Source organism: Silurus aristotelis, assembly GCF_946808225.1.
Source record: "Silurus aristotelis genome assembly, chromosome: 18".
Classification (NCBI taxonomy): domain Eukaryota; kingdom Metazoa; phylum Chordata; class Actinopteri; order Siluriformes; family Siluridae; genus Silurus; species Silurus aristotelis.
Window position 1 is genome coordinate 14,957,800 of NC_139591.1, and position 144,179 is coordinate 15,101,978.

Consider the following 144,179-nt stretch of genomic DNA (forward strand, 5'->3'; position numbering starts at 1 on the left):
CACCTACGTGTTTTGTACGTGAAATTCCCCGGCCAAATGATTGCAATGATTGATGACTGTCATGAAATTGCTATTTTCTGTTTGCTTTTGTGACAGAACATAAGCTAAAAGCCATCCCCAAAGCACAGGCTGCAGAGCCCAGGCCTGTACGCACATGTGTACGCCAGTAGATTTTGGGGCTCGTGAGGCTCTCCAGCACAATTATATCGTATAAACAGGCACTTCTGAAGGCTTATAAATCTTCATCATGCGGACAGTCAGTGAAATATGTGACTGTCCCCGGTGCGTAAATTAACGCGCTCCAGCAGCCCGGCCTATAAAGAAAAGTGTGTGGTGGCCGGGTGGCCGTCGACGTGCTCGCGGCTCCTCATAAATCACGTGATGGAGCGGATGAAGCCGCAGTGGTCTGCTGCTCCATTTTGTACTTTGGTCCATTTTCAGGCAGTATGTTTACCTTCAATGATTTGTTATCCATGTTAGCTTTTCTCTGCTTTTTTGCTAACCTAAGCAAGCAAAAGATATCCCGGTTGACTAGCTTTGAGAGTACTACATAGCTGAGTAGATAATAGAAGTTGCTGTATGACAACTAGGCCTTGCTGAAGTCTCCTTGCATTTTTACATACATTTCTAAGACTGTTTTTCTCTCACAAAAGAGTCTTTACACTGTATGTTGAATTAAATAAGTAAATAATTTTTAGTCAAGAAAAGTGTGTGTGTGTGTGTGTGTCTCTGTGTGTGTATGTGCGCGCATAATGGTCCATGATAATTTTTATACTATTTAGATTACTCTTGGCAGCTTTTAAATGGTTTTTAAAAAACTTTCTGGAAAGCAGCTCGTTACTGCCACCTGCTGTTCACAATGCTGCTGAGATTTTCGGGGGAAAAAAGTCCAAGGCTGAACCACAACGACGTATCCTTGTCTCTATCCTAAGGATCTTATCATTAAATTCATTCCTTATCTGAGGCAAGTTTGTTGCTGAGCTCTCACAGGGCTCAAGAGGTCGAATCAACTTGACCGGAGATGTTGGGGACAAAACAATTGATCATTAGATAAATATATTACACACACATGAGAGCTTCTCAGCACAATATTTATTACAAATGTGCAAAATAGCAAAAACGATGGCCTTAGAATGTTGAGTACCTGCTGATTTTCCATGCGCAAAGGCTTATCAGAAAGTGATACCGCTGTCTTCTGCATGGGTGTTACAAAAGGTGGTCAGCAAAGGCATGCGAAAAAGAACACACTTGATGTAAAGGAAATTGTTATTCACAAAGGAAGGCTATCCTGTGATGTACTGTATTTTCCTATGTACCACATATTCATTGAGTTCTAACAGGTCAAGTCTAACAAACCAGTGCCTTAAATAAATGTATAGGTACAGGAAATGTGATAGACCCCAGCATTTTTTTCATTCAGATTAGTTAAATCAATAGTTACATAATGCAAAAACATTTATTTGACAAATGCATACTTATAGAAGGCAAGCATAGACTCTGCATACTTTTATATTGCCTTTCATTTATAAATATATAATTATGCTTAGCTAATTGTAAGCATTGTAGCTGGTAGGCTGACAACTTCTTGATCCTTATTTGCAATCTGAGATTTGTTTTTTTTTGTTTGTTTGTTTATTTTGTAGGTTTTAAGTTATATATGTGTAAAACTCTCCGTGTGTCTCTCTGTGTGAATGCATGTGCATTGTGTGCTTCCACCTGGTGTGTAATTAACTAATTATACCAATTAGGTGCTAAAGATCATCAATTTCATATGTAGGTTTAAACACAGTTATTAACTGAAACAGAAACAACTGTGTAGGAGGGTGAGGTTGAGGAACAGCCAAACTCACAAACTGTTGTGGAAGGCAACAGTGGAACTTGCTTGCATGTTTGTGGCTGCATTTCTGCAAATAAAGTTAAAAATTGGGGCAGATACTTATCCATCATGCAGTATTATCAGGTACGATCGTCTGATCGGCCCCAAATTTATTCTGCAGCAAAACAACGACCTCAAACATACAGCCAATGTTATTAAGAACTATTTTCAGTGTAGAGAAAAGCAAGGAATCCTGGAAGTAATAGATTTGGTCCCCACAAAGCCTTGCTCTCAACATCATCGACTTTATCTCGGATTACATGGAGACAGAAGGATTTGAGGCGGTCTGCGGTAAGGTCTCCAAGATGTTTGAAACAACCTGCTGAGTTCCTTCAGAAACTATACCTAGAAGTGCAAGTATAACCCAGAAGAATTGATGCTGTTTTCCAGGCAAAAGGTGGGAACACCAAATATTGATTTGAGTTGGATTTTGACTTCTGTTCATTTACTTTCCATTTTATTTCTTGATGAATCTATAAACTATTAACACTTCTATTTCTGAAAGCTTTCTTACTTTACAGCATTTTGGAGTTAGTGTATATGCTTTTGTGTAAATGTATGTGTGAGTGTGTGTGTGTGTGTGTGTAAGCATATTTTCCCACTGACTTAAATATCAATTCTGCATGGATGAAGGTCCTCCTCGCGCTGAGACTGCGCAGGTCCACTGAGCATGCGCAGTAGAGGATAAACACACAGGCGCTGCCCAGCTGGAAAAATGACGGGCATAACTAATGAAACAAATGTAATTTAACAACTGCGGCTTCATTACATTTTATTTCACACAGTTACGATTATTCGGGGTTCACACGTCTATATACGTCGCGAATATAAGGTGTGTTAGAATCCCTTTAATCACTATTATGTTTTTGCCTGAGACTTTTTAATGTAAAATTTCTGCATGCTAGCTGCGCGTGCTAACATGGGTCATTAAAAGCAATGAGAAACGTTTGCTCTAATATCGCGATATCACACGGACAGACCAAGGACTGTTTCTTTTGGAGAAAATGCCTATGGATACTTTTTGTATCAATATAAAATAAAATCAGGAATATCTACTTGGCCAGTAAAACCCAGCGTATTGTTTTCTGCTGTATAGCATCTATTAATGTGATATATTATGATACCTTTCCCCATAGGTTTCACAATAATGGATGCAGTTCTGAGCAGGCTGCAAACCCTGACCCCAGATGAGCTGAGGGAGGAGATCTTAGGGGCAGGATTGAAGTGTGGACCGATAACTGCCACCACTAGGGGCATCTTTGAGAAGAAACTTGCCCGAGCTCTTTTGGAGGCTCAGCCAGGAGAGTGCATTAGGTCAGAGGTGGACCATGGAGAAACTGGAAACTCTGTGAGCATGCTCCAGTCTCCATCAGCAGAATCAGATGAGCTGAGGTTGGACGCGAGTCCTTCAGCACACGTTTCTGAAGATGCTACCCAACAGGCATCTCCTGAATGCCCCTTGATATTTTATGGGGTTTTGCCTCCAATAGATGATCCTTCGCACAATGATGGTATGTATTCAAAAGACTTGACTTTTTTTTTATCTGAAGGTTGAACATGCAATGGATATTATTATAAATGATGCTTTTGGTTTTCAAGCAGGAGTACATGCTTGTTTGTTTTTCTTCTAGCAGGTGTCCAGCATGTATTCACTGACAAGCAGAAAGCCCTGAAAGCGGTGATGGAGATGAAAGGTGCACGGTTTAAAGGTTTCTATAACAGAAAGGATGCTGAGAACTTTGCAAAGGGCTTGTATGATGGTAGTGTGACATCCAGCAAAAATTTAGCAGACAAACTCTGTTTAACATCTACAGGTGAGCTTTTTTTTTTTCTAGACACGACCTAAATGCAATAAATTACATTCAACAAATTAAACAGTGAAGATTTATTCAGATCATACAAATATATAAATGTTGGTACAAAACATAATAAACCGTTAAACTTCCTCATCTTCCAAATCCTCATCTCAACAGCTTTACACACTCCTGACATCCGGACGGTTTAATATTATTTAAGTGCAGCGACTGTGATAATGCACATTTCTAGATAGATACTGTAACAGCACACCAGCCGACTGGTTGCTCTTTATATAATGCTAAAGGAGCTTGATTGTACGCTTCAGGTCTTTTGTCTTGTGTCGTGAATTTGGTTCCATTTAGCTGTAGTTCAGACATAATTGCATGGAATGGTAGCCATGTTGGTTAAAATTTCCTTTCACCGTTTATCCTACAATGGGAGAAGTAATTGATTCCCTGCTGATTTTGTAAATTGACCCCTTACAAAAAGGAGTGGTGGCTCCAGCGGTTAAGGCGCTGGGTTGCCGATCGGAAGGTTTGGGGTTCAAGCCCCGGTATCGCCATGCTGCCACTCTTGGGCCCTTGAGCAAGGCCCTTAACCCTCTATGCTCCGGGGGTCCCTTACGAGGGAAATATTAAGGTCAGTGAAGTCGGAGTGACGTGGGGCCGCCTTCCCGTGGGCTCACTACCTGCAGGAGGGACCGTAAGGGACGGTGCTGTGAGGATTGGGCAGCAGTCGAAGGCGGGGGCCTGCTTAGACTGCTGCCCCCGCGACCCGAATTACGGATAAGCGGGAGAAATGGATGAATGAATGAATGACCCCTTACAAAGAAATGAACAGTCTAGAATTTTTATTGTAATTTTATTTGAACAAAAAGCGAGAATATAAAACAAAAATCCAGACAAAAACAATAAATTATATATAAATTACTTTGTATTTTGTTGAGTGAAATAAGTATTTGATTCCCTACCAACCAGCAAGAATTCTGCATCCCACACACCCAAATTACCAGTAATCCTGTGGCTTTAAGAGAGAACTCCTAATATCAACTCGTGATGTGTATAAAACCAAAAGAGCTGTCCAAAGGACATCAGGGACGAGATTGTAGACCTACAAATGTTCTCCGAATAGAAACAGAAACTTGTTTAGTGGAACGTGACGAGGCATTTCCAAAACCTACTGTTATTGCCTGAGGTGACAATGAAAATGAATACTGTTCAATTTTATTGCGTCTAAATAAAAAGAACATGCATGTATCTCCAAAACAACAAAAGACTGTTTTCAGACTTTTAATAAAAAATATTATTCATATGATATTTTCTAGTTAAAGCGGTATAAAATACTGAGGCATGTGTTGTTGGAAAAGAATGAACTTTGTGTTAATAAAAGCTCAGTGTTTTGGTCAGCCACATTACATCACCCCATCCTAGATTACGTTCCTATGACCGCATGTCCCATTATGTTTCCTTCCTTATTGCTTTTTAGAAGCTTACTTCGCCAAAGTAAGTCTTCAGTGTAGGCCACAGACGGGATTGAAAATAGGGCTAAAAAAAAAAATAGTACACCAATATAAATGAACATCACTTGGCTATAAAAGCTTCATATTATGATGGTCTACTTGTTTAATTTGTCAGGATGAGCCATTTGCTAAAACGTCTGTTTATTTTTTGGTCTCTTTATTATGATAAAAACAGACACAAGATACAATACATACACAAAACATTTTTTTTCCAGAATAAATTTGTTTAGGCAAATGCCAGTATACAGTACCTTTGTAATAAGATTTTGGTGAGATTGCCCTGATGTTTTCTGAATTAATCTTCTGGTATATATTAACAGTTTTTATCCAGACTTCCCCGTATTTTATTTTTAATGTAATGTTGCCTTTTATTTCCCGTACTGCCTCTATAATATTTAGGTCTGGACTATGTGGAGGCTAGTTCATGACTGTCAGTGTTTTATTTATTTATTTATTTATTTAAATTGTTTTTCTCTTTAAATATTATTGTACTACATTAGCAGTATACGTGGGATCATTATCATGCTGTGATCCTGCTTTCTAGGAGGAATGGCATAATTGATATTTGTGACAAATAAACCCAAAAATTTCAAGCTTGGATTAATCACTACATTATTCTCTTCTCCACTGATCTTCATTTCAATTTCGGTGCGCTTTAGCATATGTTAGCTTTCCATCCTGTTGTTTGATGTAGCACCTCAATAAAGCTGACTTGACTTGTCTTGAGTCAACTTGGCATCCTGACGAAGCTGTTCTTCAGAGAAGAAACTCTGAAACTTCTCATCAGATTTTGAAACATTTCTTTGTCCATGATCTCTCCTGAGTCTTCATATCTCTTTCTATTAGCTTGAATACCACCTCTTGACTATTTGTTTGCTGATTTCCATCTGTAAGTGGTGCAAAAGTATGACTGTGTCTTTTCAAATTGTGTTCTTTTGGCATTTTGAATAAAATTAAAAGATTGAAAGGTTGTCTTATTAACAAGCTTCCAATGAATTAAACTTGTGCACAATTTATGTGACGCTCAAGTATGTCTTGCACAATTGGTGTAATAGACCCTTTTCACAGCAGTCGTTTTGACATGAAACAGTAGGAAAAAAATATAAATACAGGTTGTTAGCAATGACAATAATTAGCAGTCCATTTTAAAACCAGGTTGCAGTATACACATTAAATACTAGATTAAGATCACACTGATCTTTAATACGGTATACAAATTTCCTGTATTTTCTAATTGAATTTGCTGAAGAGACTGAGAAATAATTATTTATAGTCATTATACCTTTGCTGAAACAACAAATCCAATGGTGGCCTAAGACTTTTGCTCAGTACCCGGTTTCCAATTGGAAAGGTGCACATTAATCTTCCATAATGGCTGGGTTTCATCTTTTATTGCTTAAGTTATTAACAGACAGACATGAGCCAAACAGTAACACTGAACCTACAAGTGAAGTCATTTGGCTTTCAGTCCCTTAAACAACTAACCCATAATAAATGGTGTCATTTACATAATTCTTTCTAGATACGTGTTCTTACACAATGTAACTGCTACGTATAAGCTTTATTATTTACACTTACTACATATTAGTTAAGAGAACAACAATTAATAGTACAATACGTGTGTACTTTTTTAATGAATTAAATTCCGACTTGTGAAGAATCAAAGTAGCTCTAATCCTTATGGTTTTGTTTGTGTAATGCTTCATGTACCTTCTAGCTTTTATTTAGCAATAGCAATAGCAACTCAGCATGGCAGTGAAACTGTTCCATTTAATGAACAGAGAAATCAGCGGGTCTGGAAACGCTGAATCTGGAGAAGGCCAATGAGTTTCGAAGTCCACGTGTACAAGATCTGACAACGAAACTTAGAAAAGCTGTGGAGACAGGAGATGAAGAGGCTTTTAATGAGCTTGTCTGGGGCAACCCAAGATACCTTATTGGATCTGGAGACAACCAAACCATCGTGCAGGTAGAGGGTTGTGTTCTGATCACTACTTTTGCTAAAAAAAAAAAACATCAATACAGCATTACGGATGTGAACGGATTGAAAGATGTAATATATGTTATGTAGGAAGGCTGCAGGTACAACGTCCTCCACGTAGCAGCAAAAGAAAACCAAGCAAGGATGGCACGCCTTATATTGGAGACTTTACAGAATCCAGAGTTCATGCGTCTCATGTACCCTGATGATCAGGAAGATATGCTCTGGCAACGAATCCACTACATTGTGGACCTGTACCTCAACACACCCGATAAAGTGGTCAGTATTAAAAACTACTCAAATTTGTATTTTCGATCTGTTTTGAACTCTGTAGTTCTCAGGCTTTGTTTATGCCGGCGTTTGTACAGAACAATGAGACGCCACTTCACTTTGCCTGTAAGTTCGGATGCCCAGACGTGGTGAACGTTCTTTGTTCACACCCAGACATCGATAAGAACTGCAGGAACAAGTATGGACAGATGCCATTAAGTGTATGTACAGAATTCAAGACAGTTGTAATATAACCTTGGATATATTCAGACTGTGAGCATAAGATTTAAATCAGAATCTGCATAATCTGTTTCGACTACTTTAATAGATGATCTGTGAAAGGAAAAACAAAAATAAGCAAACCAAAGAGAAGATTGAAGAATATTTGGAGGGTAAGCATATTTGGGATATGAGGGAAGCTGATCACAGAATGGTGAAGAAGATGTAAACACTGATTCATTTTTATTTCTCGTCCCAGATCGTTTTTTCGTGCCCTTACTGAGAGCGTCGGATAACACACTTAACCCAGTGATTTGTGCACCCTGGGCCCCTGGCACCTCTAAATATCAGGATGCGTCTCTTATACCTGGGTTAATGGAGGATCCTAAAAACCCACTGATGACTATTAGGGCATTTGTAGGGCCTCTGAAATTATTAAAGGTAACTCTAAGCTTGCAGCTTGTTTGGTGTGTGTTTGTGTTGCCTAACCAAGCTCCTATGTGCAGGCGGAAGAGTTTCACAAGCTTTGGAAAACACCGCCTCGTGACCGTGCAAAATACTTTCATCACATTTTAAAATCGGATCCTGATCGAGGAGCAGAGAGAGTAGGAAGGTAGGAGTGTTGATTCTAAAATTGAATACGTAGGTTGTTTATGTATTTTATTTTTACCTTTAATCGCCGTTAATTGAAGTGTTTTTGATTCAAATGGATATTAATGTTATTTTTGTTGACAGGGAATTAGCACATGAGATGGGGTACCCCTGGGCTGAATACTGGGACTTCTTGAATTGCTTTACTGACCTCACTGCAGAGGATGGATTGAATATGTTAGAGGATTATTTGAGCAAATCCACCCAGCAGAATAATTATTCCGAATACAGCTTTCCAGATTTAAAAAGTCCTGCTTCACTCACAGGTGAGATATCATTTATACAGTTTTTAAAATAAAGTATAAACAGATATAAACTCACAGTAAAACTAGGAAATGTATTTTGGATTTGTAAAGTGACCTAAATTGAAGAGTTTAATAAAATGCATTTGTTTCAATTTATAGTCATGTAGTTACAAATATTGTGACTACAGAAAAGTTTCATTTTTTTTTTCTTTTTTTGTATTTTTTGTACTAAAAACAAATATATTGCAGTAAATTCAAATTGTTTTCAGTTTTGAATTAATAATAATAATAATAATAATAATAATAATAATATTATTATTATAATTTTTTTTTTTTTACAGCTCAAAATAAAGCATCTAAATCCTGCACGTTATTAGATGATCATCTGCCCTCTAGGATGCCAACAGAGCGAGACATGCGGACTGAGGAAAATGGTTCTGTGTCTAACAGGTTTCCGGTGTGTGACCTCAGGAGTGAATTTGAGAGGGTTGCTGTAGAACTGTCTACTTGTGCAGAGGATACAGCAGATTCGGGTTTAGGTTGCGTCACTGGATCTGATAGTGAAGGATTAGATGAAGGCATTTTAGGAGAGTGGGATTGGAGAAAGAGTGAGGAGGACGACTCCAGCTCAGATGAGTATCACACAGCAGACGAGGACACTGATGCTGCCAGCCAGACGGATAGTGGGGGACCGTGTATGCCAGCTCGGGGGAAGATGGTAAACAGGAGCTATGAGGAAGACGTTCTGAGCAGTTCAGTGTCTTCCTGCTCTTCTTACAAATCCACACACAGCGCACCTGAACACCCTGAGGAGTTTCAGCCACATGTTTTTCTCACTGGGTGAGCTGCCAATTTATATGACAAATGATTTAATGTAGGATGTGTAGCTTTCTGAAAAAAGAACATGAAAAAACCCCAAAGCATTCATTCCAAACTATATTTTTTTATAATACTGTTCACTATTCAGACACTGCACTTTTTTCTGCTTTTTATTTGTATTACTTTTTAAATTCTTTTCCTTCTTTTTTTCGTCTTTTTATATTTTTTCTTAGTTCTTTTTCAAATTGTTTACTATGTATTTATTTTTTTTTATTCCTAAACACATATTTAGTGAGCATACAGGCTTCTGAACAAAAAATGTTGTTAGGGAACCAATATTACTTGATGAACTTTAAGTGAAAGAAAAATATGCCAATCCTAATTAATCTGGAAGTAACACATAGCAGATATTTGATTCATTTCTAATTGAAAACCAGTGGGTATTTACTGTGAAATGTGTTTGCTGTTTTGTTTAGTGAATCGCCCACTAAGCTGGACAGTGAGGTTTTGTTAGCAGTGAGTAGAATGGACATAGATGAGCAGCGTTTTCCCTGCATTACCAGATGGCGGAACATCGTTTGCTCGTGTCCTGAATCTCAGAAAAACCGGTGAGTAAAAAGCCAGGTGAATTTTTTTTCCTCTTCGGTAGTCATCTCTGTGCAAATGCAGTGTTTCATTTTGGCTTCGTCATTCAGATGGCCGAATGTTAAAGTGTCAAACGCACAAACGGAGAACCAGACGTCCACTCCTCGCAGACTGACGCACAGCTGGCTTACAGGCTCACCCAGCTTCCTCAGCATGACCAAGTTCATCCCTGGGTCGTGTGTGTATAATGGATCACCCAACTAAGATGCTGCATGCTTTTAAACACTAATCATAGAGTGCACTTTCTGTATTGCTTACGCTAGTCGTGTATAATTATTTAAAACACATAATCGCACTTAAAAGATAATTTCGAATTTATTATTTGTTAAGCAGATATATATTTCCTATTTTCTTCCTGATTTGTTTGTTTCAAGTTATCCATCCTCTTCCACACATGAGCTCACAGGTGTTCACGACTGGCTGGTGTCACTCACATGAGCCATTTCGAATGTAAAACCAAATTCTGTGGGAAAACGGTTGGTTGCATTGAAGTGAAAAACGTGAATTAATGCATTTTTGTGCAAGATACATTTGTACTGATTTCACAAGGAAAAAGATGGCACTTAGTACCTCAGTTGAGCAAATATTTGCTGAGTACCAATTTCTTATTACTTTGCTGAGTTATTTTGGGGTCTCTTTGGGGACATAATCAATATTTTTTTTTTCCAGCACTATGACACCTTACTCCAAGCAATATACATACAGTTCCTTGAAATATTTGTAATGCTGTGTACTTGTGCCTCAGTTTATATGATGTTTTTGTATTTTAATAAATAATTCATGCTGCATTGCCTGACTTCACTGTGGATCATAAATAATATATTGGCTAAAGGAATTGCACTATAATTTTTCTACTTTGTCAATATTTGCCAGAGAGCATAATGTCCAAATGAAGAATAAACTTGTATACACAGGCTTCCTTTGTCACAGCTTCTGCTTCTCATGCCTTTTTTTCAATACAAAACCGCTCCAGGTTGTTGGCAGAGTCATTTGTTTTGTGTGAAATTGCTGTTAAAGATTAAACGTTGAGCTCAGCAATATCTTCGGTAGAAATAAATACTTTCGTAGGCTCATGGGTATAGTTAGATCCTATTAAATGTTTTGCTAGATCTTGATTTAAAAGCAGTGTGTACTGTGAAGATTAAAATCATACTGTGATCACTTGGAAACAAAACGATTCTGACTACTGTGATGCATTTATTTTTCTTCAGATGCTTTAACTTGGTCTCTGATAGATCCAGCAGCAATCTTGGTAACACTGATTATAAACTGACAATATACCATGGATCAGAGAACATCCACTAGGGTAATTTAGCATGAGGAAATACAAAAGTGGCAATTAAAACTTATGAACTACCCCCAGCAATATTTGTTGCACCATGATGATGATGATGATGATAATTAGTAGTAAGTAGTAGAAACATCATGTAATCTAAATTATATTTATCAGTAAGAAAAAACATTGCATCAGTCTTTAAGAAAGTCTTAATTAAAGTCTCAATAGAAATTTCCCCACTGTGGGACGAATAAAGGTTTATCTTTATCTTATCTTAATTCTTAAGACCCAATCTGGCAACCTCTTTTCCACGTACTGCAGTGTTGCAGTTTGAGGGTTGAGCCACCAGAGGGCGAGCGATTTTGCGACCCATTCGCTTCTCAGCTTATGTAACCAGTTCTTATGAAGTGAACACAGTTTAGCAACGAGAGGTTTCATTTTATACCTACTGGCCAAAGCCTAACATGTGGCATTTATTATAGTGCAATATTATAACAATCATATTGCATTCCGACTTAATTTTATTATTTAAAAAAATTGTACAGGGTTGTAATTTGCCTTTGTTTCACATGAAGTTCTTCAGTGGCTACCAGGTGAGAAGTGCATTTGATGTAGGTCCTGGACTAAATCAGAAATCTTCAATATGCACAATGCAAACTTCTGAACAATTTATCACTGGTATTAAGTTTACTTCTTTCCATAACTCTGTTAAAACGAGTTCTATAGTTTCAACAGGTTAAATATTTTTAAAGTAGCATTTTACATACTTTTGTATATCTTGTATCTTAAAATATATCTAGACTATAATGTCATAATAGTAATATCATACTACTACTATTACTACTAATAATATAAATAACATCAACAGTACAGTCAACTATACAATAAGTCATTAAATATCATTTAAAACAATAATGTATATTATAATAATAATAATATATTATCACAATTATAAACTGCACACTCAATATTTGTTTCTCCCCTATTATATAAATGTATATATGATACTATATTAATATTAATAATAATAATAATATAGACTTTTAATTTTTATATTTGAAATTAAAATAGTAAAAGATAAAGTATAAAGTGTACTCTATAATACATTCTCTACGTCACGCCTCTTTGCTCCGCCCCTATTTTGATCCTGTTCTTTAACCGAATGAGGATTTTGATTCATTCGATTTTATTTAGTATTGATTTCTGAACGCTGCGGCTGTTGATAGATTTTTTTTTAAAGGAAGTTATTAATATTTTATGATGAGAGTAAACATCAGGACTGTCCGTTTTTAGTATCAGTTCATTCGAGTCGCTTGAACCGGTTGTACTTGGCAGAAGCGCGTAATTAAATGTAATTCGTTAGACGGAGTGAAACTCTGAGCTTTTTTATTTCCTCCCATTACAGACTGTAAACAACACAAAACAACAACCTTCCTACTGTTCAGTGGAACTATGATGTGATTAATGGACTGAGACGCTAAAGTGTGTGAAAAGAGAGGATATGGCCACCGGGATCGGCTACACTCCTGTGTCCATCACCGTGACTCTGCTGGTGGTGACCTCCACCCTGTTCTTCACCTTCACGTGAGTCAGTGCAATTGTTCATAGTGCAAATAGAAGTGCGATTTTGATATACATTAGGATGTCATACAGTCACTAATTCCATCATATAATACAGCTGCAGCTGCCCTGCAGCAGGCTTACCAGGAAAGTACCAGGATGTCCAATTAAAAGTGGTGTAAAGGTCTACAGTAAACAACTGTAATATAGTATAACATCATTTACATAATCCAATACATTTGCTTATTTGGCTGAGGCTTAAAAAAACACGACATCTGAAGCAGGACATAACTGAGCTGAAGGTTAAAAGTCTTGGCAGTATTGGGAATAAAAGAAAATCTTAACCACTGAAACACTACAACCAGTGATTCATACCTACCAAATATATGATCATTGTTTAGGGCTATTAAAGTTTTTATTATTATTATTATTACTACTACTAAATTCGTAATATTAAAAAGTATGTTTTTATGTATGTAGACATTATGTATACTACTGAAGTTGTTAAGTTTTTAATGAAAACAACTGAATTAAAGTGGTAAGTAACAATATATACAGTATATATGATGCTGCAAAATAAATAAATAAATACAATTATAAATAATAATAAAAAATATATAAAACTTATTACAGCAATATATTGCGATTCGATTTAATAAATTAAATATTAATTTCAGAAAAGTTGGAACACTGTGTAAAAGGTAAACACAAACAAATTGCAATCATTTGCAAATCTCATAAACCCAAATTTTACTCACAATAGAACACAGAAAACATTTTAAGAGAAAATAAGGTAATTTTGAGTTTTTTTAAAAGTGGGGACAGGGGCATGTTTACCCGTGTGTAGAATCCCCTCTTCTTTTAACAATATATGTCTAGGAACTGAAGAGACCAGTTGCTGGAGTTTTGGGAGTGGAATGCTGTCCCATTTGTGTCTGATACAAGATTCTAGCTGCTCAACAGTCCTGGGTCTTCTTTGTCATATTTTTTGATTGATGCACCAAATGTTTTCCAGCTGATGAAAGGTCAGCACCCAGACTCTTCTACTATGGAGCTTTGCATCATAGACCTTCAACCTGTATTTGTGAATAGCACAACAAACTGTGTTCACAGACGCCGGTTTCTGGAGGTGTTTCTGAGTTCATGTAATAATTTCCATTACAAAATCATGTCTGTTTTTAGTTCAGTCCAACCTGAGGGCCCAAAGATCATGGCATCCAATCCTTGTCCCTTGTGCACAGAGATTTCTCCAGATTCTTTGATTCTTTTATATTATGTACTATAGATGACGAGATATTCAAAGTCTTTGTGATTTTACATTGAAGAACATTATTTAGAAATCCTGAAAAAATGCAGTTTTTGCAGATTGGTGAACCTTTGCCTTTCTTCACTTCTGAGAAACTCTCTAACATACTCTTTTATACGTAATCATCTTACTGACCTGTTGCCAATTAACCTAATTAATCGCAAAATGTCCTTTCAGCTGTTTCTTCTTTGTGACACTTACTTTTCCAGCCTTTGGTTGCCATGTACCAACTTTTTTGAAATGATCTTATTTAGTTTCCTTAAAATGCTACACTTCCTTAGTTTAAAAATTTGATCTGGTTTCTATGTTCTATTGAGAGTATACTATGGGTTTTTATGAAATGTGCAAATCATCGCATTCTGGTTTTATTTATATTAAACAAGGCATCCCAACTTTTATGAAATTGAGGTGGTAGTTAAGACCCTTTGGTTATAAGACTCTCTCCTGTTGCAATAGCAATGTAGAGCAGATATAGTTTACTTGGTGTTATCATGAATACAAACAGAAGCCTAATGAAGCATTAGTTTCTGGGCAAATTTGCATAAGCTCTGTTATTTATTAGATAAAATGACACTGCATGGTAAATGTAAAACATTTGCTCTATATAAGCACCTGACAAAACACTTAATTGTTTTTAACTTATGATTGAAATGCAGACATTTATTCTTATATGTAAATCTGTCACTGGGTTTAAATGGTCATTTAGGGGGAATCTGCACCTTTAGAAACTAGGGCAGTGCACTACAGCCTGGAGCAGATTATATTTAGATAAAAGGATCAGTTTTTCTAGCAGATTTGCTGTTGCAGGACGTTTTACAGAATGCATGTCACAACATTTTGCCCTGAACTTTGTAACACTGAATAGTAAAACATGCACTGACTTGTAATTCACAGTGTGGCCTTTAACTCAGCTCGTGTTGATGCTGTGCGAGTAGACAGACGGGATGAAGCAGCTTTTGCTCTGTCACCTTTTCTGCCATGTTTATTCCAGTCTGGGTTCAGCCTGTAATTTATTAAATCGACTGATTGCTTCAGCAGATGGAAAGTTAGGGATTAGGATTTGCATGCAGTTGTTGTTTGATTTCCATACTGGAGAAGGCTTGGGGTCATTTTGGAGTTTTCATTGCAAATAGATGCCTTATTTACATTTGGATTTTATTTTGATGATATTGTTAAATTGTTCAAATAAATGTATTTTAAAATGTGGTATTTGCCATATGTGGTTCATTCCCAAGCTGTTATCACAAAGTTGGAGGCACACAATTGTATAGGATGTCTTTGGATGTGGTAGAGTTTTCTTTTCACTTGAACTCGGAGACACGAACTTGTTCCAGTATGACACTGCCCCTGTGCACAATGCGCCAGTCAGAGGTAAAGCTGAAATCTGTAGGAAATTGTAGGGAACTGATTAGGGAATAATTTTTTTATAGCTTCAAATAATGTAAGTAATAACAATTAATAAATTAGACAGATATTAATAAATAATTTGGATTAGAATTGGGTCAGTACCATCAAATAATAGGTGGCTCACAATATTAGAGAAAACATATTGGAAAATGTTTACATATAAATAGACATTCACTTTTGTTTGTTACAATTTATTAAATTATATTTAAACTATTTTGAGATTTATTATATTTACAATGTGAGTGTTTTAGTGTGAAGGAGAAAAGACTCAAAGGTTTCAGTACCGTAAAAGAAAACAAATAATATTGTGCAATTTCTTCTTTACATGGATATAAAGCATAATGCATAATTTTTCTAATGGCTAAAATTTTAATTAGTGACAACATGCAGTGCAACTCAAAGAATAAAATTCCTTAGTACATGCTGAACTACAAAAATAATCAACTGTAATGTGGTAATAGTAAATCTTAGCACCCAGTGTCGTGGATAATGTCGCCCAATTTTTGATTATTTCCTACAACTAAAGCTAACAGCTAAAATCATCTTAAGTGGTTAAATATAAATAATAGTTTGAGGAAGGGAACCTCATTTTTATTTTACCTTTTAAATCCAAATATAATCTCTGTACTGTAAAAAGTGCAATTTGTCTATCTTTATTAAAAGAAGTAAGTCAGACAGACAAGGCGATCTCGAATTGTATGCCGTTACCGCAGCTGCGGTTTTTTACATGCACATAAAAGCTGGAATAATAAAAAGTCACAAGCGTATAGGGGTAGTTCAATTTAGATATAATAACAGATTGCTTGTATTCTGGATCAGCAGTCATCGGATATTAAACCTGATGCAAATTCTTTCATCTCCACATAAATAATCTGGGACCTAAAATGTGAGATAGGGGTCATAGAGCACTTTAGATTTTACATCACTCAATTGTGGTGTTAGAATCAGTGCTTCATCTAGAGAATAAATAGTGCTAGATGAAATCACTACCCTGTTAATAAATATCAAAGTGAAGTTTATTATGATATGTATTTTTTATTTTTTTTGGTGATGCTGCCAAGCGCTTTATTTTATGATGTACTAATGAAAATATGGAACCACTGCAAATTTTAAAATGTAAAGATAATTGAGTATAATGTAGATAAGTATAGTAGAACAGGCAATATGATTGTAATTGAATTGAATATATTTTTGAAATGCATTTTTTGTTCACTGTTAAGTTAACTTGTGTGAAATTAATTGCTGAATCATCACAACGGTTCCATTCAAGATTGTTGAGCAGCCTTACAAAAACAAAATACTTATTGTCAGGGAGCCGCCTGCCACGCCTTCACGCCCGCAGCACCTCTCCATCATACTAAGTACCTGCACCTGGAGCTCATCTCCACTCATCCCAACTTAAGGGCCACCCTTCCTTAGAGTCCCCGTCCGTTCTACAGTTTACGCTGGGGAACTTACATGGACTAAACTCCTAGTGGAACTAACCTTCCGTTGGACTTTACCTTTCTAAGGATTATACGGGTTCCGCTGAATTCTACCTTTCTCACCTCGTTCTAAGTTACGTCGGTTTTTGGCTAAGTTCATCCAGCCTGACACTTATAGATACCAGCAGGTTTGAGCAAATATATATCAAAATGTATTTTAAATACCAATTACCAAATACCTTAACTTGAAGTGTATCAAAATAAACTACAAAATACAGCAGCCACATGTATTAAAATAAACTACTTTTATTGTTTAAATATTAATATTATAAAAATATAATATTTGTAAAAATATTAAAAAATACTTTTACAAAGGAACAGGAAATGTCTTCACTAAAGCTTTCATCAATTGGCCTGTTTGATCTGTTCCCTGACTGTTACACCGACTTAGTTGATTAATTAAACAGTGTTTAATAGCAACAGCTTTTCTCGGGCCGAGTCATGCAATAAATCTGACATATGCAACCAGTTAACAGATCAAATATTCACATACATAAACCTTGTGATCTCCCAGATTTATATCTGAGGTTAGTTTTAAAGTAACCAAAAGTTTAATGTTTAACAGTTTGCGTATTATTAATTATTGTATCCTAATTTAGTTAACTGGTGTTTGGTAACAAAGGGCTGCTTTGAATTTGAAATGGCACCTGCATTCATAGCAATTAGTTTCAAATTAATTGATCGGTAATCATAAATATAATAATATTGTGTCAGGCAGTCATTTATGAATTGGTATGCAAAATATGATCCTACTAAAAAGCTACTGTACTACAATTAAGGTACAATATTCAGCAATAAAAAATGTTATCAATTATTTATTTAATATTTGAAAGCCAGCAGCCTTCACATTTCTAACCTTGACCTCCTTCTTTCATATGGATACATTTTCTGTTCTGATCTCAATATGTCTGAAGACAAATTACTGAGTAGGCACCAATCAGAGGCCGCATTTTTATGATGTCATCATGTAGACTTCTTACAAAGTATTTTACAGGATTAAACTACAAAAATACAAAACACTGAAGTATTTTCTTTCAAAATATTAAGCCATTTGAATCAATCCTATCAAATACAAATTAAAAAATCGTATTTTACATTCGAAATACGTATTTGAAATACATGCATCGTAAATACTGCCCATCCCTGGATACCAGACTCAAAAATTTATATTGGGATTGTAAATCTTTACTCTTTTATAGCTGCTAAGTAAAAGAGTACTACAAACCCTATTCCAAAATAAGTTGACACTGTGTAAAATATAAATAAAAACAGAACAGAAACAACAATTTGCAAATGTCATAAACCCATATTTTATTTACATAAGAATGAAGAAAACATATCAATTGTTTAAACTGTGGAAATGTACCATATCATGGAAAGAGATTGTAAAAATGAAAACTGTTGAACAAGTCAAACTGTCATATGTCTGGGAACTGAGGAGACCAGTTGCTGAAAGTTTTGGCACATAAATGTTGTCCCATTTATGTCTGATACAGAATTCTTGCTGCTTAACAGTCTTGGGCCTTCTTTGTCATATTTTTTGTTTCATGATGCACCAAATGTTTTAGATTGGTGAAAGGTCTGGACTGCAGGCAGACCAGTTCAGCACTCACACACTTCTATGAAGCCATGCTGTTTTAATAGATGCCATATGCTGGTTAGCATTGTCTTGCTGAAATATGGAAGGCCTTCCCTGAAAAAGATGTTGCCTGGATGGAAACATACGTTGCTCTAAAACCTGTATATACCTTTTAGCATAATCAGGGATTGAACAGAGCACTGAGAACAATCCAGAAGGTCTCTCTACTCTTTAGCTTAGAGGACATGGCAACCAAAATTTCAAAAAAGAATTAGAAATGTTGATTTGTTTGACCACGGAACAGTTTTCCACTTTTGCCTCAGTCCATTTTAAATAAACGTTGGTTTAGAGAAGATGGCAGTGTTTCTGGGTCATGTTCACATATGACTTCTTCCGCATGAGAGAGCTTTAACCTGCATTCGTATATGACATGGCAAACTGTGTTTTTATTACTAACAAACATTTCTGATTTCTGGAGGTGTTTCTGAGTAGAATTATGCCTATATTTCAATGCAGTGCCACTTAAACACCTTAATATGACGGGCATCAAATATTGATTTTTGCTCCTTCCCATTGCAGACAGACATTCTGCAGAATTCTCAGAATCTTTTGATGATATTATGTACTGTAGATGATTAAAAATTCAGTCTTTGCAATTTGATGTTGAGGAACAGCATTCTAAAATTGTTCCACAATTTGTAGCTGCAGTTTTTTTGCAGATTGGTAAATCTCTGCCAATCTTCACTTCTGAGAGATGCTGCCTCTCTAAGATACTCTTTTTATAGCTGAAATTTGCCATTAACTTAATTTGTTCAAAAATGTTCCTTCAGCTGCTTCATTTTAGTAACACTTACTTTTCCTGCTTTTCTTGGCCCTCGTCCTAACCTCACCAAAATTACCTTATCGTTTCCTTAAAACGCTACATTTTTTTAGTTTAATCATTTGATATGTTTTCTGTGTTCTATTTTGAATGAAATATAGGTTTATGATATTTGAAGTTTTAAAGGATGCTCAGAACGAGCAGGTTGTTAATAAGGGTCCTGGGTTGAGCAACATAACATTCTTTATGAATCAGTTTATAGGTGCAAATTTACAGCATCACTGAAGCAAAAAAGAGCAGAAAGTAAGCAAAATTATGGTTCTACTTAGACCTGCAATTGGTCAGTGGCTAAAAGTAGAAAGAACAGTGTTACCCTGGAGACTTCTTGATTTTGATACACAGCCCTCTCTTGTAAGAAAGGAACAAAGAAAGTACTTATTGTCCTCCCTCTCAGGAAAACAGCAAATAAAACAACCGAGTCTCAGACCTGAAGTGGAGCTCAGCAGAAATGTGCCTTACAGTAAGCGTCTGAGCAGTGGCCAAGATTTGATTTTTAAGAACCTGTAGACAGTGATTTCAGGCAGGAGAAAGGCAATGTTATTTAGAAATCATAACCAAATATAATGTGGCTAAATTGTAAATTGTAAAGTAGACTTTCTGAAAAGAACATGGTCAGGGTCAATAATAGACTACTTCTCTAACTCCTGAACATTATCATTCCCAATGCCCTATACTAATTTATATTAAAGAATGGCGAATTTTAATAAAATAGCAGATTAAAGAAATAATGTTTTATGATCGCCTTAAAAAACAAAATAAAAATGCACCATTCAGGTGTGCATCATCACTTTTCCATTCTGCAACAGCAAGCTGTGTAAAGAACAGTTTAAACAAGCATTCATTTATTATATAAATATTGCAAACCTGCCATTGAGAAGTGCCAATATTATTTCAACTAGGGAGACCACTAGTACATCTAGTCTTTGTGTGTGCGCCACCATCAATCCTGTTTTGCATAGTATTAATTGGGGTTATTTTGTGGTTGAAAGTGCAGTTTCTTTTTCCTTTAAGGCAAACATGAGTCTTGATGAAGTCCCATTTATTAGTAAGCATGTATATTTATTGGGCATTGAGTATTGATTATATTGATAAAGCTCTTATTAGCGGGTCCGGTCTCTACTCTTTACACTCATAACTACTGACCTTTCCTATTAAATTAATGCCACTTATTAAATATAAAAATAGATAACTAAATTAGTTGCAAATTTAAGAAGTAAAACATTTGGCTATCATATTTTATATTATGTATATATAATAATATTTAATTTATAATAAATAATAAAAAATATATATTACATCCATACAGCAAAAGGCGTATGATTTCATTAATGCGTAAAAAGACCACGAGTCACGACCCTTGTGCAAGACCCTTAACCGTCATTTCCAGCTCTACGCTTCCTTTGAATTCTGCTTCACTCGTTTGGAACAATCAAAATTGTGCCAAATAAATAAATCAAAGTACATGTACCGCAATGCTCAGGCTTGCACACAGATAGCAAAGTTTAGATTCAAAGCTGCCAGGCTGTTTTATTAGGACTCAAATCTCATCAGGACACGCTGCACATAATAAAAACTCTTTGCTTTCCAGATGGTCAAAATCAGTATTGCATGGTAATCCTTATGGCTTCTTAAAGGGAACAAGTCTTTTTACGCTTGTGATTTGCCTGTTAATGGGAATGACATACAATATTAGTGTCTAATACACAGTGGGAGGAAAATTTGTATTCAGACATCCAGGCATACATGTATTATTTAATATCATACAAGAGCTCAAATCCATCCGAATGACGATAAAGGAGGTCATAGAGAGGCTAGCAGACACTGAAAATGAGTTGCAGGACAACCTGAAAGCAGCAGTTGCACACAGAACAATAAGCAAAAAAATTAATTCAAAAAACAACAACTACGAACTAGTTGCAAATGTTAATTTTCTAACTGACTTCAAAGTCTTTGATTAATATGTTCTTCTGTGTCATACAATAACTGCACATTTTGTAGGAAAATAAATAGAAATCTTAATGAAGAATGAAGGTTTTTTAGCTAAATAACAACAATTGTTAGTGCATTATCTGTAACTAAAAAATAAAAGATGGAACTAGTTGGTGTAGGTGACGTAATGCCTTGACAACTCATCCTCAGTGAAAATGATCGAACTGTACATAAATGCCACTAACATTAAACATCATTCAATAGGATTTAACAAGATCTCAGTCCACAGGGAAATTGTTGGCTCCATGCCATTGTTTACTTTCCTTTATGATAAATAAAGTCTAGAGCAATGAACAGCATTAGTGGGATTTTTGGCTATATGAGGATTCATGTGGTTCAGTGGCTCATTACGGTCTGTCCCCCAGATGCCAGACGGAATCTAAATCCAAGCACAGAGGACAAGGACAGAGAAAAAGTAATAACTCAAAAGGGAAATTGTTTGGTTGAGACAAAAATGGCTTCATGTGAAATTATGGTTGTCATCTTTTTCCTTTCTTTTTTTTCTTTTTGTATAAAGATGCATTGATTTTGAAATGTACCATTGGTTATCACTGCATTTCTCACAATAAACATGCTTGTTCCTCCTGTGTGATCTCTGATCTCAATTCGGTAATCTGGGATTATGGAAATCCATCTGGCGTAGTGCAGATATTTATTTAGTCTCAACCCTCCTTCTGACCTCTATTCTTGTAAATAGCAATGGGGTGGGGTGGGTGGGACTTCTAATATTCTATGATTTATTTAATCACATTTTTGATTGAATGAAATGTTTTTCGGCAGCAAATTTATATTTATTGTCCTCCATCCTTTATTACACACAGATCTATATCTATCCCTGCGTCTGAATTTCATCTACTACACCATCAGTTGTTAAGTTTTTTTTTTTCCTCATTACCTTTCCATTTAGCCTTTCTGCCATTTACTCATCCCCTCATTTAATCCAGTTTTTTTTCACCATCCACACTTTCGTCTTTATCTACAATTTCATCTTCCATCCTTCGCTTGATCATCTGATCAAAAGCAGGGATTGTTGGAGTGACGTTTATGCGGCCGTATCCCTGATTGTTCCATTGACTATGCTGTTGCACATCACACCATGTGGCACTTAAGTAGGTATCAAGGAACACTTGTCTATAATTGTAAGCATGACTCCATTCTTCTCGTGTCTCGCAGGTGTCCTTGGCTCGCCAAGAACGTGTCTCTTGCGTTCACTCCGTGTGTCGGCATCACATTTCTTTTTGCCTTGGCGAACTTCACCATGGCAACGTTCATGGATGCCGGTGTGCTGCCGAGGGGTCAGGAAAATTCAGTTCACCAGATCACATTAACATGCATTTCTTTTCTTTTTTTTCTTTCAATAAAAAGGCTATTATGATTACACAAAAAAAAAAAGGATAAGGTTTTCCATTAAAAAAAAATTCAAACTCATTGTATCACTGCTGTCACTTTTGTAGCTAATGAGGACGAAGATAAAGATGATGACATCCGTGCTCCACTTTATAGGGATGTGGAGGTTCGAGGAATCCCGTTTCAGATGAAGTGGTGTGCCTCCTGCAACTTTTATAGACCCCCACGGTGCTCGCACTGTACTGTGTGTGACCATTGTGTGGAGGTGAGTGGTTTGTGTGTGAGTGTGTGTGTGTGGACAGACTTTGTGCATATACGTTTAACCAGTTTTAACTCAAATGGACTAGTATGGCATGAATCAACACTAAATACCCCCTAATAATGAAGTGTGGGCAAGAGTAAAAGTTACTTCTATTTGTCTGCAACCCCTGAATTAATTCAATTGCGACATACAGCATTATTATTTGAATAGAGTACAATTATATATTTTTTTCAGTACCCCTAAAACTGGAAGGCTCCAGTTATTATTAGAGAGATTATATAAAGTCATGGACAAAGTATGTCAAACATCAAATGTATTACTTAAAAATAGAAGCATACCGTCTGGCACACCAGTTCCATAATAGTAAGGATGCAACAGTACCAAATTTGGAAAGGTTCAAGCAGGTGAATATGCATGGTATGATTATGTATGTGCAGAAATTATCATTTTGTGCCTTTTTAGATGAAATCTGCACACAGTCAGCTGTATTTAGAAAGCCAACCAAGTATTGTGCATTGTGTGCCATTCATTAGATGCTGTGTGCTCAGAAAAAAAAGACCATGCTGCTTAAAATTCCTCACAGCAGCCTGCAGTTTGCCTGTGTTAGAAATGCATAATGAGTGCAAAAGTGATATACAATTAGCTTATTATAATAGTGAGAATTCTGCTATAATGATCATGCAATAAACATGAAATCTGGCTATGTTTTATAATTGTTATTTACTGTGTTTCAAGCATGGATTCTGACATTAGCTTCTCAACCCTGCTCAATAAATTGTTCACAGAACTTTGACCATCATTGCCCCTGGGTGAACAACTGCATTGGGAGAAGGAACTACCGTTTTTTCTTTCTCTTCCTGCTTGCTCTCAGCATGCACATGGTAGCCATTTTCTCTGGGGGTCTCCTGTATGTTCTGGCCCACCTTGAAGCCCTGTGGGAGATGCATGCAACCGTCACGTATCCTGACTCTGTATAGTTTGATATTTTTTCCCTGTATGTGACAGATAAACGCTAGCTCTACTGTGCGTGCATAACACACCGGTTTGTTTGTTAATACACCGAATGAAGCTCTCAGAATCCATTCATGCATCCATAATTACTTCCTGCACACTCTAATTACATGCATTTCCTGTTTGTTTTACTTTAATTTAAAATCATTTAGTGGTTAAGGAGTAAGTATAATTAGCATAATGTTAAGATGCAGCCATGTAAAAACTGAATGATCATGTGAGAGTTTAAAGGGCTAAATGATAACGGATTAACCATGTATCATATTTTTTTTTTTTTATCTTTTGAAATAATGGGCCTGTTTAGATTTTATACTAGAAACTTGACTTTGCTAGGTAGCAATTTCAAAAGGTAAATGTTTATATATGTTACAAAATGTGGCACATCTACCACTTCTTGAAGACATAGTGACTTCATATCCTCATCTAGGCTTCTCTCATGTAATGTATATCTGTGACTGGACCTCCCGAAAATAAGCTATTGAAGTGTTAGCCTTATTAATTCCCATTTTGATCTGGGTCAGTCTGTCCATCATGAGCATGTCAGCCCTTTTCTTAATCCCTGTTATGGGATTAGCATGCTTCCATATAGTCCTGGTGGCAACTGGACAAACCACAAATGAACAGGTGAGAAAAGGGAAAAAAAAGTCTAATCATTCACCTGAAAAACCTATAAACCTCCTAAGATCCTATTTGGAATTTTATTTTTACAGATCACTAGAAAATTCAAAGGAGGAGCAAATCCCTTTACACGTGGTTGCTGTGGCAATGCGAAGTTTCTTCTGTTTGGTCCTATTTCTCCAAGGTACTACAAACAATGTCCTCATATGGCTCTGCAGTGTCCTGTCTATATTTGGTCATGTGCCATGATGTAAATTTGCATTTTCTGCTTCTTTTTACTGGCAGGTACATTTGGAAGTTGGGAAACAAGCAGACTGTCCATATACAACCACCATTTCAAACATTGGAATCTCTCGAAATGTCACCCATAAAAGTCGATGACAATGAGATCCAAACTGAAATGACTTCTATAAAGGTAATACACTTCCTTATTCTATTTTAATGTGCAATTTAAAAAAAGAAATCGAACACGAGTAACGAAAATGAGCTTCATTAGGAATATAAGTGGCCAATTATGTGAATTGAAACCCCTAATTTAACAGATATTTACCCTTTCTCTTTTTGTCCTTTTAAATTACACCTTATAAGCTAGTGAAGAACTTTATTTAAAGACTTTAATCAAGGCATGAGCATTAACCATCTGCCCAGTTGCTTCTTCTTCCTTTGTAACTGCAATAGAGAAATAACGCAGTGTCTGTAATGGTGTCTTAACTGTACAAGTGAAAGCCAATTTACCATTCTCACACTTATAATAGATAGGTTTCTGTTTGTCCTCTACTAGCGACAGTCTTCTGGAGAGCTGAACACACTGCTCCCTATGCCACTAAAACATGAACCAGTGCTGCTAAAGGGACACCTGGCCATGTTGCAAGGTGGGCATTAATGTCTATTTTACACCCTTGATTTTTATGGAAGATATGGTGATGTTTAAAATGCAAGCCTAAACTTTATATTGGCATTATGATAGAAAGTCATAAAATGTGTTTTTCTGATTTAGAGAACTTTCTGCAGACCTCTGTGCCAACTGTCCAGTCGACTACTGGTCAGATTCTAGAATCGTCCTCCAGAGTGCATTATCAAGTTCCCAGAGAGCAGGTGTGTGGACAATATGGCTGAAATCAAGGTTAAGAAGTTGAAAAAATTAAAACAAGATTGGATAAAAAGCCAAGATTTTGTCCAGTGTGTGGATTGCCAATTCAAGGCTAGGTTTGTATAGCGTTTTCTTCAAGAAGGGCAGAGGTAGCTCAGAGATTAATGTTTTGAGCTACTAATTGGCAGCTCAAGTCCAGTTCAAGGTCATTTCTTTTTATTTCATTAAATCACTTGGTTCCTTATTCAATGTTAGGTATTTTATTTGATTTCAAATCTTTTCATGGGCACACTTCAATACTGACTTGAACAGACCATATTCTATTACTGTTGGTTGACTAGAAGTTTACTGGGCATTGAGATTTATTCAGGTAAAACATCCAAAACAACTAAACTTTTAATCTGGATGCTACAGATGTATATGAATAAAAAATAATTAAACCGTAAATATTTTAGACTAATACACATTTGACACAAATGAGGATGCCTGATTACTGCAGTCTCTTCTTGCTGATTTCTGTGTTTATTCAGATGGACCACCAGCTACACATGTCTGGTTTTTTCCAGGAATCTGAAATGGGGCAGACAGAAAAGCAGACTCCCATCTCTACCCACCTGTCTTTGCATTCCAGCACACTTCCTATAAACAGACTCATTTTGAACTCCCACTCACTTACTTTGAAACACAGCCACTGTGGAGGATTTCGATCCCATCAGTGTCCTGATTCTGTGACTTCCACTTCCTCAACTCAGGGCATCCTCAGCCTCTCCTATGACAGCCTTGTCAGTCCAGCACAACGTGGGACTTTTAAAATGAACTACCTGCCTCCTTTTCATCCCTTAGATTTAGGTGTGGCCATCAAATGCCCAGCAGATGCTCAGCATGCATCCTACCATACCTGTAGCCCTCATATCACTGGCACCAGCAGCCACTCTCCTGTGTTCTATGACAGCCTTTCCAAACCTGCCATGAGGTCTATACAGGAACGCCATGAACTGGAGGAGCGGGAAAAGCAGCCATCTTTGCTTTCCACTCAGGATATGCCTGTCTACGACACACCTAGTGGGCACAGACTGCCATCCAGAAGGCCCACTCCACCTGCCTATGGCTCTCAAGAGTTCCTCATGAGCAGTGCAGCATACGGCTACACTTCCTCGCTTCGATGGGCATCCAGGACTTCAAGCTCGTTCACGCATGCCAATATAGCCCCCCAGAGTCGCTCACTCTCACCCTCGGCCTATAGTTCTCTGGGGCGCCATGTTCAGCACTCAGCCTCATCTATTCCCTGCCCAATGCCCAGCTCCTCCTACACAGCACAGAAAACTCTGGCTTTAATTGCTGCTTCAGAGAGAAAAGACTCAGGTCCATACTATCCACAGAGTCCCTGATTCTCCCAGACTGTGTATTGTACATATGTGTGATGTAGAATATCCTATTTATGATAGTTTAATTTTGCATGTTCATTTTGTGAAATCCATATGTTACAAATTTATGATTAAAAGCAGTTAAAAGCTATTGGTGCTTTCCATTAGCACTAATATCTTCCAAGCATCATTGATACCACTTACCAATTGATCTCTTCTGTAAGAAGAACAGTCTAATGCTATGTAATTCATTTTAGTATTTAAATGTGCACAGTGTAATTTGGTTTTTTTTTCTGTTTGTTTCTTTGTTTGTTTGTTTTAAATTCACAGTTCATGAATTTTACGTTAGAACTTGTTTTGGCAAAATTCTTATTACATTCTATTGTAGCTGTCAAATAAAATATCTACTCAGAGAATAAATTGTGGTCTCTGTAGCATTTCAGGCTTTTCAAACTGAAGATGAAAAATGTGATGTGGAATTGCAAAATCCAGGACAAAAAGGCATCTCTCTTAATTGCCTGTAAATTATGTTGCCTGCCAATTTAGAAACCTCTCACAAGGCAACATACTTGCATGTGATTTTGAAGAGAACTGAAAAGATTGTTTAAATTTTGGATGCCAAAAGTGCTAGCTTCATTAACAACATCTGTATAATTTCTAACTATATTTATACATACAGTGTAAGTCAGAAGTTCTTCATATTAGTTCTAGTAACAAGCTACTTTCTTTTTACCATTTTTAAATTAAAAACAATGCACAAAGTTTAACATTTAAAACCACCATCCTGCTTTCATCCTGCTTATCCTGTGCAGGAAATTATAATAAAATTTTTTTTTCCCAAATGTTTTGAAATTATACATAATTCATTAGCCTTTGCATGGTTAAACCCCCCTCTTCTGTTTATGGGAAGAAGTAAATGTGAGTAAGGCTTGTTCATCCTTCAATAAGGGCTGCCCGCTGTGGAAAGATAGTATTGCAAAGTAGACGTTAGCTCATTTTTACATGTTGTTTAGACATGTTACAGTAGAATCTGTCATTATTAAGCTTACTGCTTGTCTGCATATCATCAAAGATCCATTCTTTCTTTAGCAAATGGCAGTTATGGCGTTTCACATCTCAGCTTCATCGACACTTCTAGAGTTGAAATTTTTTTCTAAATGGTATTTACCATGGCTTAGCTGTCAAAAAACTGCCGTTCTTTGAATTGATTGTTTCCTTGCATGTGCAAATACACAGAGGGAATTTCTCAGGACGTCTTTCATCTCTGTAATCCAAAATCTATCCAAAGACAAAACAGAGCGTTCTGCTCTAATGAAAAGACCACATCTAATTAGTTTGCAGGAAGGCATTACATTTGAATCACTTTTTGTTCCTCATAGAAACTTTTTTTTTATGGTCTGGTAAATCTATATTGTGACCAAAGAGCTGTAGTTCTTATTTTACAAAGCCACATAACTGTCCTGGAGAACCAGAGCTTAGTATTCGTATTCTACCTTCTTGCAACTTAGCTCATTAGTAAGACTTTCATGAGTTGAATTTGAAATGCTGCCAAAGGGAAATGCTCCCCTGTGATTTTGGCCTTTAATGTCTGGTAGAACTGGCTATATATACATATGCACTATATGGAAGAAGTTAATAGTTAGGATAAATCCAGACTTTGTACGAGGCTGTAGAAGGCAGTGTTGCTCATTCAAACCCAGTTCAGACACATTCATTAGCTGAATCAAATGTCGGAACAAGGGAAACACTAAGATAGATGCACCAAGACCAAGAAAATTGCATATATGGAAATTAGTGTCATGGTTCTTACTGGCTTTATGAAATTATGTGGGTGCAAAAAAATAGTGCCTACAGTCTGCTTTCCTCTCATTGATTCTCACCCTGATATAGCTGACAAAAATAAATTATAAGTGAATTCTTTGGTCGTGAGTTATTACCAGATGCTCTTAGACTGTATAATGTAATGGCCAATTTAGCACCACAGCAGCAAAACACAGCAGATGTTAGACAAATGCATGTTTACATCCTAAAAAAGAAACAGCCATCTGTGGCCAGGAATCAAGTGAGCAACAACTGGCCATGCTCTCTGGTTGGAATAGCAGACACTTGCTAATCACAGGCTTGTAAGAATATGTATGCATAAGAGGGCAAATAACACTTTCCTCCAAGTATATAATACATAAGAAGTTCAAAATGTGGTTGTACTTCCCAATTAATATTTGGTCGTCACATGACTGGGGAGAATTGTCTACCAAATTGAGAAGTGCAAAGTTATGCAAAATCAAACTAATGGACAGAAAGTTATGCTTTTTCTGATCACAAATAGTTTAGATTCTGAGACTCCATTTTTTGCATAAGCTTGGATTAGACTGATTTGATCATAAAAAAGAAACTAGTAATTTAATTTAAATGCAGGTTTATTATTATAGAATATTCCATAAAAAATGTAACAGTTGTTCATAGAATGCATTTGATTACATAATAATATATTGGGTTCATTTAGTATAGAATGATAATAACCTTAAAAAACTGCTGGGATTGCACAGTGTCAATGAACAAAAGTATAGACCACACCAGTATAAATGACATAAGGAATAATCGTGGAACTGTAAATGAATTGCAAAGGCTGGACTTCTGTGTGGCTTACTGCTAGATAGCGAGACCTGCAGTGAAAGACTCTTGGGTAGAAGTTGTTTAATAGTAGGAGGTGAATGTAGAAACAATTTTATAAGATGCCTTATAGGAAAACAATTTTAAGCTCTATGCATGTTACTTTTCTCCCAGGCACTGTTTTATGTGCCTTCTAATTTTCCTAAATTCTCCTAAAATTGTTCTGTATATTAGCATACAATGTAATAATAGCATACTTTCTATTATAACTGTGGAAAATTATCTTTGCTAACAAACAGGAAAATGCTTTAGAAAAGAGACCCGTTTGTACAAGGAAGTAGTTATGAGGAATGTATGAAGCCCTCATATGAGGACAGCAGGGTATTTGGAGGTTATGGTGGCTTTGGTATATACAGCAGTTTGAACAGTTAAGACATGCCAGGAGGCGAGAGAGTGCACGGCATTGCTTAAACTGCCTTTGATCAAATATTAAAAGCAGCAGGCTCACTCACAGCCTGTTATCTTCACATTCAAGAGATTTTTTTTTTTTAGGGAAGCTGGTCTGGTGTGAGGCAAAGAGTGAGTGCCAGGCCTGTGGTGGAATGATAATGAAAGGAACTGCTGGAGCTTAGGGCAGTCTGGGGGTTTGGAGAAGTGTTAGCATGCTCAGCCCTACATAATAGGTGACAGTGGCAGTGTGTCTTTAATTGCCTGTGCTAAGCGCTATTTCAATGCATACGTGCTGCACATGCACAGCAAATCCCTGGTAATAAATTAACAACTACAATGCTGAATTAACACCTCCGGCGTTCATTTTATTCCAGCTGGACACGAATGAACAGTGCGAGAGTTCATTGAACATTATGAAAAAAAAAATTTGCTTAAAATTAATTACACCACTGAGGTCTTAATTATTACATAATGTTTTCAAGACAGTCCTAATGTACACTGTGCTGAGTAGTCACATTTTTATTCCCAATAGACCAAATATTTTCTTTCTCTTCTGTGTTTGAATAATGCAACTATATGAATTGGCTGGCTGTTCATGGGAAGCATTGCTCTGTATCAAAACAGTAAGCCCTGGCTTTATTTATTCAATGCACTGAAAAGACCTTGAGGCCTAGAAGTTCTTTAAATCTCCCAAAGGACATCTTTCTACTATCCAACACATTTTTGTAAGTATTTTTTTTTTCCAAAAGCACTGTTGATCAGTTATAAGGTGATTTCTATATTTTTTAATAACAGCAGTTAATACAGGTTTATATTAATGCATGCGTTCTGATATTGTTTCTATAGCAACAACTCATTCAGGACTGATATGGTGATGGTTTTTTTTTTTTACATTTATAAAATGTGCCACTGTTTTGTAATAGTCAGTAAGAAAACCTTTTTTTTTAGTTTCTCAGAAAATGTTTTTTTTTTTTTTTTTTTTATCTAATCAAGGGCAAGATCGAGGAAAAAAAATATGATTTGTGATGGAATGATTATGTACTGTCATGTCATTCTTTAATAAAAACCCAAATTGGTTGGTAAAACACTGTGACATAGGATTAATTAGAAACCTCAAGACCTGCTGCTCTTGGAAAATAATCAGCTCTGGGGTTGTAACAGTAACTTCACTAACTGTCAGGCAACATTACCCATCCTTTCATTGATTAATTTCATATAACGTTATTCTCCGTTATGATTTATACTTTAAGCATCAATTTGTCATTACATCCTTGTTAAAGAAATTCTCTCTTACATACACACAATTCCTCTTTCTCCCTCAAATTAAATTGCAGTAGTGTAAGGATCATCGTTGTCTGGCTGTTTTTGCTATTCGAATATTGATGATGAAATGCCTCATAGAGTGTCAACTGACAGGGGGAAAAAAAGCAGATAAATCATCATCACCAGCAGCCCCTCTACAGGGAACATTGTCTTATATGTATTATTAATCACAATTCAGGGAGAATCTACCCTATTCATTATTCATCATAAAGGTTGCGCTGGCCTACTCATCCAGAGGTGCACCACCCGAGGGGAAAACAACTGTCCTTCAGCCTGTTAATCTGTGATGGCATCTCATGAAGCTCGTTTTATAATCCAAGCTTTACCTTGATCAGGATTTACTCCAGCTGTTCTGTTTAGGTGAAAAAAGAACCATTTACATTTTTGTTAAAAGGGCCATTAAATCAAAACCTAAATTATATTTGTTGTGATAATGTTTATTATTAACAATAATAATAATTACACATTGGGGAATGTATTTTCTTAACCACAGCTTAAACATCCAGGCGATAACAGCACACCGAATTATTTTAAAGTGCCCAAAATTGTTTTTACTTAGACAGCAAGCTAGCTAAAGCAAGGGTGTAATGGCATGTAATGCCTGTGTGAAATTGTTTGTGTGTTTGTGTGTTACATGGCCAAGTTATATTTGGATTTGTGCAGCTTAGGGGTTTATATTCTTTTTTTGAAAGAAAAATAGAAAAGAGCTCATGGTAAAAGCTGAGAATTGTATTGGACAGCAGCTTGCATTGACCTGCTGAGCCACACTGGCCACCATTTGTGAGGCTAATAAACAAGTTATTATCAAATAAAAGCGAACAATGTCAAATAATGGAACAAAACATGTTTGCCATGGTAATAGATCCATTCATCTATGTGTGGGTGTCTGTTTATGGGCTTTCTGTGTCAAATGATTTTGTTTTTTTAACCTTACCCCCTGTAGTTCTGTTCCCCTTAATATCTATTTTAGGGATGTGGATATTACAAAATAAGACATTTTAGGTTGAAAGGAGACAGGCGGAGAATGGGAACGAGACATTGGCAGTGTATAATCTTAATTATTATTTTGATAAGTGGCTTACTTTAAATTTGTGAATGTGCCATTTGAGGAGGATTAATAACCATTTGAAGAGAATTAAATTACAGGCTGAATTATTCAGTTGGTGGTAATTCTTCTCTTGGGAACAGAGCAGGATGAGTAAAATAGTCATGGCTGGGGTCTTGGAAGTATGTGAAAACCATTATTTAGGCTTGTCTAAGAACCAGCATTGGGACCATAGATCTAAATATGCCAGCACAATGTTCCAATCAAGCCAGATTGTTAACATAAAGGTCCACCAGGAAACTTTGGGGGGGAGATGAATGATATCAAACAAATCTTTTTAAACTCCATAGTGATGATTTCAATTGCATAACATCAGGAACATCATACCATACCTGTCAGAGCATCCCAAAACCTCATCTAAGCTCTCATGATCTAACAGCTCGACAACTGCAAATCTCTGCTGGCTGCTAGCAGCCTACACTTTTGCATGAATAAAAAGCAGCAGCATTTGGTCTTCAATCAACCTAAATGAGCACACATGTCTTCCCTCTTTATCTCCCTCCGTTGGCACCCTGTAGCTTCTCAGATCAGTCTTTGATGCTTGCCTGTAGAGTAATCATTTAGTTTTTCTGTTTATACAAACAACTCACAAATGAGGCGGAATCCAATCTAAGCATAGAGCTAAGTATTTGATAGTTATGGCTGTTGCTCAAGTGTGCCACTGTTTTCTGTATTCAGAAGCACTGAACATATAGTTCAGCCACCTAACATGGAGTCACTTATTTCCACTCATAGTTCTGTGAGAGCAGAATGTATTGCTCTGTTTGTTCTGTTTGCTCTGTCTTTAAAGTCACATAAGGCCAACAAACAACCAGAAAGATTTAGTTTTCCCAAGAGCACTTGAACACTTCCGCTCATTTATTTCTGTCAAGGAGTTCTTTTTTTTGCTGTGGTGCTACTTGTCTAACTTGCAGATATGTTACTCACGGTCACACTGTTTTTAGTTAGGTTTCTTTTTTGTTTTGACAACCTGTATAATTATTTTTTTTTTTTATCACTGTGAGCTACATGAAAGTGATCAAGAATAAATGACACATTACAATGGCTATACCCATCTTTAAACTCTAAAGGGACCCCCTTTGTAATGTGTGCAGCAGCCATTCACTACACAAAGATGAACTCAGTGATGTTCTCCATGTTTCCCCCAATACTCATTTGTGTGTGCATGGTACCCTGTCATTAATTAATGTCTTATCCAGGGTGTATTCACACCTTCTACAAAGTGTTTCTACGATCAGCTGCAGATGCACCATGCTCCTGTCCAGAAAATCTTTTCATTCAAGGTAAATGAATTAATAAACTCAGTAGTGCCACATTCTTTATTTACAGACAAAAATTTAACTCATAATTAAGTGAGGATGGCATGAATGTGGATGGCATGAACATGGAGTATGATGTAAGAAACTGTGGGAAATGACTAATAGATGCACTCATAGTTACAAGTTCATTAATTTTTTTTATCTTAACTAGCTGCTTTTTCCTAGATAAGGATGGAGCTCCATTACATTGCACCACACAGATATTCATTCCCATAGAAGTAATTTGTAGTCCCAAATACACCCACTGGCATTTTTTGAGAGGTTTGGTGAAACGTGAGAACATGGAGGAAATCCATGCCGACACAAGAAGAATATGGAAGAACTCTGAACATGCAATAATCTTTAGGATCAAGGTTCAGGATCAAAGAGGGGACAATGAAGTTATATTAAGTATAATTACCCCAATAATTGTATGCCTAGTTACAAAGACCCTTAAAAGGTTAAGTTATTTATGTAGGATGCAGTTAATTTCATTTTTGACTATTATGTGAATTTCCAGCGTGCTCACTTGACTAGGTAATCACTTGGTTTGGTGCTTGTTCATACTTTGCAGTATGGGTAGGGAAGTTATATCTCAGGGGGTTAAGATGTTGGACTTCTGATGGGAAGTCACCAAGCACCACCACGCTGTCACCGCTGGGTCCTTAAGCAAGGCCCTTATCCCTTTAACTGGTCAGTTGTATAAATAAGATACTAGTATGTCCCAGTATTACGGAAGCTGCCAAATGCCATGAATGGTAGAATTATTCCATTAATTATGGCATAAATAATTATGGTAAGGAGAAATAGTAAAAAAAATAAAAATTATATATTTTCATGATGAATTGCAAAACATGGGTACATTTTGTAAAGAAATTATATATTTTCTTTTATTGTCATAATTAAAATATTGAAATATTTAATCAAAATAAATTTTTCCTTTTCTCTGCTTATTGACATAAATCTGTTACACATATATATTTTTTAAACAGGGTTGTTAGCCCTGTGATAATCTGTGCCACTATATATATATATATATATATATATATATAGATAAATAGTGTTGTCTCTATTGTATTTATTTTGACGATAACTCAATCGAAGAGGTTCCACTCATCCTAAAAGACCCAATATATTTAGCAGAGGAGAACGTCTTGGCATCCCAGCTGAACAGCATAATACATTTTTGGGCCATGGGTTGTCTATTGCTTTTAATTAAGGGACAGTATTTCTCTGTGATGGATTGGGGAGGCTTAGCTGGAGTGTGACGGTGGATTTAACTGCTTTGCTTTCATCTTCACTTTACATGTTTGTTTGGTCTAAGGCTAAGCTTGAGCTGAGCTCCCTTTCTTTATCTTCCTCTCTCCCTCTTTCACTCACTCACTCACTCACTCACTCACACAAACACACACACACACACACACACACACACACACACACACACACACACACACACACACACACACACTCATTTCCCTCTCCATGTCCCTCATTACTTCCCACCTTCCCTAGAGAAAGAGGGTTGAGTCCACATGCATAGAAACGCCTCCTTTCTGATTAGCTGGCTTGGATGCTGCCTTTCTTTTTACACTAATGATGTTCTGTACGACTCACTTTGGTGAGTCGATTCTTTTGAACAAAATCACTTCACATGAGTCGAGTTCCGGGAGATGTTTGTTGAACTTATTCCCCTTAACAAACTTTCATAACTTATTTTGCACTGTGAAAGAGATTTTTTTTTCAACAAAAAATGGTTATGGCTCTAGACATGGGGTGGTAAAAATATGGGAGCAAAATCCCAGTGAGGGTTTTTATTTATTTATTTTTTTGTATTGCATGAGGTCTTTTACATTCAACTATATAAAAGTCTAGAGATTACTTAGAAAAAATAATATATAAAAATTCAGTATTAAATATAAAAATTATAAAGATTTTTCCTCTGCACATTGCTACCTGATGTATCACCATGCTGCCTACAATAACACAGTTTTATCTTTATGCCGAAGTCTGTGTGAATTACAAAAATATTATCTGGACCAGAAAATGATCTGTTACAAATTCATGACCTGGTGCAGAAAATTATCTGTTAAAAAATTGTAATAAAGCAGGTGCAACTCTGTACTACCCATTTAACCACATCCCTGACTGTCACCTCACCCTCCAACTTCATATTGTTGATGTTTTGTTGTTTTTGATCATCGACGTTTTACACATTATACACAACAACACAATGCAAAAAAAAACAACTAGCATAAATTAAACAATACAAATGCAAAGCGACCACAAAAGAGTCAAAAGAGTAGTTCAAAATGAACCGATTCGAGGACTGTAACGTATGAGCGCGTCCGAGCGCGTGTGGACGCACGCACGCGCGCACGAGCCGCAGATAGGATGGCTGCGCACTCCTAAGACATTATCGCTTACAAACTCTGTCCGGAAAGAACAGAACGGATTAAGAGTTAAAGGAAAGACAGATAAGAAAGAAAAGAGAGGGAAAGAGAAAAACATTATATCGCAGCAGCCGACGCCACTTGCCAATCATTATGCCGGCGGAGGTGAAAGAGGTGAGGTTTTTTTCCCAAATGCATTTTTCCCCCACGGGTTTTCTTCGACCTTTTACTCATCTCATCTGATGCTTTTCCAGTTTTTTTTTGGAAAAAAAAGAAAAAAGAAAACGTGCCAGCGCGCGCATCATCGCTCTCTGGATTTTTCTATGACGCGCGCACACGCACACACACACTCGCGCGCACACGACATGCAGCGATTTGCACGGTGTTCTAGTTGGTCGGGGAGCACGCGCTGTATAAACACCCGCAGAGACGCTTTATTTTGCACGAGAGCGAAAAACACTGTGGGGAAACGCACACGCTCGCGCAAGAGTCTCTTAAGCTAATGCCGATGTGAATATGCGGATTTTAGCACTGTCTTCAGGCTGCAGGGCGTGTGTGTGTGTGTGTGTGTGTGTGCAGGAGATGCTTTTGGCTTTATGCTGAGGCGGTGCTCTGCTCAGCTCTGAGGGAGCGTGTTGGTCGGGGAGGGGGGATTCTGTTGAGATGATGGGTCCTGCTGCAGAGGCATAGGTGTGTGTGTGTGTGCGCGCGCATGTTTTTTATGAGCTACTAACAGCATGCAAAAAAAAACTTGTGCCCATTCATGCTTATAGGTAGAATGTAAAACAACGTTAGGGATGGAGAATATTCTCAGAAAAGCCCCAAGCTTCTGTCTCATTCATCAGCCTGGGACTAGAGCAGCCCTGGCCAAGACTTGAGGTCATCCGAACAGTGCATGTCAGTTTTATCTTGGCTTTGTCATCAGCAGACGATTCATCTAGTCAGACTTAGGTTCCTGACAAGACGTTATGTCCAGCGTGCTTCTGATGTGCCCTTGAGCGGGTCATGCTTGTTAGGGAAGCCAGGCATTGTTGTCCCTCGGTCTGTGCAGTTTAACTGATAAGACTGTTTGACTGTTTGATTGAACACTGTGGCCTGGTGAAAGAAGAGAAAAGGATGAGGGAATGATAGAGTTAGTAGTGCATTTACTCAAGACCATTGTACAAGCACTATTACAGGGTGTCACAAGATTGCAGGGGGTGACAAGTGGCGCCGTAAATGTGTCACCTTTTGGAGTTTTCCAACCCTATGCAGAGGAGGATTGACAATTCTTTTGGCAAGTGGGACTGCAGGATCATACAGAATCCCATGGCCCATGGGCATGAAAGCATGCTGACTGTAGAGGGCTCGCATGTGACAAGCTTTCACACTGTGTTTTCCTCCCTTTAGCCAGGTTGCATATTTGCATTCGATTCATGGGACAGATGTTCTAAGTTTGCGATCACTGACGAAAATTTCTTGTTGTTATTAAAGGAATTAAAAGTCTACTTCATCTTCTGTATTTGTAACAATTGTCAGTCAAGAACAATGGCACAATCTTATATATTGATAACTCGAAACATCATTATAAATGAAGTTAGTTTAGATATTAGTAATGTGAGGAAATAAAAGGTAATTTAAATCAACAGCCATGTAATAATATACAGCCAATAAATGTTGTGCAATGATACAGTGACATAAAAAAAAGTATTAAAAGTTAGCTCTGTGGGTTTTATATAGTAAAACTGCATTTCCTTCACATTAACCACAGAGTCTTCATCCTAAGTGTGCAAAATGATGATAAAAATAATATTAAAAACAGAATTCAGCAATAGACTTTTATAGATGTGCACTGCATAGCACATTTAACGGGAGACATCACGACAAGGCAACTTGACAAATCCAGATGAAGTTTTTGATATTAAAAAGCCAGTGGCAAGGAAAAACTTTATTATTGCAGCAGAAGCTCTTAAGTATCCTGATCAGATTGTCAGGTGGTGCATGCAAACTGTTTCTGGAAAGTGTGTTTAATTTTTAAAAGTACCCATTTGGGTCTATCTACAGCAGCAGCAGGTGACCCCCAAGCATAGAAATCTTTGTGCTAAAGTAGGGCATCAGAATACATTGGGCAAATTGCACAAGAGAGGTACAGAAATGTATGTGTATAAAGATTAGGCAGTGGCAACTGTTAAAGGTGTGCAATTTTTTTCATGGAATTACATCATTGCTGTTCCATCAGTTGTTTTGCATTAACATGACAGCGACAGTTTTGGTTCAGAGCTTTGACTGTTCGGAGAGAAAGAGGATATCATTGGCATACTTAGTGTGCTATTGACAGACCGATGCTTGTTTCCAGAGCAATCAGCCGATTGTTGCCTCACTGTCGCTCTGATAGTCCAGCCGTCCTTTTTATAAATGCATGGCTGACTCCCTTTACAGTCTCATCATGCACTGTAATTTAAAAGAGATTGCTTTATGATTTGAATATAGTACTTGAAGCTACAAAACAGCTCAACAGTAGAATAATTACTCTAATAGGTGTGAGAGGCATGACTGCAATCTAGCATAAGGAATGAAAATCGATTGGATATTATCAATACTACTTCTCCTATCGATACGGTTTATCAGTTTGGTAGTGTAGAGTTACCCGAATTATTTCTTTTCCCATTAGTGTGCAAAAAAAACCTAAACAAATAAATTAGGAACGGCATCAACTACGCTTGATTATTTTATTTATTGTTTGTATTTTAATACTGAATGAAGTAGAAAATCAGTGGCTGTTTTGACACCCAATGGTACTGACTGCAACAGTGTTCATACTAAACTTCTCCTAGGCAAAATCTTCTTTTTTATCCATGCTGTATGTATTAAAGGCATGGGTATGCATCGAGAGAGATGGTTTAGTGTTAACAATTCCAGTCTAGCCAATTCATTTTCCCAACACATTAACTTCAAGAACTGACCTAGTATATCCCACCCTCTGATAGGTGCCATTAAAACAAGATAACATGCCAGGATGTTATTTACTTCACCTCTCAGTTTCAGTTCATTTTCCGATTGATGTATAATCGGAACTAAGCTATGTAACGGGTTCGTGTTTAAAACCGGCAACTCTTTACAATGTTCTAGATATTCTAATTGGTTTAAACATTTCACCATAATGTACTCTGAGTTTATAATTTTTTATTAGAAATAATTTCCTAGCTTTTATTTAGTAGCCAATTTGCGTAATGTCAGTACCCCCCTAACAAACTCTGTATCTGTGGTTCTGGTTGTTATGACACATATACGAAGTGTTCTGCAACATCTCCAGTTTTACCTCTAGTAATGGCAACACTAGCAGCAAGGGGTTTTTATTGCATTTGTAGCAAGTACAGTGTTATCATGAACTAAATCTAAAATGTAACCCTACTTTCGACTGCTTTGTTCTTTCTACCATTAGTGAGCGTGTAGGCGAACATCGCTTAGGTTGTTCTGTGAGAGTGTATGTGCGTTGGGCGCTACAAGCACAAAGACCGAGAAACAGTAAGAGAGAGAGAATTTTTTTTGCATTTCTAGAAATTCAAATGGCTCCAGTGCAGGCAGATACATATTATGGCAGGCCATATTGATACAGTGGTGTTTACTAACAGTAAACATCTAAATGTGGGAAGCAGCAGACACCTGTGTGTCTGTAATAGTTACAGGAAATTAACCTATAATAGCTGAGTCTTAATAGATGAAAAGCTTTAAGAATCTGCTGAATCTGCTTGTGCATTCAGAAGTACTAAAAAAAAAAAAAGCAAATAAATTTAGGCAGGTCACGAGAGAAACAGATTTAAGTACCTTTACATAAGACTGTACTTATAAATTGGGTCATTTATGTATCAACTCTTTTTCTCTTTCATTTGTGGACTTTTTTAAAAAAGACTGGCTTTACACACAAACAAACTTAATATTTTGAACTTTGCAATGTCTAGAAAGTTCTGGCTGAAAGGATCTCATGCATTATTTATCAGTCCTAAGTAAACTGCGAGGAGTTTGTGCTTATTCCTATTTATTATTTTTAAAAGAATTTGTTAGTTATTATACATTGAGTTAGGAGTCATTTCACAAATTTCACAAAACTATCCTCTTTAAAGAATAATCTGTATGTGCAGATTCACTTTTAGGCCTGCTGAAGTCAGCGTTTTACTCAAGTCAGCTTCTGCTCCACTGGTCAGCGTTTGTTATTATCAAAACCCCTTTAACAGATTTTTTTTTTCACCTCGTTGTCTTTGGGCCAAAGAAACAGAGCCCAGAGGATCCTGTAGCTTTGCCTTCAAAGAAGCAGAACAAAGAGCTGAGTGAAGAGGTGCCCTCTGCAGAAGACGTCCCGGACACACCGTCCTCTGACCTGAGCACGGCCACGTTCACCAACGGAAGCTCACAGAACACGGAGACTAACGTAGGTCACGTGGCTTAGTTGCTTAATGGAAGAGTTGTGTGACTGGAGATTGGGGGAAGCAATATGAATGTTGCCCTGTGGTGATATTCTGTTAGGTTAATCACTTAATCTTAAAAAAAATATTAAGCGATATTTCAGAATATGAACAACATCAGGATATTAAACACATTCAAAGTGCACAAATAAAATGCACTGTGTATTTGAAAACAAACACATCTATCTATCTATCTATCTATCTATCTATCTATCTATCTATCTATCTATCTATCTATCTATCTATCTATCTATCTATCGATCGATCGATCGATCGAACGAACGAACGAACGAACGAACGAACGAACGAACGAACGAACGAACGAACGAATCTCATAATCCCATATTTTATTCACAACAGAATATAGAGTACATATCCTTTGTTTAAACTGAGGAATTTTATCATTTGAATAAAAAAATAAGGTGATTATGAATGTGGAAAAAAAGGTTGGGACAGGGGCAAGAAATAGCTGGAAAAGTAAGTGTTATTAAAAAGAAACAGCTGGAGGAACATTTTGCAACTAATTAGGTTAATTGGCAACAGGTCAGTAACATGACTGGGTGTAAAAAGAGTATCTTAGAGAGGCAGAGTCTCTCAGATTAGATGGGCAAAGGTTGACCAAACTGTGAAAAACTGTCTAAAAATTGTAGGACAATTTCAGAATTATATTTATAACATTAAATTATAAAGACTGTGGATATCTCATCATCTACAGTACATAATATCGTCAAAAGTTTCAGAGAATCTGAAGAAATATTGCGTGCAAAAACAGGTGAATAGCAGGCAGTACTGCAATAAAAACAAGCATAATTCCTTAATGGAAATCATTGCAAGGGCTCAGAATCACTTCCAGAAATCAGTTTCTGTTAACACAGCTCATGCCATCCAGAAATGCAGGTAAAAGCTTTATCGAACAAAGAAGAAGCCATATGTGAATTTTACTCTAACGTCTTCTCTGAGCCAAAGCTCATTTAAAATGGACCGAGGCAACGTTGAAAATGTTCTGTGTTCAAATGAATGAAAATAATAATTATTTTTTTAACCATGGACTTTGTGTCCTCCGGAGTAAAGACAAGAAATATCATCTAGCTTGTTATCAGCACTAAGTTCAAAGCCTGCAGCTCTGATGGTATAGGGATATCTTAGTGCCTATGAGCAAAAGGTTTTAATAGGTTTTAGAGCAACATGCCTACAAAAAAATACAGAGAAGAGAAGTCTTGGGTCTGTTGAACATCAAGAATCCTATATCAGACATGAATAAGACAACACTCTTCTGCTAAAACTCCAGCAACTGGCCAGTTCCCAGATGTATATGGACTGTTGTTAGAAGAAGAGAGATGCTATACAGTGTTGCACAATCTCCTTTCCCCATTTTTTTAGATAAAAAAAACATCAAATTTAAATGTAACATTTTTCATACAAAGGTACGTTTTCTCAGTTTAAATATTTGATGTTTTTTATGTTCTGTTGTGAATAAAATGTGGTTTTATGAGATTTGCAAATCATTGAATTATGTTCTTATTTACATTTCACATTGTGTTAGAATTGGGGCTGTATCTATAAGTTGAGAATATACTGTTATCTACACTCAACAGTCACTGTCTTAGGAACATAAACACAGTTCATTCATTAAATTATCCAAACAGTGCAATGCTTACAATCATGGTCACAAGCTTGTTTGAGTATTTCAGAAACTGCTGATCTCACACACAGAAGTCTATAAAGTTTAATCAGAATACAAGAAGACCAATTTGAAGCTATTGTGTTTTACTCACTAAAAATGGTCAGTTGAAGCTCACTCACATAAAGGCTTAATGTAATATGCATTCTGAGGTGCTGTTCTGCTCACTGTGGCTGTAGCCAATCTGTCAGCTATAACCAGTCCGGCCATTCTCTTCTGACCTAAAATCACATAGTTTTTTCATTCAGATGTTTAATGTAAACATTAGCTAAAGCTTTTGCACTAATTTTATGCATTGCACCATCATGCTGCCGTTTGGTACTCATGACTGAGCGTGTTTACCATTGTTCCCATTAAAGTGGATAGTGAGTGTGTATTATTCTTGGTATACAGCTAGTGGTATACAGCTTTGACTATATAATACATATCATAGTACACAAAATACACAGCATTACATTCACCAATGTTGTGATTGTATTGGGATGCTGCTGCAGAATGATGAAAGCTCTGGGATTGGGACAGAGAAGTCATCCAGCCCTGACACTGAGTTGAACCCCCTCAGTGCCTCCAGCTCTCACGAGGAAGTTGTGCCAAAACAGCTGGAGGTGAGGCGTCCAACCTACAAAACCCAGCTACATAGACTCCCATTCATTAAAAACCCTGTACAGCTTACCTACATGCAGTGCTGATGTTGGCTTTTGTCATTTTGATATTCAGCAAGTGTCAGTACTTTTGTAACAAAATTGGTATTGATTCTAGGTCACAGATATACATTTCATACTGTGTGCTATTATGTGCAATCATGTCAGTTTTTTTATTTTCATTCACATTGCACGCTTTTTCAGGATATTGTGGTAGATTGGCAAGATATGGACATAACACTCGACGGATTTGAACTAATTGCTTACTGGATATATAGGATCCAGTTCATTGCATCAAACCGCTTTGCTGCTGGCAATTTTTCAAGCTCAATAGGAGCTCCTCTGAATCTCATTTCAAAGTCCACAATAAACTAATTTTCAGTTGAGTGAAAAATTGTTTCTGTGTAAGTTGTGCATGTCAAGTACTCTGCTAAATATAAATTCAGCCCTTGTTGCCAACACAGTAGAATAACATTATAGAATTAACAGTATAACAGGTAGAATCCTTTTTAGAATTTTTCATTGTTGTTACATTTAGGAACCTTGGCTTTGTTTGTTAAAAACTGTTATAAAATTAAAGCACAACCACTAGTCCAAAAAGTGTGATGCTGTGAAAATGTAAATAAAACAACAACAAAAAAAAAAGAGACAGGACTGTTGAGCAGATAAAATCCTGTATCATAAATAGGAAAACATTCCTCTCACAAATGTAACTGGTTTAAAGCAGCTGGTCTTCTCAGTTCCCAGATGTATACAGACTATTGTTAAAAGAAGAGGGGATGCTGCACAGTGGTAAAAAGCACCTTGACTCAACTTTTTTGAGACATGTTCCGGCCATCGAATTATAACACTTTGTTTTTCCCTTAACATGGTACATTTTCTCATTGTAAACATTTGATATGGATTCTATGTGCTATTGTGAATAAAATATGGCTTTATTATATTTGAAAATTGTTTCATTCTGTTTCACTTACATTTTACACAGCATCCCAACTTTTTTGGAATTGGGGTTGTATGTAATAGATAGATTTAAAAGTAATTCAAAGGGTTGATGAATCCGAAATATTGAGAGATGAACTTTTTCACTCTTTTCCTCCTCAGGAAATTATAACTGATCCAACAGAGACATTTCAGACAGTGTGTGAGGGCTCTCATAATTCAGAGGGCATTCTTGTTTCTGATCCCTCAGTGGAGAAAGAAGATGTATGTAGTTCATCTCAGGCTGATATAATAACCCCCAGCCCTGACATCAACACATCGTCTGGCAGTCCAGCAGAAAGCATCAAAGACCAGCCTCTCAGGCATAGCACTCTTCAAAGTCCGAGGGTAGACCTTAGCAATCATGGCACCATTCCTCATGGTTTCCCGTACCCCCCTTCTTACACAAACCTGCCAGCTAGAAACTACTTAGAGAACTGTTATACCCTCCCACTTCACAGGGACAGCTTTGGTCGAATTGGAGGACCAGTGTGCAATGGTGCTGCCAAAGGTGATCAGGATGGTTCAGACATGAGGTCAGGAATCCCTGCAATCAGTCATCCTATCATGGGTGGAACCCTTCCTCTGAGACCTACGTTGGATCTTGCGGTTGACGATCATCTCGGTCCATTACCACATCCATTCTTGCAGGATCTGTACAGGATGCAGACCCTGATTCCTCATAAACGGGCCAGCATGGTCAGCCTGGACACCATTCGTAAGGACCCTCGATGGAGAGATCCCAACTTGCGGGAGGTCATTGCCATGCTTAGCCACCCCATGGACCCTGTCAAGTCCAATGCTGCTGCCTATCTACAGCATCTCTGTTACGAGAATGACAAGATAAAGCAGGATGTGAGGCAACTCCATGGTATCCCCATATTGGTGGGGCTGCTCGACCACCCCAAACCTGAGGTGTACCGCAAGGCCTGCGGAGCCCTAAGGAATATATCCTTTGGAAAGGATCCCTTCAACAAGGTGGCCATCAAGAACAGTGATGGCATTCCTACACTACTGAGGCTGCTGAGAAAGACAAATGACATGGAGGTTCGAGAGTTAGTTACAGGTTGGTAATATTTGGAATAGAGCCATCATTCAATATCAATTGGATTTTGGTATGATTTGAGGATCTGATGGTGCTGTCAATAATGAAGATGTACATACAGTGAGTAGTACAAAGTAGAACACATACATTTATTCTCCCAGGAACGCTCTGGAACCTCTCATCTCATGAACCCCTAAAGATGGTCATCATCAATCATGGGCTTCAGACTCTGACTGATGAGATTATCATACCACACTCTGGTTTAAGAGGGGATCCCAATGACCCATCTAGACCAGGAGCACCAGAATGGACCACAGTTTTTAAAAATACATCTGGATGCTTAAGGTAAATTACCATTTCAGTCCTGATTTCCTATATTATTAGTTCCAAAAGTGGGGTTACAATTTCATTTAACCACATGCAAAAAATATTTAATTGTTAATTATGATTTGATTACTAGATTACTTTTCCCTGCAGGAATGTGAGTTCAGATGGGGCTGAGGCTCGTCAGCAGATGCGTGAGTGTGATGGACTGGTTGATGCTCTGCTTCATGCCCTTTACTCTGCTGTGGCAAGGAGGGATATGAATAACAAGGTAAAATGAAAAAGAACAGTGCCCAAGATGCCCAATAAAAGGACAATAGATTGAAAACAAAAACAATCCATAAAGACATGAAGAAAATCTATACTGAAATCTATCCATATGGACTTGGAAATTGTGTCTGAATTAGTTTCTTTTGTCTGCAATATAAAGTCTGTACTCCTATGAGGATTTTCTGCAATACAGAATGAGATAAAAAAAAAAAAAAAACTAACAAAACAGAAAGAGAGTTTCATCTATCTATCTGTTTGTCTGAACATCTATCTACACTCACCGGACACTTTATTAGGAACGCCTGTCCAACTGCTCGTTAACGCAAATTTCGAATCAGCCAACACATGGCAGCAACTCAATGCATTTAGGCATGTAGACATGGTCAAGACGATCTGCTGCAGTTCAAACCGACCGTTAGAATGGGGAAGAAAGTTAGTTAAGTGACTTTGAACGTGGCATGGTTGTTGGTGCCAGACGGGCTGGTCTGAGTTTTTCAGAAACTGCTGATCTACTGGGATTTTCACGCACAACCATCTCTAGGGTTTACAGAGAATGGTCCGAAAAAGAGAAAATATCCAGTGAGTGGCAGTTCTGTGGGCGCAAATGTCTTGGGGATGCCAGAGGTCAGAGGAGAATGGCCAGACTAGTTCGAGCTGATAGAAAGGCAACAGTAACTCAAATGACCACTCGTTTCAACCGAGGTATGCAGAAGAGCATCTCTGAACAACACGTCGAAGCTTGAGGCGGATGGGCTACAGCAGCAGAACACCACACTGGGTGCCACTCCTGACAGCTAAGAACAGGAAACTGAGGCTACAATTTGCACAGGCTCACCAAAATTGGACAATAGAAGATTGGAAAAACATTGCCTGGTCTGATGAGTCAGATTTCTGCTGCAACATTCGGATGGTAGGGTCAGAATTTGGCATCAACAACATGAAAGCATGGCTCCATCCTGCCTTGTATCAACGGTTCAGGCTGGTGGTGGTGGTGTAATGGTGTGGGGGATATTTTCTTGGCACACTTTGGGCCCATTAATACCAATTGAGCATCGTGTCAACGTCACAGCCTACCTGAGTATTGTTGCTGACCATGTCCATCCCTTTATGACCACAGTGTACCCATCTTCTAATGGCTACTTCCAGCAGGATACTGCGCCATGTCATAAAGCACGAATCATCTCAGACTGGTTTTTTTTAACATGACAATGAGTTTACTGTACTCAAATGGCCTCCACATTCACCAGTTCTCAATCCAATAGAGCACCTTTGGGATGCGGTGGAACAGGAGATTCGCATCATGGATGTGCAGCCGACAAATCTGCAACAACTGCGTGATGCTATCATGTCAATATGGACCAAAATCTCTGAGGAATGTTTCCAGTACCTTGTTGAATCTATGCCACGAAGGATTAAGGCAGTTCTGAAGGGAAAAATGGGGTACTAGTAAGGTGTACCTAATAAAGTGGCCAGTCAGTGTATATCCTTAGTTTTTTACAATCATGCTAACTTAGTCTGTTGTGCTTTCGCAGTCTGTTGAGAACTGTGTCTGCATTCTTCGTAACCTATCCTACCACGTGCACAAAGAGGTACCGGGGGCAGAGAAATTTTACAGCACCCCAACTATTCTTACTACAAAGCCAAGGAATCACCAGAAGAAAAAGGATGTGCCTGATTGTTTTGGTGGGAGGACAACCAAAGGTTAGGTATTTTCATGAAAAAATTGTAAATGTTTTCAAATATCAATTCCAACAATTTTGTTTTCAGTTTTCATTTCAATTTTGTATGTGTAAGGAGAGCATATAATTACACTTGAATTGGGCTGAAACTATCATGATATTGGATCTGTCTGCTCTATAGCATATGGCTGTTTTTAATGAATTATGTTTTGTAATGATATAATAAAACAGGATCTGGGCAATCCAACCTGTTGTAATGTCACACTTTGACATATATTTTGCCATTGTGAATGTGTCTTGTCTTCTTTTTTTTTTATCTGTTTGCTTTTACACTGTTGGTCCGACTGTCTTCATCTGCAGAGGAGTGGTTCAATCAGTGTGAGTGTGCTTCTGTTCCTGCTTAGCTTAGTGCTGCAAAACCTTGATGATTTTTTTCCAGTCATGTCACATACACTTGATTTTTTTTTTTTACAGCCCTCCTACTCTTAACGCCCACAGTGCCTCCCACACATATACTCAAGCTTTGGACAATGTGAAATGCTTGATGCTTGAGATTTTTTGAAACATGCCCCCTTTGCAATGCTTATAGTGGTTTACCTTTTTTAGGCCGGAAACACGGAATAAGCGACAAATCAAACAACACTCTGGACATGCCCAAGCGCACACTCCCGACTAAAGGTGCACATTTACCTTAGTTTCACTATCCATATCCATATTCCATATACTGGATCCTTTCACCACAAGAATATTTAAGTCATCCTTCCATTTTGTGGACTATAAAATTTCAAAATATTTTAGGAACAGGCATCAGTTTTTAATATAATGCATGCAGACTGCCAACCGACAGACCCGAAAGGTTAAGCAGTGTGTTAAATTCAGGACCAAATTCATGGAGATGTAGGCAGCATATGTAGCTTGCTAGCCTGCATTCAGCCTGAAGTCAAATGTGTGTTAAGTTGGCAGATGGAGAAAGTGTGGGAGCAGCTTTGCTGAGGAGAGCAGGCGGGTCACAGGAAGACGACAAAACATCTGAGGGAGGCCTTGAGGGAGGTGAACCAGGGAAGCACAGATAAGCTGAGGCGAGTGTTCCACACCAAGTGGAGATGAAGACCGAGCCAAGACAGCTTTCGTTGTGTGTAGGAGGGTAATTAAGTGTTTTTAGCTGCTGTGTCAAGTATGCGGAAAAAAGGTATTTTAAGACGGGAAAAATAGCAACGCAGTGATGCACTGATACACTTGTTACGCTTGTGTTTTGTGTCAACACGCACTTAAAGCTGGATCTTGCATCTGTCTAGAAACGCGAGAGATGGATGAGATAAGCGCTTTTCTTTACATAGCTGGAGAAAGGATTGCTTTGTATTTAAGGAGTCGATCCTATAATTTTATGGAACTGGGTCAGCGTGTGTAAGAGTGACTATATCTTAGGTGCCCTTGAATATCCGAACACACTGTTATCTAAATCCTTTCATATACTATCCCAGCGAAAATGGTATCAGGCTATCTTTAAAGGCCCATTTACAGATTTCAGCTAATCGTTATCTGAGTACGTGTTTCCCATCCTGTCAGTGAACTGACAATCCTTTATTTCATTTCTCTCCCATATTTGCATGATCGCCTCAGCTATTAAAATTTCTTAGTATAAGATTTGTCATGGATTCAAGATAATGTCAGAGTGGTTGTTGAGAAAAAAAAAAAAATGTTGGTTGCTCTGAGGAACTTGAGAGCATAAATACAGCAAAGTATAACTAATTATATCTATGTAATGTGCTTTATTGATTCAATGGGACCATGAGGTGGTTTGTGATGTGGTTTGGATGTTGACAATTGTATCTTTATCTTTTCCAGTAGAGGCTCTGGTCCCTTGAGTTACACTTGCATGTTCTTTAGAAAGCTTCACTGGAGATGAGTAGATTTGGTTCAGAGGATTGGAAACAAGGCTTATTGCTGTGCTGGCTGAGTCATTAAAAACCCTTGAGGGCTTGTAAAAAAAAAAAAAAAGAGAGTTCTTAGGAGTTTCAACTCTGTATTCATCTGTAGTTGTGGGAACATGCCTTGGGTTGTCTCTTGCCACTCTGCCTCTCGGATTATTTTTCTTATGTTGTCTGGGGCATCTTACACTTCATAGATAGAAGCAGGAAGACATGAGACAGGGGCAGCAAAGATGGAACTTAAATAGTATAGTTTAACACCATTATTAAGTTTGTTCATATTGTCATAATGCCATAAAATATTCCTTATCATCATGGTAAACTGTTTTCACTGCACATGCTCAGTGTCTCTCACATCCATCTCATACAGGCATTCACTTGTTGGATTATGAATCACTCACACCAACATTCTATGCTGTTTGATGTAGTGTCTGAGTGTATGTCTGTGCAGGTCTGGAGCTGCTCTACCAGCCGGAGGTTGTGAGGCTTTATTTGTCACTCCTTAAGCTGAGCCACAACCAGAACACTCTGGAGGCAGCCGCAGGGGCCCTCCAAAATCTGTCAGCAGGACTGTGGGCAGTGAGTAGTATGCTTAAAAAATAAAGAATGCGATGAGGAATATAAATCTGTGACTGAATAACAAACTTTGTTATAACAGAATGAAATTATCTTCTACAACCCACAATTCTAAATTTAACTTTCGCTTTTTTTGCATGTTTTAATGACTCATTATTCTGCCCATCTGGTTTTCTCAGTGGTCCAACTACATCCGAGCAACTGTACGTAAAGAGAAAGGGCTGCCTATTCTGGTTGAGCTACTCCATTCAGATGCAGATAAAGTAGTGAGAGCAATTGCTATTGCCCTTCGTAACCTGGCCATTGAAAACAAAAATAAAGATCTCATTGGTAAGATACCATTTCAGTTACCTTTCTTTTTATCTCCCATCTGTAATTTGCATACACTCTCAAGACCCCCCTTATGGCACAATAACGTATAGTGAAAAACGTATAGTGAAATGCAACGTTAGCTCCAAGTGATGCACATGACTACCCATGGTCTCTTTTGACAAGAAGAAAATAGATCATTGTATGCTTTTAAATCATTGCAAATTCATTCATAACTTCTGTAAACATATTTGCCAGCAGCACTCTTGTATAGTATGATTGATACTTTTTAATATTTGACAAATATTTTTCACTTTTGTTAGGGAGCTATGCCATGAGGGACCTTGTCAGCAATTTGCCCAGTGGCCAGCAACGTCCTGCCAAAAACCTGGAAGAGGACACAGTGGTGGCAATCCTCAATACCATCCACGAGATCATTACTGACAACCTGGAGAATACTCGCTTCCTTATTCAGGGTCAGGGGATCCAAAAGCTGGTGGCCATAAATAAGACGAGGTAAGTAACGTGCAATGTGGTTGATCAGCAAAAGCAAGATTTCCAGAATCATTTTTGGTCAAATTTCCATTGTTGTTGTAGATCCAGGAACACTCTCTTTGCATTAGGGATACAAAAAAAATAAGACAGAAACAGACATTTGCCATGTGCCATGTGCCAAACTTCAATACAGGAAAGTGTTCTGGACAGTGGTGTTGCTAGTTTCTTTTAAGAGAGAGAAAACAGGTAGTGATGGAGCGGGTGTTTATAACTGATTTAACATAATTAACTTGTCTCACAGACATTCCATAATTATTCAATGTAACCATATAAGTAACAAAGGAAAAAAAACCAACAGACACTGCATGCCATTCTTCTTGTAAAATAAGAAAATGACAAATAATCATCTGTAGAAGTGCACAATTATTTATTTTGCTTGTAGTTGACAGGATTAAATTTATTTAAAATATGGAATGGACCTATGTACGTGGGCCTAAGCTTTCTGTATGAAAACCATAATCAATGGTAACTCATAGACAACCAGACTCTTTTACCTGGTTGGTAGTTAGGATGGGATGCCTCCCATGATCAGCTTGTATGTGCTGCTTCCAGATGGCTCCTTGGAGTCCTACATAAGTGCTGTCTCAAAATCCTTGGCTCCTCATCATTTAATCCTCGACCATTGGCACTGATGAGCATTTACCTTACCAAGAGAACAGAAGTGGTTGGTAGCCCAGAACACATTGGAAAGGTGTAAGCCCAGTAGAGGAGTGAGGGAGCGAGTTCTGGGCATATGGCCTATCTAAAGTAGGCATTGCACATTTTTTCCTGGTTAAAATATGTTTGTTAATGATATAAAATCTCTTGGTTGGGCCTTTCCACTTGCCCATTTGCTTGTAAATGATAACCAAAGATTACACTGACATTGATGCAAAGTTGTTTACTGAATGCCTGCTATACCCGTGGAATGAACTGGGGCCCTAGGTCCAATGTCCTAAAGTATTCCCTGCATTCTGAAAATGGAATTGAACAGAGCAATCACAGTTTCCTTGGCTGTGGTTAGTCCTTTGAGGGGGACCAAAGGGCAGGACTTGGATAATCAGTCTATAATAAAAATCAAGAGTGATTTATGGAGATTCTCAAGAAGAGTTCAGGACCTGACAAAATTAGCAATGTCCTTGACTAGAGTGGGCCACCAGAGTGAATTATAGATTGAAGTTATGGTGCATGTAATACCTGGGTGTCCACTACTAAGAAAAGTATGCATCCATTGAGTGATGCATTGCAATTATCCTGAGTTTTTGGGTCATGCAATGTTTTTTTTATGAAGGCAAGTGGGCGGTGTGGGGTCTGACTGTTGTTTACGTTGTATCTCCTTTATGATTTCCTACCAAACATTATGTGACTGTGAACTGGAATCTTATGAAGAATAGTAACCATCTTGCCTATGGTATAGCCATTCTTGATTAACTCTATTTTCCATGAACACTGCCTTGATAGGAAGGAACTCCTGTTTGACTGTATCACATGGATACATCTTGCCTTGTGTGCCATGCCTTTGTGATAAGACTGCTCCTGTCTCATAACAGAGGCATCTGCTTCAATGATGAATGGAAGATTAGGGCCAGAATGTTTAAGGATGGGGGCTGTAAGGATGGGAGTGTTTCAAAGGCCATTTGTGCTTGGTCTGTCCATTTAAATCTAGTAAAATTTTTACTTTTAGAAAAAAAGTCATTGGAGCTGCAATGCTGCTGTAATTTCTAATGAACTACATGGAGAAGTTAAACCCAGGAACCTTTGTAATTTCTTAATGGTACTGGGACATGCCCACTCCATAACTACCTTGATTGTTGATGAATCCATTTCTACACATTGGTGACAAATGATGTTAATAAAGAAAGTGGTACTGGTGGTGTGGATCTCACACATTTCTGCATTGGCAAGCAGTTGGTTCTCGCATAGCTGAGGGAGTTTAGTCTTAACTTGTTGAATAACTCAAGCCTGGTTTTGCGAATAGATGAGGAAATTGTTAAAGTAGGTGATAACACATTTTTTGTGGAGGTCACAGAAGATTTTTTTATGATTGGAACACTGCTAGTGCTTTGGCAAAGAACAAACATCATGAATTGTTATTCGTAATGCCCCCTACTAGTAAGAAAAGCAGTTTTCCATTTATCTCCATCTCTGATTCTGATAAGGTTGTAAGCACTGTGGAGGTTAACTCTGGTAAAAAAAAAAAAGCTTTGTGCAACTGTTCTAGGCCCACTGGGACCAATGGCAATTGGTATTTGTATTTGATGGTAACTGAGTTGAAGTCTTGATAATCAATACAGGGGCAAGGCCTCCATCCCTTTCTCAACAAAAAGGAACTCTGCTGCAGCAGTGGACATAGACAGGCAGATGAAATCTCTAAATCATTTTCTATGGATCCGGTCTCTGTAAGTGATAATGAGCTTAATTACATTTTTTAAAGGGGCAGTACTGGACAGAAGTTCAATGGATGGTGAGAGGGAAGTTGCGTTGTTATAGCCTTGATTTTTGTTTACACCTTGATAAATTCAGGCATTTTGGTTTGGGCATTGACCTTCACACTTTCCAAGCTTGTAGAGAGTCATGGTGCCCTACCATACCAACCTCACCACGATATTAATATATTAAGAAAGGTTAGCTACTTCATCTTTGCATGCTAAATCAGCTTGTAAGGCCTGGTTGATCCTTCATGGAAGACAAATGTGACTTCATTTCAATCACTTTGAGCAGCTAATGTGTGGAACATCTTGTCCCCCATGAGATATTCTAAAACTTCTTTCATTTGCCCAGCAAAACATTCAAACAAGGTTTGTACCTGGTTATCCATGTCCCAAACCGCCAATTTCCATTCCAGTGTTTTATTAGTTAGTAGAGTTAACATAAATGCACATTTCGTTGACGTTAGGATCCATTTGTGAAAGTTTTGGTGAAAGAGTTAATAGGAAACATTTAATAGGAAAAACAGACCACTTTGTCCTGTTATTTTCTCTTCACATGTTTTATTTCGTGCTGATATACATTTGAATCTGCTGTACAGGTAAATGTCATCACTAGGGAAATCTGTAATTCTATACGATCCTGTAATTGATTTGCATTTTCAATTCTACAGCCAGTCTGTGAGAGAGAACAAAGCGGCATCGCATGTACTCCAGACTGTGTGGGCCTACAAAGATTTAAGGCATGCACTGACCAAGGGAGGCTGGAATAAATCTCACTTTAAGGTATCACACTTTCAATATACAGGCCTTTTAAAGAGCAAACAAAACCTTCAATAGAAAATCAAGTAAAATAAATGACGATTGAAATTATTAATGAATTTGCATTGTAAGGTTGCATGTGATATGTATATTCAGCCAGCAGTTTCTGGAGTACCCAAAAAGCAGAAGAACCCAAAGCTAGGCAATGATGACATCACATTGCCCTTAATGGAAAAAAACCAAGGTCAGTGCTATCCTTGGGCTTTAGTCCTGATTGATTCCAGTATACACACTCATGATACCCTACTTACAAGAAGTGTGTGTGTGCATGCATATGTGATTTCAGTCAGTCATACTTGTTTTGTTAAGCACCATTCTTGTTTATGTATTAATAAATTAATATACACAGTGGATATAAAAAGTCGACACACCCGTATAAAATTCCAGGTTTTTTAAATATTAAGACAGAACTAAGAACATAAATGTCAGACTTGTTAAATCTTTAATGTTTTTCCAACACTGAAAAAATCCAGAGAAAAAAAAAGTAAACATTGGTAACATTATAAATAAAAGAAACCTATAACATTTACACGTGTGTGTGTGTGTGTGTGTGTGTGTGTGTGTGTGTGTGTGTGTGTGTGTGTGTGTGTGTGTGTGTGTCTTTTTTAGATGGATACTGCAGCACTGATCAGAATGACAGAGTTGGAGATGGTCCATGCCATATGATAGAGCGGGAAACCTACCAGGTAATTTTGTATTAATTAAATGGTAATAAGACTAAGACTATCTGTGACAATATCGTCCAAGACAACAGAAGTATTTTCATGTAAAATTCTCATAGTAGTATATGAATGCAGTGCAGTGCAATAGCAGTGTTACCATGGGTACAATGTTTTCTCTTTTTTGCAGGGGGTAAATGATAAGCGACATTTCATCAGGACCAGTAGGCCAGCTGTTGGCTTAGTGGAACACACTCCTCAACCCTTGGACTCTTGGGTCTGATGCCCCATCTGGTGAGCTCATTTGCCAAATTCTTGCAGATAAAATTGACCCTTTTTTGTATTTTTACACTGGTTTTGTCACTAAGGACAGATAACTGCGGTTTATTGTGAAAAATTGATTTTCTGAAATACATTCTTGACCAAAAAATGTACCATAGATACTCAGTGAGGATTAAAAATGTTTTGTTGCTTCAGTCAGCACGATGGACATTTAAAAATTCCATATTTATAAATATTTCATATTTATAATTTGTCTAAAAGCTATGATATATATATTTTTTCTCTCTTCTTATAGATGGAAGTACAATGTTGGATTTGCACTTTCCCCAAATTCAGCTGAGTTTGTGAAACAGAAGACCATGTACCACAGATTTTATTCCAGCATCTTCAAAAAGCAGAAAACTGACATGCGTTTTTTTTTGTTTTGTTTTGTTTTTTTAAACCTTGACTGTGGCTGTGGTATATATTTTTTTCATTTATTACAGTGTTTTGTGTTCCTACTAAAATATTTTCTCTGTTTTTAGCATTTTCAGCTCTAGTACTTCTGGAGAAATGTCCAGATATTATATAATCCAAGTACTGGTTAATATCTGATTACAAATTTGATCCTTGTATTATTTCATTTTTGCCCACAAGACATATGTATAATAGTGCTTATATTCTTTAACTGTATGCAACATAGACCAGTATTCTATCTTTCTTTTTGTTTTTCTTGATGTACAGCAAAGAGATGCAACCAGCATATATATGGATATTAAATTTTACTAGCAGTCTATGAAAATCTCAGACAAAAGTCATTGTGCCATATTAGTCAAACAAGTCATTCTTACTTGATTTAATTGCTTCTCCATTGTCAGTGTTTTAACTGCTTGACAATAAAAGGCTTTTTATCATTTTGTCTTCTGTCAGCAAAAGAATCACAAGGAAAATTTGCTCCAGAGCAGAGTGCACTATATTAGCTATACACAGGCTTATTGATACCAGTTAGGGTGAGAAATGAAGGAATTGTTTTGTCCTTAAGGGTCTATGGCATACATTTTCCATAAGCTTTAATTTGATATCTTAAATTACCTGATGAGCCATAACCCATAATGCAATAATCCACCCTGCAATAAATAGATTGGCTAATTTAATCATATAACAGGGGGAATTAAGTGTGGAAGGTAAATGAATAATGAAATCATGAACCCGTACACTTTGTCCTTAGTGCAACCTACAGTATATAGAAAAATAAGACTGGCTGAATGATTTCAACTAGTAGAGGAGACAATGAACTCGATAGTTTGTGACTTTTCATTTGGAACCAGAATAAGTATCTGAAAGTGGCTCAAAAGTTCGGAGTACCATTTCAAAACAGAGTTTGTACTGATAAATTACATACAAATGTTTGAAAAACTTTTATTTTTGTATTATTCATTTAAAGTAGTAAATAAAACATTGACAAGTAGTTCACAATTTTTGTTGAGTTTACAGCACAGTAAATGTACATTCCCCTTGAAAAAATAACGACCAAAAGGAGTCAAAACCTTGCCATTTTTTTTACTCACGAGGGGTCCTAGAACGTAGGACCCCCATGAGTACCAAGGTTGCACTGCACTTAATAATACTTAATATTGTGCAACCGTGTCCATGAATCACTGGAACTGGGGCAGAATCAAAATAGACATGTAAATTTCTACTGCTTCAATAGGATAAAAGAGGCTATTTAGCAACTAGGTGCTGCTAATTATATGCCTTTGATTAATTATAACTATAAAAGCTAAAATGCCAAGATAGGATGTTCTCTTAGAAAAGAAATTGTTGCCGATCAATCTAGCATGGGTTATAAGGCCAATTTAAAGTCCACCATTCTATGGTGAGGAACATTATTGACACGTGGAAAACATTTAAGTCAAGTCAAGTCAAGTCAAGTTTATTTCTATAGCGCTTTTCACAACAGACATTGTCTCAAAGCAGCTTTACAGAAAACAACAGTGAAGGTGAATGGTGTGCGTTTGTCCCTGATGAGCAAGCCGTGGCGACAGTGGCAAGGAAAAACTCCCTTAGATGATATGAGGAAGAAACATTGAGAGGAACCAGACTCAAAGGGGAACCCATCCTCATATGGGTGACATCAAGAGTTTGGTCATAAATCTTTCAACAATACAGAACAATTTGTGATCATCATAGATCCAGCATCAGCTTCTCCATGCCAGGGCCTTTAAACACTCGGCATCTACTTCTCCATGATCATCCATAGGTCCATAATCTTCACGAGGTGGGACGTGACTGGAGCTGGCCAAACCTCAGGATGCCTCGGGATGGGGAGAGAAAGAGAAGCAGTGGAGAGGAATTAGCGTAGCTGCTGTTCATGATATTAACAGCACAAGTTGATAATGTGCATGTGATCATATATTCTGGAGCACAAGGTTGTGATGTGATGTGTGTGATGTGTGTTATGTGTAGGCTTTGCTAAAAAGAAATGTTTTTAATCTACACTTAAACTGGGAGAGTGTATCTGAACCCCGAACACTGTCAGGAAGACTATTCCAGAGTTTAGGAGCTAAATGTGAAAATGCTCTACCGCCTTTAGTGGACTTTGTTATTCTAGGAACTACTAGAAGCCCAGAGTTTTGAGATCTCAGGGAGCGTGACGGATTGTAGCGTGTTAAAAGACTGGATAGATACATGGGAGCCAAACCATTTAGTGCTTTATAAGTGAGTAGCAGTAGTTTGTAGTCTATTCGAAACTTAATAGGAAGCCAATGTAGGAACGATAAGATTGGGGTTATATGATCGTATTTTCTTGACCTAGTAAGAACTCTTGCTGCGGCATTCTGAACTAACTGAAGCTTGTTTATTAATGATGCAGGACATCCACCTAGTAATGCATTACAGTAGTCTATTCTAGAGGTCATAAACGCATGGACGAGCTTCTCTGCATCAGATATAGATAAGATATTTCTTAGCTTAGAAATATTTCTAAGGTGAAAGAAGGCTGTTTTTGTAACTTGATTGATGTGATTTTTAAAAGATAAGTTGCTGTCTAAAATAACTCCCAGGTCTTTTACCGTTGAACTAGTAGTTACAGAACAACCGTCTAAATGCAGGCTGAGATGCTGGAGCTTCTGTGTACTATTTTTTGGGCCGATGAGCAAAATCTCCGTTTTATCAGAATTTAATAGCAGAAAGTTATGGGTCATCCAATCTCTTATTTCTTCAACACACTCAGTTATGCGAGCTAATTGAGCTGTATCGCCTGGTTTGGATGAAATATATAGCTGGGTATCATCAGCATAACAATGGAAGCTAATTCCATGCCTTCTAATAATATTTCCTAATGGAAGCATGTATATTGTGAAAAGCAGGGGTCCTAGAACTGACCCTTGTGGCACGCCATAATTTACTAGCATTATCCTGGATAGCTCTCCATTTAAATCTACGAAATGGTAACGATTGGACAGGTAGGATTTAAACCAGCTTAATGCCTGTCCCTGAATACCGATGTAATTCTGTAAGCGATCGAGGAGAAGATCATGATCTATAGTGTCGAACGCAGCACTAAGATCTAGTAAAACTAATAGGGAGATGTAGCCTTGGTCTGAAGCTAAAAACAGGTCATTAGTGATTTTAACTAGAGCAGTTTCTGTGCTATGATGGGGCCTAAAACCTGACTGAAACTCTTCAAAGATATTGTTCTCCTGCAAGTGGTTACATAACTGGGCAGCGACAATCTTTTCTAAAATCTTAGACATAAATGGGAGATTTGAAATTGGTCTGTAATTCGATAGCGTGTTTGGATCCAGATTAGGTTTTTTAATGAGGGGCTTAATAACTGCTAACTTGAGGGATTTAGGGACATGACCTAACGATAGTGAGGAGTTAATAATATTGAGAAGAGGCTCACCAGCTGTATATAACACTTCCTTCAGTAGTTTAGTGGGAATTGGATCTAACCGACATGTTGTTGATTTAGCTTTCATAATAGCATCATACAGCTCTTCCTGTCCTATACATGTAAAACAGTGTAGTTGTGGGGTTGTAAGTACGATTGTGTCGGGAGATGCTGTCAGAGGTTGAACTGCCACAATTGTTTTTCTAATGTTATCTATTTTTTCAGTGAAGAAAGTCATAAAGTCTTCACTACTAAACTGTGATGGAACACATTTTTCAGATCCCTGATTTGTTGTTAATTTAGCGACTGTACTGAAAAGGAACCTGGGATTGTTTTTGTTATTTTCTATGAGTTTGCTCAGGTGTTTAGCTCTAGCAGCTTTTAGCGCCTGTCTGTAGCTAAGCATACTGTCTTTATACGCAATTCTAAATACCTCCAATTTAGTTTTCCTCCATTTTCTCTCCAGATTATGTGCTGTTCTCTTTAGGGCATGCGTATACTATTATACCAAGGTGCAGGTGCTTGTTCTCGAACCTTTTTTAACCGGATGGGGGCAACAGTGTCTAAAGTGCTAGTGAGGATAAGGTCTATGTTGTTCGCCATCTCATCAAGATGATCAGCAGTTATGGGTTTAATGTGAAACTGAGATAAATCAGGCAGGTTATTTATGAATCTGTCCTTAGTGGTTGGAATAATAGTCCTACCAAGTCGATACCGTGGTGAAACACGGTTAATCTGCTCTACCAGGGTGTGTACAGTATGAGATAATGGTCTGTGATGTCATCACTCTGGGGTAAAATATCTATATCAGTGACGTCTGCTCCGTGGGATATTATTAAGTCTAGTGTGTGGTAAAAACGGTGGGTTGGTCTGGTGACGTTTTGTTTAACTCCAAAAGAGTTTAGTAAATCGACAAATGATAATCCTAGGGCATCGTTTGCATCATCTACATGAATATTAAAATCTCCTACAAGCAGCACTTTATCAAAACTGATCAAGAGGTCTGAGAGAAAATTTAAGACGGTTGCCAATCTTTCTAGGAGTTGGGGTCCCAGCAAATTCACACCAATGTCAAACTATGCAATGCTCAGACAAATGGCAACAAAACAAAAGAAAGAGTCACATCTCGGGCACTATGGGCCTCACTTAGCATGTTGCATGTTAAAGGTCATGACAGTACAAATAGAAAAAGACCAAAAAAAAAATGGTATGCTTGTAAGGGTTGCCACTACATAAAAATAACATGACAGCATGGCTTAGGTTTGCAAAGTTGCATCTGAACAAACCACAAGAATTTTGGAGAGAAGTGGGGATGGACAAGTGGAGATGGCCATAATTCACAATGCCACATTTGGTGAAAACCATACATTGAGAAACTTTAGTGTGAATATATGTATTATTTGTTTTTCTGTTTTACAATTAAGGGCACCATGCTTGTACATTGTTTTCCTTATTGCAGGTGCCATGGAGTGTCTGGAATCTTAGTTTAACCTATCAGAAAAAGAAAAAATTAGATTTTTACCAACAGCCCTAAAACCTGCAGGGAGGAAGCTTCTAAAACTAATCACAGATTGTTTCATCGTCAGCTAGACAGGGGCACCAATATTACCCTAGGTTCTGCCTACTGTACATATCCTCACCCCCTTACAGAATACTCCATCAAACAAATCAAATATTTCAGAAGCAAATACCCTTGCAGCTATGGACAAATAAGAGCTCTCCCTAAACACTATGAAAAAAACAGCAGTACATCTAAAGATTCATGGGTCCAGACAACTTTAAAATTAGGAAACCTCTCCCTTATTAATACAAATTATAATGTAAAAGAATTATAACAGAAACACATATAAGATATCCTCTTCAGGAAGCCTGAAAACAGAGTTTCAAAGTTTTATCTTGTGTTGGTGTATCAGCCATTCAGGAATCTGATGAGGTCAGCAAGGCAGACTCTAGTGCATCTTTACAAATCCAGTCAAAAATGGCAAACACTCCTTACATCTGTTAATCCACTCTAACAACCAGCAAAAGTTTCAAAACTTGAATGGCCTTGAGACAAATGGAAAAGGTCAAGCAGACAAGTTGGATATGATGCATGAAATATCCCTGTGTGCCTTTAGAACACAGAGTAATACCGATTCTCATGATACCAAACAAGGTTTCAAACAATTCAATCAGACATATTTAGACAGTTCCTTAAGAACAGAAATGAGATCAGAGATTTCTCCTCAAGCCCTGTTCAAGACACCATCAGCCAAAGTTCATCATTCAAAGTTCTGCTTTCAAAAAGAGGACTGAGAGGACTTTCAAATGTCAGGAAAGGTATGCAAGTCTGGACATTCTGAAAACTCCAACACAGACATCTTTTTAAAGACTGGTCACAGAAACAAAAAAGCTGCCCAGAATCTTTAAAATAAAAGAAAGCTCTTCAGCAAAGATCCACAAATGTTTAACTACCAAGTACGATAGAGATTGTCTCAACTGTCTGGTTCAACCTTTTCCCAGGTAAAACTTTAATTTCTCTGACAATGCAGTAGCCAGACCCAAGTTTACACAGAAGTCTTTTCATGAAAGCTAGCCTGTTGGCAAATATGGAATAACAGAGAGGCAGGATTCAGCTCCAAGCATGTCGACTGGAGTTAGGATCAAACAACAGAAACCCAACATATCACATAACCATGTCTCCCTTCAGCCCAAAGATCACACTGGCTCTATTCAATGCCATGAGCTTCTTCTTGGCCAGTTAGTAGAGTCTGAGGCCTGTTCCATCACCATCAACTGCTATCCAAATCCTAAATCTGAAATTCTTTGCCCTTTAGTTTTGACCAGTTAGACCAGCACACAGAGGGCAAACATATCAGGACACCACCACTATGCTATCAACCTTGAGCCAGTAAAACGCATTTAGAAATCTCAAACTTATCCCGGCTCCAAGTTTAATCTGGATACTGTACCTACTCTGTATTCTTTCTTTTCTAACCAAAGAAGCATAAAATGGAGGTATTCATTTGTACTTATTTCAAACATTATATGATTTTTACCTGCTTATCAATTATTGTCCCTGTTTCTAAAAACAAAAAGTATTAGAAAAACAAAGCAGCCGACTTTTGTCAGACCAATCAGAATAAAGCATTCAGCAGTGCTGTGGTTTAAGAAAGGTTAAGTTTATATTTGCTTGTCAGAATTATTGCAAACTTGGCATGAGAAGATAGAACTGGCTGTTTGTTCCTGGAAAGGAGGAGACAGCCATACCAGGTGACTTCAGTACTAAGCAATGAAGAGGATGATGGCTGATGCAAATAAAAGCACAAATATAAAGAAAGAAATTTACATGTTAAATTATATATGTGTCAAGATGATAAAATGTATAAATTCTCACGTAGCTATAAACCATAAACTAGTGCACTGTTCATTATGTGATCATTGTATATGTGAGTTAAGAGTCGATAAGTCACCATTCTTACACATGCATATTAAAGTCTGTGTGTTGTGTTTGCTGTTAGGGGCAATAGGGTGGCAGTGTTGTACAAAGGTGAACCTTTTTTCTTCAGATTCAAATATGGTATGTGAGAATATGGATTACTTAAATGTGAAGGAGATTAGGGAACATTCAATTCAATTTTATAACTATAAACATCATCTGAAGTAGTATTTATTTGGATTGAAGTTCACAATTTTTTATTCAGTATTTACGGTCAATGGAGAATTGAATGTCGAAAAAGAATATGAACATGCTGAGAGCTTTGAAGGCAAAAAGAGCTTTGAAGGCGTAATCTATTCCATAAAAATCATTAAAGTTGCCATAACAACTAGTATCAGGTACTTTACCTAAATAACTCTAACAGGCCGTAAGCACGTCTTCATTTTAGTCTGCTTTCTCTTTTAATACACGGTAAAAAAAAAAAAGAAAAAAAGAAGAAGAAGAAGAAGAAGATTTTCAAAAATGACAGAAAACAAACATAAAGGTTACTCTAGATAAGTAATAACATTTTTATTAAATTCATATAATAATAATAATAATAATAATAATAATAATAATAATAATAATAATAATAATCAGCATCATTATCATCATCATCATTATAATCACAATAATAATAAAGTACACTCGTAGGTTATTAGAGTCTAGAAAGTGCCAAGTAACTTAAAACGGAACATTTGAATAACTTTTGATTTGTAAATGTTGAGCTATTTTATGAGTTGCTCATTAGCTTCTAGTTTTATAACCACAAATGACTGTAAAAGACTGTAGAAAGGACATTACTCATAATCTTACATTCCAGTAGTTTTCACTCTCCAGTGTTCTGTATTGTTTAAAGAATATAATCACAATGTTGATGTCACCCAAATGAGGATGGGTTCCCCTTTTGAGTAGGGTACCTCTCAAGGTAAATTGTTGGCCTTCTGGAAAGTATGTTCATTAACTATATTTGTACTTAATACTTGGTAAAGGCTTCTTTTGCTTAAATTACTGCCTCAAATCAGCATGGCATGGAGGTGATCAGTCTGTGGCACTGCTGCGGTGGTATGGAAGCCCAGGTTTCTTTCTTTGACAGTTGCCTTCATTTGCATTTTTTGGTCTTGTTTTACTCTTGACAATACCCCATAGATTCTCTATGGGGGTCCAGGTCTGGTTTGCTGGCCAGTCACTCATGCCAACACCATGGAAATTTAACCACTGTTTGTGCTTTCGGCCTTGTGGGCATGTGCCAAATCCTGCTGAAAAATTCAGCATCAGCATCTCCATAAAGCTGGTCAGCAGAGGAAAGCATGAAGTGCTCTAAAACTTTCTGGTAGACGGCTGTGCTGACCCTGGACTTGATAAAACACAGTGGACCAACACCAGCAGATGACACGACTCCCCAAACAACCACTGACTGTGCAAACTTTACACTGGACCTCAAGCGACGTCAGAGGTGTCTTACCTGGGCAAAGGCCTGGATTGTGACTCAGTGGCCAAAGTCGTCTTTTCAGATTAAAAGAAAGAAAACTTTGCATTTCAATTGTAAATCAAGGTCCCAGAGTCTGGAGGAAGAGAGGAGAGGCACAGAATCCAAGTTGCTTCAAATCAAATAAAATTTTATTTGTGTATGTGACAAATAAAATTTGATTTAATCTTGAACTCTGACGTCTCTGGTTCAAGAGTGGCTTGACACAAGGAATGCGCCAGTTGTAGCCAATGGATACCACTGACGCACTGGCTGATTATAGTGTGACATGACGAGTCTCCAATATTCACCATATTCAAATTTTCATATTACTGAATTTTGGGTTTTCATTTAAAAAGAAATAAACACTTTAGATATATCAGTCTCTGTGTGATGAATCTATATAATATACGAGTTTCACTTTTTGTATTGATTACTAAAGTAAATCAACTTTTTAATGCTTTCTAAATTATTGAGATGCAGCTATATATACAGTGGGTACGGAAAGTATTCAGACCCCCTTAAATTTTTCACTCTTTGTTATATTGCAGCCATTTGCTAAAATCATTTAGGTTCATTCTTCTTCCTCATGAATGTACACATAGCACCCCATACTGACCGAAAAACACAGAATTGTTGACATTGTTGCAGATTTAAAAAAAAAAGAAAAACTGAAATATCACATGGTTCTAAGTATTCAGACCCTTTGCTCAGTATTTAGTAGAAGCCCCCTTTTGATCTAATACAGCCAGGAGTCTTTTTGGGAAAGATGCAACAAGTCTTTCACACCTGGATTTGGGGATCCTCTGCCATTCCTCCTTGCAGGTCCTCTCCAGTTCTGTCAGGTTGTATGGTAAACGTTGGTGGACAGCCAGTTTTAGGTCTCTCCAGAGATGCTCAATTGGGTTTAAGTCAGGGCTCTGGCTGGGCCATTCAAGAACAGTCATGGAGTTGTTGTGAAGCCACTCCTTTGTTATTTTAGCTGTGTGCTTAGGGTCATTGTCTTGTTGGAAGGTAAACCTTCGGCCCAGTCTGAGGTCCAGAGCACTCTGGAGAAGGTTTTTGTCCAGGATATCCCTGTACTTGGCCGCATTCATCTTTCCCTCGATTGCAACCAGTCGTCCTGTCCCTGCAGCTGAAAAACACCCCCACAGCATGATGCTGCCACCACCATGCTTCACTGTTGGGACTGTATTGGACAGGTGATGAGCAGTGCCTGGTTTTCTCCACACATACCGCTTAGAATTAAGGCCAAAAAGTTCTATTTTGGTCTCATTAGACCAGAGAATCTTATTTCTCACCATCTTGGAGTCCTTCAGGTGTTTTTTAGCAAACTCCATGCGGGCTTTCATGTGTCTTACACTGAGGAGAGGCTTCCGTCGGGCCACTCTGCCATAAAACCCAGACTGGTGGAGGGCTGCAGTGATGGTTGACTTTCTACAACTTTCTCCTATCTCCTGACTGCATCTCTGGAGCTCAGCCACAGTGATCTTTGGGTTCTTCTTTACCTCTCTCACCAAGGCTCTTCTCCCCCGATAGCTCGGTTTGGGCGGACGGCCAGCTCTAGGAAGGGTTCTGGTCGTCCCAAACGTCTTCCATTTGAGGATTATGGAGGCCACTGTGCTCTTAGGAACCTTAAGTGCAGCAGAAATCTTTTTGTAACCTTGGCCAGATCTGTGCCTTGCCACAATTCTGTCTCTGAGCTCTTCAGGCAGTTCCTTTGACCTCATGATTCTCATTTGCTCTGACATGCATTGTGATCTGGAAGGTCTTATATAGACAGGTGTGTGGCTTTCCTAATCAAGTCCAATCAGTATAATCAAACACAGCTGGACTCAAATGAAGGTGTAGAACCATCTCAAGGATGATCAGAAGAAATGGAAAGCACCTGAGTTAAATATATGAGTGTCACAGCAAAGGGTCTGAATACTTAGGACCATGTGATATTTCAGTTTTTCTTTTTTAATAAATCTGCAACAATGTCAACAATTCTGTGTTTATCTGTCAATATGGGGAGCTGTGTGTACATTCATGAGGAAGAAGAATGAACTTAAATGATTTTAGCAAATGGCTGCAATATAACAAAGAGTGAAAAATTTAAGGGGGTCTGAATACTTTCCGTACCCACTGTATATATATATATATATATATATATATATATATATATATATATATATATATATATATATATATATATATATATATACAGTGAGGAAAATAAGTATTTGAACACCCTGCTATTTTGCAATTTCTCCCACTTAGAAATCATGGAGGGGTCTGAAATTGTCATCGTAGGTGCATGTCCACTGTGAGAGACATAATCTAAAAAAAAAAATCCAGAAATCAAAATGTATGATTTTTTAACTATTTATTTGTATGATACAGCTGTAAATAAGTATTTGAACACCTGATAAAGTCAATGTTAATATTTGGTACAGTAGCCTTTGTTTGCAATTACAGAGGTCAAACGTTTCCTGTAGTTTTTCACCAGGTTTGCACACACTGCAGGAGGGATTTTAGCCCACTCCTCCACACAGATCTTCTCTAGATCAGTCAGGTTTCTGGCCTGTCGCTGAGAAACACGGAGTTTGAGCTCCCTCCAAAGATTCTCTATTGGGTTTGGGTCTGGAGACTGGCTAGGCCACGCCAGAACCTTGATATGCTTCTAGGGTTAGGGTGCTTCGGGTCATTGTCATGTTGGAAGACCCAGCCTCGACCCATCTTCAATGAACTAACTGAGGAAAGGAGGTTGTTCCCCAAAATCTCGCAATACATGGCCCCGGTCATCCTCTCCTTAATACAGTGCAGTCGCCCTGTCCCATGTGCAGAAAAACACCCCCAAAGCATGATGCTACCACCCCCATGCTTCACAGTAGGGATGGTGTTCTTGGGATGGTACTCATCATTCTTCTTCCTCCAAATACGTTTAGTGGAATTATGACCCAAAAGTTCTATTTTGGTCTCATCTGGTCACATGACTTTCTCCCATGACTCCTCTGGATCATCCAAATGGTCATTGGCAAACTTAAGTCGTGCCTGGACATGTGCTGGTTTAAGCAGGGGAACCTTCCGTGCCATGCATGATTTCAAACCATGACGTCTTAGTGTATTACCAACAGTAACCTTGGAAACGGTGGTCCCAGCTCTTTTCAGGTCATTGACCAGCTCCTCCCGTGTAGTTCTGGGCTGATTTCTCACCTTCCTTAGGATCATTAAGACCCCACGAGGTGAGATCTTGCATGGAGCCCCAGTCCGAGGAAGATTGACAGTCCTGTTTAGCTTCTTCCATTTTCTAATGATTGCTCCAACAGTGGACCTTTTTTCACCAAGCTGCTTGGCAATTTCCCCGTAGCCCTTTCCAGCCTTGTGGAGGTGTACAATTTTGTCTCTAGTGTCTTTGGACAGCTCTTTGGTCTTGGCCATGTTAGTAGTTGGATTCTTACTGATTGTATGGGGGGGACAGGTGTCTTTATGCAGCTAACGACCTCAAACAGGTGCATCTAATTTAGGATAATAAATGTAGTGGAGGTGGACATTTTAAAGGCAGACTAACAGGTCTTTGAGGGTCAGTATTCTAGCTGATAGACCGGTGTTCAAATACTTTTTTGCAGCTGTATCATACAAATAAATAGTTTAAAAATCATATATTGTGATTTCTGGATTTTTTTTTTAGATTATGTCTCTTACAGTGGACATGCACTTACGATGACAATTTCAGACCCCTCCATGATTTCTAAGTGGAAGAACTTGCAAAATAGCAGGGTGTTCCAATACTTATTTTCCTCACTGTATATATACTGTATATAGTAAGTGTGTGTGTGTGTGTGTGTGTGTGTGTGTGTGTGTGTGTGTGTGTGTGTGTGTGTGTGTGTGATCAGAAAGACACTGAATATGACAGATATCTCCAAACAATCTCATTAATATTTTTCTCTCGTAATATATATTATTTAGTACCTCATAGTTACCACAGTAAAAATATACTTTTATGTTATTCTTAATTTATTTAAAATAGATTTAACACTTAAGCCCTTTTCATTTGGACTATGAACATTTATTTTAAGTTCCCATGCCATTCATTTGCTTAACAAGGCCACAACTGAACTTAGGTAATTAGTTTTACAGAGCCTCGCTCAACGCTTTGTGCCTGAGGCAGTTGCCTGCTGTGCTTATTTTGAAGTTAGAAGTAAAACTTTTGTCTCATTTTGCGTTTATTTTTGTACGTCTACTATATGTGCTATGACAAATATGAGGTCCATACATAATGTGTGAAATTTCAAAATCTGTCGTTTTTTTTAAGTTATGTCTACGTTAGGAAGAAGTCATGAAGCCATGATAGTATTTGGAGTAATTACTACCCAGTATTTAATTGGTTGATCCAAATATCATATTGGTGACCAGAATATTTTGAGTGGACTTGTGCAGATAGAGCAGCCTATGGAGCTAGCTCCTTTAATTCAGTGTGATTTGTAAAGTGTAAGCTTAACAAGGTGACATCCACATTCCCTGCAGTGAAGGAACCAGTTTCTCTGACTACACACAAAAAAAGAACATCAACAGGATTTAATGAAGCTGGAGGGCTTTGAATACAATAGAATACATGTACTAACTTCTTCATTAATTTCTTCTCACAGGGTTTTAGCTGAGTGCAATTATAAGACACTGACCTCCAAAGCATTTATCATTCTTTGTCTTCCAGACCTTTTTTTAAACAGCATAGTAATGAAGAATCGTTAAAATTAGTAGAGATATTTTTGTTTCTTATCTGACCATTGTTTTTAAATATTAGTTATTAAAAACTAATAATACAATACTGCGAACATAGTAATAGGACAGCTGACTTTTCCAGCCATGTTTTTTTTCCCCCAAACTGTTACCACAACATTGGAAGTAAACAGTTGTTTGCATGTCTTGGGATGCAGTACAATAAAATTTTAATTTCACTTGAACTAGAAGACACAAACCTGTTCCTGTATGATCCTGGGCACAATGTCAGCTCCATGAAGAAACGGTTTACATGGATTAGAGTGAAAGATCTTGAGTGGACCACTATAAAGTTATGACCTCAACCCTATTGAACAACTTTATACAGTGGCGGGCCGTGCATTTGGTACCTGGGTATTCAATGAGGACTTACCCCGCTTAATCCGCCTCTTAATACCACCACTATCACGTCGCAATTATAGAAACCATCAATACTATATAAAAACACAATATAACAACACGTGGCATTACAGAGAGAGAGGGGCATTTCTCATATCGAGGGTCAATACCATTTTTACTAAAGCAAGAAACCCAACCACAACTATGCAACGTACATCACCTGGAGCAGTTCAGAGTCAATATTTGTTTAATAACATGACAAAAACATAAAAAATTTATATAAAATACATCATGTTCACCAGAGATGCATACTCATAATGCATACTTAAATAATTTGCAATGCTCCTCAAAACTGTAAGGCAGTGGTACCGCTCATAGGCACTGGTCTGGAAGTGGCAAACAAACCCTTTCCCGGTCTGAGACAGACTTCAGCTGACCTCTCCTTACTAAGTCTAGCTTTTCTGGTAAAGTCCACCTTGAAAATGGATTTTTAAATATGTCTGCGACCAAATAATTTTCTCTTTCTCTGTCAGCCATTGTGGGCGTAGAAAAATTCTAACTTAAATGTATTGATATGTGCAGAGCACAACTTGACTGTATCAGTTTCCATCTGACCAAACAATCAACGGAAGGAAAAATGTTGACGTTATTGTGGGACAGCTAGCTAGCTCTGTGAGGCGAATTTGAAATCGGATTGGTTAAAGAAACAGTCCCATTGCTAATATAGTTTGAGGTACATTGGCCAGCACTACTGATTCTGAAGGGCCTGGGTAGATTACATTGATGTGGCAGCACATAGATAATAAAATCTGATTGTACAAAAATTCGAACATCCACATAAAAAAAAATAAAAATGCTACAAAATGAAGAGAATAGACTGTTGGGAATAAATTAATACAATTTAATGGAATAAATATTAGAATTTAGGTTGTAAATGTAGGTCAGTGCTTCTGATTTCTGTTTATGCCAGTAGAGAAGGCCTTGCTGGCCCTGACGGCTGACCACTGCACAGGACACCACTGAAGGTCTAGTTGTGAAATGCACTTCCCATCACTGTGAAAATAGAACCTGAGTCTGCAAATTTCTTAAATTAAAAAAACTGCAATACTGCATGTAAATAAGTATTCAGACTCTTTGCAGCAGCACTTAAAACTTAGCTTCGGTGTCCCCCATTTCTCTTGATTGTCGCTAAGATGTTCCTGCACCTTGATTGGAGGTTTATTGATTGGAAATGATTTGAAAAAGCTCTCTATAGAAGGACTCACAGCTGACAATGTATAACAGAGCACAAACCAAGCTGCCTGCAGAGCTCAGACACAAAATTGTTTCAAAACACAGATCTGGGGAATGCTACAAAAAAAATTGCTGCTGCACTGAAAATTCCTAAGAGTACGGTGGCCTCCATAATTCTCAAATGGAAAGAACCAGAACGCTTTCATGAGCTTGTTGCAAAGCCAAACTGATCAATTGAGGGAGAAGGGCCTTAGTAAGAGAAGTGAGCAATAACCCGATGGTCACTCTAACTGAGCTCCGTTGATCCTGTGTGAAGATGGGACAAAGCTCCAGAAGGATAATCATTACTGCAGCCCTCCACCTATCTGGGCTTTATGGAAGAGTGGATAGACAGAAGCCTCTCTTTAGTGCAAAACCCATGGAAGCCCGCTTGGAGTTTGCCAACTGGCATCTGAAGGACTCTCAGACTCTGTGGAAGATTCTCTGGTCTGATGAAACCAATATTGAACTGTTTGATTTTAATTCTAAACGTTATGTCTGGAGTAAATCAGGCACCACTCATCATCTACCCAAAACCATCTAAAAAATACGGCATGGTGTTGCAGCAATGTACAGTGATCTCTTCGAAGAAAACCCATTTTGCAGCACCCAGGACATCAGTCTGGGCCAAAAGTTCAACCTTACTACATGAAAACAACAATATGAACACAGCCAAGACAACATAGGAGTGGCTCAGCCAAAGCCCTTACTTAAACCCTATTGAACATCTCTGGAGAAGGCCTAAAAATGGCTGTCCATCGACAGTCTCCATCGAACCTGACTCAGCGTGAGATTATTTGTAATGAAGTAAAAAGCCCAAAAATACAGAAGGCTGTAATTAATGCCAAAGTTTTATCTAAGTACTAAGGGCCTGAATACTTATGTATGTGATTTTGTATTTATTTATTTTTTTTTTATTTAAAATTAAAATTCACAAAATGTATTTCTAGAATTCTGTCATTATGGGGTACTGAGTGTAGAAAAATAAGAAAAAATAAAATAAATGTTAATAATTGTAGTATCAGGCTGCAACATAACAAAACTGAAAGAAGGGAAGGGGGGATGAATACGTTCCGAAAAATATTTTTTAATTCTTTTTTTTTATTACTTTTGGTAAAAATTATATATTCTTTTTTTACCAAAAGTTATTAAATTCAATATTCATTCATTTTCTCCCGCTTATCCGTAATTCGGGTCGCGGGGGCTGCAGTCTAAGCAGGCCCCCGCCTTTGACTGCTGCCCAATCCACACAGCACCGTCCCTTACGGTCCCTCCTGCAGGTGGTGAGCCCACGGGAAGGCGGCCCCACGTCACGCCGACGTCACGCACCTTGATATTTCCCTTGTAAGGGACCCCCAGAGCATAGAGGGTTAAGGGCCCAAGAGTGGCAGCTTGGCGATACCGGGGCTTCAACCCCAGACCTTCCGATCGGCAACCCAGCGCCTTAACCGCTGGAGCCACTACTCCCCCCTTAAATTCAATAGACATTTTCAATTCAATATTAATTTTTTTTCTTGTTGTTGTTCTTGTCTTTAATGGTCTTTCCTTAAGTGATCTTGACTGGCTGTGGTTGATGTGCTCTGGTCTGGTGTTTTCTTTTTTGCAGTTTCGCTCAAATAACGAATAATAAATCTGCTGTGCCGCTCGTGTGGGCGTGACCAAAAACAAGTGGGCGGAGTCAGCGCAGCGCGCACTCCCTGAAACGGCGATGCGGCAGAATGCGCTCAGTCCGGAGCATCAGATTTCAACATCAGCGTGCGCACAGGACTCATTATTTCTCTTTTAACACCCAAGCGAGTATTTTTACTGTTCTGTTTCAAAACTCCCAGGTAGGAATCTTTCATTTGTTATTACTCAGTATCAAAATATTCAACATATTAGGCTTAAAAGTAACAGTTTTATGCTTTTTTATTCTTTACAACACTGATACAGTTACTTGGTGAATTGGAAAATGTCCCTTTTTTTTTTTTTAAACAGAGCATGTAAAAACTGTAGCAGCTTACATTAAATGTGTTGTTATTTACTCGAATATAAAAACATGATTTTTTTTTTTTACATTAAAAAAATGCATGCTTGTGCAACTTGTTCTTAGACAGACAGAAAAGTCTAAACACTTAATTTACACATTTTCAAGATTTTAGACATTTAAAAAAAAAAAACATATATATAACATATATTAAGTTTAAATCATGGACCTGCTTTAAAAGTTTAAGCGAACTTAACAACCGAACATAACAACCGAATTCAATTTTTGAATAAAAAAAATCTAATGAAAGCTGTTCATCATCAATCAATTGATTGCTGTCTTATTTGCTTCTTATGATAATCATATTTATTCATTTTATCCTGATTATTATCATCACATTGATTGGGCTCCCCCTCCATATATCAACAGTTTGGCAAGTATCAGGATAATGCTGTCAATTATGCACACAGCAGTCCACAATACTTACTGAGAAATACACACACTAAAAGATACACCTGCAATTATCCAATCAAGCATGGATCAATCATGGGGCTGCAAAACAATACATAAAATCATGCAGATACAGGTCAAGAGCTTAAATTAATGTTCACATCAAATATCAGAATGGGGAATAATGTGCCTTACTTTCTTATAAAAAAAAACCAAAAAAAAAATCTATAAAAAAATCTCTAAATCAGTGGACAACGGCTAGACTGATTCAAGTCAAATAACCACTCTTTACAAACATACCATGCAATAAAAGTATGATCACCCAAAGTTTCAAAACCACATTGTGTAAACTTTCAATTAAATGGGCTAAATGAGCAGAAGACAACATTTGGTTCCACACTGGTCAGCCAATCATTTAAATCAGAGGCTACGTGTTCACCAAAACGAAACAGTTAAAGATTGGATAAACATTGTATTTTCTGCTGCTTGAATTTGGCATGGTTGCTTTGGTAATTACTTGAATTAAATTACATGTTAAGCAAGTGTTGCAAATAAATTTCTCTCTTCTTTGCCCTTTCATATTTGTCAGGTTCTCGCCTCTCACTCATGGAATCTGATAGAGACAAATCTGTTATAAGTGGAGGAACATTGGCGCTACCCACAATTCACATAATTTCAGATCTCCTGCATGAAATCAACATGACCAACACTACCAGTCTGCCAGAGGAGATCCTATTCTCCCCATACTTCCAGCACTCGCTGGGCATGGCTACCGTGTTCATCCTGGCCTACCTGTTCATCTTCTTGCTCTGCATGATAGGTAACAGTGTGGTCTGTCTCATAGTTCTGAGGAACAGGCATATGTGGACGGTTACTAAGGTCTTCATCCTGAACCTTTCCATCAGTGATCTGCTTGTGGGGATCTTCTGCATTCCCACCACTTTGGTGGACAATCTCATTACAGGCAAGTTCCTCCTACAGACTGGAAGGATAACTAGCTCTAGTGCTTTTTGTCACATTTGTACAGATAAATAGTTGCACTTGTTTATTTATTTAGCAAGCACCAAATTTGGTGAAACGGAATCCAAAATAGCAAGACAGTACAAATATTTATCACAATTCTCTTGAATAATACAATCCTACAAGTTGATGAAGCATTATTTTTAATAGAGTGGCAAGTAATACACATAATCCGGGATAACAATCGGGTTTCAGCAAATAACAAGTAACAACTCGTTATGAAAAAGATCTTTTGGATATTCTCACTTTAAATATTTTAGTGATATGGTCAACGTTTGATATATATTGTTGAACATATGTCTAAATGTGAAACATAACCTACTGGAGTTAATATTTCTATTTGAGGATTAAAATTTGTTTTGTGCTTGTTCAAGTGATTAGTGAAGGGTTATTCTTTGTTTAAGGATTCCTAAAGAAATGTAATAATAGACAGGAAGTTCAAATCATCACCTTGGTAAATTTGCAAACAGCCCCATGATCCCCTCATAAAACTTAGAAGGTGCATTTTTCCTCCTGGGGTTCAACTGTAATAGTGATTTTTCTGAAAGCCTGAGGAGTGTGATTAAACCTTTTGCCATTTTTCCATTGTAACAGTCTAGTCTTACCTCCACTTTCAATATTTGTCTGAACCCAAATGGGTTATGCAAGTGTCGACGCTCATCTACAGATATAGCCCCTCTAGGACTATCTACAGGGGAGGGTCCACCAGTTCCCTAGGATGCACCTGTTTTTTTTCTTACAATTGCTCTGTGTCTGACCTCTCCGTTCAGTTGTGTTCAGTAGTATTTGGCCATAATAATACCATTGACAGCCTCAAAGTTCTGAATCCACCTAAGGGGGAGATATACCTGAGGTAGACTTTTTATACGGTGGGTAGAGTAATACAGGTACCTCACAGATCCAGATCTCTCACTTGGGATGCTCTCTGTATGGAGTTTCCATGTTCTCTGTGCATTCACATGGGTTTTGTACAGGTTCTCCAGTTTCTTGCCAAAGTGCAAAGGAACATGTGGTTGTGTGTGCATGGTCTCTAACACTGGCCAAACATAAAGTGATTACTGAAAGTGCAGCTAAATCTGTAATGTTTGTTTTTTTCCAGATACCTCACATTTTGTTGAATTAGAAACAAAGTGTCATGTAACCTGAATTATAATTGTCTTTTTTACATTCATTTTTTATTTTTTTTTATTGAACTGTCAATGCTGTTGTGTTTGGACAGGTTGGCCATTCAGTAATTTAATATGCAAGCTGAGTGGCCTTGTGCAAGGAATATCTGTCTGTGCATCTGTCTTCACACTAGTGGCCATTGCAGTGGACAGGTAAGTGTTCATGTGCATTTGCCTGTGCATTTTAACTATAAATCAAATATCAGATTTCCTTTTTCTCGGGCACCACAAGTGGGAGCCATGAGTGAGTGGACTGGTCATGTGTAAGTTTAAGTAAAAATGACCAGTCCACTCACTCATGGCTCCCACTTGTGGTGCTAGCATAAGTGCAAGGGTAGGAAGAGAAAGATGCATCAAAAAGCATTTGATTAGCTGTATTACATGTATTAGAAATTTAATGTTCCTGACCATTTTGTATTTTACAATATTGACTTCTCTGACCAAAGTAGAAGCACTATAATTAACACAACCTATCCTTTCACAATTTAAATGCATGAAAAAATGCATACATTGTAAATGCGTTGATGAAACCTAGAAAACAGAATATAACACAAAAGCACTTATATTTCTAGTAATTATATATTTTTTTACTTAAAATTGATTTTTTTCTGTTAACAATTAGTTTTTGGTTAGAAAATTAGGAAAAGATTTCAAGGGCTTATCCGAACCCGCTATTTAAGTAAATCCTTCTGGGTAAAGCTCACTAATGAAAATATAAATTAGTTTTACATTCTGTTTATCTTTTCTGACTAGTTACTGCACAGTATTATATTTGTTTGTTTTTTTTTTATAAAATATCTAGTTGAAAGTTTATATATTAACCATAAAGCAGTCTGCCATAATAAACAACAACAAAAAAAATTATTCTTAACATTAACATATAATATTTAACATATTCTTCTACAATTTTCTATGAATATTACCAGATGGATATCAAACCTCTGGCCAAAAATGGCTTTATTAAAAAAAGGACAAATTTTTTTTTTTCTATGGTGTTGTTTGAGCTACAGTACTACTAAACAATTGTAACAATAATTTGGTCCAACATAAGGTGTGAGAACAGAAATAAACATGTGAGATTTCTTAAAAAATTTAGTTGGACTGACAAAGGCATAACTCTAATTATTAAACCTTTAAAAAGTTCAATTGCTATATAATTTGGATTGGTTTAAAATACTAAAAAGAGTGCACAAGGGAAACATGGATAGTGTAGACTCTAGGAAGGAAGATTAGATGTGAGAATACTGTTTGTATAAGTTTAGGAGGGCCTGATTAAAGATTTTCATGATTTAATAACACCTGATTTAACATATTGTAATTACAAAGTGTAGTATATATTTGCATAGTTTAAGAAAATATGACTGCTGGAAAAATTTGTTTGACTTAAAACAATCCAAAAAGCAGCTATATATTCAATGAGTTTGTTTTAAATGTCCTTTAATTGTGTATATTTAAAAATTAAAAATTATTGTGTACCTGACAGATTCACTAAAGAGGTTTAAAATAAAAACTATTTAATAGATTTTAAAGGATTTTGGTATTTGTCAATATATGTGAAACCTAAAACATTTATTTATAACTGATTTGAGTTGTTCTTCCCTGACTTCTTTGTTCAAGGTTTCGCTGTGTAGTTTACCCTTTTAAACCCAAACTAACACTATTTGTGGCAAAGACAATCATTGGAATGATATGGCTATTGGCTCTGGTCATAATGTTTCCCTCAGCCCTGATGTTGACCGTCCAACAAGAACAGAGCCACTTCATGGTTCAAGGTGACAACTACAACCTTACCTATCCTCTTTATTCTTGCTACGAGACATGGCCTGAGCCTGGGATGCGGAAAGTGTACACTACAGTGCTGTTTGCCCATATATACCTGATTCCCCTTATCCTTATCATCCTCATGTATGGCTGCATTGGAGTGAAACTGTACTCGACAACCTTCCTGGTCAAGGTGAACCAACTAGACAGCACTACACAAGGGAAGTCACCCATATTGCAAAGGAAGATCAAAGTCATCAAAATGCTTATCGTTGTGGCCCTTCTCTTTATGTTGTCCTGGCTGCCTCTATGGACCTTGATGCTACTGACAGACTACGCACGTCCTGAAGGAGATCAGCTGGATCTTCTGACGGGATATGTCTTCCCTTTCTCTCATTGGCTGGCGTTCTCCAATTCTAGTGTCAATCCCATCATCTATGGCTACTACAACAAAAATTTTAGGCAAGGATTTCAGGCTTCTTGGATACAGCGACCAACCTGCTGCTTAGTCCGTCCTTCACAGGTCCATCTTAGAAAAGGCAAAAGGGGCAAAAAGACTTGCTCTCACTTCGACAAAGCTGTCAGTTCCAACACACTGAACCTGGGAGTCAGAAACAAAATCTACACTGACAATGACCTAACAGGTTGTGTGTGTCTGGAGATGGAACACAGGCGCGTGTCTAAGCAAATTAGAAACTCAGGGGCAGAAGGAGGAAACAGGGGAACTGCCATCAAACGAGAGCTTCTGGAAGACATTGAAAGGATCTCTCCAACAGGACCTACAGTGTACCAAGCCTGGGAACTTTAAGTGGTCCACCTCAAAGCAAGGCTCATGGTCATAATGGATGCTGAATATTAGGTTTCTATGAGCATAGTACCTCCTGACAATGATAGAGAAAAATAATTTAAATTAAAACCCAACAATGGCCATAAACCAAAACAAAAGCAGAAATTGTAATTTTTTAAGTGACCTTTATATACAAATCTCTTATAGATAGGAGTCAGTGATGTAAACATGACTGAGAACAGAGACATTCCTGATCACCTGATCATCATCATTTTTTCTCTGCTTGTGTTCTATATGGTGGTTGTTCAGCCTTGATACATTTATTAGGTAACAAAATTGGAAAATTATTTTATATTAATATAATAATATGATGTGAGGTCCAGTTACCAAATGACACTAAAACAGGTAGTTGTAATGGCTACTCTTTACTTAAGTACATGTCAGAGCCAAAACTTCTTTACTTTAAAAAGTATAGCCAGTACCAAAGAGTCTTTTAAAACATATGTATCTTTACTTCTACTTAAGTAAAAGATGTGTGTACTTTTGCCATTTCTGATTTTTTATATATATATATATATACAGTTTATATACAGTGGGGCAAAAAAGTATTTACACACATAGGTACAACTATGAGAGAGATAAAAAAAAAAAATCCAGAAAATCACATTGTCTGATTTTTAAAGAATTTATTTGCATATTATGGTGGAAAATAAGTATTTGGTCAATAACAAAAGTTCATCTCAATACTTTGTTATATACACTTTGTTGGCAATGACAGAGATCAAAAGTTTTCTGTAAGTCTCCACAAGGTTTGTACACACTGTTGCTGGTAGTTTGGCCCATTCCTCCATGCAGAACTCCTCTAGAGCAGTGATGTTTTGGGGCTGTCGCTGGGCAACATGAATTTTCAACTCCCTCCAAAGATTTTCTATTAGGTTGAGATTTGGAGACTGGCTAGGCCACTCCAGGATCTTGAAATGCTTCTTATGAAGCCACTCCTTCGTTGCCCGGGCGGTGTGTTTGGGATCATTGTCATGCTAAAAGACTGAATTTGAGTCCCTGGCGGTGTAGTGTGTTACTGATGGTAGCCTTTATTACTTTGTTCCCAGCTCTCTGCAGGTCATTTACTAGGTCCCCCTGTGTGGTTCTGGGATTTTTGCTTACCGTTTATGTGATCATTTTGACCCCACGGGGTGAGATCTTGCAGTTAGCCCCAGATCGAGGGAGATTATCAGTGGTCTTGTATGTCTTCCATTTTCGAATAATTGCTCCCACAGTTGATTTCTTCACACCAAGCTGCTTACCTATTGCAGATTCAGTCTTCCCAGCCTAGTGCAGGTCTACACTATTTTGTTTCTGGTGTCCTTTGACAGCTCTTTGGTCTTGGCCATAGTGGAGTTTGGAGGTTTGAAATTGTGGACTGGTGTCTTTTATACTGATAACGAGTTCAAATAGATGCCATTAATGCAGTTAACAAGTGGAGGACAGAGGAACCTCTTAAAGAAGTTACAGGTCTGTGAGAGCCAGAAATCTTGCTTTTTTTTGTAGGTGACCAAATACTTATTTTCCACCATAATTTGCAAATAAATTCTTTCAAAATCAGACAATGTGATTTTCTGGATTTGTTTTTCTTATTTTGTCTCTTATAGTTCAAGTGTACCTCTGATGAAAATTACAGGCCTCTCTCATCTTTTTAAGTGGGAGAACTTTTTAAGCTCTCATCTTTTTAAGGGCACAATTGGTGGCTGACTAAATACTTTTTTTGCCCCACTGTACATGTATATATGGATATCTCCCCCCCACATGCCCAATATATTTATTTATTTATTGCAGTCTTCCTACGCTGCAGTTTTGAGAGCATGTGTAAAGACTGTCACAGATGCAAATGGTTGATCTTGCATGGGCAAGAAAGAACTCTATCACCTATTCGAAGTGGGTTATATCCATTTGCTTTAAAAAAAAAAAAAGGTGCCACAGTTCCTATTTCTTTTGCGTACTGCATGACGTTAAAATATATATATATTTTTTTTATAAATTTGTCACCCTCATATATAGTCTTAGATCAAACGAATATCTTGTACATGCAAGCAATCATATTGGAAATCATTATATCTGTGATTATTTTCCTTCACTCCACAATGCTCATGTCCTCTTTTATGTCCTGTGTACACATATCCCTCAGCACAGGGACGCTACTGAAAGCTGCCAAAATGGCACAAGCAATGCATCTGGTGTTTTTAGGTTCAGGGACAGCCAATAATATGTGTCCTGAAGGTTTTTATTTTATGTAAGCATGGCTACAAGAATAGCCATATTTTACTGTGCACATTTATGACAGGTCTAGTCACACATATGGCAATTCTAGTTACAGTAATGATAGGTCCAATAACAGAAATGTCAGGTCTAGTCACAGTAATGACAGGTCTGTTTAACACAAATTACAAATCTGTTTAGAACAATTGCAAGTTTGTTCACACTAATGATAGGTCTATTTACAGTAAAAAAAAACAGATTTTTTTCTCAGTAAAAAGAGGTGATGACAGTCATGACTGGTCTAGTCTTTGTAATGGCATGTCATTTCACACTAATGAAATGTCTATTAACACTAATGACGTATTTTTTTCCACAGTAATGACAGATCTATTTATAGTAATCAGTCGTAATGACATGTATAATCACAGTCATGACATGCCTTGAAATAAAGGCAGGTCTTATCTTAGTAATGGAAAATCTGCTCAACATATATTATAGGTCTAATCACACTAATGACATATTTGTTCACAGTAATTAGAGGTATCTTTACAATAATGTTTACCCTATTTACAGGTCTATTGATGTTAAAGCTAGTTCTGTTTATAGAATGTTTACGCTAACAACAGGTTTATTCACAGTAACCAAATGTTTGTTCACTCTAATCACACGTGTAGTTCACAGGTCACCATGGAAACTCATGCAGTATGTAAATTCCCTTACACATAAAAAAAAGAAAGTATATTTTTCTTGATTTTTTGAAGTTATTGGTTAAAAGAAGTGAGGTAAGGACCACACAATACTGAGTTTCTGAGGCATATATAACACCTGACCCTCTAGTGCTGGAAGATATCAAAAGCCAGGAATGTCTGTCATTTAAAAGAAGGCCATTGGTTTTTTAATACGTTTCCACAATCATCCATTTAAAACTTAACTAATTAAGTCCAAATGAGACTAACGTTGTATGTATTGATTTAGGCATAGACATGTAACAGGCACCCTATAAAAAGCATATTAAAAATCCCATTTAGACCCCTCTTCTGACAGCGCTATGTCCTGCTTAATGATCCGGATCCTATTTTGGGAAATGTGTGTGAGGCATGAATTCATCTTGGGATTGACACCAGTCCATCTCCCACCTAGAGGCAATTTTATCTAAGCCAATCCACCTAGTGGCATGTTTTTACAGGAGGTGGGAGGTAACTAGCGACTTTAGAGACCTACTCTAACACATGAAGCAAAGTTTGCTCACGCATAATGGGTTTCAATCGAAGACCCATTGAATCATTTCATGGGAATGTTAAGTAAAATATTGGAATTGAGCTCAGAGGTATACAATGGTACAACTACAGTGAACTGCTTGTTTGCTGCTATTTTATTTTCTAAAGTGGATTTCACCCCTGGCTCCTGTATTGCAATTTGATGTTTCCCTGATCATTGTGCGTTTCTGTGTGTCCTTGGGTGGACGTATTTCAAAATTCTGCTCAGCTCAGTAGTGTTTCATTGCTTTTACATCAGTTGCATGGTGTATAATTAATTTTATGATGCTCTAGAGGCTGTTACCTCAGGTGGTTGGGGTGTTTTGTCCTTAAACCTAGAAAGTGTCCTCCAGGTTGTCCACCAACGCTCTCAGTGTGGACCTATTAAGCTTACTCCTGACAGTGAAGAACAGGGTTGAAACATTCTCCTTGGTTGATTAATTGGACAAGACCAGGTTGAAGCAGGAGGTGGTCTCGTTAACCTAGTCACACACTGCTGAGGAAAGTTCAGACTGCGGTCATCTTTATTAAACTATAAAGTTATGTTCTGCTGGAAGAACGCATAAGCAAGAAAATATGAAAAAAAAAATTGCTTTCATTTTTTATGATGTTTGGTTTTGTTTTTGATGAAAATATTCTGAAAGCAGGCTTTATTCACAAGAATGTATAGTGTTGTTATTTACCTACTGTAAATAATACTAAAGTGATATTATCAATTATACCTTTTTCAGTATTTTGACTGGTCAGACAGTGATTATTAATGAATTTTCTCACACAGTATTTCTGTCTCTTAAGGTTTCTGGTAATTTGTTATTATGTCTGCAGTAGCATACACATGGACATTGTAAAGCAGGCTCACTACACAAATGTACAAACTACAAAAAAACAACAGTGTAATCATTGACAGTGAAGTGCTTTGTGACCTGACGCTTATTTAGCATCTGTGGAAGGAGTCTCTAGCATAAGTGTTTTGTAAAGCAGCACAACTCGAAGAAAAAAAACGTAAAAATGTTTTTGTAGTTACTCTGTAAGATTCACGGTATTTATTTTTGTCTTAATAAATCCAAGATTAAAAAAAGGTGTGACAATGACTGAAATAAAAACATGAACTAATGCGTTTTGAAGAAATTCAACATTAAAATGTATGATTTAGCGTGACTACTTGTGTAGGGCCACATCATTCTTTGTAACACACACACACACACACACACACACACACACACACACACACACACACACACACACACACACAGATACCTTAAAACCTCCTTGTGTTACTTTGGACTCAGGGAACCAAAATGAAGGTAAATGGTTTTCTGAAATGTGAAAATAAGCAGTCTTGTCATCTCACCTGTCTTGAACTTATAAGTATCTTTTAAAATACATCCTGTGTAGCATGTTTTGTCAGAGCTGTCACAACTAGTGCCTAGACACATAGCACCCAATGAAAGCTAAATTGTGCCATTAACATAGAATGGGTTATGACTCATTCACCAGTAGGGGAAAAAAAATGGCCAGTTCATACTTATCATTCTGGAGATGATCATCAGCACTGCTACTCTGCAACTTATGGGTCAGCATGAAAGCACAACGAAAATACTGAAAATACCCCCATGCTTTCAGGATTGGCTCAGTTTTTATTCTTATTTTATTTTTTTATATTTAACTTAAACTACTTTTAAACGTAAATGAAAATGCCCTTTTAAAAAAAAAGCCTTGATGCATTCTCCCATATAAAGAAATAACCCTTTACCTTAAAATTTTTATTTTGACAGATTACAGATTGTAAAAATGTCCTCTGTCATTTAAAAAAAAATAAAATAAATATTTCCCATGAATTTAGTTAATGTTGAATGTCTAACTTTGTAACTTAAAACCTTACATTTTCAGTACGTGTTTTCGGGCCTTTGTCTTTTTATTCGCTTCTCCACCAGATGTCGCTAGTGTGTTCCTTTGCCCTTACTAGATTACTAATTGTTTCCAACTTTGATTATTAAACCCACCACCCGACATTTTGTGCTCCTTTTTTGAGCTGTGGTCTACCTGGAGTTTAAACAGCTAACTGTAACTTGTTTCTCTGTGTTTTTCTCTTTTTTTGTTTTTTGGGATTTTCTTGCTAATAAATCTAAGGAACTTTCAATTGGCTTGAGTTTGTCTCTGCGGGTGGGTTCAAACACCCCCTGGTGGCACATTTCTAGAGCGCCAATCTTTCATGCAGCTGTCACTGGCTCAAGTTCCAACCCTAACAGAAGCATGTGCACCTCCTTGAGTCTTAAAGAGGAGGAATAAAAAGCAAAGACAAAAAAATTCATTGAAAAGAATCCATTTCTGCTTTTACCTGACAATGTTCGGTAGTAGTATTCATTAGCATACCTCTGTTTCTGTGGTCAGTGTCAGGCCTTTTGCATTATTCACGTTAAACTTGCATGGCTATTTTAGATTTTTTTTTAACAAGTTTACTTTAAAAAAAAGAAAACAAAAGAAAGAAAAAAGAAAAGCAAAATTTCCGTTTCCGGTATCATTTAAATAATAATAGTACATATCTATCTATCTATCTATCTATCTATCTATCTATCTATCTATCTATCTATCTATCTATCTATCTATCTATCTATCTATCTATCTATCTATCTATCTATCTATCTATCTATCTATCTATCTAGATACGTTTGATTAATGCCTTAAATAAAAAAAAGATCTGCATATTAATCGTTGTCGTGCGGAACTATATTGACCTTTAGTTTTTGTTTTATCTTTATCCTGATGCTTTACCTGATCTTAATCATCATCACAACTTCTCTGCCCTGTTTAAAGATGCGATATATGGATGGCTGTCACTGTTACTTTGATCGTGCGCTTTTATGGGCCCTGTATTTACACGTGTATTCCATCTTGTTTTACCTCAATGCAATGCATTACTCTGGATGCAATGCAGCATTGCCATGCCATTTCTAATCTGCATAAGGATAATCCTGCATTTTATCCTGATCTCCTGACACCTAATGCATATTTCCCTAATCTCCTGACTCCTGATGATTATTACTCTTACTCGTACAGATTATTTTTGTAGAAGGTTATTCTTTAAAAAAAAAGGGGGCAATGTAGGGCAATATTCAAAATCAGTTATTCAATTCTACCAGGAGCAATCTACCTAACTAATTTGGATGAGTTCTTATTATTAACTTTCCTTGCATATTGTCATGCTGTGAGTGTTATATCTTTATGATAATTGCTTATGTATGTACCAAGAACAGTACAAGAACAGTTTGACCTTCAACAATTCTTTTGTTCATTATTTACTGATGTGTAACTCAATGGTTGCATAGTCATCATGAAGATCTACATATGCATTCTCTGCTAATAAACTTTGGATCTATCAGGAACAATTACATACATATATAAACATAATTATCAGTAGGACACAGATATCACACTTTTACTGTAATGTATATAAAATATAAATAAATACTAAATACTAATCCCTCATGTCGGAAATGTGTGAGTTTTTGTGGGTATAGTGGGGGGTGCCAGAGGGCAAATAAAAGAGTACATTTAATATAATTAGGATATGCTAATCTTATTTTAATGGATGTGTAACAACAGAAATGTACTTGTAACCTGTCAGAGTGGGTTCAGAATATTATTTTAGTTCTAAATACAAAAACAAAAATTGCTCGATTACTTGTTAATATGCAACGCTAGTTTTCAGAGAAACACTCAACATTTTTTCATGTTCCAAAAAGTACTGCTTGTCATAGTTAGATTTTTCCTCACTGCGATTGTATTAAAAACACGGTATATGTTTTTAATACAATAGCAGTGAGGAACATTCTGACTATAACAAACAGTACTTTTTATTTATGCCTTTTTTTCTATCCATTTGTATCTAACATGTTTGGGTTACATGAAAAACATTGATTAGTGACAGAAACATGGTATCATGGAAATGTACGAATCACACATTTCCGATTGTGGAAATCATCTTTCCGCTAATTGTGCGTTCAATGCATTTGCACTGTATGCACACAAGAGGTCCCAATTTACACAATCCATAGGGTTATAATATATAGAGTGAACACTGGTCACATTACAACATCCTTTTGTAGAGAGGCTACACCGCTACCAGGAACTGTTTGGGCTTGTGAATGATAAGAAACACAATGAATGACACTAACACATTATGTGTTAAATGGCTATGCGGTCATTCTATATTCATTAAAAAAGCTTTTCACTAGCTTTAAAGTGACACCAACTCCATGCTGCTGCAATCTACTCCAGCTGAGAGAGAGAGAGAGAGAGAGAGAGAGAGAGAGAGAGAGAAAAGGACTGCGATATTAAAATTCTGTTTATAGGTATTTAAAAATATTTCGTTTTAAAGAGGTAAAGAGTTGCTCATTGTTGGCATTGCATACTTTGATTGTGTATTGAAACAAGTGTATACTCCATTATTTTATAATACATCATGAGCATGTATAAAAAAGGAATGGTATTGCAAATTGCTTGCTTTTTTGTATAGATCAAATTATCTTGTAATTTCATGAAAGTGGCCTTGTTTTCAGCTCAGAATTTTGACAGTATATTTTAGAGGTACCAATCATGAACCTTAATTTTGTCCCCATTGTACTTGATTTTTCCCTTTTAAGGGTTTAAGCACCAGCATTGCCAAGCTCCCACTGTTGGGGCCTTGAGCAAGGCCCTTAACTCTCTCTGCTTTAAGGGTCCATGTCCTGGCAGACACTGCGCTCTGACATATATGCAAAGAAAATAATTTTCAGATTTCCTATTTTTTCCCCCTCTTTCTCTTCCCCAACATATTAATACAACTCACATTTTGTGATTACTTCTGGTGAGATGACAACTGAGTCATTCATACAGACAGTGATAAAAAAGCAGTTGACAAATTCTCAGTGAAAATGATTGAAAATGTATTAGTATCAAAACAAAGCCATGCAGGCAGAGGAAGTGCAAGCCAGCCTTCATGTTGACTAATTTGTTTCAGTTCACTGAAATTGCTGTGCACTGACCAACATCGTTTCTTGCTTGAAGTGTTTTCTCATTAGTCTTCAAGTGCTGTCTGCATGCCGGCTACTCCGCTATTCACAGGTACATCGTGATTTGTCAATGTGCTTGATGTTGCTGTGTTCCTCATGAGTGCTTCTCCATTTGTCTTTCTACTGTGTTTATGATTTGAATGCATTACTGCCTTTCATCTTATTCTATGTCATGTTTGGTGCACAGAAAAGAATATTTAAATTTGCTTTCAAAAACGTTGAATGTGATGAATGTCTGGAAAAAATGATTTTGTCCCGTTTGGTGTATAGTGAGAAGGTTTTTTTTGTCAAAAAGATCCAGACAAGATGTTACCTTTAGTTCTCAGTCCTTTAGTCCTTCTTAACAAAAGACAAATATTCACTTGCTGCCCAAAATATCCCACAAACTATCAGGTGTCATGATAAAGAGATAATCAGTGTTATTCACTCACAATGTTATCATGTCATTATTTATGCCTAGTCGGTGTAAAGGAGTGTGCTGTAGAGTCTTAAAAGTTGAGTCTGTGGTGACCATATTTGAAGGCCTCTGTGTCTGCCAAAAAGTGGCGGCTGAATAGTGAACTCACAGATGTACCATTTAAATGATAATTAATCGTTATAAATCTCTGTTACTTCTATTCTCTGAAGCTGTTATCTTCAGTTGCACTATAATCACATATACTTCTGTTCTTTCAAAAAAAAAAAAAAAACCTAAACATATGTCAAACCCATTAAAGATTTCTCCATAGGAGAAACCTATACATTTTCTGTGTAAAACCGTACAACCGGAAGTTTCTCTTATAGGTAAGAGTACCACTTAAAACCCATTAATGTCTTTAACATCTTCAACATGTTTACATACTGTAGAGACAAATACATAATAATCATTTACGTAACATGGCCATAACTTACCAGTCGTCTTGCATATACTACCCATGTGAAGCTGTCAAAGAATGACACGCTCAATATGGACATTTTGTTTTGCATGCATGTGCATGGATTGTATTTATGTTGTGGGCTGTTCGTAAGTGGGTTGCGGTTGCCTATGCAACCAATACACAAACACGAAATAGCTGATAAGATGGACATTGTGTTGAATATAGAAGTTACTATAGGTTGCTTAATCACATGAGCAGAAATTTGCCATATTAGATTAATGGCTTTCTAAAAGACCTTTTTTTCTGTTGAGACGATGAGTTTGAGCTGAAAGTCACAGAGCAAAGCATGCATGGAAAGAAGATACAGGATGAGTGGCGAACTCTACGGCTCTCGCTACCCGTGTTATAAGAGGGCCAGGGCCCAGGCGGGTGGCAACATCTCCAAACTTGTCAGCACGATGAGGCTGACAGCAACGACCTGCCCTCTATGGTAGATCACAAGATCAACAAGGACAAGGCTGTTTGTTCACCCCATTCTTACACACACTCGCACACACACACCCACATATCAATCTGTACAGAAAACTTGGGAAGACTTTACAAGTCTACCCAGGAGCCCAGGATTATTCAAACTTATCTTTATATTCCTCTTAAAGGAGAAGGTTTGATCTCGAATAATGGCTATCCCAGAGATGTCCATGCTTTACTATGTTAGGACTCTAATCCTTTGCATCTTGCTGCTACCTCACTGGGGTCAAGCGAGTCCAATTCCTTCCCTGGAGGAGCCGTTTTCAGAAGGACTTGGACAAGTGGATACGTCGTTCCTGGACCAGGATGACTTTCAGGGGCTCCTAGGCCAGTTCCTCCACATGTTTAATTTAACAGCGCAAGAGCTAAAACCGAGGCCCCGAACTTCCCGCAATGAGCCACCAGAGTACATGCTGGAACTGTACAACCACTACGCAAAGGATAGAAGCACCAAACCTGCAGCAAACATTGCACGGAGTTTCAAGAACGAGGGTAAGCTTAGTAATGTTTATTTATTCATTACTTGAATGAAAAATGTTTTAAACATTGAATCAATTTACTTAATATATAATATTTATAATATCTTATTCCCAAATTATAATCTGGTGAATATCTCTGATGTAAAAACAATATAATGCTAAAAAGCCTTTAGTAATCTATAAAAAATTTTAACTTGTAATTAAATGTCAGTGATTACTCAATTCAGTTGTTCTTGTTCAGTACTTATGACATTTAATACACAGGTTCAATAAAATCCTAATGAGCTTTAATAATTAACAGTCTTGTTAATATCTTTTCTGTTTTATTCTATCATCCATTATCGCAAGAGTTTGCAATAGTTAATTTTCTGTTCCTGTAAATAGTCCATGCTTTGAATTCCAGTGACCAATTTGAATCACATACAATTATTATTAGTAATCAGTGCTGATGTGTTATTTACAGACTCCTCCCCCTATAGCATGACAAGGAGAGGTGTGAAGATGATCCCTCTAATGTTCAATGTCTCCATTCCACCTGATGAGCGCATTATTGCCGCGGAGCTCCGCCTCTACATGTTGGTACATCGAGATCCTCAACGTAACAAGGGTGTTAACTGGAAGCTAACAGTTTTTGAGGGGCAAGAGGAAAGTGGTCTATCATTTCAGCATTCTAAGGATCGAATTGCAGAGAACAATTCGACTGGTATGCAGGAGCTGGTGGTAAGGCATGGCCAGTTTAAAGAGAGTGGATGGGAGGTGTTCGATCTGACTGAAGCGGTTCTGCGCTGGAGAGAACTAGAGAGCATGAGCTATTGGCTTGAACTGCAGGTCGAATGTGTGAATGACGATGATCTACAAGATGCAGACAAAAATGCTATTTTAATCAGTCTGGACATTGAAAGGAGTGTGGGAGGAAAGCATGAACCAGTGTTGATTGTCTTCTCAGATAATGAAAGCAATAAAGACCAAACAATCCCAGAAGACAACACTGGCTTTTTAGATCTCACTGAATTGTCGATGAATGAAAATGATGAGAGCGACATACATCAAAATGAGGCCTTTGTAATGCAAATGCGCTCAAACATGATCTACGATAACATGCCACGAACCCGCCGCAACGCAAAGGGGAACCAATGCAAGAGGACTGAACTCTATGTGGATTTTAAAGAGATAGGCTGGGACTCGTGGATCGTCGCACCACCAGGCTTTCAGGCTTACAAATGTCACGGAGAGTGCACTTATCCGTTAACTCCACAAGTGGACCCCACCAAGCATGCCATTATCCAAACGCTGGTCAATTTAAAAAGCCCTCAGAAAGTGTCACGATCATGCTGCGTGCCCACCAAGCTAGAACCAATCTCTCTGCTGTATGAAAATGAGAATGGCCATGTAATTTTCCAGCACAAATATGAGGGCATGGTGGTGGCAGAGTGTGGCTGCAGATGAGATGTGGAAACTTTCAGAAACTCTCTCCTGACACCAAAACATACAAGATCGAGAGACTTGATAAGATGATAATACAAATGTTCACACGTTAACAGAATAATGCACCATGATTCTCAATTATGTTGCCTTTGTGTGATAATAAACAACTTACCTAGCAACTATTTAAAAAATGTATTGTAAGTAGCACAGTAGCATGGTGCTATTTGAAATATACAGACACCATAACCTGACATGGAATGGATGGGCATCATGGAGTGAAAAAGACAATATTTCAAACTTTCACTTGCATGTATATCTGCTTTTCATAGCATAGACTAGTGTCTTATTTATTGTACAAATATTCGCTGCAGTCTAAAATATAATACTTTCAATTCCAGTTCATAATTATAATAAAGTGGAAAATATCTTTCATTTTAAGACTTAAGATACAACCACATTTCTTTCCCTGGACTCCTGCATTTAAACCATTTCAGTGTGCACTAATAATATTTTTTAAAATATTCTAAACAAATATTTGGGATGTGCTGTTCTTGTTTCAGTACTGTTTTCACTAAAAAGTTGAATATTATTCTATAAATTCCTGAAGTTTTTAATTTCTCTTATACCACAAAAGTTGAAATTTTTATTAATTTTTATTTATAGCATTGCCACAACACACTCTTATTTCATATGCTGTTATGTTTCATGTAATGGAACATCCACAAAAAAGTTTAGATAGTTCCCTTTATTTCTATTTATAAAGCTAATGAAACAAACCAAAAAAAATGTAAGTTCTGAATCATGAAGACTTTCCTGTGTTAAGTACAGCTTTACCATATCAATAATGGGAAAGGAGCGCATTAATATAAGCCTTTCGTTTAAGTTAAAGCTCGTACTATTGTTGTTGATGTACTTTGGTGTGACTGAAATTAAAACCAATGTAGCAGCAGCAAAGAGCTATTTGGGACATATGTTTATACCAATCTGAGCAGTCTGTTACTGTGAATTAGAACCATGTAAAGGACATGTGTAGATTTGAAAAGTAGGCTTCTGTTCTTGTGTAAGGAAAATAGCTAGGAGGTTGTTCATCTTGAAGAGAATCTAATGCAGAACCTTACATTATATCCGAACCAGCATCAATAAGATTTTTCATATGAACCAGTGATTCAAATGCACCACATAATATACTGTATAATATGTATTTCATTAGCAACCTATGTTATTTGGAAAATCTCATATAATATAGAACACTACATTGTACACTCAATGTTCATAAGTAATATTCTATGCTTATTTGCAATACCCAGTATAATACTAATACTAGTACTAATACGCAATATTTTATCAAAACAACAAATAAAGTCCGGTATCAGATGTTTCTGAGGGAAAATCTAATATAAGCAGATTATTTATTCTGGCTGAGTTTATTGTACTCAGCAGTGTGACTCCAACAAACTCACAAAAAAACCTGACATAATATATAAGCGTCAATATCTAATTTGCTAAATTACCATGATTCTGCAATTAGATCAATTCAGGTGCAGTCTTATATTTATATCTGGTCATATAAAAACTTTTCCACAGTTGTTCGAAAACATTTGAGGTCATTCGTTAGCTGGCTCAACTAACTTCTTATACAAGTTTGCATTAAGTGCAGTTTTAATTTTGCAGTTAAATAGATATGACTTATATTAGACAGATATTTATCAGGCATTTTTTAATATTGACTACTGAATACAAAGGACTGTGTCTGATTGGTCAGTTGTTAATTAATTTTCTATAACAACAACAAATGATAGATTTATTATTATAAATCTATCAATATATATTATTATAAATTATAGATTTATTTATGCATATTACAACCCCAATTCCAAAGAAGTTGATATGCTGAGTAAAATGTGAAAAACAGAACGCAATGATTTGTAGGGCTGTGACAACTAATCAATAAAATTGATAATAATCTATAATGAAATTCGTCGTCAACGAATGCCGTTATTGATTAGTTGGGCTGCTCAAGTTACGGGTTAGCGTGACGGCAAGAGAACACAGCCACTTGCGAAATGACGCAGAGTACAGGTCAATCAGCAGCAGGAAAAAGTGTGCATCCCAAGTCATCCAAGACATTAGAGCCTTTTATATTAAACTCAACAACACTGTGACCTGTGTGTTATGCAAAGCGGAGCTTGTGTGGGATGAAAGTACCACAGTGATGCACAAGCACGTGAAAAGAAAACACACTGGTGTCACAGATTAAAGCGAAACATCAGCATGGTAAGCAAAAATTTTACATCCTCATCATGTGAAAATAGTACAGTTTAATGAAGTGCTATTGTATAAACTGTTTGTTTGCTAACTTTGGGAAAGTCACACTGGATCTTTTCTCAGCTCGCTCACGACCTGATGTGATGATTCAATTAAAATTAAACAAACACTAAATCTAACAGCAGCAGTAAATGAGTAAATTTTTAGTCCCTGTTGTGGTTTTCAGTGAATGTTTATGCATTTGTATTCCAATGCATATTTTTCTCTTTTTTTTTTATTAAACTTGTTATCTTGCAGCTTTTCTCTGTTCCATGCTCTTTTTATAGCATTTGTATACTACAACAGTAACTTATCTGTTTAAATGATGTACTGTGTCTAGAGTCTAGATTTTAAAAGCATGCATTTCTAATGGCATTAGCGTTTATCAGGGACTATGGAATGGGCAACTTGCACATCTGAAAAGCACCATAAATGCTGAAAGGTATACACAAGTTTTAGAGAAAACATCTGCTTCCATCCATACAACATTTAGCAAGACAATGCTAAACCGCAATGCTAATACTGTATCTATTACAACTGCATGGCTTTGTAGTAGAAGAGTCTAGATGCTGAACTGACCTGCTTGCAGTCCAGACCTTTCACCAATTGAAATGTTGAAATCATGAAATGAAAAATATGACAAAGAAGAGCCAGGACCGTTGAACAACAGTTCTTTAAAATACAAATTGGACAACTCTCCTCTCCCAAAAACTTCAGCAACTGTTCTCCTCACTTGCCAGACATATATAGATTGTTGTTAAATAAAAGAGGGGAAGATGGTTAATCATGGCCCGTCAACTTTTTTGAGGTACAGGTATCAAATAAAAATACAACATTTCCCTAAAATGGTGCATTTCCCCAGTTTAAACATCATATATTTTTTCTATGTTCTATTGTGAATAAAATATGGGTTTATGAGATTTGCAAATCATTGCATTATGTTTTCATTATTTTAATTTTACACCGTATCAAGTTTTTTTGTTAATGGGGTTGTAGTCGTAATAATCGCGAGAGATAGAAAGAAAAGCTAAAATGGTGGATATACTACTATAATAAGTGATAAAAGAAAAATAGAATTTAAAAAAAGTTTTGATTGAAAATAAATGAAAATAGATGTTCCTTAACATTAAAAGAAAAAACAACGTCATTCATTAATAAATAAACTAAATAAAATTAATTGTTATTTTTGCGGCATCTTGAACAAAGCAGTTGGATGTAATAGGGGAATAATCAACTTCAGGGTGGTGACAGTCATCAAAGCTTTGCATCTACGCACATAATATAATGTTGTTTATTATCAATTTGTTTAATCTATTCCAATTTTTAAGTAATAAAAGATTGAGACATGCTCCTGATTACTATTATCTCCTCATAACAGGACAAAATTAGTGTTGCTGTCACAAAGAGTGAACTTGCAAGACGTTCAAGTTTGTGGTTGTTCTTCTGATTGATTGGCCATAATCTACCCTGACCTGTCCATAGTCACGAAGTGCCACATGCCGTGCGAGCCTCTGCCACATGCCACACTCTCTTCCACACGACTGTGATAAGAAGGTGTCAGAGCTGGGAAGCTTGCACGCCATCACTCAAGATGACGACCTCAATCCAAGTTGGGTCCAGCTAGGGCATAGAGTCGCTGGATTCCAGTGTGCTTTTCACTCGTGTTCACACCTTTGGCCACTTCCTTGCCATAAATCCCTATCTCTGTCCTCCAGTGAGTGACTCCATCGCCATCATGCCATTTAATAAACCTGAGAAGGTTGATATAAAGTTCTGATCTGTTTCCTTTGATCGAGTGTATCTCTATTCAAGTTTTATTAATTGGTTATGCATATAAGCCAAGTTTGCCTGGTCTGCAATGTCTAAATTATCTGTTTTAATAGCAAACAAACGCCATACAACCTTTTAAGGCCATCCACTTTTTAAGGCCTTTCAGTGATTTGGCAGTACTTTTTTTTTCAAAGACATTAAACATCTCATACTTAATGTTAAATTAAACGCTTAATCTGGTTGGTTATAAGTTGGTTTTGAAAGCTCGATCTATTAAATATTTTTTTTTCAGTTTGGTTAATTTTAATCTTAGCTTACATAGAGCATCTGCTGTACAAGTCCCTGTGAATGAGCTGCTGCCATAGAAACATGGACGTATTCACACAAGAACGTTAAATATAAACCTGTGTGCAACCTGGCAACCAGAACCACTGTCTGAAAGTTAAACGACTCTTGGGTAATAATGAGTTTTTAATAACAACTATTCTTCCAAACACCTGTGTATTTTTATTATGCTCCGCACTTTCTTTAGGGTTTTTGCAGTTTGCTACTTGTGATTTTAATCACTTCAAATACGTGTATACAATAATTTCCTTAAAAGAAAATCTTAGAAAACTTATTTTAAGCCTATGCAGCCTTATGAACCTCATACACTTAGTAAACTTGGTCTGTAATAAATGCTGGGTCTTATTTTTGTTTTTAAAAAGATCACAATGTCATCTGGGTAATTTATCTTGAGGTCTTATCATTGAGCATGTTCACTTGATCCCTAGCTTAAAGAAAAATCTTTCACTGTAAGGTACAGTTTTTTTTATTTTTATCAAATGTAGTAAGTGGAATGTAACAAAGGTTTGTTAACAACAGTATTTGACAAAAAAGATTGAAAGAATATCCCCCGAAAATATGTTTTTTTTTAAAGAAATCTCAGTAAAAGTTAGATGCTTGACCGTGCTTAACGGGTTTTATTCTGCTAGCTATTTCTTTAATGATAAAAAATGCTGCCGAAATTCATCGAGCTTGGGTTAATATGTACAGGTAGATAGAAAACCATGATTAAATTAAAGTTATCTATTAAAATTAAAATGAAAAATTTAGAAATAATCAGGATTGCATTTATAGCAATAAGTAGTACTATTAATACTTGTTAAACCTTTAGAGTTAATTTGGATGCTGCTGTTCCAACACTTTCTTAAAATGTATAAATACAATTTCTGGAAATCAAATTAAAATGTAATAAATACATTATTCTTCAGCATAATGTTCCTGCAGTACCAAAATGATAAGGTTAAAATAACATGTTAAGGCTTAAATATATTATGTACTTTTAATGCATTATTTCATTTATGAGTTTTCAGCACTTTGGGTTAAGGTCTAAGTTCTGGAATGATGATTGGATGTTCACATACTTTTGGCCTTATAGTGTATGTTATTCAATGATTGTTTTTGACACTGTTCCATGGTTCATTCTTTTATATTCCTCTCCTGATTGGTATCTTTTAACAATTTATTCATGCAGTTTCTTTCACAACTCTTTGTGGCACATGGCTCTTACTGAAATGCAACCTGAAGCTAATACTACAGCAAGAGCTGAATTTTTAACAGCTGTTTTTAATCAGAATCATTTTAACTGATGTCAGGTGTATGGCATTTACCTAAAGACATAATTGTGACATAAAATGTGACTGGTTAGAGTTAGAGGGGAAGTTAGTGCCCCTATTATAAAAGGGTTGGCAAATTTATGCAATAAGGGTGTAGACTTTTGTTTAATTAAATATATTCCCACTTATTACATATTTGTTTTTATCTGGATTTCTGTTTGTTGGAAAATAACATTTAAGATGTAACAATTCTTTGTAATTTTTGCTTTTAAATTAAACAAACTTGCATTTTCTTAAGGGTGCGTAGACTTTTTTATGTCCACTGTATTTAGTTTTGGAATAAATTTAAGTGATTGGTCATTATTATTATTATTATTATTATTATTATTATTATTATTATTATTAATATTAATAATAATAATAATTGTATTGTTTATTATTATTATTATTATTATTATTATTATTATTATTATTATTATTATTATTAAATTAAGTAAAAAATAATCACAGACACCTTGATGGCTGAGAACCCACTGTGAGAACCAGAGTTCTAGACATCAGGAAGAAGGAACGTTTCCTGTACTTATACGCTATTACACGCGCGCCCTCTAGTGGCCTGCGAATTTATGACGACTCGGCCGTTTTATGCGCATGCGCAATTCGCCATATTGATACGGAAAATCAAAGCAGCTGTTGGGCGTAAGATGGTGCACGAGCGCTGAAGGTCGCGCGTTTTATTTTTTTGTACATTATCCGGTTTGGTTTTTCATGAAATTCTGTTGTTTATTTTCGCGTATTTTGGGTATCTACCTTGCCTAAATGTAGGACGTGTAATATTTTTTTAAGACTACACTTTTCCTATCTCTGGATTTACATTCAGCCGGAGAGAGTGGAGGTATCCATCTTAGCTTCGTTTAGCTTAGCTAGCTAGCTAGCTAGCTAGCTAACTCGTTACTCACTTCAGCAGCGAAGTATCAAGGTATGGTTACGGATTTAAACGCTGAGAAACAGCATGTTTTCCTGACAAGGTTTAAGGAATAATTACTTTGGAATGTCTAAAACTAAATTTTTGCGCCCCAACAACGTAATGCAATGCATTAAAAGTTTGTGAAAGTTTGCTAATTGATGCTAGCTACAACTGTTGTACGCATTAGCTTTGTAGGCGGCTAGCAGCGAGTAGGTGGTAACTGAAATTACCACCGTTACACAGCATTGAATCTGTACTAGAATGTTATTTTATTATTATTATTATTATTATTATTATTACTATTATTACTACTAGTAGTAGGGCAGTTTATTATGAGCATACACAAGAATGAACGTCCCAACTACGGCAAGTTAGCTACATTATCATCATTCTGGCTGAACGTTGTTTTATTTATTTCCCTACGAGCAAATAATCACACGAATTGAGCTACACTGAGATGTAATCGCTTAGATAGAATCATTTGCGAGTGAAAATGTTTTATAAGCCCAAATGTAATCTCTTTTGATCAAAAGAAAAAATACGTAAATGCACAACAATTGAAAATATTTGTTATGTAGGTTATCCAGATTTGATTTCCATTTTCCCTGTACTATTAATGATGAAGCAAATCACTAGTAAATTTTTTATAGTTTCAGGTATGTTTTGTGTTGTGTTTTTTGCCTAATTTGCTCTTCGGCGATCTGATTAAATCACATTTCTATTTTAGGTGGAGAATTGAATGGACGCACCAGACCTGTTGGTGGTTTTTTGTCTGTGATCACCTGGTGAGACCTTAGTGAAGAAGCTCTGAGCTGAGCAGGGTCAGGATGTCGATCACCAACACCCCGACCAGCAACGACGCCTGCCTGAGCATCGTGCACAGCTTGATGTGCCACAGGCAGGGTGGCGAGAGCGAGACTTTCGCCAAACGAGCCATCGAGAGCCTGGTGAAAAAGCTGAAAGAGAAGAAGGATGAGCTTGACTCACTCATCACGGCCATCACCACCAACGGCGCTCATCCCAGTAAGTGTGTGACCATCCAGCGGACTCTGGACGGCCGGCTTCAGGTGAGCTGAACTGCATTATGACAAACATTAGACAGGTTGATTGAAGAAAAGAAAAAGTGTTCTCTCCCATTGTTTGTTTTTTGAATACAGGAGCATTTAGCCAATCCCTAAACTAGAAGAGGCTTTTACTAAATTGCTTTACTGATGACCAGACTAGGAGTATGAGAGTGCACAGTATATTGTTGTGAAATTCATGGAATTTACTATACCACAACATTTTTCAATGCTAAATATATTTATTAAAGAATAACCCTTAATGCTTTTTAAATAGTTACATTTATTTTGGAACATCCCCACTGCAAGTTAGATACCATTATTATATTTTATAGAATTCTATTTTTTATCAACGGTCTTAAATAAGCATAATAAAAATGTAAACAGAAAAAAAAAACTTGAGCCTGAAGACTTTCCTTTAGAGGAAAATGTAGTAAAAGCTTTACTTCTCATTGTTGAACACTGGCGATTTCCTTTAAAATGTTTAATAATTCATTTAAAATTGTATTTATGTGAAGCATTTACTATAGGCACCTCTGTGAATGCATTGCTGTCAGTGTTATAGAAAGTTTTACAAACAAACAACTGTAAATAAATAATGAGTGTACATGTTAAATTGAACAGACAAGAGAAAGACAAGTCATTGGTTCAGTATTTTGCTAAACATGTAAATGTAATAAAGTCTAGTTTCTTTAATTGTACAATTTCCTTCGTCATGCAGCTGATTAGCTGTTGTCCCCAAATAATGTAATAAACAGAAAATCACCATGTACATTTATTGTACTGTAAATTGTCACTCAAGTCAGTGCATACAATAATTCATGCAGCTTGTAATTTTATACCCATGTTTAGCCAGTTCCCCTGCTGCTTCTAGTTTTGGTTTACAGGCTCAAGTGTCTTCTCTATTGTCTTTAAGGTGGCCGGACGTAAAGGTTTCCCTCACGTGATCTACGCCCGCCTGTGGCGGTGGCCCGATCTCCACAAGAATGAGTTGAAGCACGTCAAATACTGTCAGTTTGCTTTCGACCTGAAGTGTGACAGCGTCTGCGTGAACCCTTACCACTACGAACGGGTGGTTTCACCAGGTATAGGTCAGTCAGAGATTTAGTTTTATCTGTGCTGTGGTTTGTTGTCTCTGCTATACATATGTTAAGCTCATGCTATTTGTTTTACTTCCAAAGATCTGTCTGGACTGACGCTGACTGGTTCAGGTGAGTCACATGTTTGTCTTTTGATATACATTTGTTTTATTCTATGATTTTGTTTCGTTTGGTGTTAAAAGTTTGTTGTTCCGTGTGCAGTGCATAATAAAATTTAACAAGGTGAAGATGTTTTTTTCGCCAAAGATTTTAAATCACAGAGCCTCGTTATTAAAAGCTGTGTTAACTATACATGTCTGCATATTCCAGGTTCCTCTGGCCTCATGGTCAAAGACGAGTATGAATATGATTGCTCATCATCCATACCCAGTTCTGAGGGCCACATCCAGACCATCCAGCACCCTCCTACGAGACCAATGCCAGAGCCAGCCTTCAGCAGTCCTGCCCTACTCCCTCCTGCTGAAGGTAGCAGCTCAGCCTCCACCTCTGCCTTCTCCAGTATCCCAGTGGGATCCTCAAGTAAGGCATTTGCATTCTTTCTTTTGGATCAGGAGTACACGGTATATAAAGTGGTTCTGATTTGTGGGTGGGAAGGATAGAAAGATGACTCTTTCCTCTTACTCATGGAATTAGAGCAGTGCTGGCTAATTGTAAGTGTCTGTGAGATGATCACTTCCAGCTACCGTGTAAAGTGAGCAGCAGGTTCAACAGAGGTACTGGCATCTTGTGTCTCGGAGGATGTGGTAGATTTAATTAAAAACTACAGTCGGGTAGTATTTTAAGGTGTTTATCTATCTGTCAACCTAATGATTTGAGCTTTCTTTGGGAAAAAATTAATTATTTTTAAGTGTTATAAATATTTAGGTATTGGAAACACCTGTGTATCTATAGTATTAAAAACAATCTGTCTCTATGATCACATGTAAGTAATTGTATATTTGTAATAATTCTGTTAAGGAATCTGTTTCCGAGGTCAAATTGAAGGACATAGAATTGAGAAGTTGTTTAATTTAAATGACACAAGCACTCCTGGACTGTCATTTTGGCTCAAGGTCATGCTGAAAAGCTTTCTCTTTGGGATGGGTGATGTTCTTGGTCATGTTTTGCATATATGTGTTCAAGTTTTGTTCGTATATGGCTCTGAATGTATTGTTTTCTACTGAACTAATCACTTTATTGTGACTAATTGCTAATACTGGGACCTGTGTGCTGAACTATATTGAATATTTAAAATCCCACTCTCTTTCCTCAGCTCAGCCCAGTATTCTCTCAGGGAGCCGTAGCAACGAGGGGCTGCTACATATTGCCTCTGGGACAGGGCAGGGGACTCAGCAGAATGGTTTTCCCCCTGGCAACTCTTCCACTTACCATCACAGTAAGCTTCTTCCTGATCGGAAAGCTTTTCAGCATCTCCTTTATTGCTACTTCCTGTAGCAGTGTCCATGGTTTACTCTCCCCAGTGTTGAGCACAATGGAAAGCTGCTTTTTTTTTTCCTTCCAGCTTTCCTTTTGCCGTGGTAACTCGTTTAGCTGAGAACACATGTTGGAGAAAATATTGCTTATAACTTGTTTTTGTTTTTTTTCCCCACGTATGCTCTTCAGATGCAACCTCCACTTGGACACGAAGCAGCACTTTTACTCCTAGTGTGCCTCCTCAACAAAATGGCCATATACAACATCATCCACCCATGCACCATCCAGGACACTATTGTAAGTTCAAATCTTTAATAGTGCTCTAGTGCATGGCCAGGTCAGCCCTGTTTATCTGATCTTTGTTTGTTTTGTTTCTTTAAGGGCCTGTACACAATGAAATAGCATTTCAGCCACCAATTTCAAATCACCCAGGTAAGCGCTTCTATTTTTTCTGTTCATAAAATTCCATTCATAGCAATATTATATAATCTGGCTTTATTAAGTAATCTATTCTTTCCACTCCAGAATTTGAATGATCACACATCAGCCTAGACTTATGGGTTATTTAGGAGTCTTCTAGACAACTTTAGTAAACACTGTTAAAATCTAAATTTAAGTTAAAAGAAATGTGGACACTCAGTACAAATATATTAGACTCAATGACATTCTAACAGCCCTGATGGAAATACAGCTAGGGTTTATCATGACTGATGACCATAATACTGTTTTTAATGTAGCAAGTTGTCAAACTGTTGGGAAAAGCTATAGAAATCAATAATATCGCTAACATCAGACTGCTTAAAGAATACATTTATAATCATATTATGGCACTCTGATTTGGTATTAAATAGTAAGTACCTCGAGTCGAGTCCTTGTTTAATATGAACATTTTTATTTATACAGGTTATTGAATTATCTGTAGTATATTTATAGTCTTAAATGGTATATCCCTAAATAAAGTTTAAAACGACTAGAATGAGAAGCCAAGTGTCTCTTTTCTCTCTCATTTGTTACACTTTTTGGTGAATTTTATTTTATTATTTTTTTACACCCAGCTCCTGACTACTGGTGTTCCATTGCCTACTTTGAGATGGATGTACAAGTCGGCGAGACTTTTAAGGTTCCCTCAAACTGCCCCATTGTGACTGTGGATGGCTATGTGGACCCATCAGGTGGAGATCGTTTTTGTCTGGGCCAGCTAAGCAACGTGCACAGAACTGAGGCAATAGAAAGAGCAAGGTTGGAGCAGTGTTTGAATTTCACACATCATACATCATATATCCTCTGTTTTGCACAGTATTGTTGATGTGTTTTGGTTATGTGGTTTGTATGTATTTTGTTGTATCGTCTGTCTTGAAACTTGAGCTAGATTTTCAGATAAACCATCGCAACCTTTTGAATCAGTAGAATTAGAACTGTTCAGATATTCACAATATTTATTTTAGTGTGACCAAACCTGACAAAAAAGTTTAATAACGAAAAGAGGTGTGGCTTGGATTATGCCATCTTTCTGTTTCAGTACCAGTCAGACGTTTGCTTCAAATAATGTTTCTTGATAAAAAAAAAAAGTTATTCTCTGTAAATAATAAACAGAGCTGTACATTTTGACTAGAGCAGGATGTAACAGTAGGGTTTAACACAAATCCATTGCTTCCCAGGCTGCATATTGGTAAGGGCGTTCAGCTGGAATGTAAAGGTGAGGGTGATGTATGGGTGCGATGCCTCAGTGACCACGCCGTCTTCGTGCAGAGCTACTACTTAGATCGAGAGGCTGGCCGTGCACCTGGAGACGCCGTGCATAAGATCTACCCAAGTGCATACATCAAGGTGAGACTAATTAATCTCTGAAGCGATATACACAATAAACTGGTATCCTGTTTGTTGGGAACTACTGGTGTGAAAGACTAGCTGATTTCGTATTAACTTCTTAGTTTGTTAGTTGAGTGATGTTCGTCTTAATCAAAAATCTTATCAAGTTCCATGAAGATTTCCCTTATTAATGGAGTTTATATATGGTTTTAAACATTGCCAGTTGGATCATGATTTATACCGCTGCTTTATTGTTGCTGTGATGCAGGTGTTTGACCTGCGTCAGTGCCACCGGCAGATGCAGCAGCAGGCAGCTACAGCTCAGGCAGCAGCTGCAGCTCAGGCAGCAGCAGTGGCTGGAAACATCCCTGGACCGGGATCTGTGGGTGGCATTGCCCCAGCGATTAGTAAGTAATGGATTTCGGTTTAAAGTTCTTTTAAACAGACCTATAAAAATGCTGAGTTTCTATAAACCACTTTTGTTCAGATCAGTTAAAGCCAGTGCTTTCACACACATTTCAAGAAATAAAATGTAATTATTAAGCATTTTTCCACAATCCATTTATCCGTGCAAACTTATGTACTTGCTTTGTACCTCACATGTATTTTGTTTTGTTTAAGATGGAAGTGCACACTTATACCATTTCTAATTGTAAGGAAATTAGAATCAGTATTATTTACCACATTCATGTTGTTACTGTTGATACCTGTGTTGTATTTTGCTGTAGGTCTGTCCGCTGCCGCTGGAATTGGGGTAGATGATCTGCGCCGGCTGTGCATCCTGCGCATGAGCTTCGTGAAAGGCTGGGGTCCTGATTACCCAAGGCAAAGCATTAAGGAGACGCCATGCTGGATTGAGATCCACCTGCACCGGGCTCTGCAGCTTCTAGACGAGGTTCTGCACACCATGCCCATAGCTGACCCACAGCCGCTGGACTGAACACAACATCCCCTCTCTCTCTCTCTCTCTCCTGGTTAGAGCCAGGCGCTGATCTGAGTGAGGTTTTGTTTTTCCACAATCAGGTAACTAATGCCGATGAACTGTGCGACAGTGTGGATGAGTTCAAAGCTGACCTTCAGCCTCTTGTTAAACAAAAGGCGAGATCAAGGATGTTGACGCAACAAGAATTTGAAATTGTAATAATAAGGTAATAACAATGGACCGATGCTCCATGATTGAACACCTTTTTGTTGCTGGTGTAAAAGCTGTATTGACAAACGAGGAATCAAATTGTGAGCACTATGTGAGAAAACTGTTTACGCTTTTATGTGCAGATATTATTAACCCAGGAAGTGCATAATGGACATAAATACTTCTTTATATAGACTAAAGGTGTTTTTCCAAAACTGATGGATGTAGTTTTCACAGTCTGCAACTCATAAAGATGTTCAGGGACATTTTATGCATGTCTGCGCTACCAAAAACTAATCACTGCTTTACAGGGGAATGTTTAACGCATTACATTTATGCCATTTTGGTCCATGATGTTATCGACCTGTGTATTAATAGAGTGCAGGAATTAAGCCTTTTAGATTAACTTTAAAACCACTTCCCTTCCTCCACAAGACCAACCTTTTCTGTTAAAAGCATGTCTGCTTCCAAATTCATGATTTAGAAAGGAAAAAAGGACTGAATTCTGAGTAGCCTTATATCAGCAGGGATTTAACTTTTTGCTTGAAATTTTTAAGCAGAAATCTAAAATTAACCAACTAGCCCCATTACTGTAACGAGTAGCAATTTTGAAAAATATTTACAGTTCCACAGCTAACTACTGTTTCAAAAATGTAGCCATTGATTAGATTATTAATTCTTGTTTAAACTGTTTCTTATTCCTTTTGAAAGGCAGTAAAGCAATTGAAACTAGTTTCTCCTAATAATTTTATACAGCATGTAACACTTTATACTACAGGTAAAGAGTTAGGAAACTTGAGGGTAAGTGATAAACACACACGTTGCAATATACAGCAGGGCCACTTTAGAGTTTAGCTTTGAATGGCCACAATATTTTCATTATTCATTAATAGAGCACTTTATTGAGGTTGTTTTGTTTTTTTTTTTTGGTTGGTTGGATTTTTTCCCCTTCCTAAGTTTCTACTTTAACATTTAGCACAACCATGCTATATCCATCTGTGACACATTTAACATATTGTTGAGAAATTTTAAACCACCATTTGGGTTCACTTACACCTTCAGTACACAATGTTGGCAGATCTTTTAAAAATGAATTCCTATAATGATGGGCTTTGTATGTATAATTGCATGTGGAAAGGGCTTTTGGTGATTTTCACTTCATGCAAACTTGGAATTGAAATAAGCCTCAAGATACCTCTTTCTTTTTCTCTCTCGCGCTCTCTCTCTCTCTCTCTCTCTCTCGCGCTCTCTCTCTCACCAAACTTATCATTTTGTACTTTATTAAATTGCTCTACTTCCCCATGAATTAATCTCATCGATGTGTTAATTAGAATGAAATAGATTCTATGTGCCCAGGAAGCCAATACGAAATGATAGAACAGAGATTAATATCAGTATTACTTAAAGCGTTTGTATATATTTGAGGGCTCCTTTGCTTTAAGTACAAACTGAGTGTAGACAATCCTATTGGCATGGCCTGTCTTAATGATCTTTCCTAGAATGTTTTTTTTGTTGCAATTGTTTTTACAATATACAGTGGTGTGAAAAAGTTTCCCTTCCTGATTTCTTATTTTTTATGTGCATGTTTGTCACACTTCAATGTTTCAAATCAACAAACTAATTTAAATATTAGTAAAAGATAACACAAGTGGAGTCTACATGCAGTTTTCAATGAAGGTTTTTATTATTGAGGAAAAACAAAATCCAAAACTACATAGGCTTGTGTGAAAGTGGTTTCTCAACTGCAATATAGCGTTTGTGATAACTTGCAGTGAGTCTGTTACAGGGCTGTGGAGAAATTTTGGTCCACTCGTCTATGCAGAATTGTAATTCAGCCACATTGGAGGCTTTTCGAGCATGAATCACCTTTTTAAGGTCATGCCACAGCATCTCAATAGGATTCAGGACTTTGACTACTCAAGTTTTCATTTTGTTTTTCTCCAGCAATTTAGAGGTGGACTTGCTGGTGTGTTTTGGATCATTGTCCTGCTGCAGAACCCAAGTTCGCTTCTGCTTGAGGTTACAAACAGATGGCCGGAAATTCTTCTTCAGGATCTTTTGGTAAACAGCAGAACTCATGGTTCCATTTATCACAGCAAGTCTTCCAGGTCCTGAAACAGCCAACCATATTTCACCATATTTTACTGTTGGTATGATGTTCTTTTTCTGAAATGCGGTGTTACTTTCACATCAGATGTAATGGGACACACACCTTCCTAAAAGTTAAACTTTTGTTTCATCAGTCCACAGAGTATTTTCCCGAAAGTCTTGGGGATCATCAAGATGTTTTCTGGCAAAACTGAAGCCTTTGTTCTTTTTGCTCAGCAGCGGTTTTGGTATTGAAACTCTGCCATGCAGACCATTTTTTCGCAGTCTCTTTCTTATGATTGAGTCATGAACACTGACCTTAACTGAGGCAAGTAAGGCCTGCAGTTTTTTGGATGTTGTTGTGGGGTCTTTTGTGACCTCTTGGATGAGTCGTTGCTGTGCTCTTGGGGTAATTTTGGTCGGCCGGCCACTCCTGAGAAGGTTCTCCACTGTTCCATGTTTTTGCCATTTGTGAATAATGGCTCTCACTGTGGTGTGCTGGAGTCCCAAAGTTTTAGAAATGACTATAACCTTTTCCAAACTGATGGATCTCGATTACTTTCTCAGTTGTTTCGGAATTTCTTTGGATCTCAGCATGACGTCTAGCTTTTGAGGATCTTTTGGTCTACTTTGTCAGGCAGGTTCTGTTTAAGAGATTTCTTGATTGCGAACAGGTGTGGCTAGAGAAATTAAACTCGGGTGTGATAAACCACCGATTTAACAGGGGGACAAACTCTTTTTCACACAGGGCCATGTAGTTTTGGATTGAATTGTTTTCCCTCAATAATAAAAACTGCATGTTATCTTTTACTTATATTCATTAGTTTGATCTGAAACATTGAAGTGTGACAAACATGCAAAAAAAATAAGAAATCAGGACGGGGACAAACACTTTCACACCACTGTATGTCCTATTGATAATTTGTATTGAAGAGAATTGCATTTTCCGTAGAACACTTTCAGGTAGATAATCGATTTTCAGTTAACAAATAATTAAAACTAGGAAATTCTGCTGCCTTGTGTTTTTTTGTCATTCATACACATGCTCATGACAGTTTAGGAGTGGTTTCAATTGATCTTAATCTTTGTATAGCATGAATGTGTATAAAGTACATTTTATTTAACATTGGTGAAGACATTAGTGTCTGTGTAAAATTTATTGCCATTTTTCCCTGTTATAAGGCCAAACATCTGTTCATTAATCAAACTCCTATTCAAAAATGAAACCAATTTAATGCCCATTTGTGAAGTTATTAAAGCAGCCAATCAGGTGGCATGCCATGGTTAATGTTCAGCATTAACTGAATCTCTCAGCAACAGCAGAATCAGATTCTGTGACTTTGACTCCAGAACTGTTCGTGACACACAATCTGGTTTAAACAGTCCTGGGATTTTACATAAACAATGGAGCAAAAACAAGCCCAAGAAATACATTGTGAGCAGCAGTGATGGCCAGGCAGAGGAGAATGGCTGGACTGGTTCAAGCTGACAGTAATGCTAAGGAAACTCACCCACTGTTTACACCCACGGTGAGCAAAAAGAATCTAAAAATACTGACATTTTCTATGTGAAAAGTAAACGTTAAAACAAAACCTGTTTGCTTTTTTACATTCTGTTTGCGTAGTATTTGAGTCGGTCGTGAGGCCGAGATGCTGAGTGTGAAAAGCTGCATCTTAACTATTGGTAAAGCTAGCAACAGCAGTGGTGAGACAGCTTTTTCAACAAGGAAAAGTTTATTAATTGAAAGACAAGCCACAAGTAAGTAAACAACACTAAAGAAGCTAGCCTGAGCTCAAGTCTGAAATATTCAGAAAAACCAAACTACATGTGTCTTGGATATTTCTTCTATTTTTTTTCCTTGTATACGACACACTAAATGTTAATATATGCTTTTATAAATATAAAAGTTCCCCAGTTTTGTCATCCATCATGAAAAATACACAATACAAATCACTCTACACATATTGGTTAGCACTTAGCAATTTTCCCAAGAATATAAATTACTAAGACAAATTGGAACACAAAAAAAACAGAAACAACCCCCCCCCCTCACACACACAAATCTGTAAAGTACAATACATTTTCAAAAAAGAGTAAAGGGGCAGAAAAGAATCACAATGTACACTATAGTGGTTAAAGAAAAGGCAAGTAAATAAATAACCATCCGTTTTAGCTCAATATTTACAACTACGACTGCTTTTCCGAGCCGAAGTGCTCAGGAGTACCACAACGCTTGTGCTTGCATTAGAAGGCGCTACAGCAGGCCACGCGCACACTACGTAAACTGTCAAATGGCACTTAAAATATTCCCAAAGCATAAAGAAATGAAAAATTACCACCATGCTATAAAATAATCAAAAGAAAAAATGAATGTAGTGATGACTAGGATAACGCAGCGGTCATAGTGGCAGAATATAAAAAGTTTCCAATTTTTCGCAATGAATACAGTAATCAGTCACCACCAACAGTGGGATGAAGTCATGGATGTGCCTCTAAATGTGCGTGTGCATATCTGTGGTAGGTGCGAGTTGATTGTGATGTGAGGGATGTTGGACGGTAGGGACACCTGAATCACACCAAGAATAGACCTTGTAGTAGAGCATCCAGCATAAACTGAGCCGTCTGCTCCTATAGTTAGAATTGCAGAAGTAAGCAAACGTCGTCTGCTCCTGGAGGTCTTGGTGAGATTGAAGGCACAGAAGTCTCTTTACAAATGAAGCTGCCTTGCTAGAACTAGAGGAGCCTTTTCCTGTTTACTCCAGTTTAGGGGTTTTGATATGTTCAAGTTTTTTTTTTTGCAGCCTAAGTGGCACGAAACTCGCATCAGTTAAGGTCGGCTATCTCCAAAAACAAATTTACCTAAATAAATAATTAATAATTATAAAAAAATGCACATTGGTGCTGAACAATGTGTATCTAAAAAAAAAAAAAAAGCACCGTTTAGTACAGCTACTTCCCAAACAGCATATTGTATTTTAATCAGGGATGGACAAAAATCACAATAATTGAAGGCATTTCTGTGGTACATGATTGCTGGACTTTTAGTTTAAAAATATATATTTTTTTTACTTAGTTGGAATTTTCTTTCTGAACACTTAAGTAAAGTATTTGTCAGAAAAGTGTTCTGTGGTAGAAATTAATCAATCTTTGGAGCCCTAACTGTCTAGTGGTATGCAATGTGGGATGTGGATCATTTGAATCTTACATGGCTGTTATATCAAACTGCACACTTGACTATACAGCTAATGTTGGCTTTATCGTGTTGTTTTCAGGTACAGCTACTGATTAGATATAAACCATGTTGCTTTAAAAAAAAAAAATAAATAAAATTCCCACAACTTAAATTTTTTTTAACTAGTTCTTGGTAGTTTTTAAAACATTTCTCTTAATGTAAATTGGGACATAGCCATCAAATCTAGCAAGGCCAACTTCAGTGCGACAAAGTGAGGGTAGGGCGTTTGGGGTTGTATAAATAAATTTCAAGGTGAGTTAAACAGGTACAGTAGGCTTGTTAATATGGCAAAAAAAGCACAGATTACTGTGCAACAGAATATATATATATATATATATATATATATATATATATATATATATATATATATATATATATATATATATATATATATAAAAACTAAAATCTTGACATTGTAGCAGCACAACAAAAGCATGCAGGACCAAAAGCACTTTTTTCAACTAACTGCTGGCTGAAAGCTCCTCACTCCAGGCACAAGAGGATACAATAAAAAAAAGCCTTAACACAGGGATTAAATTAAAACATCAGTGGGGAAAAAGTAGCAAAAAATTACACAATTTAATATCACCAGCTCTGTATTTCCTGTCAGCTGCCTTAGTTTTGGTCAGATCATTGCTGTATACAAGGTGACTTTTTTTTCTTCTTTCATATTTCATTTTATAGATTGCACTCAGGAGTTGAAAAAGAGGGGAAAAAAAACGAACTCATGCTTTAGTTACTTTGAGAGAAAATTCATGAATTACTCTACACAAGACCATGATACTTTACCTCCCTATACAAAAGTCTGAAACAAATGTGAAAATATGCTGTACGCATGTCTGCAGACAAATACTTAATGTGTTAATAAAAAATATTTAAAAAGTAAAATTGAAATTAAAGAATTAACAGTAGTTAAAGACAGTGTGTTTTTTTTTTTCTTAACAATCAATAAGTCCAAATACAACAGGAATTATAATAAACAAAGCAGTACATGATATAGCCTGCGCCTTTTACTGGACTCCTGCTACACAGACTAGTTTCCAGTTTTAAATATATTCATATATATAATCATCTGGTAGATGAACTGGACGCCCCCACCCTACACACACACACACACAAATCTCTGTATGACGTATATCAAAATCTCCTGTTGATGAGCATAGTACCTTAACAGTGCACTGATCGACCAGTCAAAAAATAGAGCGCTACAAAAGCAACACCACCTGCTCAGAATCAGCTTTACAACACAAAAAAAATAACAGATTTATCCTATATATACTTAAACCTTTAAATATATATTTATATAATTTATTTGTATAGATCATAGCAAATGGCAAGTTTTGGTCCCCTGTACAGATATCCAGTGTGTAACAAAGGGAATGACTGATGAATGGATGAGATTAAACAGTACGACGTAACGCACATCAAAACTTGTGGGGCGTTCGTCCAACGGCTGGCACCACTGGTGTGAGGTAGGGCGACTGTTACACAAATGACTTAAGACAGACACACACAAATCCCATACTAAACAATCAAATCAACAACTCAAATTCATGTTGATGACTGACTACAAATCCAGCCACGAGCCAAGTTGTAGAGATCAGGTATTAGATATCTAGCAGTGACTATTTGCAGCAAGCGTCTTAGAAGAAAAGAAACAGCCTCCCTCAGTGCGACGCAGGTGGCTCCAGCGTAACGGAAAAGCTGTTGCTGGGTTAAGGCACTAGCATGAACCCGAGGTACATTAAATCCCTGACGTTAGCTCAGTTTTACAACACGGCACAGGTGAGAGGGAGGATATGAAGCTGTACGACAGCCTGGTATAGCCAATATCAACACTTCCAAACCTTTTTTCTTTTTTGGTCCATGACTGGGGGGGGGGGCGGCGGACGGACTGGAAATGCTCACCAGGATATGTAGAGGATGTGAAACAAATCCTCTCCTAAGACCAGATCAAGAGACTGATTCAAACAGAAGGCAAGGTGAACGGCTCAAGGAGGAGGCTGGACATTTCTGGACAGCTCGCTTGAGGTCATAGCAGCACAATACACAGCAAGAGTTTCAACTCTGACACAAAGACACATAGAAAAAAAAACAGTACAGTACAAATATGTTAAGATTCAGTGTTGTTTTTTTTTCTTCTTGTGAAGCTAGTGGCTTGGATTGTGTTCGTCATTGGAAAAAAAAAAAAAAGATTCTTTATGATGTAGGGACTAACATTGAGCATCTTCTCTCCTTCAAGGGTTGCTCTGAATTAAAAAGACTGATCACATAAATTAAATTCATAAAATGGCAGTGCATGACTGAAGCATCTGCTAATGTATTGTGATCAGACCCTGCTGAACATAAGAAAATGTTTCATGTTGACAAGAGAAGGATGGAGTGGAAATGATTAGAACCAAGAATGGATTCACCATATGAATGGATAGGGGGAAAAAAAATGTTGAGAGCTGGTGAAAGTGTCACACTGAGGCATAGGTGTTCCCGGCTCCGCTGCAGTGACGGATGGTCGACTGCTGCTGCACTGCCATTGTACCAAGCATGTCCGACTGCACCACGCCAACCACGGCGCTGCTTCCATCTTCCATAGTGCCCACCTGCAACACCTGAATCACCTCAGCCTCTGCTTTTTCTTGCTTGGTAAGCGGTTCTCCTGCCTCCTGCATCTCTTCATCCAGCTCGCTGTCCATCTCGCTTATTTCATCTGATAGAAGGAGGAAAAAAAATTCTAAAAGGTTATAATGAAGACAATTTAAATGCATGCTTAATTTGCCCCTTTTAGAAACAGAATATGTCTGTACAGCACAGGAGAAGCAAACCAGAATCCAAAATAGACAATTTATGCAGATTGTAAATGAACAGCTTGCAGGCCAAGGTTTCTGCATGCTTACCTTTATCGATGTTAGTGGGCGACATGGTATTTAGGTCATCAAACTGAAAAAAGGGCAAGAGTAATTGTTTACAAATACATTACACACTAATCAGGACTTTACAATTTTAAAAACCTTGTCCTTGATACACATTTTTATATCCTGTGTGTGCAGAAAGAGCTTAAGTTTATTTAAGTGGGATTGATATGCCAAAACGGCTACTTGGGCCATTCAGTTGGTATTACAGCTAATAAATGTAGAAAAAATGTAAAGACCGATCATGCAGAAAAATTGGCAAACTAAATATTCAGTACTTCAGTGATTGGGCGGTTAATCAGGTATCGTGGCTTTCCTTATATACTGTGCATTCGGAAAGTATTCAAACCTCTTTAACTTTCATTTTCATCATGTTGCAGCCTGATACTACAATCATTCAGACTCAGCACCCCATAGTGACAAATTGTAAACAAAATTCTAGAAATGTCAAATTTAATAATAATAAAAAAAAAACCAAAAATAATAATTTGCATATACGCAAGTATTTAGATCTAATAAGTACTTAATTAAAGCATCTTCAACAAGATTTGCACACCTAGATGAGGGGATTTTCTGCCATTCTTCTTGGCAACTCCTCTCATACTTATGTTCATGTGATATTTCAGGTTATTTCTAGAATCCTGTTTTCATTAGACCCGTATGTGGTACTAAGTGTAGTTTAATAAAAAAACTAAACTTTTTTTCCGGCTTCTCCCGTTAGGGGTCGCCACAGCGGATCCTCCGCACGTTTGATTTGGCACATGTTTTACGCTGGATGCCCTTCCTAACGCAACCCTCCCCAATTTATCCGGGCTTGGGACCGGCACTGAGAGTGGCTGGGGATGGTTCCCTGACCGGGAATCGAACCCGGGTCGCAGCGGTGGGAGCGCTGCATCTTAACCACTAGACCACCAGGGGACGTAGCGGTGGGAGCGCTGCATCTTAACCACTAGACCACCAGGGGACGTAGTTTAATAAGTTCATATATTTGAACAACTGTAGTATCAGGTAGTTAAAATTATTATTTTTTTTTTTAAATAAAGGGGTCTGAATACTTTTTAGTGAACTGTACATTAGAGATACTGATGAGTGGGATTGGGGGCTGGGGACTGACAACATTGGGTTCATACAGTCTATTCTTTTCACCAGGCATGTGCTGAATATCAGGATCATTCTATGAATAAAATAAATCAATAGCATGGCGATGTGATTCAGCCCAACAGGTTTCTGTTACCATCTCAAAGCTAAAAGATTTTATCAGCACATCGCAAAGATTGCAATGAATGTACTAATTAACTTGTTCATTCCAGTTAAATGTTGAACATCCACACAGAATCTATGGCTGAATCTCTCATACAGACGCCATTAGGCTGATCTTATTGACTTCATCTGCATTACAGCTCAGCTAGCACTGCTGTCAGAGCTGCTGTTACACAGAATCAATAAACACTTCCTGAACAAGTAAATTTGTGAATTGGTACACAAATGTGGTATGAGTGGAGCTAATGAGTGATCAGTCAGGCTGCAGAATACATCCGAAATAGAAAATCACATAAAAAAAAAAAAAGTTGTACTAAATTAAGGATGGACATTAGGAAAATACGTACTTCTCCCATAACCCCAATGGGAGTCTCTCCAGTTGCCTGGGCAACGCGGTGCTCCACCAGGTAGAACATGTACTCGTCGTAGAGCAGCCGGATCAGGTGGAAGGAGCCGAAGCTGGCAGCACTGCGCAGGGTCAAGTCTCTGATCACCATTGAGCTGCAAGGTAACAACTAGAAACCTGAGATTTATTTTCTAATCAAATAGAAACTGTATATTGTAAAACAGTACCAATATTAAATATGTTTATGAACTTTATTTACTATTAGAGGAAATTGTCTTATTACGATTGTAATAATCATGACAATCCTTGCTTTTTTCAGAATGATATTTACTTCTGAAACACATTAGCACTTTTTAGATCAGCAAAAACATCCAAGCTTTCTCAATTGTATATGCACTTTCAAAAGGTAAATTACATCATACGCAAATAACGAAAACAGGTACCAGCGTAGACCATTTCCATGCATTTTAAATGTACATTTCGACATATTGACAACTAAGATAAACTTAAGTAAAAACAAAAGAAGAACAGAGAAAGAACTGTGTTATAAGAAGCTGGAGCTTGCCTATAAAATGACCACTTGAGCAGGAACAGGCGGGCTGCTTTGGGGAAACTCGGCCTGTCCTCATATGGCTTGAGGACTTGACTGACCACATTGTCCAGCCAGGCAGCCCACTGCTCCAAGGAGCTCTGCTGCTGCAGCGTAGCCTTAAAGTCCTGTTCGAGTCGCTGCACCATGCCCTCCTCACACTGGCAGACCCATGATGCCTGCTCCTGCACATATACACACACATACAATTACTGCTACTGCTGACCGCTGGACTGATCCAGAAGCAATTTCATTATAAAATCACACCATTACACAAATCAATTACTTGCAGTTATTTTAGCATCTTGTATGTCAGTGGTCCATCATTAAATAATTAAGTAACTATTAGCCAAAGTACTAAAACAAAGAATCACGTTTATTTTTACATGTTATTTGCCAAAATGTTTTACCAGTGCATACATGATCTCAGTTTTGCTGTATGCCCTTTGGTAAATCAAAAGCTGTAGATCACTAACTACATCGAGTGAGCTAGCAGAAGTACGAGACGTATTCCGCACTGAAAACCGATCAATGTTATTCTGGTTTAACAACAACTTTTTTTTTTACCCCGGTATATAGTAGTTGTTAAAGATGTGAACTCCATATTGAATCAATCACTACAGCCTGAATTTCACACTTGGATGCACTTTGGCTCAGTCAGTTGATTGTTTACTCTACATGATTTATTGATTCTTACACAATGGCTCAAGTTCAATGACTTATTAATAACAATGGCAGGGGAATAACAAAAACACAATCAAATTCAGATGTGGGAGTTACCATTATTTATATCTGAATACTGTTTGGTGCACTGGAAATCGCTTGTTACCCCCCTCCATGAGCACAAGCTAAGAGACATACGAACTGAGATGCACCTGCACGTTGGCGAAGTCCACGCGGTTTAGGTCACTGAGCATCTGGTTGATCTGTGAGGTGTTTTGCAGCACAGCACGTGCTGCCTGAGCCAAGTGGTTCAGAGACGTGTATCGGCGCAGCGTCTGCGCAAAGGCACTAACAGCGGATACCTGAGGCACAGAAAACGGGGTTGCACTAAAAACAGGTAATAGTGTTGTATATGAGACGGAGAGGTTACATGCAATTAAATGCACAATATATACATTATACCTGAATTCATTATATAAGCACTTCCAATTCAGGGATAAATGGTGTCACACCACCTTATGGTTACTTATATTCCTATACCAGCAGACAGTCATGTTTCATTACCGTTCTAACTATATAACTCCGTGATTAATTTTAGGTTACCAAATTATAGGTAACAATATGAATTGCTGAATCTATGCAATTATTTTTCACCAACCTTGGTCTGGACCATCTTCTGTGGAATGGTGCTCATGGCATTGGCGAGCCAGCCCTCAAGGCTTTTGGCAAAGTTACGGATGGCTTGAGTCAAGGCACCTGGATAGAAGCAAAAGAGAGCTCTGAGTAAGGAGGATAAGGTATAGTGTAGGTATGTATAGTACTTTCAATAGTGGCAAACAATTCAACTATTGCAAAAGTAAACCATAGACACTAGTATAAATATTTATATAAATCTAAATTCATATTTCTATATACATGTTCCATGCTCATGATGGTATTTGTGATTATTGTCAACATTATTAAATATTGTTATAGTGTATATATAAATATGTGATTAGCTTGTTTGACTGGTTATCTAGATTGAATCCGAATCTCAATCAATCAAAACAAGAAGCTTGATCAATAATGTAGAGAAAGTCTGTGGAATTTATTTTACATTTACAGTGTTTGGCAGACACTCATCCTGATGATGATCAACCAATCCAGTAAAGCGGCCCCTGCTTTAAATGCATTGGGAAACTTTATAAGGAAGCTTACTAGGAATGGGTCTGAGGACATCAGGGATGAGGATCTCTACTAGAGCCTGGTACATCAGGTGATCGCAGGTGTTCATCCACTTGAGCACAGCCTCACTCTGGCATAACAGCAACAGCCTAGCACGTGGCAGACGCCCCTCGATCTCACTCATCCCACTGTATACCAAAAAAAAAAAAAAAAAAAAAAAATTTATTTATAAAACATGATTACTATTTTGAGCCACTGGTGTATGGGCAGAGGTAAAATTAAGCAACACACCTGTTTTCTGTCATGGTGATGCCCTCTATTGAGTTGGAAGGGCAATAGCGCCAGAACGTCTGCCACAGCTTCTCTATCAAGCTAAACTGGAGGTTTACCACCACGTCTAAGATGGCCTTTGAGCCAATGGGAAATATGAAACATTTCCATTCAAAATTGTCCCAAGCATTCTTCACAGACACTTTCAACATCAACACCAACATGTAATGACAGCTCTTAGTCCTTTATGGGGTGTACTAACTCAAAAAAATATATATATATCTATAAATCATCCTCTCCATAACCTCTTACCTCACAGTGTTCTCTGTATAATATCTGAAGTGCTTTAATGTCCTCCATGCTGATACCATCTACTCCGTTCTCTCCAAGATCGAGTTCTACAAACTCAGGGATGGCCCGTGATGCGTCTGCAAGTTTGAACTGTGTTAATTAAAATCGTTCCCGTTGTTACAACCTTAAAACGGAACCTGTTCTTACTGAGCTCCTTACCCAGGAACTGCTGGTGGTGCTGGCTCTGTGCGAGGACCGTCTGCTCTGCAGCATTGGGATTGTGATGCCCGCTGCTCGAGTAGTTGTCTCCTATAAAACCATCAGCCTTTTGCACCGACTTAAACCTGTAAAAATCATGATATTAATAAATCAAAAGATCTTGGACTTTAACAGTATAGAGAATAACTGAAGATTACTATCATGTCATACTGTATTGGATAACATCCAAAAAGTATTTTCAGGATTTACACTATAATTAATAATAAGTACATTAGGAAATGTTTCTAAAGGAAAATGGAGTGTACCTCTGTTTCTGATGTACAGGCTGCTGCCGCAGTGCCATATACTGCATGTCCTCCTGCAGCCGGTTAAGAGGCGAGTCTGGTTTCAGGCGGATTCCATAATAATGATATTTGGAGTTCCCTCTGTATCCAGAACACAGTGTTAGCACACTGATGTGTGGTTTTCATCGATACAGAAATCAGAGTAAGGCTTCCGAGGTGGCTACAGGTCAAAGTACCTGGTTCCGAGGCGGCGTGTGCGCAGGCCCATGAAGATGGAGCGAATGAGTTTCCCAAACGATGCAGCATTGACCGGATCGAGCTTCTGCTCCTGGCAGTGGCGCAGGTAGTGGCTGTAGAGTGTAGAGCGAGGCAGACTCACGCCCTCTGCGGTCTCATAGTTATCCAAAAGCCATTGCAGCTGTAGAACAGCATGGACATGATCTTCAGCTATATTTCTACCTTTGCAATTGTAGAGTATGCTAATTCTGACGATCATCAGAAGAAACTAAATGAGAGAATCTTTTCTTTTTTCTTTTAACCCTAGTGTGACCCTACTGTTTAAATTTTGCTCTTACTTTTGCAAGTAGGGCTGCGTGTGATTTAATGTAATCTCGTATCTTTAACAATAATGATGTACTATGGTACACACTTTTATTAAAAGTTCAATTTGAAATTAAACTAAATTTTCTAAATTCTTAAAAACACTGACTAAAATTCATATATTGCCCAACACTACTTGCAAAACTTCAAGCTTTAGCTATAATAACTGACATCCAAGAAAGTGTCAAAATAAAATAAAGCAAGCTGCCTAAGCCCCACACCTAAAGACGGAGAAACGGGGAGAGTGCATAAACGGGAGAGGGGGAGGTGATGAAAAAGAAGAAGGCATCATAGTCATGTTTTTGTGACTTACGTGGCTGTTGAGCAGTGAACTTCTCTGACTGGACAAACCCTCAGACTTTTGGAGCGTCTCAATCGCCATTTGAATCTGATAGACCAAAAAGCAAAGGGGAAAAAAATGGACGAAAAATAAAAAAAAAAGAAGGGTGGGGGTGGGAATAAAACAAAGGCTGTAGCGACAGAGACCCATACTGAAAAACCGCCATGATATGCAGTAATCAGTACAGTTTAGCAGAAAGTAAAACTGCCAAACTTCCCGACCACCGAATGACACACACAGGAAGGAGTTTCACATAAACAAAAAAACCTTCACATACGTGCTATTCAATGGAATAATTCACCCAAAAATGTGAATCAAGCCAGAAGGTGTACTTATTTTCACAAAGACATGTTTGGGGGAAGTGTTCCTTTGAAACATTGAACATTTCTGCAAAGCAACACACACAAGCACACAAGTCTTTCAGGAAACACTACCACATCTTACCACCAGGGGTCAAAACTGATCTAGTAATCATCTTGTAAGCTCACTGCTTGAAGAGAAAGTCTTTATTTAAAGTTCCATTTTAACCCTCGTGTTCTGTTTTGTATTAATCGTAATGACTTAAAAGGTGTAAAATATTGATTTCAATTATACATTCAATATATTTTATTAATAATAATAATAATAATAATAATAATCCACAAATATCTTATGCTTGTTTGTACAGCTGTTCGAAGGAATAAAAATCCTTTTCATTCGATTCAAATCTCATTTATGATGTAATATCTTGAGTAAAGCAGATTGTTTTATTTGTATTAGTTTTTGTTCTCAAAACAGAACATTAAGGGTTAACTATTCATCCTCACAAATAATTAGGATTTATTCGCTGTTTTTATGAATGTGTTCGTACCGTAGCAGGAGAGGCCCTGGTGGTCTGCGCTGCGGTATGAGAGGCAGAGCCATCCATTGCGTTTGCCCCGATCAAGTAAGCTCCTGAGCTGCTGATGATCTGACCACCCGTGAGGCCCATTGCCAGCCCGCCGTTAGTGCTGCCGTTGTTGGCCAAGCTGTGTGTTGTCACCACCGTGCTCACCTGGGGCGTGGCACCCTGTGTGTCAAAGTAGCTCCCACTGCTGTTCTGACTGTACAGCTGTGGCTCTGAGTACGAGTAGGTGCGTCTACATAGAAATAAACAAATATAGATAAAATTATAACAGTATAACAGTCATGAACATTCTTCTGTATATGGATATTCTGGTTGGCATAATCTATGGATACGGTTTATTACATTCCAGTCAATGTTTTAGGATATTATATATGCTATTACCAAGCAAGAATTTATTAAATGGCACATATGGAGGTCTATAGAAAATGTTAGCTTTTTTTCTTCTCTTTCTTCTTCTCCAAGGCTTTTTGCTTTGCTTCTTGAAGCCCGTTTTTTTTATTTATTTTTTTTTATAGATTTTTCTCCACACGTTTCACTTTTGGGAGTAAACGTAACTTAAATCTGTAATATCAACATAGTATGCTGTTCGTAATATAAAATAAAAAGTAAAAAAAAAAAAATAGTGAAAGATTCACTGGTGAAATCGTGGTGAAAGATTTGGCAGCTACACACGTTTTTTTTGTGATTCTTAATGTGAAAAGAACAAGCCAGAGCAGTCACGACGCCAACTCTGTGCAACAAACAGTTTTGTGCCAAGTAACGCTTTACAGCACACATGAGGTTTCCTAGCTTTGCACAACTACAGCAGAATATTTCTACCAGCTGACAAATTTTTAATTGGTATCTCTTTTCCACCAGTTTAGCACCTACCACTAGGGTTGGGCACTATTTTAACCTGATATAATGATAAATAGGAGGAAAGAAAAGATGACAGAAATAATGCTTCTAAACGCTGCTGAACAGCCTGCAGTGCTTATTTTGTCATAAAATCTTTGTATCCATGAGAACCTGTTTTTAGAAACCGATTCACCACACAAGGTGAGTGTTGTAATTAATCGCTGCGCGTGCTCTGCTTTGATATGATGACAACCTTCCTCTTGGTTTGACTTTTATATTTAGAACACCCGCTTCACAATAACATTTGGTAATTTGTGAACGATTGTTAATGCATTTATGCTTTCACTTCCACGTATTGCCTTTCAGTCTAGTGGTTGCTTTAGGCCTAATATCAGTAAAGGTGTATCCTTGACATGATTCATGGTAAAAAATATATATACTCTGAAATGTGTACTCAGTCCTATAATATATTTACCCTAATGAAAAGAAAATAGGTCAGACATGCCATTTGTTGAAGGAGTTTCATTGTACAATCTGTAAATCAGCTGCACGTCCTTCACTTCATACGCATGATCTCAGTGAAGTGCTCTCCATCTCTCGAGCGCGGCACAGCAAGCTGATGGCTTCTTTAAGACCTCTTGGCCAATACTAGCAGTCACTGTCAGGTGACTTGTGCATATTTTACACCCCCACTGTGGCTCAATTGCCGTCAACGCCAACATGTTTTTCTGACAAGTTTCTTGCCTTTCTTCATCCCTCCAGCACAAAAAGCGGGGCAAAGCACTTGAGACCAATGCAAAGAGCGAATGTGTGTCTTTTGTTGTAGGGGAACTGAACGAAGCATTAAGCCGAGCTCCGGTGGATCGGAGGGTTTGGGTTTTGCCAACAACGCCATTTGCTGTTGCTTCTTTTTTTTGAGGGGGGATTTTCCTAAAACGGACTTTCACCCCATGTGCTAAAGTTCCCACTTTACCTCACAAATCATGTGACTGTGTTGTTGCAGACAAACAAAAAAATATGAATTTGGAAATATGATATTCCAGGGGATATTCCATTTTATTAGGCAGATTAACTACCATTAAAGTATGACAGATCCTTTAAGAATCAGGAGAATGCAGGTATGGACATAAAATAAAGTGCTGCACAAACCGGACATAAAATACTATCCCCCCCACCCATACGATCATTATTCTCGTTTGCATTGTTGCCTATATTCATTGGCCCAGTTAACTGTGTCTGCATACATTAAAAAACTAAGCAAGGAGATATTTTGCCATGCCAGTGTACTCACATGGTACCGTTGGTGTAGACGCCGCTGTTCTCCTCCACATACTGGACTTGGGTCGGGTACACATGCTGCACCTGTTGAACAGTCTGTGCCTGCAGGATTCAAAGAGCAAAACTGTTAAACCTAACGTCCACCATCAGCTTTGTTGTTTTAGCAACGTTTTAATGACTATCCATATTTTTTTTAAGATACAAACAAAACAAACACCGGAAATGTGTACAAAAAAACAGCTCATCTTTTACTTCTTTCTGTGTCCAGCTAATCCCATTCTGCCTCTATAATATTTAAGCCTGGACTTTGTGGAGGACATTCCATGACTGTCAAGAGTTTTATTGCCGGTTTTTTCTCTCCAAGTATCATTTCACATTAGTACTGTGCTTGGATATGCTCTTACCCTGCTTTTCAGAAGGGATGGCATGAGGAATTCAAACCTGTCTATACTTTTCACCATTCATGATCCCATTAATGACATCAATGTCACCAACATCACTGGCAGAAACGCAGCCCCAAACAGGACAGACCCTCCACACCATGTTTCAGTGAAGGCCACAAGCACTCACTCTTCCATCGCTCGACAAATTTTCTTCTCACTCATTGTCGACCCAAAAATCTCTTGGATTCATCACGCCATGATACTCTTTTTCATTTATCTTCATTCCAGTATTTGAGAGATTTAGCACATCATACACTTTTCACCCTGTTCACCTTCCAAATAGGTGGTTTCTTGGCTGCTATGCTTCTGCGAAGACCATTCCTCATCACGCTTCTTTGGACTGTAGAAGGGTCAATTTGGCATCCTGAAAAAAGCTGGCAGATGCTGAGCCAGGTCCTTGCTGGAGTACTCCTGGTCTTGCAAAGAAGAAACTCTGAGAACTTTGTTAGATTGTGAAAGTTTTCTTGGCTTTCCTGTCCTTGTCCTCTCCTGATTCCTGATTCTTCAGATTTCTTTAGCTTGACTATCTTGAGTATCCAGTTTGTTTGACGATTTCCCTTTGCGAGTGGCCTTGCTGATGCGAAAAGTATGAATTCTTTGTCTATCAAATTCTGTGATCTTTGGCATTTGGAATGGAATGTGAATAAAAGTTGGTCTTATTATCAAGTTTCAATGAATTAAACTCATAGAACATGTGTGTATATGTATATATTATATATACATATACACACATATACTCTATGTATATGTATAATGCTTAAGCATGTCCTGCACAAACCTGGTGTAATAGACATTTTCCACAGCAGTCATTTTGCCATGAAATAGTAGCATAAATACAGATACTACCAATGACATTAATAAGGGTCCCATTCCATTTAGGGTTATTGGAGGCAGAGTATAATCATTATTTTATTGCTGAAACAACAAATGGTGGCGTAAGACCTTTGCGCATTGCTGTTAATAGTAAGCATACTCTGTGCAGCATGGTGATGTCAGCACCAGAGAGGAGCTGACCTGCTGGACGGGCACCTGAGAGGGCACCTGCTGGGTGGTAACAGCAGGCTGCACAGGCACGCTGGTCTGGAGGGGCACTGTGGACGAGGAGTCAGTGCCAGCCTCTGGGGTTTGCATGGTGCCTACATTGGAGAAGGATAAAAAATAAATATATAAAGTATTTAGAATTACAATCAAATTTTTTACCATCTGTTCTAATAAGGCAGTGTCACACAGCATATGTGATAAGCAAAGCCACAATGTATCACATAAAATCACTAGAAAGCGGATCAAATGCTCAGATGTCCTCCTGCTATTTACATCATCTATGTACTATGTGCAACGTCTCAGGGCTAAGGCTGAACTGTTTGTGTTGTAAGTCCACGTTTGTAGCAATAGCTATTTTTTGTGCACAAATCGATGTTGAATTATGTGTCGGATTATAATGTAATGCTGATATGAACACACTGCTCAGGCAGATGCGAGTGTAGTTTGTATACAGAGTTACTGCTATCTGATCATGCCAGGAGTAAACAGGACCCTTGACAGTCTTTATTTTAAAAAGGTTCATACTAGGTTGTCTTATGTTTTAATGGTTATATGGCTGTATGCAATGGATGCATTTACAGAAAAGCTTGAAGCTGTGTTTCATGTGTCAGGCATACTGCAGTGACCGGATTTACCTAAAGTGCTATAATTAGCTTAAAAACTATCTACTAGGTAAGCGGTCTTGGGAGCACTATAATACCTACAATGCTTTAGGGTCTCTTCTCAATGCTCAGTGGGCTTTTGAAATTATTATTGACACTAAGAGATTTGTGCATTTAAGGTGTAAGATGTAATAAATAAGCTTATAAATGGTTGCATGACCACGATGAACATGATTTTCCCTTTATATTACCATAAGGCTATTTCTTATAGTACACTGTATACAGTGGCAAGTTGTTACATCAATTGCAACAACAGTTCAGCTTGTTTCTCTCCCTCTATGAGTGAGCAATAATTAGAAATCTGCAAAGAAATCCAGCGTCTCATTTGGTCTAGCAAGGATTTTATTCGCATAAATTACTACCGGTACTTATTTTATTATCCAAAATAGTACTGTGTTAATGCTTGGGGAAAAAAAAACCCAATTTATAAGAAAACAACTAATGAAACCAGTGCACGAACCTTACGCTTGTTCTTTTAACTGACAGTGTTTTATTACCAAATTAGAAAAAAACTACACGTTTGCAGCTAGAATCAAATTAGGCACGCGTAATGAAAAACATTGAAAGTGTGGATGCGTGCGCGCATGGTATTAATGATTGGTAAAAGAAAGATGGAGCAAAAAGTGCATGGCTGGGAAATAGAAAGGGCTTATCAGTCTGCGTCCATCTGCTCAAGCCCTGAAGAATCGCTGCATCTGTGACGTTAAGGAGACACCTGTCCCAGCTGTGCTACGCGAATGCAGCCGAAAACCGTGTCTCGGTTGTTACTCTGCGAAACTCAAGCCGCGAAACATTGCGCATTCCGGTTCAAACAGGACCGACGCGTACAGGGTTGCTGAATTAGAACAAAGATAAAATAACTGAGAATCAGCCAGAGTTCTTTACACATTCTGAAAGCTGCAAATGAATGGAGCCTGTCGCAGTGTCCACAGTAATAAAGGCAGTTAATGATTAAGCGTTTCTGCGCTTTGGGGTCTCGATGCTCCAGCCTGAGCCTTTACAAACCCTTTTGCCAATCTAGCTGCGGGCTAACCGAAATTACACGTCTACAAAATCCAAGATTATCACAAAGCCCCGTGATTCATCAATCAGCCTGGTGTGCGGCTAGTGTGTTCGAAAAATCAGGATCGTGATTCACCTCGGCGAAGCGCTCTTGTGACAGAGTCACTCAGACGCTTGCCACACCAATACAAATACGACAGAAGTATGAAAAGAGAAGATATAAGAAGGGGATGTGTGTGATGCTGCATGAGCATTGCCTTCAGCTCACCTGCATGACCTGCACCCTGCCTGTAGAAAAGTGTGTGTTTTTTTTTTCTATTTAATAATTTTTTTTTCTACACAACATTTCTGCTGTCATCTATAATACAGAGAACCCAGGCAATGGTACATACACGCATCTGGCTTTGGATTTGCTACTGCAATCACAATTTGTGGACATCATACATTTGTAAAGCCAAGAGTGCTTGTAGGATAAAGCTTTGCAGCCTCATCCAGAGTTTCTTGCTGCATAAAAGTTCTGCTGGCAAGAGAATTATTACATTCGAAGTCTCTTCTGGCTAATTATCCCCTTCAGCTAACAGACAGCCTGAAAGACTTTCCCTGGAGGCTGAGCTCATGGCAACATGTCTCCCTCCACCTCCTCCTCGCCTCCTGTTTATCATTTACCTGGAGGATACAGGTGCTCTTTTTTTGTTTTGTTTAGAACAATCATTTCCACTCTGCGTTTAGCAGTGTGCGTAAAACCAGATTTTTAGTCTACTGATGGAACAAATAAACAGATTTGGATCCATTGCCATGAAAACAGAGTCAGCTTGACCTGCAGAATTCTCATGCACAATAAACTAGAGCCTTCAAACAAAGGCCACCTGCTCCCTGGCTCACCCTGATGAGGATCGGCGGAAAACTTGCCACAAACAGGCACCTGCCCGGCTTCTCCTACACGTTCCCTTCTCCCCCACCCTCATCTCCAAGGCCCTCTGCACCTTCCGTGCATTCATGTTCTCCCCTGTGGCCCACTTAAGTCCCAAACTCAGCCTGCCTCAAAAGCCAAGTGCTAACAAAGGGCCAAGAGGAGGGCAGTGCTCACTCTTACTCACTCTCCCTTCCTCCCACCCACCCTTCCTCCATCGCGCTCTCTCTCTCTCTCATTCTCTCTCTCTCTCATTCTCTCTCGTTCTCTCTCTCTCTCTCTCACACACACACACCCCTACATCATATGCAACCCCCTTTTCTAGACCAATTTCTACCCTTGCTGGAAAGGTTCTCTTGAACGCCCTTACATCATTAGGCGGTTACTCCAGTGCATCGAATATTACCAGAGCACCTGTTAAATGCAAACACACTCACCTGACTGTACAATTATTTCTTCTTACACCTCATTACAAAAGATCAGATTAAAAATAAATATATAAATAAAACCCCACCATCATCAATCACATACGCACAAAGCCCCAAACTGGCTAATAATCAATATGAATTATTAACCCACTAGGTCAGTGGCTCTTAAAGCGATTGGAAAAAGGAACAGGATACAAAGAACAGGTGGCACTGCCCTATTTTTTGCTCTCCGCCTGCCTTTGGGCGAGTAGTAATGAGATCTGATAACTAGCCCTTTCTGACATCCTGTCCGCAGGTGTGGACATGTGGGGGAAGATGATGGGCTAAAAAACAGGATACACCCCAAAAACTCGTTCTGTTACAGGAGAGAAAAAAAATAAAGTATTTTTTTTTCCCCCTCCACCTCTGTGCAATACAAATAACAGGCGTAAAAGCCGCTCGTTATCCCTTTTGCTTTCTATAATTCATTGGAAAGAAAATTTTCCAATTCTACCATCACAAGTGCCATTTTTAAGAATAATAATATAAAAACAAAATAAAAAAAAGTCCCGACTTTGACAACAGCTTAATGTGACTTGAGAATCAAACATCACACCTCATATTGTAGATCTGAATGATTCGTTTCCCAATCCTCCCCCTCAAGGTAGGCCTAGTGAGCACCTGTCGAGGTCTTCGCAACCTGCTCATGGTGCACAGCTGTTTCTCCGCCTAATGAAGACAACAGGGGGACCGGAGAGGTGGCGGCACCTCTCGCTAAGGATTCTGATGCAATCCCGGGAAACCGTTTGCAAAACTGAGATGGGGAGGAATTCTGACGGGGGGTTAAAGAAATAATAATATAATGTAATAGAAATGTGTGCGATACAGGATAAGGATCTTTCAGGTCATTGTGCCAAGAAAGTCCAAATCCAGTGCCAGAGATTCTGTGATATATAGAGTTACATAAGGAAGATGAGTGTTCCCCCAACTGATATTATACCAATGTTTAAGACAAGTGATGTGGTGAGATTAATTAGTATTTGTTTGCTTTTTGGGCAAAAATAAAAAAAGGCATGTGTCAAAATTCATACTTTGTTTTGTTTTTTTTGTAGTTTAGATAGGATCATCACCTTAAACCCACCCCCAGCATCTACAGTGGGCTGTAGAGTCTCGTATCAATAAAATAAAACGACATTTTGGAAGTTATTTAAAAAGATTTCTCAGCAACAGGGTATTGTTTTCAAATATCCTGCAGGTTATTTGTAGAAATAAGGTTGTTGTTTTTTTTTCTTTTTATGCTGATTGTCACATCTGTAATGATCCAGATGTTATATTCCACACAGAGTTAGATCTTTGAACATTAAAGCTGTGCACCAAATGGAGCAAGCCTTAAACTCAGAACTAAGAACACATGCAGCATGCAAACCCTCCTAAAGCATAAAAACACGACTGGTAGGAAAATCAGTTACAGAGTGACCCAAAGAGACTAATTATATTGATGAAATTTTAAAAACATTCATCAGAAGAGCCAATGTATTTAAGCTACTTAATGATCCAGCTGTTGTGCAGATGTACCACAACTTTAAGCAGATACAAGCCCAGACATTAAAAACGTACACAAAACTATAATTGTTGAGCTCATGTTATGTAATTGATCACAGTCATGCACTGATGTCCATTCATATAAACTACATGAGTGGTGCACATCTCCAGCCTTGAACTAAAGTGCAGAAATCCAACCAGCATGTTCCTCAAGCAAAAAAGAAACAAAAAAACAAAGACCAAATGGGTAATTCCTGGATAGCTAGGCTAGCCTATGCTAAGCTAATACCAGCTATAACAATAGATACGGAGCGAACCCTGTGCTAGTTTAGCCATTGGCCTGGCGTTTTCTTCACTTTTATTATTTCATTGTCTATCAACACAATATCATTTCAAACCGAATTCGTATATACACATAAAACCTGCATTTGGCTCTGTTCAAACAAATCCATTCCCAGCTCTCGTAGTTCATTAGCCCCCATTAGGACACCTGCTACAGCTAGTCAACTAGCTACAAATAGGTTCATTCTGACAAAAAAAAGAAGCCATTTTTTCCCAATTAAAGCGGCGTGTGAATGTTTTAATGAGTAAAAACAATCCTGTGGAGCATCATTTCACTTCAGTTTGCGAGGAATTGAGCTTCCAGGATGAGCTTCCAGGCTGAGCGCCTGCCTCCGAGCACCTGCTCCTTCCTGCGCCTTCACGAGAAATGATGCTGGCAGCTTCAACTACATTTTGACACAATCCGGGCTCGGAGAGGAAACAGCTTGTGGCTCATGAATGCACGATTTATTTCATAGGGATTAATTTATACAGAGACGTTCATCTTTATTCTACAAAGAAAGAAAGAAAAATATTCACTAACGAGAGAGAGAGAGAGAGAGAGAGAGAGAGATGCGACGCGCGAGACGGACACGACTGTCGTGGCTAAGCTAGCTTAGTCGTTAGCGGAGATGGAAATCATTGGCATGTCGCTAGCCGGCTTTAGCAGCCGAGCGCACCTGAAAACGTGGCCACTATTAACAATACAGAGGATCGTTTCATTTGTGGAGCGAAGCGTTGGCGTGTAAGGGGGAAAAAATCCCCCCCATAAATAGCAAACACACACAGAAAACCCCCGAAACAGCGCGAGATATTCACCTGAACGGTGTGGAGATGAGGATGAGGATGAGGATGATGAGGGTGGCAGAAGGCGGTAAGGATGGAGCGCGAGGTGCTGGTTGTTGTTGTTGGTGGGTTACAGTCACCAGGACTACGGTGACTATGGCGCCGAATCACGGGGCAACGGTTGCTATAAAGCGCACCGCGCTCACAACCTAACTTTAGGCGCAAGAGTGTTCGTCACGAAGGAGGCGTGCTTATGTCACAATGGAGGCAGGATTCTACTGTTAAACTAACGGGTTTGCGTCATTAAACAGGCAGGATTATGTAATGAAGGGGGCGGGTTTATGCAGAGAAGGGGGCGGGGTTATAATGCAGCAAGCGAAAAGAGAAGTCATTCTTCGGGTCCATATTTTTTTTACGGCGCAATTTATTTTTGGATAAAAATTTATAGTTTGAGGAATTTACATATTTAGTTTTCATTTATTTATTATCATTTTTTAATCACGCCTCCCTATTAGGAATCTTTCCCAAATTTTCGAAATTACGTAATTATTTTCCTGATAAGATGCACGCAATAAAAAACAATCCAAATTCATAGAATTAATTAATGCGTTTTCGGAAAATAATGACTAAATACTTTATTACAGTTCGATCAGGGCGGAACTTTCCGATTTGACATCATCGCCGTAATAAAGGTTGGTGGAGTGATCACAAAAAAAGAGAACTTACAATACTGTCCTGCTAAAGCAGTACACTTGCATTAACAGGTACATTTATATGCAAGGCATTTGGCAGATGCCCTGATCCAGAGCGACTTACAATGATCTCAGTGGCTCGATGGCCTGCATTGGCAGCTTTTAGTGATGCTGGGATTTGAACTCACAACCTTCTGATCACACTTCCGCAACCCCTCATATAGCATAAAAACATGAGTGGTGGGAAATCCGCCTTACAGGGTGACCCAACGAGACTAAATGTATTTATCTGTGATTACAAAAGCCATTGTATTTAAGATACTTAATGATCCAGCTGTTGGGCAGATGCACAACAAATTTTTAGGCAGTTACAAAATCAGGAACTCCAAATGTATTCATAAATGTTGTGGAGGTAATGTACACAATCATACAATAATCATAAAATAATGCAATAATCTCCATTCATATGAGTGTGACAAAGCAAGAAACAGTGGCGATTTCAATACTTCAATAGTAGGTATAACTAGAAATATGAATGTGTTTATTGTGAATGGATTAAATAAAGGTGATGAAATGGCTTTTCTGACAGATTTTCTTATCTAAGTAAATGATTAATAAAACTCAAATGATTGTCCTCAGATTTTAAACTAGAACATGGTCAAGCATGTTGATTTTAAAATCCTTAAAATAATTTAGTACAACAATATACAACAAGTGTCTGTAAACATTGGATTTACCCTTGTCAGGTCTGTGCTTAAATATTGAAGTGTTAGTTCACCAAAAAATGAACAATTTATTATCATTTACTTTCCATTGTGTCGCTCCAAACCTGTCCCTTTTCATAAAATAAAAGAAGAAGCAAACAATATTCTAGGCGGCCATTCATAAGCTGTTTAATTGTGATTATAACCTGAAATACAATAAACCATCTCATCTAACTTGTCTTCCTGTTTGTACTCCACACTGAACTAAACTACAATTATTTTATTACCGATGAATGGAAAAATCCTGCACTGCATATACAATGCTTGGCACACATAAAAAGAATGAAGCAAACAAAATAGCAGTAAAATATTTAGCCTTTTAATTGTTTTAACAATTAATGATTGATTAGATGAAACAAATGTACACCTTCCTATGCCTCAATTTGCCTGCTTATATTTGCTAAGGTGAAATGTTTGAAGAAAAGATAGAAACATGTAAATTCACTTCAGTGTATAGTCTTGTAAAAAACAAACAAACAAACAAAAAAACGATGATCAAATATGTCTGATGTAGAGGTATCACAGTTAAGGTTGTGTTGATCAGATACTGAGTACTAAACAATATTTTGTCTGGAAGCACACATGAAACCGTGACTGAAACAACACATGCAAATGAACACAGGAGATAATTTGTCTTAAATGTCCACCACCATCGTGACTCAGGTGTTTTGCATAAATTGGTAAGAGAAGCTTGAAAACAAAACAGGATATGCAGGATATAAACAGTATATATATATATATATGTGTGTGTGTGTGTGTGTGTGTGTGTGTGTGTGTGTGTGTGTGTGTGTGTGTGTGTGTGTGTGTGATTAGGCATTACAGTAAATCAGAGTGGTGTTAGATTAACCTCGGACGATAGAAAACACACACACACACACACACACACACACACACACACACACACACACACACACGACAGAAATCTGAACTATAGTTTGCAGTCTTGCACTGATTTCCTGGTCCAGTGCTTTGTGTATATATTACAAATTGTTTGAGTTGTTGTTAATTGCATTAGCTATAAATGTTAGAGAATGTAAGAAGAGATAGCAGACTTCCTCTGTATTAAAATGACAATCAGAATGTTTTTTTTATGTAAAAATCTTTAAAGACCCATCATCACCATCATCATCATCACCATCATCATCATCATCGTCATCATCGTCATCATCATCCAATTTAAATCATCACCATTGTTAAATCATCAACACCATCATTGGTGTCATTATAACCATCATCATCATCTGAACCTGCTATTATATCCCAGCAACTATTGACCTAACTTTTTGCTCCTGTTGATATTGATATTGTTGTATTTTCTCCCTGTATCGCAACACCAAGGTCTAACCAATTCTAACCTCACAAACATCTGGCATAAATTGAAATAGCCTTGTGGTCACTAGCACAGAATAATAAACCTCCTATTTGCCTCATAATAATCTGTGCAAGTGCATGATGTGAAAATTACCCAACTGTATTACCTGTCAGCAAAACAAGACCTAACAGGACACAGTTGCACATCCGTGTTCTTTGATGATTACACCTTTTAAAGGCTTTTTTCTTTCTTTTTCCCCTCAGATGCCACCAATATACCCACACTGTGAGCCAAGATAATGGAGGTTTTGACTGTAATGCTACCGGTTATGCAAAACATTGTAATTAGATGCTTTTAAATGCAATTTCATTTTGTCACATTTGCATTCCCTTTTTTTTGTGTGGTTTTTCTAAACCACATGCCCTTAACCTTTTTTTCAGTGTTTGAGAAAAGAAAAAACTGTACAGGTTATATCATGATTGTAGCTTTAACAGAAGCAGAAGTCTCTATTATATATTTGATTACTGCTTGATTAGATTGTTCATGTCTATTCATGTCTTTTGCAGTTTATATGCATTCCTTTACAAGAAACAAGTTTATCATTCTCTTGGTAAATTCAGTTTTATATGTTTACTTTTTCAGAGAGTGAGCCATGGCAGTTCAGATAGCAGTTTTGGCTAAGTGTAATCAGTGTCGTTTTAGTCGTCCAGAAGCCTCGTTTCATGAATTTATGTACAAAATCGTGAGAAATGTTAATATTCCAAAATGTTTTGTCTTGTTTTCATGGTCACTGAATTTTGCTGTAAGTTTAAAAGATTTGCCAACATTCTAAATAAATACTGCATGCTGTTAGTCTCAGCGAACATAATTTGCTTCTGCCCATGTTTTCTCACATACAGTGCACATTGTGTTTGCCTTCAATGCTTCAACTGATACTTGTATAAAAAAAAAAAATAGTTTTCACAGAATTGAGAATTTAAATACAAAATAAGAATAAAATAAATGGCATCATAAAAACCTATATAAAAGCTTGGAACTCACTTCATTCAGGCTATGGGAAGTCAGATTCATTCTTGTCCATTCTTTTTCATTTATGCTCCTGTGTCTCAAAGATTAAAAACGAAGGTCAGGAAAAATCATAATTATATAGTGGATATACACCATATGGACAACAGTTTGTTGTGGACACCTGATCATAGGATTTGCATGTGTTTTTGAAACATTGCTTTCCACATTTAGTTCCCCTTTGCTGTTATAATAACCTGTGAAGATATTTTACTAGCTTTTGGAGTGAGATTGTGAAGAATTGTGCTCAAGGGCATTAGTAAAGTCAAGTACTCATGTACTGAGAGGAGACCCGAGATCCAGTCAGTGTTCCAAATCATCCCAGTGGTGTTCAATAGGGTTTAGTTTAGAGCTATATAGCAGGCCATTTAAGATCTTCCACTCCAACTGATGTTCACTATATCTGCATGGATTTGTGCACAGGAGCATTGTCATAAGTTTAAGAGAAGGGAACTTTTAATGCTACCACATCCAAAAACATTATATACAATTGTGTGCCTTCAACTTTGTGCTTCGTTTGGGAACAGTTTGGGAAAGAACCACACATGGCTGGAAACATCAGGTGTCCCAATACTTATGTCCATATAGGATATGTGCGATCAAAAGGTGGCCTTCTCTCACTCCTCCACGAAGACTCATGAAAGCCGGCTTGGGTGTTGGTCAACGCAGTGAACTTCTTTGTGAAGGTAGTTATTGTCTGATGCCGATTGCTCCTGCTCTACTAAGGAGTCCTCAGATGTGCCATGTGGATTGAACTCTGGAGTCACAAACATAAAAGCTGTTTAGATAAAAGTGAAATGATGTATGGTATGGTGCACACATAATTATATGATGAATATAACCTGCATGCATTGTACTGTATGACCTGAGATGTTTGACAGAGCTTGGTGGAGCAGCTCGGGTTCCTCTTGAGCTGTACACGAAGAACCCAGACCTTCCTCGAACCCAGGTATCTGCATCATGGAACAGGCAGAGATCTGCTTTCCTGTCTGTGATGACTCTGTGTTTAAGCACACCGTCTGGGCATGACTCGGGAAACCTGAGGAGTGTAGTTACAGGCGCGCACACACACACACACACACACACACACACACACACACACACACACACACACACACATGCACAATAGGTTTTGGAGCTGAAACCCATTCTTTAAACAGCTCATTAGAATTTATCTAACCACCGCTGTGCCATGCCTCTCAAATCAGCACGAGCACGGCATGGCAATGATCAGATTATTTCCTTTGAGTTTGGAAAACATTAGGAGCCACCCTAGCCGACACAAGATAAGGTCTGCATCAGACAGACCTATTTTTGACTTTGATGAACAAACAGCCATCTGTCGCTCCTGAAATGGAAACATGAATTCATGAAACATTCAGCTGGACTTCTTCAGGCCTGGCCATAAAAAGTCAATATGCATCAAGAACACTGCCGTGAATACGCATTTGGATTCGTCTTGGGGCAAACTCCTCACAGCTGGTAAGAATTTGAAATTAACAGCATATCTAAGAAAATATTTCTTAGCAGTTAAAAGAACTTGACATTGATGATTAACTTACTGTCCTGAGGAGGAGGAGGAGGAGGAGGAGGAGGAGGGAGGGATGTTGCCGTATGCTCCGGGTATCCTAAAATTCTGCTGTTTTTTTGTGCTGCCACCATGTGGTGGTGCGAATAAGGAGCTGAAGGTGTGGCTTGGTGTTGTGCCACAGGAGCATCAAACCTACAGAAAAAAATACTTTGAACCAGTTTTCTGATTAGTTTTCTACTATTTTATTCTGTTGAAATCTAGAACAGCATCTCTGGCAGAAGTACTGGTTACAATTCAATTAAACTGTTTCCATCATCAGTTCTTCATTATTATAAATCTCCATTTTCTTTGTAATGTTAAGTACATTTTCAGTCATGGTAGTCTTCAGAAATACATTTTTAGGCGCTATGACATCAGTGATAACAGGAACTATCTTGTTTTGTCGATGTTCCACAACATCAAATCCAACCGTGAACCACTCAAAGGTATCATGTGCCATTATATAACCAAAAAAAAAGGAATTTAATAGTTTGGAAATTACTGTGGAATATAAAACAATTCAGGATGTGCTATTATGGGAAAAATTCATCATAAACCCTGTTGAGTTTTTACCCCTTTATTTTCATACTGCAAATATTTCTTGAAAATGTACCTTTAATTAAAGAATGGAACATCCTACTTTTTAGGTTAATTATGTTAGGGATTTATTTTTTAGTGTAACAACATCTGAACTACAGAATTAGGAAAGAACTCAATTACTCCGATCTGCTTGCCTCATCCTATTTCCCCAGATTGTTTAAATAGCGAGTTTAGGCTTCCCTCTGTTTGATGCTGATGGAATTAAAGCAGAAACCAATGTGGCAGAACACAATTTGCACTTACTTGCGGATTTAGTTTTTTTGAGTTGCACATTGCATGGTACATGTATCAGTAGTACGGTAACAATCGCAGGCCGAGCGTAACCACAAGCAGCTGGCTTTAGTAATGCCACAACGCTTCCTTCTTGCTTTTGAATTGCAGCACTAAAAAAATAGATCTCTATGGACCAGCTGTCTAACAACATCTCTGGCAATTTCTAAATTGTAAACGTCATAACAACAACCACAAAAAAAGCCTTTGTCTTAGTACTCGGGTGCAATTTTCACAAAAGCACGTCTGGCACTTTTTACGGGACAGATAAATGGCACTTTATTTTAATCCATTTATTTCAACTATGAGCTCGCTTTACATAAAGCCATGACAACCAATGACCAAGGCTTTTGTTGTAGATCAGAGAAAAAAGAAAAAAGATCGTCTGAGGCATTTCAATCTGTCATAGCAACCCACTTTGCCAAGGTAAACGCAAAAAGAATGCGAACTAAATAGCAATTCTGTCCTTCATTGAGAGTAGACCAAAACATCGTAGTGAGGGTTGGCGTGTTGGGGGGTTGAGTACAAAACATACTGCACCGATGAGAAACCAATGCTAAACCAGTTCATCAACCTTTCGCAAAGAAGAGCAGACGCAAGTTTACAGAAGTGATGCCAGCCTAATGTGGCATTTACAATTTTCTTCTCAGGTTTAATCTGTTGAGTGAATAAATAAAAACATCCCTAATGTGATTTTGCATAACTTATACTCTTGTTTTTTTCATGTTCCTTTCTTTTCCCAAAGGCAGTAAGCAAGTTTTAAGCCCAGCTGGAGGAACACTTCTGCGGTTGCTTGTTTAAAAAAAAAAAAAAAAGGAACGTTCTTGTTCACTTGGTATAATGGCCACTGTGAATGGAAAAGCAAGTGAACACAATAATGAAATTTCTGGGCAGAATCTGGAGCCATTATGCATTGTTTTGTTTGACAGTGACACATTAGAGTTTTTAAGTAGCGGCCTTTATTCGCCTGAGCTCAGACTTCTTTCGTTGCTAAAATGTCAATTTCCCCCACTGTTTCCTGTCAGCAGGTAAACTAGTGATTTGTAGAATTTCAGTAGTTTTGTGTGTAACAGTAAATGGACGGTCATTGTACGTTTAAAGAATGTGCACTTTAATAGGATTCTTCATGCATGCATCAATTGATTAGATAAGTGCCTATGCTAAATAACGTGGCCAATGTGTGTAGATTAGAATAGCTCTAAAGGAAATCATTATCGTTTTAAAATGTCATGAAGAATTTTTGAGACTCTGTACAGAAAATTTCACCTTGCCAACAATTATGTTTTGTTAAATATTCGGTTTATTATTAGTAGACTACTATAGAGTGTCCATGTGACATGAGTGAATGAGTGCTACAGAAACGTATTAGTCTCATATACTGCTGTTTTAGAAAAATCAATCCTTATGACAATCGGATTCGAGAAACCAACAGAAATGCTATTTGTCCATATGCCATCACAGAATATTAGTATTGACAACTATAACACATTATAATTTTACTGGCAAAAAATTATATTTGTGTGCAGTTCACAATACAATAAAAAAAAGAAAGTTTAGAAGGATATACCAGAAGTACCTGCTGTTGGGCAGTGCGGACACTGGGACATGAGAGCCACAGGATGAATACTGAACGTGAACAGGAGTCACTTGGCTGGACTGATCCAGGGAGAACATACCTAGCAAGCAAACATAACTCACTCAATGTCCCTGGTGCACTTTTAAAATGTCTCATTCAATGCAACGGTTTAGAACTGTTCAGTACCTGTGTACATGTCAGTAGAAAGAGAGGTAGAATGGCTCTCAATCAGCTCCAAAGGTGACAGGCTATGCTGCAGAGGCTGGATAGTTAGACAATCAGAAAGTCCATCCTGATAGATCTCAGTGCTGGCTCTCAGCTGTAATGTAAAAAAGAATGGGGTTGAAATCTAAATTCCAGATGGATTTTTAATGGTTTGTGGAACTGCATATAGGCAGCGTTCTAAATTTTCCAATGATAGTCTAAGGGCTGATTCTTTCTTGCATAAGGCATGACAACGGTGGCTGAGGGAGTTCAAGTAACTGATCTACTTTCAATACCATTATTCCTGGATTTAGAAGAAGAAATTATACAATGGTGTTACTAGGTTAGATTTCCACAAATGTGGCTGCTACAGACTACAACAGCCACAACTTACAGACATTCTCCTTTACAAAATTATTGACGGGAAACACCTGTTCCCAATTACACAAACACTACATAAAAGATTGTTGAAATGATTTATTCACATGTGTACACCCTGTTTTACCTTTACATTGAAGCATCTAAACAAAGTCTTATTATTCCGTGTTTTGCTACTCTTGGCCTTATGCTTTTGATCCTGTTTTCACTGCTCATGTTGTTCAAGATGGCTGATTGTTTGACCCTGACCCTGTTTCTGTTCTTGATCCTGCATTTTTATTCACATTTTGGATTTGTCTACTTATTTATTAAAACTTCCTACCTGTAACTGCATCTATAAAAATCCACAAAACTACACATTTGGTGGTCTGAAAAATTCTATTAGATGTTTTTTTCTCAAATTCTGTCAAACAAGCAAATGAATAAATAAATAAATAAATAAATAAATAAATAAATCGGTTTTGTTTTTGTTAGATTTTTTTTTTAAATGTCTTTCCACAGTATACAGTATCCTTAAAAAGGTAATGGTAAATACAATTAATATTAATTTGCTGAATAGCTGTGTACTTTTCACGAAAAGAAAAAAACAGAATGTAGGCTAAAATTATTCAATTTGAAAATGTCCTCCATAGTCCGAATGAGATCTTTTAAATTTTCTACATTTTCACTTTTAAAAAAATTTCAAAAAATTCAAAAAATGTGTTACATGTAAATACATGTGAAAGAGAAAACCTGTTTCTAGATCATTTAATAATCGGAAGGGATTTTTTCCTCCAGACTTATTACCTGTTTTTTTTTTTTTTTATATCTACTTTTATAGTTAATATTCTACTAACCAAAAGTATACAATGCCTGATCTGGTATAATGAGTATTTATGTTAAAAAAAAAAAACCCTCGCTCAGCATGTCTGTTAACTAAAGTGTATGGTCACGGACTCAGGACTTAGATATGAAACAGGTAGGGTAATTTGGGGTAATAAAATAGTTTAATAAATAGCACCAGGCACTGGTTGTACCTTTAATATGTATCTTTCACATAGATAAAAGAATGCAAGAATAGATATATTGTACTTGGAAATTTACTACATCTAAATTAAGCCACAAATATATATTTTTTATAAAACTCATATTGGTGCAAGTGATGGACGCTTTACGGCAGATACATTTCTCTAAAAAGAGCAAAATGAGGCTAATCCAATGTTATGAGATCCTCTTTTGCATACAGGATCTTCAGTCTTCTCCAGAGCAGCTAGCATGACTATATATTTTTATTCCAGTAGCGGTTTTCACATGTTTACTTAAATTATCTTAGTCTTTAAAAGTGCGTTACTCTAGCATGATTCCTTTTCGGCTGTAATAAAATGACATATCAGACCTTTTGCGGATAACACTAAAGATGCCAAAAGCTATAAGCAATACATAGATGGATGTATTATTGTTCAAGTATGTAGTGTAGTGAATGCTTTGGGAATAGACAACGTTCAGTTTTTCCTGCAGCTTAATGCTTCCCTCCATACAAGGCGAGAGCTATTTTGACCCTGAGAAAACAAACTGCCTACGTTAGGCTTTCATAGTTAATAAGCTTGTGTTTTTTAAAGACATTAATGAGGAATTGTGTGAACTTTAGTCCTGCTCTGTTGGAGATGAGCATAGACTACAACAAATCTCTATAAACAGTTTGACCTTCGACATGGCATGTACTAAAATGACATTATCTAGTCACTGACATTATCTGCAGAAAACCTATGTTTTAGAAGTCTCTTGTTTATTTTTATCATTATTTTTTTTTCAAGCCCAAAAGCAGCATACCATAAGTAGCTGTATCTATGGTGATGCCATTTGTTTTTTCCTTCCCGTGATAATGAGCACAGCTCCTACACGAGTTGATGTCTGCCCTTGCAAACAGTTGTTATGGATTATAAGCATATGATATCATATTGAAAGAAAAGCATGTAGACAGAATGGGGTGTGTGTGTGTGTGTGTGTGTGTGTGTGTGTGTGTGTGGGGGGGGGGGGGTCAGATGACTTTAACAAATGACCACTTGTTTGCTCGAGATGAAGTTTTGTGTTGAAGAATTCTGTCCATTTGGTAGAGCTTTTTCTCACCTTCTTCCTGGCCTGCTGCTCCTTGTTGGAATGCGATTTGACATGCTTTCGCAAAGAGCTGGGATCAGTGTAGCGTTTTTGGCAGCCTTGAACCTGACATGCGTAAGGTTTCTGAAACACACAGATTGCAGGGGTATGTAACTCAGGAGTCCACCTGAACCACTTTTAGACATTAGCGTGCTCAGTTTGAGTGCAGACTCACTGTGTCGACATGTGTGCGCTGGTGCTTGGCACGGTCGCTGGAGTTGCTGAAGGCTTTCTGACAGCCAGGGTGCTGGCACATGTACGGTTTTTCTCCTGTGTGGCTCCGTTGGTGGATTCGTAGGTTCTCTAGGCGGGAGAATGCCTTCTGACAGCCTTCAAACTGCCAATGAAAGGATGAAAAAAACATATGAGAGATCATTTATAAGGTTCACTTATGGTCAAATATTTCAAAACATTACAGGCACTTGACCTGTGGACCAACTTGTTTTGTTTCCGCATGCTTTAGCCAGGAGGGGTCAGTATTTTACAGTTCAAATCAATTAACTGTCTTTGTGTCACTCTACTTGCTGAGTTCATTACCAAGGTCCTACTTGAGAACAATCTTTAGTCCTGTGCACTGTTTATCATTAATGCAAGTGACTTATTAATGAACAAGTTTTCAATATGACTGTAATTTAAAAAATCCACATTCACTGCTACTTTTCTATTTTGCAGTGAGCTCACCCATAAGGTATGCAAAGCCTCTGCTCTCTGTCCCCATCATGCTCAAGTCTGGAATGTCTATTAACTTGGCTGAGAGTGCATAAAAGCTATTAAGGACTGATAACCTTGTACCAATTCGCATTGGAAACAGAACTGGTTATTACAATGCGGCACCTAATTGTGCATACTGACAGTCAAGATTCTTTTTTTTTCCACACATTCATTCAATGTTTATTTGCTTTCTTGTTTGGACTTTCTTCCACTTGTCAATTATTCTTGATTTTCTGTAAAAAAAAAATAGTGCTAAGAAAACTATAAGTGCTCTGGAGTACGAGAGAAAACTGCCAAAACAAAAGGCTGAAATGACACAGTTCAAACGATAGCATTCAAATTTCTTAATTTCCTGAGTGTGGACCCATATAAACTTGCCCTGATATATACAATTTAGTTGATAGAACTGGGCTCGAAACTGCAGTTTGGAGTCAATTCAAAAGACTTTAAAACCATGATTAGATTCTAAACCATTAATCCCTGTTGGCAACACTGGTTTCTACATGGCCATCTGGATTGCCAAATTTCAATTTCTATCCTGAGAAGTTCAAATATTTCTGTGATTTGAAATATTAACAATAATTATTAAACATATTTTTGGAAAATCATGATTTATAAGGGGGTGCCATTTGTTTTAACAAGAAGACAAACCTCTTTAAATCATCACGTTTTTGTATACTTGTAGAGAAAGGGCAATACGAGGGCTCTTTCTCTACAAGTATACAAAAGGGCGATGAATTTAAAAAAAGGGAAAAGAAACTATATAATTGGCCTTAGTAAGGTGTTGGGCTTTCACAAGCTGCCAAACCAGCTGCTCCATGGCATCAGGTCTACAAGTCTCTAGCATTGTAGCAGAGCAAGAAACACCAAAAGAAACTCCCTCAGTTTGTGTTATTATGATGACAATACAGATCACTCTCTAACAAGATGCTCAAGAATGTCCCATAGCTGTTCAACCTGTCTAAGTTTAGGAATGCCAATACTTTGAATTGATTTGGAATGATACTTCTCTCAAAGGGGACAAATGAAACCAAAAGGTTGTAGCAAAAATAAATGCCCCTTACAGAACAATAGAGCCACTATGTCCAACATATGTATTTGTATTATCAATGGGATCATGTCCAAATGGACCTGTCACCTTTTACCCCAATAGCTTTGTAAAATCACAATTCCTATACTCATTTATTAAACATCACTTCCATTCTTAAACTCAAAACAACAATCTTTTCATTCTGTTGTCCATGGTTGTTTTTTTCCCCAAAGAAAATGAATGCCATTTAATTATAGCTGTACAATAATTTTACGACTAGCATTCGCACTGTTGACATTTTATGATAACCTGGGAGCATGTGCACAAGTGGGTACTACTACAGCTTGGCATTTCTTTCCCCTTACTTGGCCATTTCATTGTGGCTTCACTTAGATTGGCCTCTCATTACACAGTGTTTGTTTGAGGAGCAGAGTGTCTTGGACTGGGATTAAACACTAATTTTAGTAATTTTTCAGAGCAGCTAATTAAAGAAAATCCCACAGCAATTACGTCTACTTCAAAATAACAACTGCAAACAACTCTTTGAATTGAATATGTGACACTTTGTGAATGACTTAAATGTTAAATGTTAAAAAGGCCGCATTAGAGAAACATATATTAAAACAATGCTTTTGATCCATTTCCTTGTTTTTTTTTTTTCAAAAAAATCCCTCAGAAGGCATAGGAGATAGAAATAATTGCAGTGACATTTTTAATCACCATTAACACTGTAGGCTGCATTGCAAAATCTTGCTTAAGTGGAACCCAAGGTGGAAGAAAATTACTCAAATCAGTCAGCATTCATCTCAGCGCTACGGCCAAGAACAGATGCAAGATCAAACAGGTGCACTTGGAGTAGCCTTTCAGGTTTATTTAATAAAGCTTTGGACCGTGCTGGCTCCTCTGAGAGAGAGTGAAGGCCTGAAAAGACAGCAGCGTGTCTCCTCAAAGCTGCAGTCAATCAAACAACTATGGCAGCCTGCCATGCACTGCCACACAATGCCAGTACCATTCCAATGCCAGCAGTCAGCTTGGTAACATTTCTCCCTCTCCTCATTTTTCTAACTTAACAAAAGCTTTTTTTGCTTTCTTTTTTATCACTATGGGTGGGTTTTTTTTATTAATGCAAATAATAATTAGAATTGCAACGTTATTTTTATTTTCTTAGTAATATAACAAGCTGAATATTTTGTAAAAATATAAAAAGAGAATTAAAGGCTGGTAACTGAAAAAGAAAAGTGGATATGTTTTTCATGATAAAATATTATATAAAATTATGTAAATTATATAAAATATATGATATTAAAAAGTTCTATAAAATTTATTTTCAGTGTATTTATTTATTACATTGGAACATTTAGATAAATAATGAGCTTCTGACTGGTCATTTCATGTTAGATGGCATTACACTCTACCAGCACTGACTATTTTAATATAACAGCAAGCTTGTGTTTTGTTCATGAAATGAATTGTCTCAAATTGGTCCTAACATTGCCAATTAGAATGCTGTCTCAAGTCTATTCAATGTAATAGACAATATGCACCACATTAACAACTCAACAGAGGCAACATTGCCTGTAGATGCCATTCGCCTTCTCACTGTGCAAATGCTTAAAGCCGCCAGAAGTTTCAATCGGTCACATGACCACCAGAGTATTTACTAATTTCTAGTGTCTGAGGATAGACCATTCAACTGCTTTACAACAAATCTTTTATGGTCAGAAATCATGGGCAAGATTTCTTCCTTTTTAATGGTAAAGAAACAGGACTAACCACTGCAGTTGAAGGTGACTAAAGACATCGAAAAAAGAAAAGAAAAAATCAGCAATGTACTCAGTATAACTCCATACAGAGTTCCTGGAAGAGACAAATAACTTAAAAGCAGTCCTTAAAGGTCCATGCTTGCTGCTATTTCTGCTGGACAGACCAGAGTTTCTCGCTGCTACTATGGTAACTCTGAACACGAATACCTGCTCTTCGGGTAAAAAAACTCCAGCTGTCAGTTCCTCATTGCAGTCTATTGTCAGGAGCACTGTAATTTCATACAGGCTATGAGGACCAAATCTAATTACTAATATGATAGTTCTACACAGAATTGTATAATTTTAAAACTTAAATACTGCATGTTCCTCGTACTTATCAGAAAAGGGAAAGGCAAACATTGCACCTAGTCAGGGAATGCACTGTGTACAATGCTTACCATTGGAAACAGACAGAAATTGTGCCCATAAAAAGAAAAAAAAAAAACAGTTAAAAATGTTGCCAGATACAATGACTGTGAACAAGTTGAAACATGTTTTGCAAACCTCATTAGACAATTGTATAGTGTAATATAATCTGTTTGATTATGATCCTAATGCTCATCGAACTGTTTGGCATTTCCTGTATTGTTCGTCTGTCACTCTGGCTTCAGGAAAGTGGCTTTACTATTCATCACACTGGCACTTTTAAAGAAAGTTGTGATTTACATTTGTAAGGCTTTGCAGTATAATAAGAACATTGACTTCCAAGCATACAGACTTCTACAGACTTCCAGAACTAAAGGTGCTTTGGGTTAGTGCCTTTGCAACCAAAGACAGACAGTGACAAATTCTGGCAGTGTCAGAAATCTCTAAATAAGGTATACGATGATGCATATCTAATGGTACAGCCACAATAATACTAATAAAAAAAACCCAGAATAATAGAAAGAAAAAAAGAAAAAAAATCAATTGTAAAGAATTTTGATGATTGCAGTGACTGATGTAAACAGAACATAGTACATGTTCTTTTTTTGCAAGTCTAACGTTAGATCTTATTGCATAATATCGTTAGATCTTATTGCAAATTTTTATTGATGTATGCTAACATGCAGTCTGTTATAATATTCAACAAAAATTTTTGCAGTGTCAAATAGTGTGACATGTAATAAAATGGTGAAATCTGACTGACTTCACATGATTATTATAATCAGAGCTATAGCCTTACATTAAATCTGCAAATGTAACAGTTTCTTTACTTTATAAAGCATGATCATATGTATATATGTGATGCAGAAAACCCATGCCTGTGCTTAATGATATTTGTAGATCTTGTTTTGGTCATGCTTCGGAAAGCTAATTACGACCCCAATTCCATAAAAAGATGGAATACTGTGTAAATTGTAAATTAAAAAAAAAAAATGCAATGATTTGCAAATCTAATCTAAACTAATATATTTTTCAGAATAGAACATAGAAAACATATCAAATGTTTAAACTTAGGAATTGAAATGTAATTTTAATCTTGATCGTTACAATACTGTATGTCTCAGAAAAGCAACAACAAACTGAAAAAGTAAGTGCTACTAAACAGAAAGAGCTGAAGGAGCATTTTCCAACTAATTAAGTTCATTGGCAACAGGTAAGGAACATGACTGGGTATAAAAAGTTTATCTTAGATTTTCTTTCAGAAGTAAAGATGAGCAGAGGTTCACCAATAAAAAACTGTGAAAACCTGCCTCTACAAATTGTGGAACAAATTATGTAATGTTCCCCAACATAAGATTGCAAAGACTTTGACTATCTAATCAGCTACAGTGCATAACATCATTAGAAGGTTCAGAGAACCTGGAGAAATCTCTGTGCACAAGGGACAGGGGCAAAAATCAATATTGAACTTGATCGTCAGGCCCTGCATTAAAAACTGCCATGATTCTGTAAAAGAAATCACTGCATGTGCTCAGAAACACCGCTAAAAATCATTGTCTGTGAAAACAGTTTGCTGTGCTATCCACAAATGCAAAAGCAACATCATGCAAAAAATAAGTAATATGTAAACATGATCCAGAAATGCTGCTGTCTTTTTGGGCCAAAGCTCATTTAATATGGACTAAGACAAGGTGCAAAATTATTCTGTGATCAGACGAAATGAAATTAGAAATTTTATTTGAAAACCATGGTTGCAGCATCCTCCAGACTAAGAGGGAGAGGAACCATCTGGATTGTTAACAGTGATTAGTTTGACAGTCTACACCTCTAAAAGTATATGGGTTTATTACTGCCTATGGAATGGGCAGCTTGCAAGAAAGCTTCCATCCAGATAATGTTTTTTTTTTTCATGAAAGGCCTTGCATATTTTAGCAAGATTATAATAAAAAAACATACTGCATTTATAACAACAGCATTATTCTGTAGTAGAAGAATATGGGTGCTAAACTGGCCTGCCTTCAGACTAGACCTCTGACTAATTGAAAACATTTGGTGCATTATGAAATGAAAAATACAACAAAGAAGAGCAAGAACTGTTGAGCACCTACAATCCTGTATCACAAACAAATGGGACAACTTTCCTCTCCTAAATCTCCAGCAACTGGTTTCCTAAGGTCACAGACATATATGCACTGTTGTTTAAAGAAGATGAAATGCTAAACAGTGGTAAATGTCATTCTGTTCCAACTTTTTAAAAATTCGAAATGACCTTAAAATGTTACATTTTATCAGTTCAAACATTTGCTATTTTTTTCTTTGTTCTATTGTGAATAAAATTTAGTTTTTTTTTAGATTTGCAAATCATTGCTTTCAGTTTTTATTTGCATTATACACAGCGTCCCAACTTTTTTGAAATTAGGGTTGTGTATAATAAAATAATAGTTATAGTATAGTATAGTATTATAGTATAGGTTTCCAACCCAATTTATTTCTTGCTAAGGAATATAAACTGTTTTTCTGTTTTCTTTTCACCAGGAATGACAACAACGTTAGTTAAAAGGCTATTAGTAGTATTAGTAGTAGTCACATATTGAAATGGTTGCCTTACTATTTACTTACATGATATTCTTACATCAAATTAATGGATTTTGCTGCATAAATGTACACATATTGCAGTAGATTTCTAGAACTGAAAACTTTTCAAGGATGGCACATATGAAATTTCGCTGAGATTTTCAGTGAGAACTGGCTGTGACCATGTATTTTTCTACCTCTTCGGTCTATAATTACATGCTCGACAAAACCATTCAACTGTTCCAGGCTCCATGGCAACAGGAACAGTTTTAAGTAATGAGTAAGTGTTTGGAGTGAAAGGTTGGCCATAGGTATGTGCACCATTAATGATTGCCAAGATCAGATGAGAAAAGAAATGGCTGAAGATTGTCACTTCACTAACCTGAACCTGGGGGTTTCACAGTAGGAACTGAGCTACAGGGTCCATTTCTTATCTCCATCATCTTGGCAAGCCTTTTACGAAAATTGTGTGAGCAC

The 144,179-nt window shown here is 37.5% G+C and overlaps 8 protein-coding genes across 16 annotated transcripts in view; 6 read left to right on the forward strand and 2 right to left on the reverse strand.

The window, feature by feature from the left end:
* Positions 1-2,528: 2,528 nt before the first annotated feature.
* LOC310741026 (ankyrin repeat and LEM domain-containing protein 2) lies at positions 2,529-10,938 on the forward strand. 2 transcript variants are annotated; one of them, XM_083568328.1, is made up of 13 exons: positions 2,529-2,708; positions 3,013-3,387; positions 3,508-3,690; positions 6,974-7,161; positions 7,264-7,452; positions 7,542-7,664; positions 7,772-7,835; positions 7,922-8,103; positions 8,169-8,275; positions 8,398-8,579; positions 8,900-9,398; positions 9,854-9,985; positions 10,073-10,938. In XM_083568328.1, the coding sequence occupies exons 2-13, from the start codon at positions 3,024-3,026 to the stop codon at positions 10,224-10,226; spliced, it is 2,367 nt and encodes a 788-aa protein (XP_083424454.1). In that variant the 5' UTR covers positions 2,529-2,708; positions 3,013-3,023; the 3' UTR covers positions 10,227-10,938. The 2 variants fall into 2 exon arrangements, with proteins under 2 accessions (XP_083424454.1, XP_083424455.1); XM_083568329.1 differs by having other exon boundaries at positions 3,511-3,690.
* Positions 10,939-11,956: 1,018 nt separating this feature from the next.
* Positions 11,957-27,615, forward strand: zdhhc8a (zDHHC palmitoyltransferase 8a). The gene is made up of 11 exons (XM_083568338.1): positions 11,957-11,976; positions 12,704-12,882; positions 22,677-22,798; positions 22,958-23,115; positions 23,898-24,070; positions 24,645-24,747; positions 24,834-24,925; positions 25,027-25,156; positions 25,523-25,613; positions 25,739-25,836; positions 26,362-27,615. Exons 2-11 carry the CDS (start codon positions 12,800-12,802, stop codon positions 27,217-27,219), a joined length of 1,908 nt encoding a protein of 635 aa, XP_083424464.1. The 5' UTR covers positions 11,957-11,976; positions 12,704-12,799; the 3' UTR covers positions 27,220-27,615.
* An 8,699-nt stretch (positions 27,616-36,314) lies between these two features.
* Positions 36,315-55,857, forward strand: arvcfa (ARVCF delta catenin family member a). Of its 4 annotated transcripts, XM_083568324.1 has the most exons (17): positions 36,317-36,545; positions 40,618-40,776; positions 42,986-43,096; positions 44,234-45,176; positions 45,317-45,500; positions 45,633-45,750; positions 47,282-47,450; positions 47,789-47,806; positions 48,035-48,106; positions 49,808-49,935; positions 50,112-50,262; positions 50,565-50,757; positions 53,876-53,987; positions 54,120-54,207; positions 54,633-54,709; positions 54,873-54,976; positions 55,260-55,857. In XM_083568324.1, the coding sequence occupies exons 1-16, from the start codon at positions 36,525-36,527 to the stop codon at positions 54,963-54,965; spliced, it is 2,637 nt and encodes an 878-aa protein (XP_083424450.1). In that variant the 5' UTR covers positions 36,317-36,524; the 3' UTR covers positions 54,966-54,976; positions 55,260-55,857. The 4 variants fall into 4 exon arrangements, with proteins under 4 accessions (XP_083424451.1, XP_083424450.1, XP_083424452.1 ...); XM_083568325.1 differs by lacking the exon at positions 47,789-47,806 and having other exon boundaries at positions 36,315-36,545; XM_083568326.1 differs by lacking the exon at positions 48,035-48,106.
* An 18,721-nt stretch (positions 55,858-74,578) lies between these two features.
* npffr1l3 (neuropeptide FF receptor 1 like 3) lies at positions 74,579-77,629 on the forward strand (the record flags this gene model as incomplete). Its single annotated transcript, XM_083569466.1, has 3 exons — positions 74,579-74,597; positions 74,791-74,890; positions 76,355-77,629. The coding sequence occupies 3 exons, from the start codon at positions 74,579-74,581 to the stop codon at positions 77,304-77,306; spliced, it is 1,071 nt and encodes a 356-aa protein (XP_083425592.1). The 3' UTR covers positions 77,307-77,629.
* A 9,526-nt stretch (positions 77,630-87,155) lies between these two features.
* bmp10l (bone morphogenetic protein 10, like) lies at positions 87,156-89,572 on the forward strand. The gene is made up of 2 exons (XM_083568351.1): positions 87,156-87,722; positions 88,173-89,572. Exons 1-2 carry the CDS (start codon positions 87,380-87,382, stop codon positions 89,153-89,155), a joined length of 1,326 nt encoding a protein of 441 aa, XP_083424477.1. The 5' UTR covers positions 87,156-87,379; the 3' UTR covers positions 89,156-89,572.
* Positions 89,573-95,417: 5,845 nt separating this feature from the next.
* On the forward strand, positions 95,418-107,235 carry smad4a (SMAD family member 4a). Of its 3 annotated transcripts, XM_083568342.1 has the most exons (13): positions 95,497-95,530; positions 95,653-95,785; positions 96,501-96,840; positions 97,751-97,925; positions 98,016-98,045; positions 98,244-98,453; positions 99,187-99,309; positions 99,537-99,644; positions 99,729-99,779; positions 100,403-100,586; positions 101,006-101,174; positions 101,425-101,563; positions 101,885-107,235. In XM_083568342.1, exons 3-13 carry the CDS (start codon positions 96,601-96,603, stop codon positions 102,094-102,096), a joined length of 1,641 nt encoding a protein of 546 aa, XP_083424468.1. In that variant the 5' UTR covers positions 95,497-95,530; positions 95,653-95,785; positions 96,501-96,600; the 3' UTR covers positions 102,097-107,235. The 3 variants fall into 3 exon arrangements, with proteins under 3 accessions (XP_083424469.1, XP_083424470.1, XP_083424468.1); XM_083568343.1 differs by lacking the exon at positions 95,653-95,785 and having other exon boundaries at positions 95,418-95,530; XM_083568344.1 differs by having other exon boundaries at positions 95,471-95,785; positions 97,751-97,919.
* Positions 107,236-108,128: 893 nt separating this feature from the next.
* On the reverse strand, positions 108,129-126,899 carry rfx3 (regulatory factor X, 3 (influences HLA class II expression)). 2 transcript variants are annotated; one of them, XM_083568336.1, is made up of 17 exons: positions 126,689-126,898; positions 120,999-121,120; positions 119,555-119,643; positions 117,391-117,658; positions 116,514-116,588; positions 115,837-116,018; positions 115,622-115,741; positions 115,317-115,441; positions 115,119-115,234; positions 114,828-114,943; positions 114,570-114,724; positions 114,031-114,128; positions 113,585-113,734; positions 112,686-112,894; positions 112,122-112,275; positions 110,500-110,542; positions 108,129-110,312 (listed from the first exon to the last, which is right to left on the reverse strand). In XM_083568336.1, exons 2-17 carry the CDS (start codon positions 121,113-121,115, stop codon positions 110,071-110,073), a joined length of 2,259 nt encoding a protein of 752 aa, XP_083424462.1. In that variant the 5' UTR covers positions 121,116-121,120; positions 126,689-126,898; the 3' UTR covers positions 108,129-110,070. The 2 variants fall into 2 exon arrangements, with proteins under 2 accessions (XP_083424462.1, XP_083424463.1); XM_083568337.1 differs by lacking the exon at positions 116,514-116,588 and having other exon boundaries at positions 126,689-126,899.
* Positions 126,900-128,408: 1,509 nt separating this feature from the next.
* Positions 128,409-144,179, reverse strand: part of glis3 (GLIS family zinc finger 3) — a 20,570-nt gene continuing 4,799 nt past the window's right edge. Inside the window, exons 5-11 of one of the 2 annotated variants that reach the window (XM_083568323.1) lie at positions 137,395-137,556; positions 137,193-137,303; positions 134,691-134,823; positions 134,505-134,604; positions 132,051-132,211; positions 131,354-131,527; positions 128,409-131,245 (exon numbers count right to left, since the gene is read on the reverse strand). In XM_083568323.1, coding sequence (XP_083424449.1) covers positions 131,124-131,245; positions 131,354-131,527; positions 132,051-132,211; positions 134,505-134,604; positions 134,691-134,823; positions 137,193-137,303; positions 137,395-137,556 — 963 coding nt within the window. In that variant the 3' untranslated portion in view covers positions 128,409-131,123. Of the gene's footprint in view, positions 131,246-131,353; positions 131,528-132,050; positions 132,227-134,504; positions 134,605-134,690; positions 134,824-137,192; positions 137,304-137,394; positions 137,557-144,179 lie in introns of both variants that reach the window. The other variant, XM_083568322.1, reaches the window with a different exon arrangement.

Bases quoted from the DNA above. Each gene is read 5' to 3' on its own strand.
- zdhhc8a (XM_083568338.1), top strand. From the start codon at position 12,800: ATGGCCACCGGGATCGGCTACACTCCTGTGTCCATCACCGTGACTCTG. The intron at 22,799-22,957 runs GTCAGGAAAATT...TCACTTTTGTAG, and splicing joins TGCCGGTGTGCTGCCGAGGG to CTAATGAGGACGAAGATAAA. The intron at 25,614-25,738 runs GTGGGCATTAAT...TTTCTGATTTAG, and splicing joins ACACCTGGCCATGTTGCAAG to AGAACTTTCTGCAGACCTCT.
- rfx3 (XM_083568336.1), bottom strand. From the start codon at position 121,115: ATGCAAACCCCAGAGGCTGGCACTGACTCCTCGTCCACAGTGCCCCTC. The intron at 114,944-115,118 runs GTAAGAGGTTAT...ATTGGCTCAAAG, and splicing joins TATACAGAGAACACTGTGAG to GCCATCTTAGACGTGGTGGT. The intron at 114,725-114,827 runs GTGTGTTGCTTA...TTTGGTATACAG, and splicing joins ATCACCATGACAGAAAACAG to TGGGATGAGTGAGATCGAGG.
- arvcfa (XM_083568324.1), top strand. From the start codon at position 36,525: ATGCCGGCGGAGGTGAAAGAG. The intron at 43,097-44,233 runs GTGAGGCGTCCA...TTTCCTCCTCAG, and splicing joins TTGTGCCAAAACAGCTGGAG to GAAATTATAACTGATCCAAC. The intron at 54,208-54,632 runs GTCAGTGCTATC...TGTCTTTTTTAG, and splicing joins CTTAATGGAAAAAAACCAAG to ATGGATACTGCAGCACTGAT.
- smad4a (XM_083568343.1), top strand. From the start codon at position 96,601: ATGTCGATCACCAACACCCCGACCAGCAACGACGCCTGCCTGAGCATC. The intron at 96,841-97,750 runs GTGAGCTGAACT...ATTGTCTTTAAG, and splicing joins CTCTGGACGGCCGGCTTCAG to GTGGCCGGACGTAAAGGTTT. The intron at 99,780-100,402 runs GTAAGCGCTTCT...TTTTACACCCAG, and splicing joins ACCAATTTCAAATCACCCAG to CTCCTGACTACTGGTGTTCC.
- LOC310741026 (XM_083568328.1), top strand. From the start codon at position 3,024: ATGGATGCAGTTCTGAGCAGGCTGCAAACCCTGACCCCAGATGAGCTG. The intron at 7,665-7,771 runs GTATGTACAGAA...CTACTTTAATAG, and splicing joins ATGGACAGATGCCATTAAGT to ATGATCTGTGAAAGGAAAAA. The intron at 9,986-10,072 runs GTGAGTAAAAAG...TTCGTCATTCAG, and splicing joins CCTGAATCTCAGAAAAACCG to ATGGCCGAATGTTAAAGTGT.
- bmp10l (XM_083568351.1), top strand. From the start codon at position 87,380: ATGGCTATCCCAGAGATGTCCATGCTTTACTATGTTAGGACTCTAATC. The intron at 87,723-88,172 runs GTAAGCTTAGTA...TGTTATTTACAG, and splicing joins ACGGAGTTTCAAGAACGAGG to ACTCCTCCCCCTATAGCATG.